This window comes from Oncorhynchus nerka, linkage group LG11 (assembly GCF_034236695.1).
Source record: "Oncorhynchus nerka isolate Pitt River linkage group LG11, Oner_Uvic_2.0, whole genome shotgun sequence".
NCBI lineage: Eukaryota > Metazoa > Chordata > Actinopteri > Salmoniformes > Salmonidae > Oncorhynchus > Oncorhynchus nerka.
In genome coordinates this window covers 69,818,884-69,947,388 of record NC_088406.1, presented here as the reverse complement: position 1 = coordinate 69,947,388, position 128,505 = coordinate 69,818,884, and the positions used below count along the sequence as shown (strand labels likewise).

General features: G+C 44.3%; 2 protein-coding genes across 2 annotated transcripts in view; both read right to left on the bottom strand.

Annotated features, from left to right (window-relative positions):
- LOC115137487 (15-hydroxyprostaglandin dehydrogenase [NAD(+)]) overlaps positions 1–2,172 on the bottom strand; it is a 44,888-nt gene extending 42,716 nt beyond the window's left edge. Inside the window, exons 1-3 of the mRNA XM_029673811.2 lie at positions 1,999–2,172; positions 1,677–1,800; positions 208–314 (exon numbers count right to left, since the gene is read on the bottom strand). Coding sequence (XP_029529671.1) covers positions 208–314; positions 1,677–1,800; positions 1,999–2,091 — 324 coding nt within the window. The 5' untranslated portion in view covers positions 2,092–2,172. The remainder of the gene's footprint in view (positions 1–207; positions 315–1,676; positions 1,801–1,998) is intronic.
- A 5,195-nt stretch (positions 2,173–7,367) lies between these two features.
- Positions 7,368–76,829, bottom strand: glra3 (glycine receptor, alpha 3). The gene is made up of 9 exons (XM_065024107.1): positions 76,663–76,829; positions 70,352–70,482; positions 67,930–67,997; positions 54,942–55,165; positions 51,664–51,746; positions 44,129–44,266; positions 17,863–18,077; positions 12,654–12,845; positions 7,368–8,035 (listed from the first exon to the last, which is right to left on the bottom strand). The coding sequence occupies exons 1-9, from the start codon at positions 76,827–76,829 to the stop codon at positions 7,715–7,717; spliced, it is 1,539 nt and encodes a 512-aa protein (XP_064880179.1). The 3' UTR covers positions 7,368–7,714.
- Positions 76,830–128,505: the final 51,676 nt, after the last annotated feature.

The window sequence follows — 128,505 nt, the reverse complement described above, 5'->3', positions numbered from 1 at the left end:
GCTAAACTACAGCATCATGTAATATAATCTAGGCTAAACTATAGCATAATGCAAGATTGATTTTGCAGTTAGTCAAGTAACAGATTGTTTTGGAAATCTCAATGACAAGACATTCAATGACATTCAATCTAACATTTACTGGTGTTAGTCACACACACACACACACACACACACACACACACACACAGAGACACCCATCCCTCTTACCAGATTTACATCAATGGTCTTCTCCCAGTCCTTCTCATTGTTGATGCCAGCATTGTTGACAACAATGTCCAATCTTCCAAACCGGTCGACTATACTTTGAAAAGCATCTGCAATATGAAAGAAGAGTCCAACACTTAGGTTGATTAACTATAGATGAAGAAGAAGAACACTACCAGTCCATACGAGATGGACATTTGTCAAGAACATTGCATCTTTGTTTATTTACATCTAAACTGTCATTTCGATTCTATATCAAAGAAGAACATCTAGTTCTTAGGTTGATTATACAGGCTATAATTACTACAAGAACACTGCTTCTTTGTCTATCTAAGTAAACAAGTACATTCAAACAATTATCTAAGCCACAAAAACTGCAGTATAACAGGTATTCACCAGCACCTGCCTTCAGCTGAAAACATTCCGCAAGAAAACCTTCAATTAAAACAATTATATTATAATAATAATCACCTTAACCAAGGTAGGAGCAACAAGTCAAGTACGTTGCTTTACTTTAACAACAAATGTCTAACAAATGTCCAGTCTTACAAGACTAAACGGACTGTGTCGACGTTTACGTTTCAGTCGTGCATTGACAGTGTTCAGTGTTGGTTGAATGGACTCTTATATATAAAGCACAGATATTTAGGTAAGGCTACATCCAAGAACGTTCCAATGTCTTTTGCCTCGGGCGTTTTGGAAATCATTTCAAAAGTAACTAATTCATTTCCACACAATGAAAGTCTGTTTCAGGGGTGAATGATGTGTTAAAATAGGTAGGCCTAAGGCCTAAAGGTGATCAAAAATGAGAATATTCAGAATTCTAAACCACCGCGCAGCATGAAATAAAATAGACTATTATGCATTTAGCCAAAAAGCTAAAGTTAGACTAGGCATATAGCTATGCTTTAAAAAAAAAGTAGGTTAGGCTAATAACCTATAATAACCTCTAAACTATACTTTTAAAAAGTAGGTTAGGCTAATAACCTATAACAGTTAATAACCTCTAAAGAAAACATAGCAGTACCATAGTAAAGTTGCAATTACCTTTGCCTAGTCAGACTGTTACCATGGTTACCCCATGGACAGTATATTCTTTACAAGCCAGAATGTTGAATAAAATTATATGTACATTTACTTTACCGGTTGTCCATACTGTTGGTCCTTTTTACCGTAAGGCAGTGGCGATAAAATGTCCATAGAATGTATAATCAAACCAACTTTTCAAACCGCTGGTAGTGGGTTCAGATGTTGATCACCTGAAAGCTGCTCACTCGATGTAAATACATGCAAGCGATGTATGCATACTTTCCGAACTCGTACACGTGTTTATATTGTTTCGTGCATGTGCCAGGTGATAGAAAGCAGTACCAGCGCTTAGAGCTTGTGAGAGGAAATATTCCAAACAAATGAATTGCATTCATCTCAGACTATGAACCAGAAGTATCATATTATTGTCAGGCAACCATTACCTTTAAGTTTCAATCTGTCCGTCACGTCACACTGAATGAAAATGCAGTTCCCATCTCCAAACTCTCCATTTAAAATATTCTTGCATTCCTCTCCGACACTTTGATTCAAGTCAACAAGTGCAACCTGCGGGTATAAAATCAGAACATCTACAAAACTATGTACAAATATTTCAAGCGGGTTCCTGTGCAACACAGTTGGTTTTGGCTCCATACAACCACGATAGATTGGTACAAGCGCCGCGCGTAAAATGCGTAAAGTAACCAAAACCACCGTCCATTTACGGGCGACATTAGGCTAATAACTTTATATATAAACACCAACCTTTGCTTCATTCTTCAGAAGGCTTTCTGCGACGGCTCTACCGATACCTTGCGCACCGCCCGTAACGAGAGCCACTTTACCTCGCAGAGTCATCTTTTACGCTTCATATGGCTGCGACACCGCGCGCTGCTTTATGTAGGCTCCTATATCATCTGGTATATTAGTTGTCAGAAAAGGGGCGTGTGGTGTATGTAGCGCTAAATAAACACACGGCGGATAATTACGCCGTCTCGTCTTTCACCTTTTTCATATTCCAAACCGACCTCCTAATGAGATAGGCCTACAGTAGAAGCTCACTGCTGGCATCATAGAATGACATATGGCCCAATTTAATATCATCTCTGTGACTAGCAACAAACAGCATGAGGGAATATCTGCTGCTATGCTCTTTTTTTAATTTCTTTTTTAAAATTTTTTTTTATTATTATTTTTTTTTATTAACAACAAATCAATACATAAAGCACATGAGGGAACACAAGCATACATAGATTACAAACAATGGACAATCGAGCTAGGGGGTACAATTTCACATTACAATTACACAAGGACCTTAAGGGACATGCATATACTTACAATTCTAACAGCTTTTTTGTTAGTAGAGCATTTAACCGTCTTAAAATACAGTTCAATTTCTTTTTGTAGGATACGAAAATGTGGTTTTCTGTTTGTAAATTTACATTTGTGTATATGAAATTTGGCCAAAAGAATAATGAAATTAATTACATAAAAATGATTCCGCTTATTTCTATTGTATGTAAAGAATCCAAACAGTACATCTCTCCACAATAGTGTAAAATCTTCATAAATGTGTTCAATTATAAACCTACTGATGTCTTGCCACAGTTTTCTTACATGCATACAATGCCAAAAAAGATGCACAACTGTTTCTGGGTGGTCATTACAAAAGGAGCAATTTGAGTTGATGTTTTCCTTAAACTTCTTCATATAGTGGTTGGCAGGATAGTATTTATGAATAATTTTAAAGGAAACTTCCTTAATTTTGTTAACAAGTAGGTATGTTTGTGGCAACATCCAAACTTTTTTCCAACAGATATTATCAATAAATCCATTCCAGTAAGGCATGACATAAGGTATAGATACAACATCCTGCTGAAACAAGGATCGTATCGCTCTGTTGTTGAATGGACCAAAAGAGAAACAAATCTTTCCTACTGATGAGTCAACAGGGTCAATAGAAGGTAGGCATCTGCTGCTATGCTCTTCATATTGGGCAACAATGCAGTGACGTCATAAAGCTCGCTATTGGTAGGCCTACAGTCTGTTTTGAAAGGCAATAGCTTAACGTTAGATTGGGAATGCATTTTATGACGTTGAGATATAGACCTGCAGTATATGATATCCCTTTATGTGACCATTTGCCTCTGCCAAGAGGCCTGAAACTTCAACAAGGACATCAACCACTGGAGTCACTGGCCTGTTCACCACGCAATCATTCAGAAGACTGAAATACAGCTTCTATCTCAATGCCATCAGACTGTTAAATATCCATCACTAGCCAGCTACCACCCGGGTTACTCAACCCTGCACCTTAGAGGCTGCTGCCCTATATACACAGACATGGCATCACTGGCCACTTTAATAATGGAACACTAGTCACTTTAATAATGTTTACACACTGCTTCACTCATTTCATATGTATACAGTATACTGTATTTTGGTCAATATTTTTTTGCTTGTCCTAAGATGCATATATTTATTAATTTAATTATTTTACTTTTTAGATTTGTGTGTATTGTTAGATATTACTGCACTGTTGGAGCTAGGAACACAAGCATTTCGCTACACCCACAATAACATGTGCTAAATAGGTGTGCGTGCCCAATAACATGTGCTAAATAGGTGTGCGTGCCCAATAACATCTGCTAAATAGGTGTGCGTGCCCAATAACATGTGCTAAATAGGTGTGCGTGCCCAATAACATCTGCTAAATAGGTGCGTGCCCAGTGCATCTGCTAAATAGGTGTGCGTGCCCAATAACATCTGCTAAATAGGTGTGCGTGCCCAATAACATCTGCTAAATAGGTGTGCGTGCCCAATAACATCTGCTAAATAGGTGTGCGTGCCCAATAACATCTGCTAAATAGGTGTGCGTGCCCAATAACATCTGCTAAATAGGTGTGCGTGCCCAATAACATCTGCTAAATAGGTGTGCGTGCCCAATAACATCTGCTAAATAGGTGTGCGTGCCCAATAACATGTGATTTGAACAACAGGGCACAGCAGGGTCACAGGTTCTATACCCACTCTGTGTGATTCTCTGAATTGATACAGTAACAAAGACACAAATGACAAAATCTTCATTTAGAAATGTATGTTTTTTTCCCCCTCTATCTTTCCCTCCAAAGGACCTTTATTAGATTTATGAAAAGTATTTACAGATGTACATTATACTGGGGAAAAAAGCACATGTGTTCGTTCTTCTCATCACAGCAGCAACTAAAACACAGGTCAAACACAAGTTCAAAAATAAATCTATTGACATTGAATTCAGTTCATGCATCTAACATTTAATAATACTGTCATTGTTTTGTACAAAATAAAGTATTTAAATACACTTGCAATAGAAATGTACATTAAACGTATATTAATTCATCCTTCACATTGTGTTTAGCTGTGTCAAATACTAATATGTAGAAGTGGTATTAAAATTTGTAGAACTATATGAAAGCTTTGATACTTTATGAAGGAATGTGGGAGTATAGATATGTTTTTACCAAAAGTATATGGCACAGTATCTCTTCCTAGATTTAATCAGTAGTTGTTTTTAAATAGTGTAAAATTCTGGAAATGTCTTACCAAATTTTTTTTTTTTTTTAAATATCTTTCAAAAAACATCACAACTGTCTTGGAGTACAAGAACCCGTCAACCATCTAGAAGAAGGAGAGGAGATTGATATATTGCACGTTTCATAGATGTGTCCATAAATATGTTTATTTGATTGTCTTCTCCATTGTGAGTCATCTTAAAATGAGGTCTTTACACTGCAGTTTCATACTGTCTCTGTGTGTCATCAGGTTTGATCAAACACAAGAATATGATACGACTGAATCATTGCCCATTTGTCCGATATTCCGATCATTTGTCTGTTCATACAGCTCTGTTGTTGATAATCATTTCAGTATATCAACATACCGTACAAAGTAAACAACCCCTCATTTCTATAATTATTTTTTAAATATAGTCAAATAAAATTTGACTTCATCATAACAATTACAATCTATTCTAAATTCTTTCTTCATCTCTATACATCGACTTTGACCCCCCAACTTATGGAGTGTGTGAATTCCTTTAATTTAAAAGTCTTACATCCCATACATGTAACTATTCAAATATAGGTACTCTGGATACTGAACCTAGATCAGTTGTAACTTAATTGTGATGGTGCTCCCCAGGGTTGTGTACTGCTACCAACACAGTTTCTGAGTGATATCCTCAGTGACACCAGAGCAATAGTAATTTGAGAGCATTTGATAGACAAAAATGATAAAATAAAGATTATATTGAAAGGCAAGTTGTAAACTAAGAAGTGAAAGGCCTGATTCAGGCTGTGTATAGTATTATGGCTATATACTGTTAAAGTAACTGCCCAGTGAAAATCTCCCTTTTAAAAGTTCATATTCTGTTAACTCATTTCAAATTAATGTTGCTGACTCGTCCTATACTCGTATTTGTGAACAAAGCATAAATTGGAGAGAAAGAAAAAACACTTTAAAAAACTCCACCTCAAACTTGTATCTCAAACAGACCGTTTAAAAATCCTTGCCATTTCCTCATAGAACATGTCATCTCCCTGAGGAGGATGAGCTGGCCAATCAACGGTTGACTTGAGTTCAAACTTTTATGTACCCATACTATTCTGTTGGTGGGGTACGTCCACACCCTTCAAACACAGAAAACCTGTTCTTTTAACATACTTAATTAAAACATTTAGAAAACGATTTCACTCCTATTGTAAGAAATTATAGGTCATATTTAATTGAAATCTGAAAACACTCGGCAGTTACTTTAATGATATCCTCAGCCTTCCAAATTCACAGTGGGGACTCATGGCGACTACATCGGTATCAAATCTCTCTTTTTATATTCTATTTTCATGTTGTTCATTCAGTTTTTCTCAGTCGGTTACCTCTTTGGTCGATCCTTTGTTTGCTTGTGTTGAGATTCTAGGTAATTTAAGGTTGATGCTTTCACATCTTTGGCCCCCTGTTTGACTTGAGTGGTTCGGCAGTGGTTTGTTTGACAGAGTGAACGGAACAGTGAATAGTGAATCATCATTTTGTGGAAATAAGGAAATGAAGGAATTTAAGGTGAGAAAAAAACATGTTAACACCGTAGTTGAGTTTGTGCTGAGCGTGGACCTGGGGAGTTGAATCACTCAACAAAGTCACAAAGAGGTTCATTACGTTTCTGTACGTGATGAGTAGCACTAGGGACGGCACATTTAACCCACAATAGTGAGTTGGAAATGTGTCAAAGTGGCAGCTTTTTATGTCTGAGAATTATAACAAACATCTGATGGTTATAATAAAGATACACTATAATCTGGTGGAAAATCTACAAAGGACTTGAGTGTACTGGAAGTTTTCACTTGTTTACCAGTGTTGTGTGGAAACTGTACTGTAACAGAACATTGGCAGTAAAGCTGTAAGACACAAGTGTGTGTGTGTGTTCGTGACAGAGGGTTTGCAGAGGTGAATAAAAGCATCGCTCCTGTTTTGACTGCACATTGTGTAAGGTGGTGAAGTGGGACTCGTCCGATACTCCAAACTGGTCTCCCGTTGCATAGTGAGCACGGTGTCTGTCCTCTCGTGTTGTTGGTGGGCGATACGGACATAACTCTGCTCTGTAAACACTCAGTTCATCTCCCGAGTCATCTCCTTAATCCTCTTTTTTAAAACCTTGGCAGGACTTTGTTTTGGAACCCCAGGTAGTTGGTGAACTGCCAAATGTCAAACAGTTCCCACATTGTAAGGATGGACCGGGGTCTTCTTCCCCTTTGTGTCATTGTACTGTACTGTAATGTACTCTACAGTACTGTACTGTAATGTACCCTACAGTACTGTACTGTACCCTACTGTACTGTACCCTACTGTACTGTACTGTACCCTACTGTACTGTAATGTACCCTACTGTACTGTAATGTACCCTACTGTACCGTACTGTACCCTACTGTACTGTACTGTAATGTACCCTACTGTACGGTAATGTACCCTACTGTACTGTACTGTAATGTACCCTACTGTACTGTAATGTACCCTACTGTACTGTACCCTACTGTACTGTACTGTAATGTACCCTACTGTACTGTACTGTAATGTACCCTACTGTACTGTACTGTACCCTACTGTACTGTACTGTAATGTACCCTACTGTACTGTACCCTACTGTACTGTAATGTACCCTACTGTACTGTACTGAACCCTACTGTAATGTACCCTACTGTACTGTAATGTACCCTACTGTACTGTAATGTACCCTACTGTACTGTACTGTACTGAACCCTACTGTACTGTACTGTACTGAACCTTACTGTACTGTACTGTAATGTACCCTACTGTACTGTACTGTACCCTACTGTACTGTACTGTACTGTAATGTACCCTACTGTACTGTAATGTACTGTAATGTAACCTACTGTACTGAACCCTACTGTACTGTACTGTAATGTACCCTACTGTACTGCAGTGTTCTGTACTAGTCCTTGTGCACATCCTCAGCCCGGAGAATCTTGTACAGGACCCAGTAGAAAATGTTAAAAAACAGAAAGGCCAGGGGGAAACCCGCCCGCGATACCGTATCGATCTTCTTGGCGCGGTCGATGAACAGCTTTCTCATCTCTTCGTGGCTCTTGGCGGCCGGGTCCTTCTTGGGGTGCTGGGCGGGCTGTGGCCGCGCGGCGCCCGGGGTGGTGGCGGCGTTGTTGGTGGCCTTGGGGATGGTGCCGTCCTTGACAGCAGTGCCGCCACCGCCGGTCGTGGTGGTGAAGCTGAGGCGGCTCTCCCTCACGTTGTCGTCCTACGAACAGGAAAGGCGGGAGTTAGTTAGATAGGGGTCACAGGTCAAGGATGAATAAACTCCCAGAACGGGAACGGCTCCCCCGATGGACTGCCTTGAGGTGCTCCAGAGAGGGACACTGAAATGTCATCCCTCTCCCTCAATTGATCTTGCTCTCCCTCCTCTCTTAACCATGGGGGAATCGCTTGCCATAGCAACAGCAGCAATATGACAGGCTGACTACCTCGTAGTCTCCCAGCCAAGTACACTTCAGTCTCCCTCCTGCTAACACTCCAAATAAACTTGACTTCAACTAAACTTCAGCCTTTGACTTCATGTTGAGTCGATGCCTATTCTCCCTAACGCAATAAATCTATCAAAGTGCAACATGAACATGGAGTGATGTGCGTCATGAGACCTTGCTTAAAACCTCTAGTCTATTATTGTTTTTTATAACCCATAATGCCTCTGGTGTTATCCTAGGACACATCTTTCAAACCTACTCATTCCTGTACCCTTTAGAGTCGTCACCACTCAAGCAACCCCCTGGCCTTTTCCCTCAAATGTCAAAACTAGGGTCGAAAAAAAAGAGCTCAGAACTGGAAATTCTCTTTAAAAAGCAATTGACATCATATGAATGAAGGGGTATTACCTTTGGCCTATGCACAAACAAAGCCCTGCACGTGATAGTTTTATTTGACATGACCAATATGGAAATGATTTAAATGGAATGAAAACATGATCAAAACGAGTTGAGCAAATCATTTTTCCATGAGCGAATTCACAATGAACAACAAATGATATGTTGACATGAGGGAAGAATAGGAAAGCAGGAAATGTTTGGATATTTTCCTTATTTCCAGGCTGAAATGCATTTGGATAGGGAAATGAAAAGAAACAAACAGCAACACCAACTGAAAGGAACAAGGAACTGGGAGTGAAAACAGGGAGTGTGTGTGTGTGTGACAAGTTGACAACAGGCCATTATGACATTAAACACATGATGAAGAATAGTGGAATGCCATTAGTGTAATGAAGAATGTCACAGAGTCAATGAGTCACTACATCAGCATTGTGAGTCACATTATGCTAAAAGGGATACTTCGGGAAATCGGCAATGAACTCAGTCAGATGAACTGGAGACCATTTTTACACCTCTTCATGCAGTTTGAAGGAAGTTGCTAACTGGCGCTAACACAATGACTAGACTTCTATGGCAACGTTTAGCAAGCTAGCGTTTACCATAGGCGTCCCAGTCAGTAGTTAGCATTGACTCGCAAAACCACCTCCAACTTCCTTCATACTGGATGCAGAGATATACAAATGGGATCCACAAGGTCATCTGATTCCAGGGAAGATTTAATTGCCACACATTTTTACAACACATTCTCTTTGACAAAATACTGTAAAAAAAAAAAGGTCTGTTTCTATGCTGTCTTTGTATAGCTCTCATACTTAGGTGTGAAAATCAATATGAACATGGAGAGAACACCGACAACGACAAACAGCAGAGGAACAGCACACAACTACAAGAAACACAAACACACAAACGTATGACCAGATGGAGTGTGGGGTTCTTATAGCTGGGTCCTAATGTTCTTTACCCTGTCAAGAGGAATTGTAGATGTGGCCCATAGATCCATATATGGGCGTATCGTTGTTTCTCAAACCATTAAAGCGTCTCAATGACTCATCCAGCTCATTGGGATCAATGGAGTGATCCTCATCACCATTCTTTCATCACAGGAGAAGCATGCAAATGGAAAACATAAACAAACAAACAAAGCACTAAAATGGCATTTCAGGCAAAGTACTAAAATGGTGATGAGAATCATGCAATATAGAGGAATTCACTGTGGATATGCCTGAAACCCTGTGGATGTACCTGAAACCCTGTGGATATGCCTGAAACTCTGTGGATATGCCTGAAATGCCGTGGATAGGCCTGAAACCCTGTGGATATACCTGAAACCCTGTGGATATGCCTGAAACCCTGTGGATATGCCTGAAATGCCGTGGATAGGCCTGAAACGCCAAGGATATACCTGACACGCTGTGAATATGCCTGAAACGCCGAAGATATGCCTGAAACGCCAAGGATATACCTGACACGCTGTGAATATGCCTGAAACGCCGAGGGTATGCCTGAAACGCCAAGGATATACCTGACACGCTGTGAATATGCCTGAAACCCTGTAGATATGCCTGAAACCCTGCAGATATGCTTGAAACCCTGTGGATAGGCCTGAAACCCTGTGGATAGGCCTGAAATGCCGTGGATATGCCTGAAACCCTGTAGATATGCTTGAAACCCTGTGGATAGGCCTGAAACCCTGTGGATATGTCTGAAACCCTGTGGATATGTCTGAAACCCTGTGGATATGTCTGAAACCCTGTGGATATGACTGAAACCCTGTGGATATGACTGAAACGCCGTGGATATGCCTGAACACCGTGGATATGTCTGAAACCCTGTGGATATGACTGAAACCCTGTGGATATGCCTGAACACCGTGGATATGCCTGAAACCCTATGGATATGACTGAAACCCTGTGGATATGCCTGAAACCCTGTGAATATGCCTGAAACCCTGTGGATATGACTGAAACCCTGTGGATATGCCTGAAACCCTGTGGATATGCCAGAAACACATGAAAATAGACAAGAACAGCAAACAAGAAGGTGAATCAAAACTAAAGTTGTGCCTTGCTTTAAGAAACTGGGCGAGGTGAAATTGAACATAACATAATTTTTGTGTGTGTGTTGGTATTTGACTTCTAGACAAGTTCGTTACCTCAAGTTAGTTAGAGAAAGGCTGAGCCCTGCATGTTTGAATTGACAATGACCCCTATCCACTTCCTCCTCTTGGTTACCAGCAGTGTTCATTCATCTTTATCTCATCGTGTTCTATCCTGATTTCCCTCCATCTCTTTGATTTGATTGGCCTGAGTATTCCCTTGGTAAAATCCACACAGTATAAAGAAAATGGACTCTTCCCCTGGTACAGAGAGAGGCAGTCTTTTTTGTATGTCTCCATTTGATATTAATGGATGAGGGATAGGAAGAAACACAGACATCAGCCAAATGTTCAGACACTGACCCGTTCTGTCCTTCAGGAAGCTTTGTAGTAAACATGTCGAAGTAAACATTGGAAGTTTTATCCTTGGTGTACCACAGGTTGGTGTAGTAACAGTATATGGCCACAGGGGAGCAGTGTTGACTCAAAGGTGGATGGTAGAACGTTGCACCTGTTAGGGAAGTTGCTTTGCTGTTTGTTGTGCCTCAACTTTTACTTTGTGTCAAACAAGGCCATGTTGTTTTGCCTAGTCCGAATACAAAGATTATGCTAACTTTCTATAGTCTACTTTCATGAGTAAGAATTTGCTCGCAACTGAATTGCCTGGATAAATAGCTTCAATAACCTAAATAAGCAAGCCTTTTGACCATAGAGACATGGTTTATTTGACCCAGGCCCAGAGTCCAGGCTAGGGCCCGATTTAGTGACAGACAAGCGTATAATTGGACTTTTCCGTCTTAATCTTTTAAAATGTCCAAAAGGCCAGAAACCCAATTAACCACAGAGTCAAGGCCACTAAGCCGCCCCGACATCCGTCAAGTCACATTCTTGGCCAACTAATTCCCAGAGCTCCTCTGTCAACCTCATCTTTTGACATTTCTCAACATCCTCAGACAGTCTTCAGACAACATTTCATGTTACACTGCTTGTTTCATTCATTTCATTGACACAACTAGTTGTGGTTTGCTACAGTGCTCCAAGCTCTTCACATTAGCAATCCAATATAATACAATTTATGGTATAAACCCTCAACATATACACTAAGTGGACAGAATATTAAGAATACCTGCTCGTTCCATGATATAGACTGACCAGGTGAATCCAGGTGAAAGCTATGACCCCTTATTGATGTCACTTGTTAAATCCACTTCAATCAGTGTAGATGAAGGGGAGGAGACAGGTTAAAGAAGGATGTTTAAGCCTTGAGACAACTGAGACATGGATTGTATTGTGTATGTGTGCCAAGGCAAAAGATGGGTAATGCAAAATATTTAAGTGACTTTGAACAGGGTATGGTAGTAGGTGCCTGGTGCAATGGTTTGTGTCAAGAAATGCAACCCTACTGGGTTTTTCACACTCGACAGTTTCCCATGCGTATCAAGAATGGTCCACCACCCAAAGGACATCCAGCCAACTTGACACAACTGTGGGAAGCATTGGAGTCAACATGGGCCAGCATCCCTGTGGAACGCTTTTGGCACCTTGTAAAGTCCCGGCGAATTGAGGCTGTTCTGAGGGCAAAAGGGGAAGGTGTCCCTAATGCCTGATATACTCAGTGTACATGTACTGTATGTCTGAGAAGGATATATCTGTGAAGGATAGAATTGCTTGTTTCATTATTTGTTAGGTTTCTAATGTTTGGTTATACTCAGTGCATGTCTGAGAAAGATATATCTGTGACCTATAGAATTGCTTGTTTCATTATTTGTTAGTGGCTAAAGCATTGAGATATGAGTTATTCAATAGTGCTTTGTGACCACTTACTTCAGCCTCAGAGCTCCTTAAGGAACCACACCATAACGGCAATATGCAGTCATTGTTGCACGGAGCTGTTTGTTCACGCTCTGATTCGAAGAACGTGTTCTAGATTGGTCTGTAAATGTTACCTTCTTCTTCGTTCTCCGCGGGCGGAGTCTTAAGAGTTCCTTGTGTTGCCTGGAGACAAAGTTGACGGCGGCGTACTCGAGCAGAGCGGAGAATACGAAGAGCAGACACACCGCCATCCAGATGTCGATGGCCTTCACATAGGACACCTACAACACCAGAGAGACAAAGTCACAGTCACACAGTCAGAGAGCAGAGACAGACCGACAGACGGAGACAAAGTCACAGTTACACAGTCAGAGAGCAGAGACAGACTGACAGACGGAGACAAAGTCACAGTCACACAGTCAGAGAGCAGAGACAGACCGACAGACAGACAGACGGAGACAAAGTCACAGTCACACAGTCAGAGAGCAGAGACAGACTGACAGACAGACAGACAGACGGAGACAAAGTCACAGTTACACAGTCAGAGAGCAGAGATAGGCAGACAGACAGAGACAAAGTCACAGTTACACAGTCAGAGAGCAGAGACAGACTGACAGACGGAGACAAAGTCACAGTCACACAGTCAGAGAGCAGAGACAGACAGACAGACGGAGACAAAGTCACAGTCACACAGTCAGAGAGCAGAGACAGACAGACAGACGGAGACAAAGTCACAGACACACAGTCAGAGAGCAGAGACAGACCGACAGGCGGAGACAAAGTCACAGTCACACAGTCAGAGAGCAGAGACAGACAGACAGACGGAGACAAAGTCACAGTCACACAGTCAGAGAGCAGAGACAGACAGACAGACGGAGACAAAGTCACAGTCAGAGAGCAGAGACAGACAGACAGACAGACAGACAGACAGACAGACAGACAGACAGACAGACAGACAGACAGACAGACAGAGACAAAGTCACAGTCAGAGAGCAGAGACAGACCGAGAGACAGAGACAAAGTCACAGTCACACAGTCAGAGAGCAGAGACAGACAGACCGACAGACAGACGGAGACAAAGTCACAGTTACACAGTCAGAGAGCAGAGACAGACAGACAGACGGAGACAAAGTCACAGTCACACAGTCAGAGAGCAGAGACAGACCGACAGACAGACAGACGGAGACAAAGTCACAGTCACACAGTCAGAGAGCAGAGACAGACTGACAGACAGACAGACAGACGGAGACAAAGTCACAGTTACACAGTCAGAGAGCAGAGACAGGCAGACAGACGGAGACAAAGTCACAGTTACACAGTCAGAGAGCAGAGACAGACTGACAGACGGAGACAAAGTCACAGTCACACAGTCAGAGAGCAGAGACAGACAGACAGACGGAGACAAAGTCACAGACACACAGTCAGAGAGCAGAGACAGACCGACAGGCGGAGACAAAGTCACAGACACACAGTCAGAGAGCAGAGACAGACAGACAGACGGAGACAAAGTCACAGTCACACAGTCAGAGAGCAGAGACAGACAGACAGACGGAGACAAAGTCACAGTCACACAGTCAGAGAGCAGAGACAGACAGACAGACGGAGACAAAGTCACAGACACACAGTCAGAGAGCAGAGACAGACCGACAGGCGGAGACAAAGTCACAGTCACACAGTCAGAGAGCAGAGACAGACAGACAGACGGAGACAAAGTCACAGTCACACAGTCAGAGAGCAGAGACAGACAGACAGACGGAGACAAAGTCACAGTCAGAGAGCAGAGACAGACAGACAGACAGACAGACAGAGAGCAGAGACAGACAGACAGACGGAGACAAAGTCACAGTCACACAGTCAGAGAGCAGAGACAGACAGACAGACAGACAGACGGAGACAAAGTCACAGTCAGAGAGCAGAGACAGACCGAGAGACAGAGACAAAGTCACAGTCACACAGTCAGAGAGCAGAGACAGACAGACAGACGGAGACAAAGTCACAGTCAGAGAGCAGAGACAGACCAAGAGACAGATACAAAGTCACAGTCACACAGTCAGAGAGTAGAGACAGACTGACACACAGACAGACGGAGACAAAGTCACAGTCAGACAGTCAGAGAGCAGAGACAGACCGACAGACAGACGGAGACCACGTCACAGTCACACAGTCAGAGAGCAGAGACAGACAGACAGACGGAGACAAAGTCACAGTCAGACAGTCAGAGAGCAGAGACAGACCGACAGACAGACGGAGACCACGTCATAGTCAGACAGTCAGACAGACAGACAGACAGACGGAGACCATGTCACAGTCACACAGTCAGAGAGCAGAGACAGACAGACAGACAGACAGACAGACCGACAGACAGACGGAGACCACGTCATAGTCAGACAGACAGACAGACAGACAGAGACAGACAGACAGACAGACACACAGACAGACGGAGACAAAGTCACAGTCAGACAGTCAGAGAGCAGAGACAGACCGAGAGAGAGACTGAGACCACGTCATAGTCAGACAGTCAGACAGACAGACAGACGGAGACCATGTCACAGTCACACAGTCAGAGAGCAGAGACAGACAGACAGACAGACCGACAGACAGACGGAGACCACGTCATAGACAGACAGACAGACAGACGGAGACCACGTCATAGACAGACAGACAGACAGACAGACGGAGACCATGTCACAGTCACACAGTCAGAGAGCAGAGACAGACAGACAGACAGACAGACGGAGACCATGTCACAGTCACACAGTCAGAGAGCAGAGACAGACAGAGACAGACAGACAGACAGACAGACAGACAGACAGACAGACAGACAGACAGACAGACAGACAGACGGAGACCATGTCACAGTCACACAGTCAGAGAGCAGAGACAGACAGACAGACAGACAGACAGAGAGCAGAGACAGACAGACAGACGGAGACAAAGTCACAGTCAGAGAGCAGAGACAGACCGAGAGACAGAGACAAAGTCACAGTCACACAGTCAGAGAGCAGAGACAGACAGACAGACAGACAGACAGACGGAGACAAAGTCACAGTCAGAGAGCAGAGACAGACCGAGAGACAGAGACAAAGTCACAGTCACACAGTCAGAGAGCAGAGACAGACTGACACACAGACAGACGGAGACAAAGTCACAGTCAGACAGCAGAGACAGACCGACAGACAGACGGAGACCACGTCACAGTCACACAGTCAGAGAGCAGAGACAGACAGACAGACGGAGACAAAGTCACAGTCAGACAGTCAGAGAGCAGAGACAGACCGACAGACAGACGGAGACCACGTCATAGTCAGACAGTCAGACAGACAGACAGACAGACGGAGACCATGTCACAGTCACACAGTCAGAGAGCAGAGACAGACAGACAGACAGACAGACCGACAGACAGACGGAGACCACGTCATAGTCAGACAGACAGACAGACAGACAGACAGAGACAGACAGACAGACACACAGACAGACGGAGACAAAGTCACAGTCAGACAGTCAGAGAGCAGAGACAGACCGAGAGAGAGACTGAGACCACGTCATAGTCAGACAGTCAGACAGACAGACGGACGGAGACCATGTCACAGTCACACAGTCAGAGAGCAGAGACAGACAGACAGACAGACCGACAGACAGACGGAGACCACGTCATAGTCAGATAGACAGACAGACAGACGGAGACCATGTCACAGTCACACAGTCAGAGAGCAGAGACAGACAGACAGACAGAGAGACAGACAGACGGAGACCACGTCATAGACAGACAGACAGACAGACGGAGACCACGTCATAGACAGACAGACAGACAGACAGGAGACCATGTCACAGTCACACAGTCAGAGAGCAGAGACAGACAGACAGACAGACAGACAGACAGACAGACAGACGGAGACCATGTCACAGTCACACAGTCAGAGAGCAGAGACAGACCGACAGACGGAGACCAAGGAGTTGAGAGAATGAATAGTCTGACATTATCTGGCAGAATTTCATAGAATTTCATAGAATTTCAACTGTCTGGCCAAGTTTGCAGCTTGTTTTATGTTTTCATTTCACAGAGATTGGATTGATGCTGTTACATAATCTGGAGTATGTTAGGAGTGTATGAGAATACATAATACATGTATATATCAAATGTGTCATGGAGTATTTAGATGTTTTTAGCTGGATAGGTTGGAATAATGCTGTGAAATTGTGAAAATGATGATAATGCCCCGTTAGTGTAAGAGCTGTTTGAAAAGACCACCTGGAATTTCAGCCTGTTTTGGTGGGATGGTGTTATAGCATCTCTGGTGACATCACCAGGTGGTAAATGAGTTAATAGACCAATAAGAAAGAGAGTTCAAAGCCTCTCTTCCAATAACAGTTAGTTTTCAGTTTTCCCCCTCCCCACTCAGACCCACTCCCAGACAGTCCTAGCTAAACCCTTGCTTGAGAAATGGACCTTTGCTAAGAGGATATTCTTTTAATTGTTAACCCAGAAGTTTGATATCGGAGGTAACAGATGCATTGAACCTTTAACATTTAGTCTGTCATGATGTTACCGTTTTATCTTTCAAGGAGATCGATATGCAATCACTGATATCACGACGGTGTAAAAACGTCTTCTTGCTGAATGCTCAATTAAGTTACGTGACGGAACATTCCATTCATTACGCTGCATCATTCTTCAACACATACAGAACACTAAATACTACAAGGGTAAAGAGGACAAGTTAGGTCTTTTTATTTTATTTAGATTTATTTGAAATGTTAACCTTGACAGTAGTCTATGGCCCAGGAGAAAATTGTATCCTCGGTTTTACAGTATGTCTAAAAATACTGAACTTGTCATTTAAGTAAGTGCCAGTATTTTGTTCTTCTACATGGGCGAATACCAAACATATATACACAGGCCCTTTGGGAGGAGATGCATTAAACAGTACTGAGATGCTCCATATAGACAGAAAGTCTCTGAACACCAGCAGGGGCATTTAACATATAACTCAGAACATCTCTTATATATAAAATGTCTTCGGTAACTCTTTATACAGTCTATTTGAGATCATTTAGCTGTATAAACGATGCAACACGTTCAATCTCGTATGATCTCTGCAACACTGCGAGGCTCCGTTAAGCAAACAGGAAAAAGTCACCCTGTACCTAGACCATAAATCAACAACGGACAGTCAGTCCTGAAGGAGGGACACCTTTTTGCGCGAGCACCAGAGGTGATGCACACAGCACACTCTCCTGCCAACCCACACACACCCACTCACACTTTCACACACTCTGCCCCCCCCCCTCCCGACCCACCTTAGGTAGAGATGTTCTAGAACCGGAGCTCTGGGTGGTCATGGTGAGCACGGTGGTGATGCCCAGCGCCACCCTGGCGGGCGCGGCGTCCATGTTGATCCAGAAGGAGACCCAGGAGAGGATGACGATGAGGAGGCTGGGGATGTACATCTGGATCAGGTAGTAGCCCATCTGTCTCTCCAGGTGGAATCGCACCTCGATACACGTGAACTTCCCTGTGTGGAGGAGGAGGAGAGAGACAGAGGGGAGGAGAGCGACTGAGACAAGCGCCTATGTTTCCTTTGTTTCGTGTTAAAGTCTGCCTGAATAACATACTTGGAAACGTACCGTGGAAGTGTATAGGCAAGATGAGGCGTACTCCTTCGGAGACGATTAGGTTTCTCTGTCGACCATATCTTACAGACGTCAGCCTTCCCCCTCTCATACACACCGTATACTGCACATGTAAACAAGCCCACACACAAACTGCACACGTGGCTTCTCAGAAAATCTAAATTCTAGCAACTCATATAATATGCAAAAGCCCCGTGCTGTGGAGGAGTTGAAATCCATCTCCATGTAGTCGGTCCATGCAGCTGTGGTTATCTCGATGATCAAAGCTCAGTGCATGGGCCTCAGATGAAAATGTCATGCTCTCTGCCTTTGATGCGTCAACGTTTTGTCAGATCTCCCCACCATCACACACACACACACACACACACACACACACACACACACACACACACACACACACACACACACACCCAACCCTCAGCTCATAGGTTACCAGTGCCACGCTCAATATGGAAGTGGTCTGATGAGGCAGACGTCAGATATGTTCCGGTATCCAATAGCATTGAGGAGATTACCACATCAGTCACGGTTTTAATCAATAAGTGTATAGACGACGTCCCCACAGTTTTATTATTTGTAAAATTTGATTTCACCTTTATTTAATTAACCAGATAGGCCAGTTGAGAACAAGTTCTCATTTACAACTGCAACCTGACCAAGATAAAGCAAAACAGTGTGACACAAACAACAACACAGAGTTACACATGGAATAAACAAACATACAATAACACAATAGAAAAAGTATATATACAGTGTGTGCAAATGAGATAAGATTAGGGAGGTATGGCAATAAATAGGCCATAGTGGCGAAATAATTACAATTTAGCAATTAAACACTGGAGTGATATATGTGCAGAAGATGAATGTGCAAGTAGAGATACTGGGGTGCAAAGGAACAAAAAAATAATAATAATAACAGTATGGGGATGAGGTAGTTGGATGGGCTATTAACAGATGGGCTATGTACATGTGCAGTGATCTGTGAGCTGCTCTGACAGCTGGTGCTTAACGTTAGTGAGGGAGATATGAGTCGCCAGCTTCAGTGATTTTTGCAATTAGTTCCCGTCATTGGCAGCAGAGAACTGGAAGGAAAGGAGGCCAAAGGAGGAATTGGCTTTGAGGGTGACCAGTGAAATATACCTGCTGGAGCGCGTGCTATGGGTGGGTGCTGCTATGGTGACCAGTGACTATAAGAAGGTATCCATACCAAAAGAACATGAATTACAGGCAATATCCACGCTGGGCTAAAGGCTAGAGCTACCGCTTACAAAGAACGGGACACGGAGAAGGCCCAGACTTAGAAAGCCCGCTACCAGCTCTGACGAGACATCAAACATGAAAAAGGACAATATAGGAGGAAGGTGGAATCCTATTACACTGCTAGTGGCATGTGGCAGGGCTTGCAGATCATGACAGATTAGAAAGGGAAACCCAACTATGAGTTGCCCAGTGATGCAGATCTCCCAAACGTGCTAAATCCCTTTTATGCTCGCTTCGAAGATAACAACACTGAGTTTTGAGTGAAAGCCCCTGTTGTTCCGGATGACTGTGTGATCTCGCTCTTGGTGGCCGATGTGAATAAAAGTTTTAAACAGGTAAACACTCGCGAGGCCGCCGGGCCAGATGGAACACCAGGGTGCGCTCTCAAAGCATGCGAAGACCAGCTGGCAAGTGTCTTAATTGACATTCTCAATCTCTCCCTTGTCCCAGTCTGTAATTATGCTTGAAAGGCTGGTCATAACACACATCAACACCATCATCCCAGATACCTTACCCACTCCACTTCCTGACAGTCCGTCCCCAGGTGGTGAGGGTAGGCAACAACACCACTCCACGCTGACCCCGAATACCATTATCAAGTTTGTTGACGACACAACGGTGGTAGGCCTGATCACTGACGGCAATGAGACAGCCTTTAGGGAGGAGGTCAGAGACCTATCTGTGTGGCGCCAGGACAACAACCTCTCCCTCAACATCAGCAAGACCAAGGAGCTAATCGTGGACTACAGGAGAAAGAGGGGAGAGCACGCCCCCCCATCAACATCAACAGGGTTTTTGTGTAGCGGGTCAAGAGCTTCAAGGTCCTTGGCGTCCACTTCGCTTAGGACTTAACATGGTCCACACACACCCGCACACTCGTGAAGAGGGCACGACAGCATCTCTTCCACATCAGTAGGCTATAAGTAATACAGCTGCTCCATCAAGAGCATCTTGACTGGCTGCATCACCGCTCGGTATGGCAATAGCCCCGCCCTCGATCGCATGGCGCTAACGAGGGTGGTGCGGACAGCCCAATACAGCCCAATACATCACTGGGGTCGCGCTCCCTGCCTTCCAAGGCCTTAATATCAGGCGGTGTCAGAGGAAGGACCTTAGAGGAAGGACCGAAATATTGACTGTATCCATCCTGATACCTAGTCACTCATGTACATATCTACCTCTAATACCTTATTATTATTATTATTATTATTATTATCTCTGCTACCTCTGACAAACAATACCGGAGTATCGGCTCTCGGACCAACAGGCTCCGAGACAGCTTCTACCCTCGAGCCAAAAGACTGCTAAATAGCCATAGGAATGCTAAATAGCCATAGGAATGCTAAATAGCCATAGGAATGCTAAATATCTAATTAAATGGTTACCCAGACTATCTTGCACTGACTCTATGCACACTCACAAGACTATACATACACACTACTGTAAATAAACATCCACTCACACACTCACTCACACACACACACGCTGCTGCTTCTCTGTTCTTTCTGTTCTTTTTTTACTCGTATTATCATCTATCCTGATGCCTAGTCACTTTACCCTGCCTCCATGTACATATCTACCTCTAATACCTTATTATTATTATTATTATTATTATTATTATCCATCCTGATGCCTAGTCACTTTACCCTGCCTCCATGTACATATCTACCTCTAATACCTTATTATTATTATTATTATTATGCCTATGTACATATCTACCTCTAATACCTTATTATTATTATTATTATTATCTATCCTGATGCCTAGTCACTTTACCCTGCCTCCATGTACATATCTACCTCTAATACCTTATTATTATCTATCCTGATGCCTAGTCACTTTACCCTGCCTCCATGTACATATCTACCTCTAATACCTTATTATTATCTATCCTGATGCACTATGTCACTTTAATACCCTGCCTCTTTACATGTACATATCTACCTCTAATACCTTATTATTATCTATCCTGATGCCTAGTCACTTTACCCTGCCTCCATGTACATATCTACCTCTAATACTTATTATTATCTATCCTGATGCCTATTATTATGTACTATCTATCTAATACCTTATTATTATCCCTGATGCCTAGTGACTTTACCCTGCCTCCATGTACATATCTACCTCTAATACCTTATTATTACCCTGATATTACTTTACCCTGCCTCCATGTACATATCTACCTCTAATACCTTATTATTATCTATCCTGATACCTAGTCACTTTACCCTGCCTCCATGTACATATCTACCTCTAATACCTTATTATTATTATTATTATCCATCCTGATACCTAGTCACTTTACCCTGCCTCCATGTACATATCTACCTCTAATACCTTATTATTATTATTATTATCCATCCTGATACCTAGTCACTTTACCCTGCCTCCATGTACATATCTACCTCTAATACCTTATTATTATTATTATCTATCCTGATGCCTAGTCACTTTACCCTGCCTCCATGTACATATCTACCTCTAATACCTTATTATTATTATTATTATTCCTGATCCTAGTCCTTTACCCTGCCTCCATGTACATATCTACCTCTAATACCTTATTATTATCCATCCTGTCAGTCACTTTACCCTGCCTCCATGTAAATATCTACCTCTAATACCTTATTATTATTATTATTATTATCCATCCTGATACCTAGTCACTTTACCCTGCCTCCATGTACATATCTACCTCTAATATTATTATTATTATTATCCATTATTAGTTATTATTATTATTATTATTATTATTATTATCCATCCTGATACCTAGTCACTTTACCCTGCCTCCATGTACATATCTACCTCTAATACCTTATTATTATTATTATTATTATTATTATCCATCCTGATACCTAGTCACTTTACCCTGCCTCCATGTACATATCTACCTCTAATACCTTATTATTATTATTATTATTATTATTATCCATCCTGATACCTAGTATCCAATACCTGATACCTACCTCTAATACCTTATTATTATCCATCCTGATGCCTAGTCACTTTACCCTGCCTCCATGTACATATCTACCTCTAATACCTTATTATTATTATTATTATTATCCATCCTGATACCTAGTGACTTTACCCTGCCTCCATGTACATATCTACCTCTAATACCTTATTATTACTATTATCTATCCTGATGCCTAGTCACTTTACCCTGCCTCCATGTACATATCTACCTCTAATACCTTATTATTATTATTATTATTATTATTATTATCCATCCTGATGCCTAGTCACTTTACCCTGCCTCCATGTACATATCTACCTCTAATACCTTATTATTATGTACATATCTACCTTAATACCTTATTATTATTTCTAGTCATTAGCTGATACCTAGTCACTTTACCCTGCCTCCATGTACATATCTACCTCTAATACCTTATTATTACTATTATCTATCCTGATGCCTAGTCACTTTACCCTGCCTCCATGTACATATCTACCTCTAATAACTTATTATTATTATTATTATTATCCATCCTGATACCTAGTCACTTTACCCTGCCTCCATGTACATATCTACCTCTAATACCTTATTATTATTATCCATCCTGATACCTAGTGACTTTACCCTGCCTCCATGTACATATCTACCTCTAATACCTTATTATTATCTATCCTGATGCCCAGTCATTCACCCTGCCTCCAATACCTCGTACCTCTGCAGATTGATCTGGTACTGGTCCTCCCTGTATATAGCTTCATTCTTGTGTATTTGATTCATTTTGCATTGTAATTTATGCATTCGACACATGTGACAAATCATTTGACAGGATACATGGACACCCTTACTGACAGTTGTGGCTGCTTGGCGTGATGAATTGTTGTCTCTGCCCAATAATGTTTGTACCATGTCTTGTGCTGCTACCATGCTGGGCTGCTGTCATGTTGTGTTGCTACCATGTTGTTGTCATGTGTTGTTACCATGTTGTGTTGCTATCATGGTATGTTGTTGTCTTACAGCTCTCTTTATGTAGTGTTGTCTCTCTTGTCGTGATGTGTTTTGTCCTATATTGTATTTCGCATTTTTAATCCCAGCCCCACAGGAGGCCTTTTGGTAGGCCGTCATTGTAAATAAGAATTTGTTCTTATTAACTGACTTGCCTAGTTAAATAAAGGTTCAAAAATAAATACATAAAATAGGAGGTGAGTGGTCACTTTGCCCAAAGCACACCCCTGGCCCTGTACTCCTACATATGTGATCAGCACATGCACCCAATGCACTCTAGTAAACATATATATCCAACACACAAATTCTCTCAATTTACTAAAATGTATGTATATCCAATGGACTCAAATAAACATATGAACCCAATGCACTGAAATGAATGTATAGACTCAATGCACTGAAATGAATGTATAGACTCAATGCACTGAAATGAATGTATAGACTCAATGCACTGGAATGAATGTATAGACTCAATGCACTGGAATGAAGCCATTATTTCCATAAAGTAAACCTCTGACATTTAAGATAATGTATTGCAAAGGATTCCGCCAGCCTCAATGTTTCCCTTGAGAATAAATCCCTCTATAATAGTTGCTTCGAAAGGATGAAGTCAGTGGGGTTAGTGAGCAATACAATGCAACAACACACACAACTTTGAAGAAATGCCTTCCCTACTGTAGTGTTTGTTTACTGTAGCCTAACAGACGGGGGCATCATGCACCCCAAATATCTGAGGGGACACAAAGTACATTGGATGGCTGGTGGATGATCTGGAGGGGGACAAGGCCCCCCAGTCTGGGAGTTGGTGAATTTTGCACAAAAAAAAAACACATCCTGAAGACAGCGTTTTCCTGCAATTTACAGCCGCACTCATTATACTTAAAGGGATACTTTGGGATTTTGGCGATGAGTCGGCTCAAGAGGTATGCTTAGATATCTTTATCTACTTTGTCCGAGATAGATGAACTCATGGATGCCATTTTTATATCTCGGCATCCGGTAGGAAGGAAGTTAGAGGCAGTTTTAAGCGCCAATGCTAACTAGCATTAGTGCAATGACTGGAAGTCTATGGTATCTACTAGCATGCTAGCAGTTACCATAGACTTCGTCATTGCGTTAACGCGGCACTCAAAGACATAAAAACGGTATCCACGAGTTAATCTGACTCTGGAGAAGTAGATCGAGATATCTAAGCATACCTCTTGAGGTGTCTGTATCTAAATATGCTTCTCTACATCTCCGCTAAAATCTGGGTAAAATATTGAAAAGGGTGCGTGCTCAGTTCCCTCCTGTGCTCTCTGTTCACCCATGACTGCGTGGTCATACACGCCTCTAACTCGATCATCAAGTTTGCAGACGACACAACAGTAGTAGGCTTGATCACCAACAATGATGAGACAGCCTACGGTACAGGGAGGAGGTGAGGGCAATCGGAGTGTGGTGTCAGGAAAACAACCTCTCACTCAACATCAACAAAACAAAGGAGATGATTGTGGACTTCAGGAAACAACAGAGGGAGCACCCCCCTATCCACATCGACGGGACAGTAGTGGAGAGGGTAGTAAGTTTTAAGTTCCTCGGCGTACACATCACAGACAAACTGAAATGGTCCACGCACACAGACAGTGTGGTGAAGAAGGCGCAACACCCGATGTCACAGGAAGGCCAAAAAGATCATCAAGGACAACAGCCACCCGAGCCACTGCCTGTTCACAACGCTACCATCCAGAAGGCGAGGTCAGTACAGGTGCATCAAAGCTGGGACCGAGAGACTGAAAAACAGCTTCTATCTCAAGGCCATCAGACTGATAAACAGCCATCACTAACACAGAGAGGCTGCTGCTTGCATACAGACTTGAAATCATTGGCCACTCTAACAAATAAGAATAATTATGTTTACATATCTTGCATTACTCATCCCATATGTATATACTGTTATACCATCTACTGCATCTTGCCTATACCTCTCGGTCATTGCTCATCCATATATTTATATGTACATATTCTTATTCCATCCCTTTACTTAGATTTGTGTGTATTAGGTAGTTGTTGTGGAATTGTTGATATTGCTACACTGTCGGAACTACAAGCACAAGCATTCCGTTACACTCGCAATAACCATGTGTACGTGACCAATACAATTTGATTTGAAATGGGTGATGAACATCCACAAAATAATACATACCATACAAAACATATCATACATATCATACATATCATACATATCATACATATCATACATATCATACAAAACATATCATACATATCATACATATCATACAAAACATACCATACATATCATACAAAACATATCAAACATATCATACATATCATACATATCATACATACCATACATATCATACATACCATACAAAACATATCATACATATCATACATATCATACATATCATACATACCATACATATCATACATATCATACATATCATACATATCATACATATCATACAAAACATATCATACATATCATACATATCATACAAAACATACCATACATATCATACATATCATACATATCATACATACCATACAAAACATATCATACATATCATACATATCATACATATCATACATATCATACATACCATACATATCATACATATCATACATACCATACATATCATACATACCATACATATCATACATATCATACATATCATACATACCATACATATCATACATATCATACATATCATACATATCATACAAAACATATCATACATACCATATCATACATATCATACATATCATACATACCATACATATCATACATATCATACATATCATACATATCATACAAAACATATCATACATATCATACATACCATACATATCATACATATCATACATATCATACATACCATACATATCATACATATCATACATACCATACATATCATACATATCATACATATCATACATATCATACAAAACATATCATACATATCATACATATCATACATATCATACATACCATACAAAACATATCATACATATCATACATATCATACATATCATACAAAACATATCATACATATCATACATATCATACATATCATACATACCATACAAAACATATCATACATATCATACATATCATACATATCATACATATCATACATATCATACATATCATACAAAACATATCATACATATCATACATATCATACATATCATACATATCATACATATCATACTAATTTTAGTGTCTCGGATTTTCTTACAAAATAATACGAAATGCTCTAAGACCAGGTTGGTGTGTGCCGTCTGAGTGTGTATGTCCATCTGTGTGTGTATGTCCATCTGTGTGTGTATGTCCATCTGTGTGTGTATGTCCATCTGTGTGTGTCTGTTCTGGATCTTGACAGCACCTTGCCACTCACAGGGCATTAATTGTGACAAGTTGTCAGTGCAGGCCTTGGGGTGGACAATGGAGGAACAGTTTATTTAAACCAGTTTTGTAAAACAGACTTCATTGTACATGGACCGGATGGACAGAAAGAAAACTCACATTTTTTGTCTCTGGATTTCGGCTCATTTCAGGGATGGTTGACCCTTTGAATCGGAGGAGCGAGAAAATTTCCCATGATTAATTTTATTACATAAAATGTAATTGTCCATTAGCTAGGTTAACTTTGACTGTGTCCCAAATGGCACCCTATCCATTTTATAGTGCACTACTTTTGACCCAAGCTCTGGTCAGAAGATGTGCACCACATAGGGAATAGGTTCTTTTGGGACACGGCCTGCCTCACTGATATCTGTACCGAATAGATACCGTTATTCATTTCTCACACTAGGACTCTGTAGTCTCTTGAGGAATATACTGCAATAATTCTGAATGAATTCCATGGCCAGCTGGGTTTTCAGGGCCAAACGCCACGTGGCCCTTAATGCACTTCTCTAGTCCCACGAGTCACTGCTATAACCTCTACACCACATGACGCCGCCCTACAACAAAACACCCACAAACGGCTCCTTCTGCTCTCACTCACTCTCTGCTGGGTTCTAATCATATCAAATGTCTTCCTTTCCTTTCATCCTCTTCTCTGACTCTTTCTGCTCCACCGTTCCTTCTCTTTCTGGTCTAGGTCTCTGAGGGAGAGGAGGCATGCAGTAGAGATGTGTGTGTGTGCATGTGTGTGTGTGTGTGTGTCAGGCCATGTCTAGGCTTGACAGATCATGCAGCTTTAGTATTCTGATTATGGAATTCCAAACACGCTATATTCAAATGCCAGTATATATTCTACAAATGGTGGAATAGGCTACATATGATAGTAACACAACAACCACACCTGACGGCAGTAGCTAACTACTGTAGCAAACTAGCCAGCTAACCTCTGTGTCTAGCTAGCAAGCAACACTGAAGGGATTGCAAACGGGTTAGCAGAACTCTAGCCAAACCAAACATACTTTTAGCTAGCTGGATAGCTGGATAGCATTTCCTCCAACGTTATAATGAAAAGGTGCCTCTCGGTCCCAAAACACAAGTTTTCTGGAGACTTGTGGAAGGAGTGCTGATGACGTCGCCCACTGTATGCGCTTTCGGTAGCCTGACTGCGTCCAGACTGAGGAGGAATCCACACACAATGCAGCCCTGACCACCTCCTGAAGTAGACAGTCAGATCTGAACACAATCACACCACAAAGCCACTTTTGTGCGTCTAGACCCGTCTATTCAATGTGGTCTTCACATTCTGATAGCAGAAGTCGCATGTAAGTGTCAAGTGTAGACACAACCTCAGTGTACTGATGTGTGGTGTGTGTGTGCGTGCGCATGTACACATCTTACTCTCACTGTGAGTACCAAAAGCACTCTAAAGAATAGTAAACCAACAAAAATTCAGAGAAGTGGGGACATTTTGCCAGTCCTCACTTGTAAAAAAATGCTATTTTAAGGTTAGGTTTAAAATTAGGGTTAGGGGTGAGGTTTAGGGTTAGGCTTGGGAACTAGACGTTTGAATGGGAATCAATTGTAGGTCTCCACTGACTATACCAAACATTAAGAACACCTGCTCTTTCCATGACAGACTGACCAGGTGGACCCAGGTGAAATATATGATCCCTTATTGATGTAACTTGTTAAATTCACTTCAATCAGTGTAGATGAAGGGGAGAGATGGGTTAAAGAAGGATTTTTAAGCCTTGAGACAATTGAGACATGGATTGTGTATGTGTGCCATTCAGAGGGTGAATGGGCAAGACCAAAGATTAAAGTGCCTTTGAACAGAGTATGGTAGTAGGTGCCAGGCGCACCGTGTCAAGAACTGCAACACTGCTGGGTTTTTCACGCTCAACAGTTTCCCGTGTGTATAAAGAATGGTCCACCAACCAAAGGACATCAGGCCAACCTGACACAACATGGGCCAGCATCCCTGTGTATGGTAAGTGTCTGTCTGTATATGTATGTTTGCAATCACAACAAGCCAAGGAGTGCAGCCAGTCAGGCAGCTGGGAGGCTAGCGTGTAAGCCCCATAGAGCAGCGTTTCTTAAAGTATGGGCCGCGACCCAAATAACGTATAAATATTTCATTAATTACTGGATTTGATTTGGCCAAGTGCAACTGCGCTCTCGGCTCAGTGCGCTCTCTCCTTAGCAGCGCTCTCGGCTCAGTGCGCTCTCTCCTTAGCAGCGCTCTCGGCTCAGTGCGCTCTCTCCTTAGCAGCGCTCTCTGCTCAGTGCGCTCTCTCCTTAGCAGCGCTCTCTGCTCAGTGCGCTCTCTCCTTAGCAGCGCTCTCGGCTCAGTGCGCTCTCTCCTTGCAGCGCTCTTGGCTCAGTGGCTCTCTCCTTAGCAGCGCTCTCGGCTCAGTGCGCTCTCTCCTTAGCAGCGCTCTCGGCTCAGTGCGCTCTCTCCTTAGCAGCGCTCTTGGCTCAGTGCACTCTCTCCTTAGCAGCGCTCTCTGCTCAGTTTGGCAGCTGCGCCAGTAGGAGAGGGAGAGGTAGATGCCCTTGTGCTTCGCGGTTCACCGGATCTTTTTTTACAGTTTTCTTGAAGATAATTCCGCACGCTGCAGCGCTGTCGTTCAAGCCACTGACTTGTTATTTCCAGGTCGCCATCACTCACCGCTGTCAAGAAATGGACTCCTGCTAGAACTCACAAGTTTTGACTGAGCTCAATCGTCATGAAACGCAAATAGAAGCACAAGCATTTCGCTACACTCCCATTAACATCTGCTAACCATGTGTATGTGACAAATAAAATTTGATTTGATTTGATACAGTGTTGACTGTGCAGTGCAGAATGTGCTTCGAAAGTGGGAAAGTAAGTCAACTAACAAGACATTGTTGTCATTTTATAACAGGCGATGTTAAGCAGAAATAATGGAGTACTATCTCTCATAGTAGTAGATGTAAGTTTATCTTTCAAACAATCCCCTGGCCTTGTAACGTTACACAGCTAATAGCCAACGTTAGCCAAAGCAAGCTAACTAGCTACTGAGAGTGCAACCCTAAGAAACAGTACAGATGAAGATGAGAAATTCAGGCCTACTGTATATTTTACTGTAGAAATTCTTGTTGAAAACAAGTCTAGGTTGGAACTGTTGCCGTTAAAATACAAGTAATACTTTTTATTTTGAACGGGAATAAACTGATTGAAGCAAGATGCTTTTTGGGGCAAACACTCACAGAGTTATGGGTTGTTCATCTACAGCAGGAAGTGGTCTCCTGCCTGACTGAGAAAGCAGTAGATGTTCTGATCCAGTTTGGCACCACATACCTATGCAAGTCAGGGTTCTCAAGTACAGAAACAGTGTCAATGCTGAGCATGACTTCAGTGTTGTACTGTGAAAAACTGAGCCCAGAATAGACCTGCTGGTTGAAAACTTCAACCAGCCACACACCTCTCATTAGGACTGTGTGTGTGTGTTTTCTGGTCTACATCTGTGTGATGTGATCAATCAGTTTATTCCAGTTCAGAATAAAGAATATGTATTTTAACAGCGACAGTTCCAACCTAGACTTTCTATCAACTATAATTTCTACAGTAAGATGTACAGTAGGCCTGATCATTGTTTTATCTGTACTGTGACTGAGGTTTGCACGATCAAAAAGCCTGTGTGTGTGTGTGTGATGTGATCTGTTTATTCCAGTTCAGAATGAATTGTTGTGTTTAACAGCAACAGTTCTAACCTAGACAGGTATGTAAGAGTGTTGTTAATGGGGAAAAATAAACATGAAAAGATTTATGGGATTTTCATTATTTGTTTTTGCATATTTTTCTAGGCATAATGGCAATGAAATGTATCGATATTTACGTATAGTTGCACATTTTCTTAAGCTTGGGTCCCAGGAAAACACAGAATTTCTCATTTGAGTCCCAGGCTGAAAAAGTTTAAGAACCCATGCCATAGAGGATAACACTCCCATGCTGTACTGTAGTCACCAAGCATAAGTAGCCCCACTGCCTGCTCACACACACATAAACAGGACACACAGGAAGAAACCAAATAATAAACAGGAAGTGCTGCTGATTCTGCATCCTGATTGGCTTGGCTTGGCCGGTTTTGATGCCTACCCTCGAATTGCGTGGGTCAATGCCCCTGTGACACCAGCGTGGAGACCCTGTGGCCAGTCAGTTTGATTGACAAGGCTGACTGGTATGCTATGCTAGCCTATAGAGAGTGTGGTCTATAAGCACGGAGCATTGAACCCATCAGTAGAGTACATTTTCTCCACTCTGTCTCCCTTTTCATAAACACATGTCACACTGGCATTCACCAGAGCCAGACAGAGCACAGCTGTTGCCTCAGTCAGCATCCTTCATGACTGGAAAGAATGGAGGAAGTTGGCCTTGGAGTTTAAATGGAAGCTGTGGGGAAACAACGTCTCTCTGGTTGGCTTGGGAGAGTGGTTCAGGCAAACAAGAAGAGCATTGACGCAGAGGTGTTGAAGAAGAATAGAAAGATGGGCTGTATACTGTACAGCAAGTCTGCATTCTGGTGCTCTGAGAACACATGTTTGCCATAGGTTAACGGAGTGAATTTTTATTTATTTAACCTTTATTTAACTAGGCAAGTCAGTTTAACTAGGCGAGTGAATCTAATATGGAAGTTAACTTCACAGAGAGTAAAATGACCTATAGCCAATGTTATTCATCTCCATCATCTCTCATTAAGGATAATGCATGACTGTGTCTAATCTTTCCATCAATCAGATCCACAGCACTTCAGAAGCTCGTTCAGTTAACTGCAATATTACAGTAAATGAGGCCATGGGCAGACAAGGCCATCACAGATCAATGGGCCAAATCAGTGTGTGTGTGTGCGCTCGAACGCTGCCTGCAGTGCGCTCGACACTATCATGTGCGTATGTGCCTGTGTGAGTGCCTCCGTCCATGCGTGGCTGTGTGTGTGACCCCAGCCATGCCATCTCCTCTGAGCTGATTGACAGAGTGTCCATCTCTCCAGAGTGACCCAGTGAATTATTGATCTCCTGCGGGATAAATTGTACACACCGTCTGGACACAAAGTCGATGCCAATAAAGCAGAAAGAACACGAACACACACACACGAACACACACACACACACACACACACACACACACACACACAGAGAGAGAGAGTATGGATCTCAATCAAGCAGAAACAAAAGCCTGTTTGGAGACACCCTATAGGTGTAATGGACTTTGATAAATGACTTTCATGTCTGTGGATGTAAGTTGAGCACCACGGCTTCAGAAACAGCTGTGGAGTTGAATTATGTACAATAAACTTAAACTGTACATATTCTGTGTAAATAAACAAATACACTGAGTGTATAAAACATTAGGAACACCTTCCTAATATTGAGGTGAGCACCCACCCTGCACTCCCTTTTGCCCTCAGAACAGCCTCAATTCTTCGGGTTATGGACTCTACAAGGTGTTGAAAGCGTTCCACAGATGCTGGCCCATGTTGACTCCAATGCTTCCCACAGTTGTGTCAAGTTGCCTGGATGTCCTTTGGGTGGTGGACCATTCTTGATACACACGGGAAATTGTTGTGTGTGGAAAAACCCAGCAGCGTTGCAGTTCTTGACACCCTCAAACCTGTGCGCCTGGCACCTACTACCATACCGAGTTCAAAGGCACTTAAATCTATTGTCTTGCCCATTCATCCTCTGAATAGCACACATACAAATCTGAAATTCTGATTATTGTGTAACTGCTCTTTCAGATTGTAATGGGAACCTGGCAAAATTCTGGAAAACTGTCAAATCCCTGGAGAGTTCTACCTCCTCTCTGCCACAACAAATTAATTCACTGGCCTCATTATGGGGAAAAAATCCATAATTGATGCATTTAATCACCATTTTATTTAAGTGGGCTATCTCTTTGAAATAACTTCTAAGCCCATTCACTATTATATTGGTCTGGATGCTGAAAAGGGAAACTTGCTGAATAATCAGATAATTTATAGTCAAAGCTTTTCTTTTAGGCCATTTACAGAAAAAGAATACCTGGATATTTTGCTGGCAATAGATAACAAAAATCCACAGGAGCCGACCAATTGGATATTTTTCCCCCCTACAATGTAGAAAATAGTATGAGTAGGTGTGTCTACACTTTTGACTGGTACTGTATATATCTCATACAGGGCACATTTGAAAAAGAGACCTAGGTCTTCCCTGTCCAAATAAAGGTTAAATAAAAAATAAGCATACACAATCCATGTCTCAATTGTCTCAAGGCTTAAAAATCCTTCTTTAACCAGTCTCCTCCCCTTCATCTCCACTGATTGAAGTGGATTTAACAAGTGACATCAAATAAGGGATCATAGTTTTCACCTGGATTCACCTGGTCAGTCTGTGTCATGGAAAGAGCAGGTGTTCCTAATGCTTTGAACATTAACTGTTCACAGCCATTAACTGTTCACAGCCATTAACTGTTCACAGCCATTAACTGTTCACAGCCATTAACTGTTCACAGCCATTAACTGTTCACAGCCATTAACTGTTCACAGCCATTAACTGTTCACAACCATTAACTGTTCACAACCATTAACTGTTCACAGCCATTAACTGTTCACAGCCATTAACTGTTCACAGCCATTAACTGTTCACAGCCATTAACTGTTCACAGCCATTAACTGTTCATTTAACTGTTCACAGCCATTAACTGTTCACAGCCATTAACTGTTCACAGCCATTAACTGTTCACAACCATTAACTGTTCACAGCCATTAACTGTTCACAGCCATCACAGTGTAACCAAACAAACATGGCAGGGCTCCAATGCTTGGCACCAAAACACAACCACCACACACGGCTTCTGCAGCACTACCTCGGCACCCCCTCCTCTCGCTTGGTGAAAGATCTAATGTTTTGTCTCTGCTGACTAGACTGACACGTTTCCACTGCCGATGATCAACCATCTGCAGCAGACGGTGTTCAACCGACAATAGTGAGTTGAGCTCCATAGAAACAGAAGTATCACTCATCACAGAACGTCAACATGAATGGGAATATCAGTTCTAGTAATCATGGATCTAGAATTAAAACCTTGTTAGAACCGTAGGAAATCATCACTGACTGCATACCAGGGCCTCAGCAACGATCTAGGATATCACCCCCACTACCATCCGTTACATCTATTTATTTGCCAGATATCCTTTTAAAAAGATTATGAGACAGAGAGAGGGAGATGATTCTACCCTGGATATAATTGACAACATTAACAGATGCCGGGGGAGGGATGGCAGGGTCCAAGCGCTCCACTCCCATAGCAGCGAAGGGAAAAACAAACAAGCAAAACAAACCTAACATGAATAAATCCGAAACCAAAACAAACGTTGAGGGATTTGTGACATTGGTTGTCATGATTCGTCATCACAGGATGACACACAACCTCCGTTACACCGTTAAAGAGGAGAACATTCCCTTAGATTGAATGACAAGTACGTTTAATCCTTTTTGTACGCTGCGTCTGCAACCATAGAGGAAAATAATGCAAAAACACCCTCATATCTAACCCATACATTTATTCAGATCAGAGCCACTTATAAATCAGTACATTCAACTAGATGAACAACCACAGGCTATCAATCCCTGCAGGCTCTTCAAAAGACCTGCTTTACATCTGTCTCTCCACTTTCTTATTAGCCACTTCAGTGAGCTTTACCCAGGGTTCATAGGGAGCTCAGGGCCCATGCTACTCCAGATACAGATGTTGGATCTTAATTTGACCAGGATTGTGGTCAAGCAATGCAGGTGTAGAAGCCTCTGGAGAATGACGTCTGGGTTGTGTTCACTAGGGCAAGCCAAGGCAAAACCTTTTTCAATGGTTTGCAACGGTAGGTGGTGTATGTTTTTGCCAAGGTCACTACTGTTACTGTACCAGACAGATCTAAGTGCATTTAGTTTGATCTAACACTCAGATAATGGTATTTAACATAGTTCTCCTGAACAACACATTTCCTCCATTCTGAACAACACATTTCCTCCATTCTGAACCCAACCTGAACATCAGTTGTCTGGTATGTGGTATTTTCCTTAAATCAGTTATGCAGGGCTCTGTGCATCGCCATCAACTGGTCCAATCAATAGGTGTTTTTCAAGCCCTGATTCAACTATAGCGAAAAGGGTTGTGGAAGGGCACCAACAGGAATGTGTTTGACAGACGGTTGGTTGCCCCATGGGACCTCAGCATGACCTACCTGGGACCTCCTGTCAATGAAATTCAGTCAATAAGGCTCTCCCTCTTTCTCTCTTAGTAACAACAGGGCATTTGGAAAGTATTCAGACACCTTGAATACGTTACAGCCTTATTCTAAAATTGATTATATAAAACAATTTCTGCAGCAATCTATATACAATACCCCATAATGTCAAAGCAAAAATAGTTTACTTGATTTTTGCCCAAATTTATTACAAAAAAAAACAGAAATACCTTACTTACATAAGTATTCAGACCCTTTGCTATGAGACTTGAAATTGATCTCAGGAGCATCCTGTTTCCATTGATCATCCTTGAGATGCTTCTACAACTTGGAGTCCACCTGTGGTAAATTCAATTGATTGGACATGATTTGGAATGGCACACACCTGTCTATATAAAGGTCCCACAGTTGACAGTACATGTCAGCGCAAAAACCAAGCCAATGAGGTTGAAGGAATTGTCCGTAGAGCTCCAAGACAAGATTGTGTCGAGGCACAGATCTGGGGAAGGGTACCAAAAAATGTCTGCAGCATTGAAGGTCCCCAAGAACAGTGACCTCCATCATTCTTAAATAGAAGAAGTTTGGAACCACCAAGACTCTTCCCCGAGCTGAGCAATCGTGGGAGAAGGGCCTTAGTCAGGGAGGTAACCAAGAACCCGACGGTCACTCTGACAGAGCTCTAGAGTTCCTCTGTGGAGATGGGAGAACCTTCCAGAAGGACAACCATCTCTGCAGCACTCTACCAATCAGGCCTTTATGGTAGAGTAGCCAGACAGAAGCCACTCCTCAGTAAAAGGCACATGACAGCCCATTTGGAGTTTGCCAAAAGGCACCTAAAGACTTTCAGACCATGACAAACAAGATTCTCTGGTTTGATGAAACCTAGATTGAACTCTTTAGCCTGAATGCTAATCTGGAGGAAACCTGGCACAATCCCGAAAGTGAAGCATGAGGGTAGCAGCATCATACTGTGGGGATGTTTTTCAGCAGTAGGGACTGAAAGACTAGTCAGCATTGAGGCAAAAATGAACAGAGCAAAGTACAGAAAGATCCTTGCTGAAAACCTGCTCCAGAGCGCTCAGGACCTCAGACTGGGGCGAAGGTTCAACCTTCCAACAAAACAACAACCCTAAGCACACAGCCAAGACAACGCAGGTGTGGCTTTGGGACAAGTCTCTGAATGTCCTTGAGTGGCCCAGTCAGATGCCGAACTTGAACCCGATCTACCATCGCTGGAGAGACCTGAAAATAGCTTTAGAGGATCTGCAGAGAAGAATGGGAGAAACTCCCCAAATACTGGGTTGCCAAGCTTGTAATGTCATACCCAAGAAGACTCAAATCAAATCAAATGTTATTTGTCACATACACATGGTTAGCAGATGTTAATGTGAGTGTAGCGAAAAGCTTGTGCTTCCAGTTCCGACAGTGTAGTACTGTAATATCAACAAGTAATCTAACAATTACACAACAACTACCTTATACACACACATGCAAAGGGATGGAATGAGAATATGTACATATGAATATATGGGTGAGCGATGGCCGAGCGGCATAGGCAAGATGCAATAGATGGTATAAGATACAGCACATGAGATGAGTGATGTAAGATATGTAAACATTATTAAAGTGGTATTATTTAAAGTGACTAGTGATCCATTTATTAAAGTGGCAAAGGATTTCAAGTCTGTATGCAGGCAGTAGCCTCTCTGTGTTAGTGATGGCTGTTTAACAGTCTGAATGTCTTGAGATAGAAGCTGTTTTTTAGTCTCTCGGTCCCTGCTTTGATGCACCTGTACTGACCTCGCCTTCTGGATGGTAGCGGGTTGAACAGGCAGTGATTCGGGTGGTTGTTGCCCTTGATGATCTTTTTGGTCTTCCTGTGACATCGAGTGGTGTAGGTGTCCTGGTAGTTTGCCCCCGGTGATGTGTTGTGCAGACCGCACCACCCTCTGGAGAGCCCTGCGATTGACGGCGGTGCAGATTCTGTACTAGGTGGTGATGCAGCCTGACAGGATGCTCTCAATTGTGCATCTGTAAAAGTTTGTCAAGGTTTTAGGTGACAAGTCAAATGTCTTGTCACTCCCTGTAGGCTGTCTTGTAGTTGTTGGTAACAAGCCCACTGCTGTTGTGTCGTCTGAAAACTTGATGATTGACTTGGAGGTGTGTATGGCCATGCAGTCATGGGTGAACCGAGAGTACAGGAGTGGTCTGAGCACGCACCCTTGAGGGGCCCCAGTGTTGAGGATCAGCGAAGAGGAGATATTTCCTACCCTCACCACCAGGGGGCGGCCTGTCAGGAAGTCCAGGACCCAATTGCACAGGGCGGGGTTGAGATCCAGGGCCTCAAGCTTAATGATGAGCTTGGAGGTACTATGGTGTTGAATGCTGAGCTGTAGTCAATGAACAGCATTCTTACATAGGTATTCCTCTTGTCCAGATGGGATAGGGCAGTGTGCAGTGTGATGGCGATTGCATCGTCTGTGGACCTGTTGGGGCGTGATATCATCCTTGACTAGTCTCTCAAAGCACTTAATGATGACAGAAGTGAGTGTTACGGGGCAATAGACATTTAGTTCAGTTATCTTTTCCTTCTTTGGTACAGGAACAATGGTGAACAATGGTGAAGCATGTGGGAACAGCAGACTGGGATCGGGAGCGATTGAATATGTCTCTAAATACACCAGCCAGCTGGTCTGCGCATGCTCTGAGGACGTGGCTAGGGAAAGCAGGCAAAGAAGGTGTTTAGTTTGTCTGGAAGCAAGACATCCGTGTCCTTGACGAGGTTGGTTTTCTTTTTGTAGTCCGTAATTGCCTGTAGACCCTGCCACATATGTCCCGTGTCTGAGCCATTGAATTGCAACTCAACTTTGTTCCTATATCGACATTTCGCTTGTTTGATTGCCTTGCAGAGGGATTAACTACACTGTTTATATTCGGCCATATTCCCCAACCTCTTTCCATGGTTGAACGCGGAGGTTCGCACTTTCAGTTCTACCCACGATTTCTGGTTAGGGTAGGTTTTAATAGTCACAGTGGGTGCAACATCTCCAATGCACTTCCTTATAAACTCACTCACCGAGTCAGTGTATAAATGGATGTTATTCTCTGAGGCTTCCCGGAACATTTCCCAGTCCGCGTGATCAAAACAATCTTGAAGCGTGGTCAGACCAGAGTTGAATGGTTCTAGTCATGGGAACATTCTGTTTTAGTTTCTGCCTATAGGACGGTAGGAGCAAGATGGAGTCGTGGTTGGATTTTCCGAAGGAAGGGCGGGGAGGGCCTTGTATGGATTAGAGTAGCAGTGATCAAGTGTATTGCCAGCGCAGGTGCTACAGTCAATGTGTTGGTAGAATTTAGGTAGACTTGTTCACAAATTAGCTTTGTTAAAATCCCCAGCTACAATAAATTCAGCCTCATAAAATATATTTTCCAGTTTACATAGATTCCAGTGAAGTAACTATTTCTCTCTCTCTACGTCTCACTCACTCACTCACTCACTCACTCACTCACTCACTCACTCACTCACTCACTCACTCACTCACTCACTGTGCGCGCCTGGCAAATGAGTGAATGTTGGTGATCCTTGACTTGCCCTCGACCTATACACACAACTCTCCCACTGTTTATTCCTCAAGATCATGTCTTGAAAACAAACACAGAGAAATTCTGGAGTGCTACATGCCTCCCCCTGTCCTCCTACCGTCTCCTCCAGCACAGAGCGCTCTCTTTCTTTCCTGCCTGACCCCCCCCCTCTCCCCCTTCTCCTTATGTGAGACAGGACAGAGAGCTGACAGCTTCTAAAAATAGCAGCCTGGGTAGAGGCATGTTCTGGCCCTCTCCATTCATACACTTTGGCTTTTTTGTGCATATAACAAAACTAAAAGATGAAGCTTTTCTAAGAAGTTAAAACGAGGTCCTGACATTTCTCAGGAGGGCTTTAGTTTAGAGACTGTTTGGTGGTTTACCAGTTCACCAAGGCTGCACATTAAACCATTACCATAGAGTGAATAGCAAGTGGAATAACAATTCCATAGCTACTGTATAACCAAAATGTGTTCATTTATGCTCTTACTCTTTTTATAAGTTGAAATGACTATAATAGCCAAAGAAAAAGCGATACTGGTATTAAAACTGAATCTCTTTTCAAGTAGTCAGCAGCCAAAACACCTCTTATTGATAGGGGACTGTTTCAGCCTCACTCTAAACACTGTTGACGTGACAACCATGGAAGCCTAGACATGCACTAAGGAGCTTGTTATATATAATTAACGTAGCGAAAGGAGGAAAAAACAAGCTTTTTCAATTATCAGATGACATTCCTTCTCCTACATCTGTCCCCCCTCTCTCTCTGTCCCCCCTTCTCTCTGTCCCCCTTCTCTCTCTGTCCCCCTTCTCTCTCTGTCCCCCTCTCTCTCTGTCCCCCTCTCACTCTGTCCCCCTTCTCTCTCTGTCCCCCTCTCTCTCTGTCCCCCTTCTCTCTCTGTACCCCCTCTCTGTACCCCCTCTCTCTCTGTACCCCCTCTCTCTATGTGGACCCCCTTTCTCTCTCTCTGTACCCCCTTCTCTCTGTCCCCCTCCCTCTGTCCACCCCCTCTCTCTGTACCCCCTCTCTCTGTACCCCCTTCTCTCTGTCCCCCCTCTCTCTCCCCCTTCTGTACCTCCCCTTCTCTCTGTACCCCCTTCTCTCTGTCCCCCCCTCTCTCTGTACCCCCTTCTCTCTGTCCCCCCTTCTCTCTGTACTCCTCCTTCTCTCTGTACCCCCCTTCTCTCTGTACCTCCCTTTCTCTCTGTACCCCTTCTCTCTGTCCCCCCTCTCTCTGTACTCTCCCTCTCTGACTCCCCCTCTCTCTGTCCCCCCTCTCTCTCTGTACCCGCCTCTCTCTGTACCCCCTTCTCTCTGTCCCCCTTCTCTCTGTACCCCCTCTCTCTCTGTCCCCGCTCTCTCTATCCCCCTTCTCTCTTTACTCCCCTTCTCTCTTTACCCCCCTTATCTCTGTCCCCCCTTCTCTCTGCCCCCCTCCTCTGTCCACCCCCTCTCTCTGTACCCCCTCTCTCTGTACCCCCTTCTCTCTGTCCCCCTCTCTCTGTCCCCCTCTCTCTCTGTACCCCCTTCTCTCTGTACCTCCCCTTCTCTCTGTACCCCCTTCTCTCTGTCCCCCCTCTCTCTGTACCCCCTTCTCTCTGTCCCCCTTCTCTCTGTACTCCTCCTTCTCTCTGTACCCCCTTCTCTCTGTACCTCCCTTTCTCTCTGTACCCCCTTCTCTCTGTCCCCCTCTCTCTGTACTCTCCCTCTCTGACTCCCCCTCTCTCTCTGTCCCCCCTCTCTCTCTGTACCCGCCTCTCTCTCTGTACCCCCCTTTTCTCTGTCCCCCTTCTCTCTGTACCCCCTCTCTCTCTGTCCCCCGCTCTCTCTATCCCCCTTCTCTCTTTACTCCCCTTCTCTCTTTACCCCCCCTTCTCTCTTCCCCCCCTTCTCTCTGTACTCCCCCTTCTCTCTCTGTACTCCCCCTTCTCTCTCTGTACTCCCCCTTCTCTCTGCACACCCCCTTCTCTCTCAGCACGCCCCCTTCTCTCTGCACTCCCCCTTCTTTCTGTACTCCCCCTTCTCTCTCTCTCTCTGTACTCCCCTTCTCTCTCTGTACTCCCCCTTCTCTGTACTCCCCTTCTCTCTCTGTACTCCCCCTTCTCTCTCTGTACTCCCCTTCTCTCTCTGTACTCCCCCTTCTCTCTGTCCCCCTTCTCTCTGTCCCCCATTCTCTCTGTACTTCCCCCTTCTCTCTGTCCCCCACTTATCTCTGTACTCCCCCTTCTCTCTCTGTACTTCCCCTTCTCTCTCTGTACTCCCCCTTCTCTCTCTGTACTCCCCCTCTCTCTCTGTCCCCCCTTCTCTCTCTGACCCCCCTCTCTCTCTGTACCCCCCTTTTCTCTGTCCCCCTTCTCTCTGTACCCCTCTCTCTCTGTCCCCCGCTCTCTCTATCCCCCTTCTCTCTTTACTCCCCTTCTCTCTTTAACCCCCTTCTCTCTGTCCCCCTTCTCTCTGTACACCCCCTTCTCTCTGTACTCCCCCTCTCTCTGTACCCCCTTCTCTCTGTCCCCCTTCTCTCTGTACTCCTCCTTCTCTCTGTACCCCCTTCTCTCTGTACCTCCCTTTCTCTCTGTACCCCCTCTCTCTGTACTCTCCCTCTCTCTGACTCCCCCTCTCTCTGTCCCCCCTTCTCTCTGTACTCCTCCTTCTCTCTGTACCCCCTTCTCTCTGTACCTCCCTTTCTCTCTGTACCCCCTTCTCTCTGACTCCCCCTCTCTCTCTGTCCCCCTCTCTCTCTGTACCCCCTCTCTCTCTGTACCCCCTTTTCTCTGTACCCCCTTTTCTCTGTACCCCTCTCTCTCTGCCCCCCGCTCTCTCTATCCCCCTTCTCTCTTTACTCCCCCTTCTCTCTTTACTCCCCTTCTCTCTTTACTCCCCCTTCTCTCTGTACTCCCCTTCTCTCTCTGTACTCCCCCTTCTCTCTCTGTACTCCCCTTCTCTCTGCACCCCCTTCTCTCTCTGCACTCCCCCTTCTCTCTGTCCCTCCCTTCTCTTTCTGTACTCCCCCTTCTCTCTCTGTACTCCCCTTCTCTCTCTGTACTCCCCCTTCTCTCTGTCCCCCCTTCTCTCTGTCCCCCATTCTCTCTGTACTCCCCCCTTCTCTCTGTCCCCCACTTATCTCTGTACTCCCCTTCTCTCTCTGTACTTCCCCTTCTCTCTCTGTACTCCCCTTCTCTCTCTGACACCCCCTCTCTCTGTACCCCCCTCTCTCTCTGTACCCCCTTTTCTCTGTCCCCCTTCTCTCTGTACCCCTCTCTCTCTGTCCCCGCTCTCTCTATCCCCCTTCTCTCTGTACTCCCCCTTCTCTCTCTGTACTCCCCCTTCTCTCTGCACCCCCTTCTCTCTCAGCACCCCCCTTCTCTCTGCACTCCCCCTTCTCTCTGTCCCCCCACCTTCTCTTTCTGTACTCCCCCTTCTCTCTCTGTACTCCAACTTCTCTCTCTGTACTCCCCTTCTCTCTCTGTACTCCCCTTCTCTCTGACCCCCTTCTCTCTGTCCCCTATTCTCTCTGTACTCCCCCTTCTCTCTGTCCCCCACTTATTTCTGTACTCCCCCTTCTCTCTCTGTACTTCCCTTCTCTCTCTGTACTCCCCCTTCTCTCTCTGTTCTCCCCCTTCTCTCCGTCCCCCCCTTCTCTCTGTCCCCCCTTCTCTCCGTACTCCCCATTCTCTCCGTCCCCCCTTCTCTCTGTCCCCCACTTCTCTCTCACTCCCCCCTTCTCTCTCTGTACTCCCCCTTCTCTCTGTCCCCCTTCTCTCTGTCCCCCTTCTCTCTGTCCCCCACTTCTCTCTGTCCCCCCTTTCTCTCTGTCCTCCCCTTCTCTCTGTCCCCCTTCTCTCTGTCCCCCACTTCTCTCTGTACTCCCCCTTCTCTCTCCGTACTCCCCATTCTCTCTGTCCCCCCTTCTCTCTGTACCCCCTCTCTCTGTACCCCCTTCTCTCTATCCCCCCTTCTCTCTGTCCCCCTTCTCTCTGTCCTCCCCTTCTCTCTATGACCCCCTTCTCTCTGTCCCCCCTTCTCTCTGTACCCCCTTCTCTCTGTCCCCCACTTCTCTCTGTACTCCCCCTTCTCTCTCCGTACTCCCCATTCTCTCTGTCCACCCCTTCTCTCTGTCCACCCCTTCTCTCTATCCACCCCTTCTCTCTGTCCCCCCTTCTCTCTGTCCCCCACTTCTCTCTCACTCCCACTTCTCTCTCACCCCCACTTCTCTCTCACTCCCACTTCTCTCTCACCCCCACTTCTCTCCCTGCCTCCATCCACCCACCCACCCATCCAAGCCTCTTCCATTCTCTCTGCTGCTCTCAGTCATCTAAAAATACATCTTCGTTTCCTTTTCTCCCTCTCGTTAATTGAAGCACAACATACTCCTGATTAGCCAGGAGTGAGGAAGCGGGCGTGCTAAGGCTGACTTAGCGTTGGCAATAAGGACATGACAGGCCCATGAAAGATGCAGGTAGAAGAAATTACATTATTCAGCCTGCAATGCCTCCTACTTCACTGTGCACTTTACGTCACTGGCTGAATAAGGCCACACTTAGGCTGCATCTGAAATAGGGCTGGTCAAAAGTAGTGCACTATATAGGGAATATGCGCGCCATTTGGGACACACCCTCACTCTAACTAGTGCTGTGGTAGACTGGAGCATCACACTTCACTGGCTGGCTGGCTGGCTGTAAACAAGTCTATAGTTGCGTTAGACAGTATTTTGACCAATCAGATCAGTTCTAAAAAAGAGCTGACGTTATAAAAATTATAATAAGGCCAAACTTATAATATTAGATAGTGGTGCAGTTAGCTGGAGATGTGGAGTTGTTTTTCTGTTTTGTGAAAGAAGACCAAGGTTGAATTCCCGAATTGGAACCGTGTTCTCTGACATTGCTGTTGTAAGAAATGGTAATAGAGCTCTGCTGATGTGGAGAATGTTGTGAGCCATATAGCGTGTTCATATGCAGTCTGTGAATATCGAAACCATCTTGAACGGAGTAAAAAAAAAAAAGTCCGACTGTTTCGGCTCAAAGCCATTTAGAAGAGCACTATGAATGTTCTACTTTTCAAATGTAGATGGAAATGTAAATTCATGAATTGTGATCATTCCTTCAACGTCGTCAAGCTATTATACCACTAAGATGAACAGGTCACCAGCAACCCATTACCTTGTTTGTGCATTCTGTTTCCTTTGAATGAGTCACAGATTTACAAAGCAGAAGCGTGAAGACTCTTGTCCCACCATTATTCTTAGCGTTGGTGTTGATGATGCCATACGAAAACCTAATTAGATTTCACAATTAAGGTCCCATCTTTCAACTCTAACTGTGTGGAACAGCCGGAGGAAGGCTCTGTGCATATTCACTAAACCTCATCACATAAAAAGTAGCCTCATTTGGGATGGAAGATCATCTTTAGTGTTTCTGCACAGTCCGACTGCAATGGACTCGACCTCAAACACTCCCATTGTATCTTACCTGTGTTATAGTGCTTGGTGCAGTATCTCAGATCCGTCTCATCCTTCATTATGAACTGTGGGAGGGTCAACCCATCAGCTACCTGGACTGGTCCATTCTCCTGCCACTCAAAGATCAGGTCGTTCATTGTGTAGCCAACTGGAAAAGAAGAGAGGCGGGACTTGCAATCAGATAATATAGCCTCGGCCCGGGTTACTGTACAGTAAAAGTACTGTGTTTATCAACAGCTGACGTAAAAAAGCTTTTATAAATACATATTCAATTGATGATTTATACATTTCATATCTCCACCTAGACCAGATTTATGGGAAGATCAAAATATCATGGATACCCTTTGTGTTATATGCTGTATCATACAATATCAATAGTATGGATTACACTGCATCAAGGATAAGTTGTTCCTTTCAATAGATCAACCAGGAGTCAATGTTGTTAATGTCGCACTGTCTTTAGTGCTAAAGGAATAAGCACGGGCAGACTTCATGGGCCAACCCACTATTTAGTATACCAATCCACTATTTAGTATACCAATCCACTATTTAGTATACCAACCCACTATTTAGTATACCAATCCACTATTTAGTATACCAACCCACTATTTAGTATACCAATCCACTATTTAGTATACCAATCCACTATTTAGTATACCAATCCACTATTTAGTATACCAATCCACTATTTAGCATACCAATCCACTATTTAGTATACCAATCCACTATTTAGCATACCAATCCACTATTTAGTATACCAATCCACTATTTAGTATACCAATCCACTATTTAGTATACCAATCCACTATTTAGTATACCAATCCACTATTTAGTATGCCAATCCACTCTTTAGTATGCCAATCCACTATTTAGTATACCAATCCACTATTTAGTATACCAATCCATTTGGCCGCCTTTCGTTCCAGTTCTCTGCTGCCTGTGACTGGAACGAATTGCAAAAATCGCTGAAGTTGGAGACTTTTATCTCCCTCACCAACTTCAAACATCTGCTATCTGAGCAGCTAACCGATCGCTGCAGCTGTACATAGTCTATCGGTAAATAGCCCACCCAATTGTACCTACCTCTTCCCCATACTGTTAATATTTATTTACTTTTCTGCTCTTTTGCACACCAATATCTCTACCTGTACATGACCATCTGATCATTTATCACTCCAGTGTTAATCTGCAAAATTGTAATTATTCGCCTACCTCCTCATGCCTTTTGCACACAATGTATATAGACTCTCTTTTTTTTCTACTGTGTTATTGACTTGTTAATTGTTTACTCCATGTGTAACTCTGTGTTGTCTGTTCACACCGCTATGCTTTATCTTGGCCAGGTCGCAGTTGCAAATGAGAACTTGTTCTCAACTAGCCTACCTGGTTAAATAAATGTGAAATAAAAAAAATGTAGTATACCAATCCACTATTTAGTATACCAACCCACTATTTAGTATACCAATCCACTATTTAGTATACCAATCCACTATTTAGTATACCAACCCACTATTTAGTATACCAATCCACTATTTAGTATACCAACCCACTATTTAGTATACCAATCCACTATTTAGTATACCAATCCACTATTTAGCATACCAATCCACTATTTAGTATACCAATCCACTATTTAGTATACCAATCCACTATTTAGTATACCAATCCACTATTTAGTATGCCAATCCACTCTTTAGTATGCCAATCCACTATTTAGTATGCCAATCCACAACAACCTTGGATTATAATGGTTTATCCATTCAAAAATGGGTAATTCAGGCAATGATTTCCCAGGATGGAATGTGTGACTGAGGCCTTACAGATAATGGAGTGACTGACGTGAAAGGAGGAGGGATGGAATGTGTGACTGAGGCCTTACAGATAATGGAGTGACTGACGTGAAAGGATGGGGGATGGAATGTGTGACTGAGGCTTTACAGATAATGGAGTGACTGACGTGAAAGGAGGAGGGATGGAATGTGTGACTGAGGCCTTACAGATAATGGAGTGACTGACGTGAAAGGAGGAGGGATGGAACGTGTGACTGAGGCCTTACAGATAATGGAGTGACTGACGTGAAAGGAGGGGGGATGGAAAGTGCTCTAATGTGATCAGATGAACAAAACAAGTCTGATTCTAAAGCTATGTTGACTCTACGATAATATCTCAGGAACGGCATGTAAAACTGGGACCTTGAAATAGGGAAAAAAAGGAATCCATTAGTTTATTCCTCGGAATAAAGTCCCAGTTAACTGAGTACTAGTCATGCTAATGACCTCTTTCCATTTGAAGCATTAACATCTCCTATGGTGTCCATCAGCTAGCTTGTCACGTTCAGACCTTTATTTCCTTTGTTTTGTCATTATTTAGGATGGTCAGGGCGTGAGTGGGGGTGGGCAGTCTATGTTTGTTTTTCTAGGTTTTGGGTATTTCTATGTTTCGGCCTAGTATGGTTCTCAATCAGAGGCAGGTGTCATTAGTTGTCTCTGATTGAGAATCATACTTAGGTAGCCTGGGTTTCACTGTGTGTTTGTGGGTGATTGTTCCTGTCTCTGTGTTTTGCACCAGATAGGGCTGTTTTAGGTTTTCACACGTTTGTTGTTTTGCTAGTTATTTCATGTCTAGTTCCTTGATTAAAGAACATGAATAACCACCACGCTGCATTTTGGTCCGCTTCTCCTTCACCACAGGAAAACCCTTACAGAATCACCCACCACAACAGGACCAAGCGGCGTGGTAACGGGCAACAGCAACAGCGGCGCAAAGAGGAATGGACATGGGACGATGTATTGGACGGCAAGGGTTGCTACACCTGGGAGGAGATCCTGGCTGGACGGGATCGCCTTCCATGGGAACAGGTGGAGGCAGCTAGGAGAGCAGAGGCAGCCGGAGAGAGGAGCCAGCGATATGAGGGAACACGGCTGGCAAGGAAGCCCGAGAGGCAGCCCCAAAAATGTCTTGGGGGAGGCACACAGGAAGTGTGGCGAAGCCAGGTAGGAGACCTGCGCCAACTTCCTGTGCTTACCGGGGGGCGAGAGAGACCGGGCAGGCACCGTGTTATGCGGTGGAGCGCACGGTGTCCCCAGTGCGGGTGCATAGCCCGGTGCGGTACATTCCAGCTCCGCGTATCGGCCGGGCTAGAGTGGGCATCGAGCCAAGTGCCATGAAGCCGGCTCTATGCATCTGGTCTCCAGTGCGTCTCCTTGGGCCGGCTTACATGGCACCAGCCTTGCGTATGGTGTCCCCGGTTCCACCTCGCCGCACTGGCAGGGCGACTGGGACCATTCAACCAGGTAAGGTTGGGCAGGCTCGGTGCTCCAGAGCTCCAGTGCGCCTGCACGGTCCAGTCTATCCGTCACCACCTCCACGCACCAGCCCCCCGGTGGCAGCCCCCCGCACCAGGCTGTCTCTCCGGCTCATCCTTACAGGGGCTCCCTCCTCTCCAGCGCATCCGGAGTCTCCCGCCTGTTCGGCGCTACCAGAGCTCCCGCCCCTCATTCCAGAGGTGCCAGAGCTACTCAGTCCAGCGCTGCCAGAGCCTTCCTCTCCAGCGTTGACGGAGCTTCCCGTCTGCCCAGCGCCATCTGAGCTACCCGTCTGCCCAGCGCCATCTGAGCTACCCGTCTGCCCAGCGCCATCAGTCACCCATCTGCCCAGCGCCATCTGAGCCACCCGTCTGCCCAGCGCCGCCTGTGCCGCCAGTCTGCAAGGGGCCGCCTGTACCGCCAGTCTGCAAGGGGCCGCCAGTGCCGCCAGTCAGCCAGGGGCCGCCAGTGCCGCCAGTCAGCCAGGGGCCGCCAGTCAGCCAGGTGCCGCCAGTCAGCCCAGAGGCGCCAGAGCCCCTCAGCCCAGAGGCGCCAGAGCCCCTCAGCCCAGAGGCGCCAGAGCCCCTCAGCCCAGAGGCGCCAGAGCCCCTCAGCCCAGAGGCGCCAGAGCCCCTCAGCCCAGAGGCGCCAGAGCAGCTGCCCCTCTGTCCCGAGCAGCTGCCCCTCTGTCCCGAGCAGCTGCCCCTCTGTCCCGAGCAGCTGCACCTCTGTCCCGAGCTGCACCTCTGTCCAGTGGGGTCATTGAGAGGGGTTGCCATGGTTAGAGAGCCACGGAGGCGGACAATGAGGCGGACTAAGACAATGGTGAAGTGGGGTTCGCGTCCCGCGCCAGAGCCGCCACCGCGGACAGACGCCACCGCGGACAGACGCCACCGCGGACAGACGCCCACCCAGACCCTCCCCTATAGGTCAAGGTTTTGCGGCCGGAGTCCGCACCTTTGGGTACTGTCACGTTCTGACCTTTATTTCCTTTGTTTTGTATTTATTTAGTATGGTCAGGGCGTGAGTTGGGGTGGGCAGTCTGTTTGTTTTTCTATGATTTGGGTAGTTCTATGTTTCGGCCTAGTATGGTTCTCAATCAGAGGCAGGTGTCATTAGTTGTCTCTGATTGAGAATCATACTTAGGTAGCCTGGGTTTCACTGTGTGTTTGTGGGTGATTGTTCCTGTCTCTGTGTTTTGCACCAGATAGGGCTGTTTTAGGTTTTCACACGTTTGTTGTTTTGCTAGTTATTTCATGTCTAGTTCCTTGATTAAAGAACATGAATAACCACCACGCTGCATTTTGGTCCGCTTCTCCTTCACCACAGGAAAACCCTTACAGATCGTGACATAGCTGTAGGGAACGGGCATGCTAACAGCTATGCACTATTGTGCAAGATGAAAAAACTATCCAGTCTCCAGTAGGAAAATATATCTTTGAACGTAAGGACACTGAAAGATACCGACAAGAGTTAAATAATCAAGAGAAATGATATGAAATATTTGCAGCTGGATATAGAAGCATCTTGAATATATCTGCACCCCGCATGTAGGCTATTTATCTTTAACCCAACGTATCCCATGATGCAGTTCACCAGCCCAGGGGACTAGGCAGTGCAGACATTTCGGTTAATATTGGGAGATGAAATTAGACAAAGCAGCCTCCGCAGTATGAGTCAATGTACTGTAGTCACAACATGACTCAGAGCTTCCTCTGCTCCTACATTCCTATTGGCTCGCACTAATGGCTGATTTTCGAATGCCAGTTTACGTCTTAGGTGGTGGATGAGGTGCGTTTCCCCCTATGTGAAGCACTTGGAGCATCTGGAAAAGCTCTATACACTGTCCAATAAATGACATTATTAGGCTAAATACTGGCCATGCACTCTAAAGATGCTACAGTATCCCAACAGACCGACCATCATAACCATTCATTATAATTGATAAGATTTCATAAATGACATGAAATAACCCATGCCTATCTATTTCCCTCCATTCCAGACACCGGGCATCGACCCATCAACGTCATTCCCTTTTCACATTTGAGCTCACATTTCAAATGGCTAAAGCCAGCCAGAAGGGCCTCGCCAACTGTGGTACATAAAATAATGAAATAACCCCGGGGCCGTAAAAAACGAAGACAAATGACCTCCCCAAGCATTAAACAGTACAGCGCCATGGTAACTATCCCCTCGGGCCGCAACTGCACTGGAAAGGACAGGGTGTGTAAAAATGTATAACAACAATTAATGATGTAGCTCCATGTAATTATCGCGTCTCTGTGTCCATTTTGTACTTCTTTCCACACGTTAGAGAGGTGTAGAGGGGGGAGGAGACGGGAAAGTTAGAGGAGACCGAGGGAGGGGGGTGGGGGGGTCATTTAGCATGGTCATTACTATTAATATAAATGAATCCACCCTCTGCCACCCCTCTGAACATATTTAATTTGTAGGTAATGAAGGGAGACATAGAGGAGGGTTTCCTACTCGCTACCAGACATTGATTCACTTCCCACTCACTGCAGTGTCTTCCACATCTGACCATGTATGCCAACCTCTGCCTATACCCAAGTCAAATTATACGCTTTTCTCAACACACTACCTTGCTTATTAAAAATAGAGTCACTTCAAGTTCAGGCCAAGTTATAGCACATCATACAGACTGTTAATACATCGTTCATATTATATCATATGTGCTCCCTCTGTATTCCTTCAATATAAGTCATTGAGTCCTGCTGATTGGAGTGTTTCTACATGATCTTCTGTGGGTTAACGTGCTTGGCCTATCTGATCCAAGCCGTTCAGCGGCTGGCTGAGCAGAGCAGGCTTTCGTTTCGTGGGGTACAGTGTGTGTACAATGTGTCCACGCCACTGCTGCTAGCTCTGTGGGAGTAAAGTGTTATCTTGTGACTGGCGTTATCACAGTCATGTTTTGACTAGAGAGAGCGAGAGAGCGAGGGGAGTACTACATAGATGTCCTGGCTAAAAGCCTCTGCAGCTGCGACACAGCAGCAATCGGCATGAATTATTTTGCGACACACTCGGGCCCTTGTGCAAATGTACAGTGGGGCAAAAAAGTATTTAGTCAGACACCAATTGTGCAAGTTCTCCCACTTAAAAAGATGAGAGAGGCCTGTAATTTTCATCATAAGTAAACTTCAACTATGACACAAAATGAGAAAAAAAATTCCAGAAAATCACATTGTAGGATTTTTAATGAATTTATTTGCAAATTATGGTGGGAAATAAGTATTAAGTATTGTAAGTATTTGCCAATTTGCTACGTCTTTTAGTGGACAGCGGACACATCCAGTGCTGTGTCTCCTCAAGTCCACACATCTTTAACAAGGTAACGGAGCACTTCCTTTACTCCATGTGGTAAGTGCTAATAGGGCAGTGTGCTGTAGGGAGATGGGGAACGCATAGCGATTGATGGTCCACAGGGATTGATTTCTGCTGTGTAGGAACCCCACTCACAAACTGAAGCGGCTCGTCTTGATGGATGAAGTGATTGGGTCTTGAAATGCTCCGTATATGCACATATTCAGCCGGCACTTGATATGCTTATACATGTCCTCCCTTATTAGAAGTGCAGACTTTTGCATATCTAAATATATGTTAATAACCCTCCACTAACAGCCTTCATAACCAATTATGACTGGTCTACTGGCCTGAATGAGTCCATTCCACAAGGCCATATAGACAGTCCAGGCAGGAAGAGACCCTAGAGTATTAGGTCAGCGGTGTGTGTGTGTGTGTTTGTTAGAATGTGTGTGTGTGTGTGTGTGTGTAAGCGAGAGCCTACATTCGTGCATCTGTGTAGTCACAAGAGGACATACCACCCACACTGGCATGACAAGGCATTATTATCCTACCCAGGTAAACCCATGCCCACGCTCTCTCAACCACAAATCTTATCATATTATTTTACCAGTGACCTCATTATTTATTGGAACTATAAAAAGCTCCCTACTGCCCGTCAGATGAAAAATTCAATCTGAACATCTTACGTAACAGGCTTTTGTCATTTTATTCCAAATATCCACGATGGATACTGCAGTCACAGGGCTGTAATGGGTAGATAGCATACTAAATACTGCAGTACTACTACAGTAATACTATAGTGCTGTACTCATTTACATTTACATTTAAGTCATTTAGCAGACGCTCTTATCCAGAGCGACTTACAAAAAAATGTTTTATCAGTGCATTCATCTGCTTAATTGTATAGCCTACTCACAGCTCTCTAGCTGCATGATACACGTCTGTACGTCCATGGGGAAGTTCTTCAAGTCCATCGGACAGGAGAGGGTTAATGTCAATCTGGAAAACAGACAATAGAAAATAAAAACATTTGAGTATACATCCCAACTATAAGGCATAGGTATCGTTTGACTTGAAAGGGGCTACACATTAGGCATGCATAACTACTTTGCATATTCATCAGCATTATCACGTGCCTTATGAATGTGTTAAGTATGGGTTCTGAATGTGTTAAGTATGGGTTCTGAATGTGTTAAGTATGGGTTATGCATGTGTTAAGTATGGGTTCTGAATGTGTTAAGTATGGGTTCTGAATGTGTTAAGTATGGGTTCTGAATGTGTTAAGTATGGGTTATGAATGTGTTAAGTATGGGTTCTGAATGTGTTAAGTATGGGTTCTGAATGTGTTAAGTATGGGTTCTGAATGTGTTAAGTATGGGTTATGAATGTGTTAAGTATGGGTTCTGAATGTGTTAAGTATGGGTTCTGAATGTGTTAAGTATGGGTTCTGAATGTGTTTTGAATTCCTTTATGTAGGTACCCATCACATTAGGTAGGAGCAGATTTTCTGCTAAGGCCAGACAAAATTGATTCACTGTTTAACGGATTTTCCCCCCAGAAAAGGGAGGCGAGCGAGCAAAAAAAAGTAAAAATTAATAATCATTCAGGACGATAAGGAATTACAAGACTTTACCACATTGTCCTAGGCTATATGGACATAAACAATACGCAAAATATTCCATTTCAGACTTATCAGATTATCATTATTAATACACAAATTAACATTATTCACATAGGATGTATAATAGAATGCAATATTCTATCATATTCAAATATGATTGAAAAAAATAAAGTTATGAATGTATGAATGTTTTATCAGTGCATTCATCTGCTTAATTGTATAGCCTAACAAATTCAAGAATGATTAACTGTAAATAACTGTAATCAAATTCAAATGTTGATGCACAATAATGAGTTCATTACCTGAATGCATCTCTATAGCCGAGGCGTTGACAAAATAGTCATACACATATGATTAGGCCGCTCATAGAGTAAGGTCTGCCAAATGAATGTAGCAGTGGATAAAATACATCAATCCAGCCATACAGTATAACCTTTCATCATCATTCAAAAAATACATACATGCACAATTAGAAGCGTCAATCTACATAGATCAAACGTGACCAAATGCGAGCCCAGTAACTTCTCACCGCCTCCTCCTTCGACTGTCTCGTCTGGCTGCCACGAATCTCCCCCACCTGCTGATCTGCACGAAGTGTGTGCGTGCCACTGGCGAAGCACTTTGCTCGGCGTGCTAGCTGTTCTTGACCGCGCATCATCACTTCAAACGCATTCCGTCGTGGTGTTATCGGTACTTACATTTTACCGGTACTACCAGTAGTAAGTTATAAATCGCCATTCAGCTGACACACTTTGATTTCATCAATCATTTTGACTTCAATTTGGCTGTCTAAAATACTATCAGCTTGCACTGCGTCTTTGCTGATGAATGCCCTGATCTCCGATGCAATAACCATGAATTTAACCGAATGTTTGTTTATAATGAGGGACGTCCCACGTTTAACCTGGACACATAAATATTAGGAATTTGCGCTGACTTCAGCCTTGAAGGCGTGAGAGAGAAATTAAACATCTGCACGTCGACTTCAGGTGCCAGCGTGTGTGTTTCACTGTCCAATCTGAGGCTCGAACATGATCTGAGCGAGTGATCTGAGTCGGTTTGGTCTCTTGGGAAAGCCTCAAAAAAGAGCGTACAGTGCATTATAAACAGAGCATATATTGGCCAAAAAATAACACATCTGATTATTAGTTGTTGTTTTTTTAATTGGGGTGTTGAGAAAAGTGAGGCGGGGCATCCATTAAACAGTAATTCAACATTGTCCAGCCTAACCTACACTCTTAGGGAAAAAAGGTGATATCTAAAATGGTTCTTCAGCTGTCCACATAGAAGAACCCTTCGAAGAACCCTTTTTGGTTCCAGGTAGAACCATTTTGGTTCCAAGTAGAACCCATTCGGGTTACATGTAGAACCCTTTACACAGAGGGTTCAACATGGAACCCATAATAGTTCTCCTTGGAACCAAAAAGGCTTTCCTATGGGGGCAGCCGAAGAACCGTTTTGGAACCCTTTTTTTCCTAAGTGTACATTCACATGTATCATGTCTGGACAAATCCTGTCAAGTGTCAAGTAAACTTGGCTCAGTGTTGAACCAGTAGTGCTGCAAATCCCTGGTGAGGAGAGAGAGAAAGAGAGAGAGAGAGAGAGAGAAAAAGAAAGAGAGAGAGGAAAAAGAAGAGAGAGGAGAGAAAGAGAGAGGCAGAGAGATGAGAAGGATGGAGAGAGAGGCATCCAGTTGGAGGAGAGGGAATGGAAGAATTAGCAAAAGGATAGAGACAAAACGAAGAAGGCTGACGGTTGCAAATTGGACATTAATTACGTCCTCCACCCCGGAGGCGCCAGGCTGCGGACGGACTCTATGGCCGATGGGATCCCTCCGCTCCGTCGTGTCATATCCTCTCAGCCTTCCATCACAGCTTTTCTACGGCCCGCCACTACACAACTCCATAACTCAACCCGACTGATGCCGTCGACTCAAGGCTTTTAACAATTCACCGCTCCACCTTGAGATTTACACAACATTGTGACACCCCCGTTCTGTCTTTATGTTTACTGACAGAAGATGAGAAGTGTCCCAGCTTAATTGAGGGTGTGGCAAAAAAAAAGGGTTCCAAAAGAGTTCTTCAACTGTCCTCATAGGAGAACCCTTTTTAGTTCCAGGTTCCAGGTAGCACTCTTTTGGGTTCCATGTTCTACATAGAACTCAATAGGGTTCTACATGGAACCAACAGGGTTTTACCTGGAACCCCAACAAATTGTTCAAAGGGTTCTCCTATGGGGAGAGCCGATGAACCCTTTTAGATTCTAGATAGCACCTTTTATTCTGAAGAGTGTCGTGGATTGAATGTTTCGAGTTGGGATAAGACTCGGGCCTATAGTCTGATTATGTGATTGATGTATCATTGTAAGATGGTCATTTGATGATGCTTAGACCCACACCTCTTTAGGGTTTTTCACACTACTGAGCCGAACTGAGCTGAGCCAACCCAAGCTGTACTGAGCTAGCCTGGTAATGAATCCACCATAGTTGATGGAATTATCTGAGCCCAGTTTGGTTAAGTTAGGTATTATAATGTGAAAAGGGTGTTAGTGGGATCCATACTGTACACACTCACCGTATAGAATAGAGGACGTTGCCATTCTTGAATATTCTTAACAGCTTGTTGTCTGTGGTGACTTCGTGGAAATGGGCCCCTTTCTCGTTGGCAAAGAACAAGTCAGGTTTCCAGATAGAGTCCAACATAGAGGGGTCCAGGTCCAGAGAACCGTCAGGGTACTCTGTGTACGCTAACCTGGGGTCGTTCCACTTTTGACGGAGGAAGATGTTCACTCTGTAGTCCTAGTGGATGGAGGGAGGGAGAGGGGAGAGGGAGGGAGGGCGAGGGAGAGGGGAGAGGGAGGAAGGGAGAGGGAGCGAGGGAGAGGGGAGAGGGAGCAAGAGGAGTAGGGAATTAGTGACAGGTTGTGATTTGCAGTTGACTGCAGGGTTTTAACATGGTACACTGAGCTACAGTACTGTGTCCTGCCCCTCTGCATTCGTCACATTCCCCCAGAGGTCTGAGTTTAGGGTCCTCGTGGTCCCAGCTGATTCTCATGGAGCAGGCACCACTGAACCAGGCATAGGGGCACCTACAGGGGCGCGAAGTCCGCATATGGTGGTGACACTTTGGGGACCCAAAGTCAGTACTGTATCCTCCCCTCTAAGGTCCTGGTGGTTCCTGCTGATGTTCAGAGTGCTGACATCAATGAACCAAGGCAGAGAGGACCATGAAGTCCCCATATGGTGGGGACCCGGGGCGCAGATGCGTCGGATGCCTCTGGTGCTTCCGGGATCAACTCCCCTATTCTTTCAGTTCCTTTCCCTGTTCTCTGTGCTGTCGTCACGGTCACTTAGCCACACGCCACCGGGGCTTTCTAATAAAGCTGATGCTTTATAGGGATTTGCTTCTTAAAAATGTCCCTTACATCTCTACGTCCGATTCCCCATAGTCCATGTTGCAGTGTACGGCCCATGCCCTGTCCAGTTGAATTCATGTATAGTACTGCACAGATTTGATGTTCCATAGGGGAAAAAGCCCTGTCAAAATTGACATGCCCTAAAGGCACTTCAGGTTAAACATGTTTTAATGAATGCTCCAACAATAAACATCTGTTTCAGCCTTTGTTTACTTTCAACTAGATGATATATAAAAATTACCAGTGTTGCTGAGCAAATACCAAGCTGTAATTACATATCTTGTCTACCTCAGCCGGGTGAAAACGCAAGACATTTTTTGATTTGCTTTTATTAGATTTTACATGAACATTTAGAGTCGATGTTACATAAAGTGCAGTGGAGAGAAAAGGACTAGCATATCCCATCTGAAGGCATCTGCTGTTCGGAGACAACGTCAGCACAGCAGCTCTCCTGCTATCAAACATATGCTGCACTATTACCATTAGCACTCATCACTTTAACGGGAATGACAATATCTATTCACTTGAGCTCGTTCAGAGCTGAAAAGACAGACAGACCACTGAGAATGACAGCTGGGAAAATTGGGATAGGTTTGATTAGGCATGACGGTGTTTGTTTTCGTTATTCGTTTTCATAATGGTTAACGTTAGGACTCGACTAGGGAGAGCTGATCCCAGTTGCTAACGGTAGTTCCACAATGTGTATTCGTTCAGCAGCTGATCATGAATAATGACACTGAGCCTGCTCTGTCCCGCTTTCTGACACAGACAGACTGAACAGGGTAACACACCTCACATTTGGGAGTTCACTTTTCATTGAACTGACACTGGTGCTTGCGAAAAGCTGTGCGATTTCGTCGCTTATTCAAAACATCCTTTTTTCTCTAATCTGTGATGGCGGACATACTCTTGTCTATATGGGCCCCTTGAGGTCCAATGGTACACATACTCTTGTCTATATGGGCCCATTGAGGTCCTATGGTACACATACTGTAGTCTATACAGGCACCTTGAGGTCCTATGGTACACATACTGTAGTCTATACAGGCAAATTGAGGTCCTATGGTAAACATACTGTAGTCTATACAGGCCCCTTGAGGTCCTATGGTACACATACTGTAGTCTATAGGTCCTATGGTAAACATACTGTAGTCTATACAGGCCCCTTGAGGTCCTATGGTACACATACTGTAGTCTATACAGGCCCCTTGAGGTCCTATGGTAAACATACTGTATTCTATACGAGCCCCTTGAGGTCCTATGGTAAACATACTGTAGTCTATATGGGCCCCTTGAGGTCCTATGGTACACATACTGTAGTCTATACGGGCCCCTTGAGGTCCTATGGTACACATACTGTAGTCTATATGGGCCCCTTGAGGTCCTATGGTACACATACTGTATTCTATAGGGGCCTCTTGAGGTCCAATGGTACACATACTGTATTCTATACGGGCCCCTTGAGGTCCTATGGTAAACATACTGTAGTCTATACGGGTACTCTGAGGCCCTATGGTACACATACTGTATTCTATACGAGTCCCTTGAGGTCCTATGGTACACATACTGTACTCTATATGGGCCCCTTGAGGTCCTATGGTACACATACTGTATTCTATAGGGGCCTCTTGAGGTCCAATGGTACACATACTGTATTCTATACGGGCCCCTTGAGGTCCTATGGTACACATACAGTATTCTATAGGGGCCTCTTGAGGTCCAATGGTACACATACTGTACTCTATATGGGCCCCTTGAGGTCCTATGGTACACATACTGTACTCTATATGGGCCCCTTGAGGTCCTATGGTACACATACTGTATTCTATAGGGGCCTCTTGAGGTCCAATGGTACACATACTGTATTCTATACAGGCCCCTTGAGGTCCTATGGTACACATACTGTATTCTATACAGGCCCCTTGAGGTCCTATGGTAAACATACTGTATTCTATACAGGCCCCTTGAGGTCCTATGGTAAACATACTGTATTCTATAGGGGCCTCTTGAGGTCCAATGGTACACATACTGTATTCTATACGGGCCCCTTGAGGTCCTATGGTAAAAATACTGTAGTCTATACGGGTACTCTGAGGCCCTATGGTACACATACTGTATTCTATACGGGCCCCTTGAGGTCCTATGGTACACATACTGTAGTCTATACAGGCCCCTTGAGATCCTATGGTACACAGACAGTATTCTATACAGGCCCCTTGAGGTCCTATGGTAAACATACTGTAGTCTATATGGGCCCCTTGAGGTCCTATGGTACACATACTGTAGTCTATATGGGCCCCTTGAGGTCCTATGGTACACATACAGTATTCTATACAGGCCCCTTGAGGTCCTATGGTACACATACAGTATTCTATACGGGCCCCTTGAGGTCCAATGGTACACATACTGTAGTCTATATGGGCCCCTTGAGGTCCTATGGTACACATACTGTAGTCTATATGGGCCCCTTGAGGTCCTATGGTACACATACTGTAGTCTATATGGGCCCTTTGAGGTCCTATGTTACACATACTGTAGTCTATACAGGCACCTTGAGGTCCTATGGTACACATACTGTAGTCTATACAGGCAAATTGAGGTCCTATGGTAAACATACTGTAGTCTATACAGGCCCCTTGAGGTCCTATGGTACACATACTGTAGTCTATACAGGCCCCTTGAGGTCCTATGGTAAACATACTGTATTCTATACGAGCCCCTTGAGGTCCTATGGTAAACATACTGTAGTCTATATGGGCCCCTTGAGGTCCTATGGTACACATACTGTAGTCTATACGGGCCCCTTGAGGTCCTATGGTACACATACTGTAGTCTATATGGGCCCCTTGAGGTCCTATGGTACACATACTGTATTCTATAGGGGCCTCTTGAGGTCCAATGGTACACATACTGTATTCTATACGGGCCCCTTGAGGTCCTATGGTAAACATACTGTAGTCTATACGGGTACTCTGAGGCCCTATGGTACACATACTGTATTCTATACGAGTCCCTTGAGGTCCTATGGTACACATACTGTACTCTATATGGGCCCCTTGAGGTCCTATGGTACACATACTGTATTCTATAGGGGCCTCTTGAGGTCCAATGGTACACATACTGTATTCTATACGGGCCCCTTGAGGTCCTATGGTACACATACTGTACTCTATATGGGCCCCTTGAGGTCCTATGGTACACATACTGTATTCTATAGGGGCCTCTTGAGGTCCAATGGTACACATACTGTATTCTATACAGGCCCCTTGAGGTCCTATGGTACACATACTGTATTCTATACAGGCCCCTTGAGGTCCTATGGTAAACATACTGTATTCTATACAGGCCCCTTGAGGTCCTATGGTAAACATACTGTATTCTATAGGGGCCTCTTGAGGTCCAATGGTACACATACTGTATTCTATACGGGCCCCTTGAGGTCCTATGGTAAAAATACTGTAGTCTATACGGGTACTCTGAGGCCCTATGGTACACATACTGTATTCTATACGGGCCCCTTGAGGTCCTATGGTACACATACTGTAGTCTATACAGGCCCCTTGAGATCCTATGGTACACAGACAGTATTCTATACAGGCCCCTTGAGGTCCTATGGTAAACATACTGTAGTCTATATGGGCCCCTTGAGGTCCTATGGTACACATACTGTAGTCTATATGGGCCCCTTGAGGTCCTATGGTACACATACAGTATTCTATACAGGCCCCTTGAGGTCCTATGGTACACATACAGTATTCTATACGGGCCCCTTGAGGTCCAATGGTACACATACTGTAGTCTATATGGGCCCCTTGAGGTCCTATGGTACACATAGTGTAGTCTATATGGGCCCCTTGAGGTCCTATGGTACACATACTGTAGTCTATATGGGCCCTTTGAGGTCCTATGGTACACATACAGTATTCTATACAGGCCCCTTGAGGTCCAATGGTACACATACTGTAGTCTATATGGGCCCCTTGAGGTCCTATGGTACACATACTGTAGTCTATATGGGCCCCTTGAGGTCCTATGGTACACATACTGTAGTCTATATGGGCCCCTTGAGGTCCTATGGTACACATACTGTAGTCTATATGGGCCCCTTGAGGTCCTATGGTACACATACTGTATTCTATACGGGCCCCTTGAGGTCCTATGGTAAACATACTGTATTCTATAGGGGCCTCTTGAGGTCCAATGGTACACATACTGTATTCTATACAGGCCCCTTGAGGTCCTATGGTACACATACTGTATTCTATACAGGCCCCTTGAGGTCCTATGGTACACATACATTATTCTATACAGGCCCCTTGAGGTCCAATGGTACACATACTGTAGTCTATATGGGCCCCTTGAGGTCCTATGGTACACATACAGTATTCTATAGGGGCCTCTTGAGGTCCAATGGTACACATACTGTATTCTATACAGGCCCCTTGAGGTCCTATGGTAAACATACTGTATTCTATACAGGCCCCTTGAGGTCCTATGGTAAACATACTGTAGTCTATACGGGCCTCTTGAGGTCCTATGGTACACATACAGTATTCTATACGGGCCCCTTGAGGTCCTATGGTAAACATACTGTATTCTATACGAGCCCCTTGAGGTCCTATGGTAAACATACTGTAGTCTATACGGGCCTCTTGAGGTCCTATGGTACACATACTGTATTCTATAGGGGCCTCTTGAGGTCCAATGGTACACATACTGTATTCTATAGGGGCCTCTTGAGGTCCAATGGTACACATACAGTATTCTATATGGGCCCCTTGAGGTCCTATGGTAAACATACTGTATTCTATAGGGGCCTCTTGAGGTCCAATGGTACACATACTGTATTCTATATGGGCCCCTTGAGGTCCTATGGTAAACATACTGTAGTCTATACGGGTACTCTGAGGCCCTATGGTACACATACTGTATTCTATACGGGCCCCTTGAGGTCCTATGGTACACATACTGTAGTCTATACAGGCCCCTTGAGATCCTATGGTACACATACAGTATTCTATACAGGCCCCTTGAGGTCCTATGGTACACATACTGTAGTCTATATGGGCCCCTTCAGGTCCTATGGTACACATACAGTATTCTATACAGGCCCCTTGAGGTCCTATGGTACACATACAGTATTCTATACGGGCCCCTTGAGGTCCAATGGTACACATACTGTAGTCTATATGGGCCCCTTGAGGTCCTATGGTACACATACTGTAGTCTATATGGGCCCCTTGAGGTCCTATGGTACACATACTGTAGTCTATATGGGCCCCTTGAGGTCCTATGGTACACATACAGTATTCTATACAGGCCCCTTGAGGTCCAATGGTACACATACTGTAGTCTATATGGGCCCCTTGACTTGAGGTCCTATGGTACACATACTGTATTCTATACAGGCCCCTTGAGGTCTATATGGGCCCCTATGGTACACATACTGTACTCTATATGGGCCCCTTGAGGTCCTATGGTACACATACTGTATTCTATACGGGCCCCTTGAGGTCCTATGGTACACATACTGTATTCTATAGGGGCCTCTTGAGGTCCTATGGTACACATACTGTATTCTATATGGGCCCCTTGAGGTCCTATGGTACACATACTGTAGTCTATATGGGCCCCTTGAGGTCCAATGGTACACATACTGTATTCTATACGGGCCCCTTGAGGTCCTATGGTAAACATACTGTAGTCTATATGGGTACTCTGAGGCCCTATGGTACACATACTGTATTCTATACGAGTCCCTTGAGGTCCTATGGTACACATACTGTACTCTATATGGGCCCCTTGAGGTCCTATGGTACACATACTGTATTCTATAGGGGCCTCTTGAGGTCCAATGGTACACATACTGTATTCTATACGGGCCCCTTGAGGTCCTATGGTACACATACAGTATTCTATAGGGGCCTCTTGAGGTCCAATGGTACACATACTGTATTCTATACAGGCCCCTTGAGGTCCTATGGTACACATACTGTACTCTATATGGGCCCCTTGAGGTCCTATGGTACACATACTGTATTCTATAGGGGCCTCTTGAGGTCCAATGGTACACATACTGTATTCTATACGAGCCCCTTGAGGTCCTATGGTACACATACTGTATTCTATACGGGCCCCTTGAGGTCCTATGGTACACATACTGTAGTCTATATGGGCCCCTTGATGTCCTATGGTAAACATACTGTATTCTATACGAGCCCCTTGAGGTCCTATGGTAAACATACTGTATTCTATACGGGCCCCTTGAGGTCCTATGGTACACATACTGTAGTCTATATGGGCCCCTTGATGTCCTATGGTAAACATACTGTATTCTATACGAGCCCCTTGAGATCCTATGGTAAACATACTGTAGTCTATATGGGCCCCTTGAGGTCCTATGGTACACATACTGCATTCTATACGAGCCCCTTGAGGTCCTATGGTAAACATACTGTATTGTATACAGGCCCCTTGAGGTCCTATGGTAAACATACTGTATTCTATACAGGCCCCTTGAGGTCACTCTAGTCTACCATGTGACCATGTCCCTCTAGTCTACCATGTGACCATGTCCCTCTAGTCTACCATGTGACCCTGTCCCTCTAGTCTACCATGTGACCATGTCCCTCTAGTCTACCATGTGACCATGTCCCTCTAGTCTACCATGTGACCATGTCCCTCTAGTCTACCATGTGACCATGTCCCTCTAGTCTACCATGTGACTATGTCCCTCTAGTCTACCATGTGACCATGTCCCTCTAGTCTACCATGTGACCATGTCCCTCTAGTCTACCATGTGACCATGTCCCTCTAGTCTACCATGTGACCATGTCCCTCTAGTCTACCATGTGACCATGTCCCTCTAGTCTACCATGTGACCATGTCCCTCTAGTCTACCATGTGACCATGTCCCTCTAGTCTACCATGTGACCATGTCCCTCTAGTCTACCATGTGACCATGTCCTCTAGTCTACCATGTGACCATGTCCCTCTAGTCTACCATGTGACCATGTCCCTCTAGTCTACCATGTGACCATGTCCCTCTAGTCTACCATGTGACCATGTCCCTCTAGTCTACCATGTGACCATGTCCCTCTAGTCTACCATGTGACTATGTCCCTCTAGTCTACCATGTGACCATGTCCCTCTAGTCTACCATGTGACCATGTCCCTCTAGTCTACCATGTGACCATGTCCCTCTAGTCTACCATGTGATCATGTCCCTCTAGTCTACCATGTGACCATGTCCCTCTAGTCTACCATGTGACCATGTCCCTCTAGTCTACCATGTGACCATGTCCCTCTAGTCTACCATGTGACCATGTCCCTCTAGTCTACCATGTGACCATGTACCATACCACTCCCGCCGCTTTAATAAACAAGGGCAAAACTAGAAGGAAAAAAACACTCTAGATAATTAGTCATCCTCCTGTCAAGAATGTTGCTTACATAACTCACAGCCCTAAATGTTACTCATAGGTCAGGCGGATCTCAGAGGACACACACACTTAGATCTCAACATGGTACCCAATACCCCCTCAACCACAACTCCCTACATACCTCTGCTATCGTTGTGAGCGCCTTTCCATGTATGTGTCCCAGTGAGGACCACGGCTCATGGCTGTGGGCACAGCAGCACATACTGGTTTAGTGGAGCACGGGTAATCTGTGGAATAAGCAGGAAGAAGCACCGGACACAGTGGAACCACCAGACACAGTGGAACCACCAGACACAGTGGAACCACCAGACACAGTGGAACTCTCTCCTGGGAAGCCTCCTATGTCACTGCATCACTGACCTTGATGACTGACTGGAAGGCACAGCACTCACAGATTGAACTGCTGACCTGAATTAACAACACTTAACTTAAGGAAAGAAGTCAAAGAGCAAATCAATTCTAACTAGGGCCAGGAGTTTTTCCAGGTCAGGTCACACGGTCAGGGAAAACGTGTGCCCTATCATAACAAACAAGACAACCATACTTTCATGGTTGTAAGCTAGGGCACATGTTGCTAGAAGTGGTCGATTCCAGAACTCAACTGATGATGCAAGCCTCGACTTATGTAGCATGACATCATATACACTGAGTGTACAAAACATTAGGAATGGCTTCCTATAATTGAATTTTGCCCTCAGAACAGCCTCAATACGTTGAGGCATTGACTCTACAAGGTGTCAAAAGCGTTCCACAGGGATGCTGGCCCATGTTGACTCCAATGCTTCCCACAGTTGTGTCAAGTTGGCTGGATGTCCTTTGGGTGGTGGACCATTCCTGATACACACAGGAAACTGTTGAGTGTGAAAAAACTCAGCAGCGTTGCAATTCCTGACACACTCAAACCGCTACTGGCACCTACTACCATACCCCGTTCAAAGACATTTCAATATTTTGTCTTGCCCATTCACCCTCTGAATGGCACACATACACAATCCATGTCTCAACTTTTTTTTTAAATCCTTCTTTAACCCGTCTCCTCCCCTTCCTCTATACTGATTGGTGGATTTAACAAGTGACATCAATAAAGGATCAATAGCTTTAATCTGTATTCACCTGGTCAGTCTACTTGATGGAAAGAGTAGGTGTCCTTAATGTTTGTACCCTCAGTGTGTGTTTTGTCCATGTGGTTGCTGCATGGTAAACGCTCCTAATAACCTCTAAAAGTCTAAGCCTTTGGAGGGGGGGGGGGGGGGGTTCTACTATTTCCTTTACTACTATAGCCCACAGAAATACATTGAGTAACACATTCAGAAATGGCAAAACAAAGGGAAAATAAAACATAAGGAATAAGGTTTTGGGGTGACTGTCCTACAGTATATCTAGAAGATAAGACAGCTCAGGAAATATTGATGTTTTTTTAGGACTGTGACAAAGTCTGGGGAGAGGCTCAGTGAGGCAGAGTAAAACTAGGTTTTATTCCATAATTGACCAACAGAAATGCTTACAAATAACAAAGGCAATCTTAAACTGAGCCTTTCAGCCCCAACATGTCTGCTGTCCTCTCCTTGCCCCCTCCTCAAATGGGAGCAACAGCAGCAGCCTAATAAACAGTTGGGGCTGATTGTCCAGCCAATCACACACTTGATTGACTTACTACCCTCAGCTGGGCTCCATTAGCCTTCCAACAGGAAAGGCACCGGAAAGGCGCGGCAAGAGGGCTTGTCTCCTCCAGTGCCACATGGACACAGATGCGGAAGGCCGACATAAGTGGATGCGGAGGATTGAGACGCAGCCCATGCAAAGAAACTGATATCTCTAGCTTGAACTGATGGCTTTTGATGGGTATTTTTTGAATTATGTTACCTAGAATGATGCAGTGGTCCAACATGAACACAGCCACCGTCTTTAATGTGGTCACTATAGCTTGGTACTATAGGATTGACCACTGACCTTTAATCTCAGATCTGATCTGTCAAACCAACCGTCGTTGGTTGAGATGAGAGGGGAGAGGATGGACACACACACCACACACACACACACACACACACACACATGCCATAGTAAATAAGACGTGGCAGTGTGTAGCCTCCCCCTTTGTACTCTATGACACAATGTTTCCATCCATCACTGACAGCAGTTCAATCCCCATGTCAAAGCAGCACTGTGCTATCAGAAGTTATGTCACAGTCAGAAAGGCTTGTCGTCTGGTCTGCTGCTTGCTGCGAAGGAATCAGAGTCAGAGTCCTTTTCAAATCTAATCATATCAGACCCAGAAAGGAATGCATCAAATCTTTGTATGTCTCCCTTGTAAGTCTCTAACAGAATTCTCCAATCCACTCTCTCCCTGTAGCTCAAACAGACTTAACCCACCCACTCTCGGTCTGTCTCTGAATGAAACCTTTTCCCTGTGATGGCCCTGAGCAACGCCTTGCGGGTCAGGCCTTAGTGCTCTTCAGTAAATTCTCCCTCCCTCCCTCCCTCCCTCCCTCCCTCCCTCCCTCCTCCTCCTCCGACCAATGTTACATCATCTCCCTGTGTGTGGAGGAGGACAGATGGTGATGGTGGGAGTAGGGCTGCTGCTGCCCCTGAGCCTCTCTAAACCAGCGGTGACATACGGAGGAGAATGATCCTCCTCTCCTGTCTTTTTCTCTCTCAATTGTTTTCCTTTCTCTCCAGCATGGCCCCTCTGTCCTTCACTGCACATCCCCTTTACCCCCACAGCCACACTGGACTCTGAAGTCCCTCCATTTTCTCACTCTTTCCATCTCTTGCAGTTCCATGCTATCCCTCTTCAAATATATTGGAGACCTCCACATCGTCCTCGTTCACCATCAGCCTTATCACATCACTCCATTAATCCCAAATGATGCCTAATGCTAAGAAATGGAAGGATTTGTGTTCACTTCTGTTTTCTCACCTAGCTTCAGATGACTTCATCATCATTTGGCACCTTTGTACACCCCATGAAGGGGTACTCATACAAACACCACATTATAAAAACTAAATCACTCATATGCATGTCACTTCTCATTATAGACTTGCAAAACAGAGTCAAAGCCAGTGAGACAATTCTATTCCTTTATCGGTCGTAGTAAAAACATTTCCATCTACATCGACTCATAAGAAACGTCCCAGAGCCCAAGAACCACTTCAAGCCAATTTATCTTTCATCTTTACGTCCAGCTTCTTTTAAATCATCTTTACGTCCAGCTTCTTTTAAATCATCTTTACGTCCAGCTTCTTTTAAATCATCTTTACGTCCAGCTTCTTTTAAATCATCTTTACGTCCAGCTTCTTTTAAATCATCTTTACGTCCAGCTTATTTTAAATCATCTTTACGTCCAGCTTCTTTTAAATCATCTTTACGTCCAGCTTCTTTTAAATCATCCTTACGTCCAGCTTCTTTTAAATCATCTTTACGTCCAGCTTCTTTTAAATCATCTTTACGTCCAGCTTCTTTTAAATCATCTTTACGTCCAGCTTCTTTTAAATCATCTTTACGTCCAGCTTCTTTTAAATCATCTTTACGTCCAGCTTCACTGACCACATTCCATTTGGGTGTATTGATTATTTCATCTAGAGGGAAAGATAGAGAGATCTCTACTTCTACAACCACCACTGGGTCTGTGGTTCCTAAGGTAGTTCTGTAATTGCTGAATGATTTGTGAGGTGCCTGCTGTTTGGGTATCTATAAAGCAGGAAGCCTCGCAGTGGTGTGTTCTGCTTGTCTCATCACTGGTAATGACTTGTAAGCCTGTTTGTCAGCTCCCTGAGGCTATGACTTATTCAGATCGGGACGGGGTGGCAGGCGACAGAGCTTTGTGTGTGTGTGTGTGTGTGTGTGTGTGTGTGTGTGTGTGTGTGAGTGAGTGAGTGAGTGAGTGAGTGAGTGAGTGAGTGAGTGAGTGACAAGTGCAAAGTTAACGCTGGCAGACTGACACAGATGTCCCCTCTTCACATCCACTGTGTGTGGTGTGTGTGAGAGAGTGTGTGCATGCGTGTGGTGTGTGTGTGAGAGTGTGTGCATGCGTGCCTATGCCATTGTGTCTGTGCCTTTCAGTAGTCATTCAAAGCCTTGCTCCAGGGGAGCCATCGTCTAGTCCTTTAACTCCATTCCCCATCCAAACCCATCAACTTCATCTCTGATCCACGTCACAGACGCATGTTAAAATAACACCTTCCTCTTTAAGGAACAACCTTTCCATCAGGCACGTTCATGATCTCATTCAAATAGTAAACACCCTCTTATAAAACAATATCTTATTCAGGGGGATGTTTATTGTTTCAGTAAAGTACCCTCAGTAATAGCTTAATGGTGCTTGTTCAATTCATCCATTCAGTGGGAGAGGAAGGGAAGGGAAATGGATTCTTACTTAAGAGATTCTCCCCAGGAGAGAGTGGAGAAGAGGTCTGAGAGATGCTTGGCCCGGGAAACACGCTGCGTTATGATGTTTCCTCGCCCACATTATCAGTGTGTGTGTGTGTGTGTGTTTGTGTGTGAGACAAAGTGAGCTGGTAACACGCTGGCACGCGAAACACACACTACCCCATGTTACACACACACTACCCCCACCCTGTCACGTTGTTTGTCAACGTTTGGCAATGCTACCCTTTGGAATTCATTGGCTTTCAAATATATGTGTTTGACATTGACAGGAATGAAGGCAGTAAATGTATTTATATGAATGCATGAATATATACGTACCATTGTAGTCTCAGCTATGGAGCCAAAGCTGTTGATGAATATGTTGCATGATACGTTCACAGGAGGACCTAGACAGAGGAAAATAGCATTAGGAAATATGATATAGCTTCAAAGTAGTTTAAAACATGTAAGCATAGAAACACATACACAGGGATTATTCAATGTCTTTGAGAAACATGGCTCTTCACTTAAACGCCTCCATGAATATTTAAAACTGTGGTTCCATCAACCCATGCCACGATGGCCTTATACATGATGTAATAGAATAGATCCTTGCACAGCCTTGTAGCCCTGGAGGCATTCATATATCTTAATCTAATTCCCATTCTTGATAAATGATCTGTTTTTCCCCTCAAAACAAAATACATGCTAACCTACAGATGTGGGATCTTAATTTGATCAGCTGTTGCAGGAAAACTTTCCCACAATGCAGGAAATGTAAAACTTGTAGTTCTTCAAATGTGTTTTGTCTAGAAGTTTCCTTTCGTTTGAAAGTTTGTTTCTTAAGTCCTTTGTCGCTGTTGTAATAAAAAAAATTCAGTCATGTTTTTTTCCCATCATATTTTGAATAACTTTCTCCTGTGTCGCTTTACTTGGACTGCGAAAAGTCATCAGTCAAAAGGAGGGTGTCTTGTCCTGCTCCTGCATTTATCCCACTCATCAGCAACAGAGCATTGTGGTAGGCGCATGTCCGACATCAATTTGTACGCAATTACACTGATAATTCAATATTACATTTCAGAAAATGTTCTACAACAAACTATGGTGTAATGGAATGTTTTTGCCTTGTGTTGTAGGTTTTGTGGGTTTTGACACATCATGTAGGTGTCCTAAACAGTCATATAATGCAATACATGTCACAACAGGTCTAAATATACAGTATGTGTCATGACAGTGTTATGACAAGTAATGTCAGCTGTTATGACATATTATCATATGGTTATGACCATGTGACAACATGTTATGACGCTGGGTGTCAAGTGAAGTGTTACCAAAATGTCAGACTACCAAAAATGTCCATGAATTATAAATCCACATAATAATTCACATTTCCTGTTGCTGTAGGATTATTTCCCTGCTGTAGCAAACGGACTCAAATTAAGATCCTACATCTGTATCATTGACATCTGACAACATAATGTGCTTTTACGACATTAGCAGTCATTTTCATTTCACCATTTCACATTTCTCCATTCAAGATGATTGGCATGTCTTAAGGACAAAGTCCTTTCACTGTTGCATGACTGTACGTGACCAGCATAGAAACTGTGGCCATGCTTTCTACACTACAATAGAAACAGCAATACACTTGGAGCAGCATGTACAGTGATGTCAGTAAGTGGTTAGTGCATGTCAAATCATACATGACAGGTATGTTTTTTCCTAGGAGTCTAGTTGTCAAGCAGAGCCGGGCGATCCGTATTCCCGTGGCTTTCTGCGTTCTGTGACTCTGTCATCGACAATGATGACAAAAGGAGAGATAAGGGAGAGTGTGGGTTTTTCACTTTGCTGTGTGTGTGTGTGTGTGTGTGTTTCTCTCTGCCGGTCCAACTGAACACTCCACTGACCACTCCATCCCATTTCCCCCTCCTGCTCAAATGTGTGGATGGATGTGGCCACATGTGGCAACCACAACTGATAGATCACATACCCTGTGGATGGTCCTATTTTTCAGCGGAATCCCAATTTGATTGGCTAACAAACCCTTCTCTAGACCATGGCCTTATCACAAGCATCCTATCATGGACACTTTCTTTACTCATTGTATTGAACATGGCCTACATGATGTCAATCAGGACAGCTCAGAACAGAGTGTGACGGCAAGCTTTCGTGGACGGCCTTCTACTCCTACTTCTTTTTGGGTAGTCACGGCAACTCCAATCTGACTCGTATCTCTGTGTTTGCCAAGCTAAAAAGTGACAAACAGAAACAGAACGTGTCTTTTGCTTCCAGACAGACCATTCTGTCAACTCCCATTCCAATGCCAGGCCTCTGCCATGAGGGACAGGGCCAGGGCTGGAGGCAATCGGTCCCTGGGCCTGGCCAGCAGTATGGTAAACAGTAGAACCGAGGGGACCTCTTGGCTAAACGGGAGAGTAAACACCGTCTGTTCTGACTCCATTTTAGGAGCTGTTCACTGCGGCCTCAGTCAGCAGCTAACGGCCACCTGACGTTGTGATGTTGGATGTTACTTGTAAGACGGTACATAATGAAAGGATTTTGGGGGTGATATGGGAACTTTATTCTGGAAAGTATTATTGTGGATATTCATGTAAATACGTCCCATTAGTCGATGAACCGAGGATGAACCGACTTGCTCATTGGGTAAAGAGGAAAGTTACATTTAATGTTTGGCCTGAATTTAACTTGTAACTGCCAGTTCTACTTTTGGCCAGAAACAAACTGTAGGCCCATACTGTACCTTTAAAGTTGGGTCTAATTCTGGCATCGTAGCCAGAGGTTCTCCCCATGAGTTTGTCCAAGAAGTCGGAGGGTGACGGAGGATGCACTGCTCTCCCCCGAGGACTCTCTGGCTCTTTAGATGCCACCAGACTAAAAGGAGAGAGAGAGAGAGAGAGAGAGAGAGAGAGAGAGAGAGAGAAGGCACACAGAGAAAATACAGACTTTAGTGAAATGTGCAGCAGAGGTAACCCAGGCCATTAATGTACACACTAACACTAATGTCCCCTGACATCATAATGCATATTCAGGACTTCTCTTTTGTGGCCGAAGTAGCGGAGGCTGAAGAAATGTATTTAGATTCACAGAGAGAGAAGGAGAGGGGTAGAGAGAGAGATGGAGAGAAAAAGAGATAGTGAGGGACAGATGGAGAAAGAGAGAGAGAGAAAGACAGAGTGGCTGACCAGACAGATATAGGAACCATCTAATATTGAATGCGTGTGTTAATTATAGAGTTCCTCTCGCAGGACTTTCCCTGTATCAATACAACAAAAGGCGCTATATGTTGCGGTATCATTATAGCAAACCTCAATCTGTTCATTTAGACACAACAGCTGAATATAACAGGGGTCTTTCGTGGCTCCACACTAAATATTTGAACATGGCTGAAATATAAATAGCTGTCGATATGAATTTCCTAAAGGCACAAAACGAAAAGGTTAAAATGACATTTGATACGGCATCCTAGACATCCCATCCACTAAAAGTCCTTATTCATTATCCAGAGAGAAGCTCAGGGGAGGACACGCTTATTTACCATGCATTGGATTGGGACCTGTTGTCTAATGTTGTTCCCTGTATTGCTAGTTTTGGCATGGGGGTTTTGAAAACATACAAAATAAAAAATAAAAAAGACAAGATAGCTTTGTAACGAACAAAAAAAAACTGTTGACAGCGAGAGGACCAAAACATAAACAGTGATTAAACTCCAAGATTCTCTTCCTCCCTAGCCCATCACAATGCCAGCACAACCATCCTCCATCAAGTATTTATTCACAGCTGTCAACCCACGTTGGCAGGGAAAGTACAATCCTGCTAGAGGGAGGGACTGCGAGACTGCGAGTCATTATGGTATAGCCCCGATAGCCCAATGACTAATTAAAACATCAAAGTCTGGGATCTTCTCGCTCTTTCTCTCTTCTAAGGAAAAGTACAGGTAGTAGAAGAATATAAAGTCTTCTCGTAAGTGTGCTGGGCCCGTGTAGGAATGATTCAATAATGTGAGCCACAATACAGACAGTCTCCGTTTCTTATTTCATCCCCTATTTTAACATGTTGGTTCGGTAGCTCCCAGCGGTACCAGTACATGTATCCTGCTGTGACTCCACCCCCTTTCCTTTAAGCAGACACAGCATGTAGTTGCCTCTCGCTCCCCCAGTGGATTACATGTTAGACGGTGCTACCGGTGCTCTCTTTAAAGCCCTTACACCTGGGACAAGGCAAGCAGTTTTGTGGTAAAGTGGTAAAAATCAGATGTGCTTTAAACCTGGTTATTGGAGACCCCCAGGGTGAACAGGTTATGTTACTGCCTTGCACTAAGGCTGCGTCGACACAGGCAACGTGATTCGGATCTTTTTTTTCTCCACTAATTGGTCTTTTGACCAATTAAATCAGCTCTGACAAAGATCTGACGTGATTGATCAAAAGACCAATTAGCGGAAAAAGATCAGAATTGGGCTGCCTGTGTAACCAGACCTTCTCATCGGATACAAATACAGACAGTGAAAGTGGCAATAAAATAGTTTAAAAATATCAAACATTCATTTTCAAATTGCATGACCACATAACATAGCTTCCTTACGACTAAGTAGGGTGTAAGTGGTGTGAAATCTTACACTGTCTGTCTTCACAGAGACATCTAGACTGACTCATTTCAGTGTTAGAAACCAGCGGTGGGCATAATGCCATGCTGTCTGCATGCTGTGGACAAAACAAAAACAAGCTGGTTGAAAATGAAAACAATAATTACCAAAGGGGATTTAGGTCAAGAAGAACAACATTTGCCACCGGCTGAATATACAATATGAAAAGGGGAAACATTTGGAACATTTGGAACAAACAAAACGTTGCCAGCCTTAATGAACTCAAAAGAACCACAGATACGGAACAGTACGGCAACGGAACATGATTGGTCAATTTCACATGGCCTCAATTCTGGAATATAATTTGTACTCAGTTACCAGTTATAGTGTACATGAGCACTTATATGCCATGAAATTAAAAATAGTTTTTTCCTGGTCTGGTCACGGGGTCAGGGAAAAATGAGGGCACAAAGTAGGGATAGACATTTACAGCTCTAATGATAAGCCACAGAAAACATTCCCCAAATGCTATTATTTTCATATTCCACATACTCCAATACTGATATTATTTCAATCAAAGTTGATCAAATCAAACTTTATTTTGTCACCTGCGCCGAATACAACGTGTGTAGACCTTACCGTGAAATGCTTACTTACAAGCCCTTAACCAATAGTGCAGTTCAAGAAAGAGTTAAGAAAATATTTACCAAATAAACTACAATATAAAATAATAAAAAGTAACACAATAAAATAACAATAACAAGGCTATATATAAGGGGTAACGGTACCGAGTCAATGTGCGGGGGGACAGGTTAGTCGAGGTCATTTGTACATGGAGGTAGGGGTGAAGTGACTATGCATAGATAATAAACAGCGAGTAGCAGCAGTGTAAAAACAAATGGGGGGGTCAATGTAAATAATCCGGTGGCTATTTGGTTAATTGTTCAGAAGGTTTTAGAAGCTGTTAAGGAGCCTTTTGGTAGCAGAGAAAACAGTCTATGACTTGGGTGACTGGAGTTGGACAATTTTGGGGGATTTCCTCTGACACCGCCTAGTATATAGGTCCTGGATGTCAGGAAGCTTGGCCCCAGTGATGTCCTGGGCCATACGCACCTACCCTCTGTAGCGCCTTGTTACCATGCCAGGTGGTGATGCAACCGGTCAGGATGCTCTCGATGGTGCAGCTGTATAACTTTTTGAGGATCTGGGGACCCATGCCAAGTCTTTTTAGTCTCCAGAGGGGGAGAAGATGTTGTCGTGCCCTCTTCACGACTGTCTTGGTGTGTTAGGACCATGATAGTTTGTTGGTGATGTGGACACCAAGGAACTTGAAACTCTCAACCTGCTCCACTACAGCCTTTTCCTATAGTTATGTAGTCCACAATCAGCTCCTTTGTCTTGCTCACATTGACGAAGAGGTTGTTGTCCTGGCACCACACTGCCAGGTTTCTGATCTCCTCCCTATAGGCTGTCTCATCGTTGTCGGTGATCGTCAGCAAACTTAATAATGGTGTTGGAGTCGCGTTTGGCCACGCAGTCGTGGATGAACAGGGGGTACAGGGGGGGGGGGGGGGGGGACTAAACACACACCCCTGAGGGGCTCTAGTGTTGAGGATCAGCGGGGCAGATGTGTTGTTGCCTACACTTACCACCTGGGGGCGGACCATCAGGAAGTCCAGGATCCAGTTGCAGAGGGAGGAGTTTCGTCCCAGGGTCATTAGCTTAGTGATGAGCTTTGTGGGCGCTATGGTGTTGAATGTTGAGCTGTAGTCAATGAACAGCATTCTCACATAGGTGTTCCTTTTGTCCAGGTGGGATAGGGCAGTGTGGAGTGTGATTGAGATTGCATCATCTGTGGATCTGTTGGGGCGCTATGCGAATCTCTCGGTAGCCAATATGAGCAAGACCTTTAAACAGGTCAACATTCACAAAGGCGCAGGGACAAACGGATTACAAGGACTTGTAGTCAAAGCAAGCGCAGACCAACTGGCAAGTGTCTTCACTGACGTTTTCAACCTCTCCCTGACCGAGTCTGTTATACCTTTCAAGCAGACCACCATTGTCTCTGTGCTCAAGAAAGTGAAGGTAACATACCTAAATCGTAGCACTCACATCAGTAGCTATGAAGTGCTTTAAAAGGCTGGTCATGGCTCACATCAACAGGATCCTCCCGGATACCCGGGTCCGTATGTCCCGGAGCCTTTGTGAATGTTGACCTGTTTAAAGGTCTTGCTCATATTGGCTACCGAGAGAGTTATCACACAGTAGTCCAGAATAGCTGGTGCTCTCATGCATGCTTCAGTGTTGCTTGCCTCAAATCGAGCATAAAAAGGCATTTATTTAAGGCTGGGTTTCCCTTTGCAATAAAATGGAAATGAATTACTTAAAAATCATACAATGTGATTTTCTGGATTTTTGTTTTAGATTCTGTCTCTCACAGTTGAAGTGTACCTATGATACAAATTACAGACCTCTACATGCTTTGTAAGTAGGAAAACCTGCAAAATCACCAGTGTATCAAATACTTGTTCTCCCCACTGTAGTTCCTATACATAGTGTATACAGTAGCTTATAGTTATAACAAGACTCCCATTGACCAGCTGTGACATCACTCCTCAGCCTCTGCTAACAACCATAGGTCAAAGGTCACTGTAAGCAATTAGGATTAAGCCTAAATTGCGGATTAACCCTGACTTGCCTAGTTAAATAAAGGTTAAATAAACTTACAAATAAAAGAAATGAGAAGAGCCCTGGAGTATGCGTGTGTGGATACCTTCATGTGTCTTTTAGCACATGTGTGTGTGTGAGACCTGGTTGTATGTGTGGGGAGGGGGAGAAACAGAACGAAATGTTCCAGTATTATAGCATTACTCCATTCCGAGTGTCCAGAGCTGTGCCCTAACCGAGGCCCGAGAGCCCCCAACCCACTTACCTCAGCAAGGATCGGCTGAGTGACGTATGGATTTATAGTACCTCGTCCACATTATCTTACTTCACTCTTTCTGTCCGTTCCAGTTGTACTGATTACATATAGCCTGGCTCCTTGTTTCTAATTATCAAGAGAGCAGAAATGCAGACTGGCACCCAGGCTAGATTACATCATGTTTATCAAGGAAACAACCGTTGAATGGATAGTTCAGGCAAAATCGATATTTGGGTGGAATAACCCTTACCTTAAGATGTGTCTACAGCCCTATAATGATAGAATCCACAACAATCCATTGTGAACAACTGCCACAGCCAGGAGCTAGCATAATTAGCATTGTGGACATCTGCCACAGCCAGGAGCTAGCATAATTAGCATTGTGAAAATTAATGAATGTAAACACCGGCACCGATGTTAGCGAAGCGGCATTGCAAGCTGAAACTTCCTAAAAAAAAACCTGTTAAACTAAGTTTGGTAGCAGGTGGAATTTGCAGGGATTTTTATCGTTCAGACTGCTGAAATAATCGCTGGAATTTTGTCACTCGTAACTGGAACGATTTCCTTATGTTGACTCACAGCCGCATCTCTTTCTGTTTGCTGTAACATGGACAATAAAGTTGTATTATACTGTATTGTATTCCACTGGGCACTCAGATGCGGATTGATTACCAGCTGTGAATAAACTCACCCGTGGCTTGATGGAGCATTGGAATATTCTGGAATTCTCGCGGTGAAGAAAACATGAACAGGTCCTTCGCCAGTGGCAGACGGCAACAATGGATTATTGTGGATTCTCTCACTATGGGCCTTCAGACACATCTTAAGGTAAAGGGTAATTGCCCCCAAATATAGATTTCGCCTGAATTATCCCTTTGACCTCCAGCTATGAGATTCCCCTACGTTTGATCCCAATCCAATATCTTTATTCCAGCCCCATCTCAAACCAGCCCCACCACGAGCCATTGTAAGTCCAACTTGTCACAACTTGACTTCGTGCTGGAGTTAGTGTCTGCAGGGGGAAAGCTGAAAGACTTTGAAAGACTCTTGAAGGAGGACAGCGACATGATATCTGCCAGAACCTATCCTTATACACAGAAAGACTTAACAACAGTACACAAGAAAAATTGTCCTGGAGGGTACAGACTAACATCAATTAAATTGAACATATAAACATTGAGGTCACTGCCTACTGTGCAACCCCACTTCAGCACTGAATCTCCTCCTGGTTTGACAGATAACAGATAAGATCTCTGCTCTCTGAATAACCCAGTGATAGGAGTCTGTCTTTACGCTGAATACAGGAGAAATTCCTAAATACTTTCACATTACTCAGCACCAGTGTTACCTATGAGGATATGCAGAATTAGCATATTTATCCCTTGTGGCAGAAGATACTGAGGGAAAATGTATACTGAGTAATGCTGAGAGAGCTACAATATGTCTGGGGTTTGGGCTGGACGCATCTGACGCCCTGATGATGGCGATAGAGAGACTACTGACAAGGCCTCCTGAGGCAGCAAGTAACCTCCTTGACTGGGGTCTCACTCGTGGAGCTCCATGACAGTGACAGACAGGGTCTTTTGAGGAGCTCTGGTGTCAGGGACCCGGGGTCCCTCACTGGGCACCATGACAGGCTCAAGCCTCTCCTCAGGGTCCCATAGTGCCCTCGTCTCACCCAAAGAAAAGCTCTGCTGTGATTCATAATCCTCCATGGAGATCGTTGTCAGGCCAGTGTCCCTCTATCCTTCCACAGTGTAGTCTAGAGCCAATGTTTCAGTCCATCCGCCATCTCCCAAACAAACAAGGAGCACTCTGGGAAAAATAAACTTCCAGCAGCAGGCAGACGAGGCGAGCCATAGAGATAGGAGGGACAGTCGTCATGGCAACCCTGTCCTGGCCGCTGGAGCGTCCAGCTGCAACCGCGGTGGTCGACGGAGCGGAGTGGTAGGTCACCTGTGTCGGGTTATGCTTTTGTGAACCAAACCAGCCGATTGAACAGACCGAGTAAGAGAACTGTTTAAAACACAGCAATCCTCATGGGATTCTTCTCAGTTTGGTAGAGAAAATGTCTCATAATATAGAACAGTCACACAGAATGGATAAAACAGCCCCAGTTTGGTTATTGAACAGTCACAGATTGGATATAGAACAGTAGCAGATTGGATATAGAACAGTAGCAGATTGGATATAGAACAGTAGCAGAATGGATATAGAACAGTAGCAGATTGGATATAGAACAGTAGTAGATTGGATATAGAACAGTAGCAGATTGGATATAGAACAGTAGCAGATTGGATATAGAACAGTAGTAGATTGGATATAGAACAGTAGCAGATTGGATATAGAACAGTAGCAGATTGGATATAGAACAGTAGCAGATTGGATATAGAACAGTAGCAGATTGGATATAGAACAGTAGCAGATTGGATATAGAACAGTAGCAGATTGGATATAGAACAGTAGCAGATTGGATATAGAACAGTAGCAGATTGGATATAGAACAGTAGCAGATTGGATATAGAACAGTAGCAGATTGGATATAGAACAGTAGCAGATTGGATATAGAACAGTAGCAGATTGGATATAGAACAGTAGTAGATTGGATATAGAACAGTAGCAGATTGGATATAGAACAGTAGCAGATTGGATATAGAACAGTAGCAGATTGGATATAGAACAGTAGCAGATTGGATATAGAACAGTAGCAGAATGGACTTAAATGAACCCTTCTGGCTCAAAGGCGCTCCATAATTGGAAATAATATTCAGCTCAAAGTCCTTGTTTGTCTGAAGCTTGCAGTCTACTACACATCAGCGGAAGCATAGTAAACAAGCAAAAAAAATACACAGGCCAATATTCTTATGCACACACATTTTGGTCTCCCCCACCCGCCCCCCGGGGTGTCAAGGTTACATCCAGACGCTATGGCTCCCTAACGGGGATAAAAAAGTGTGTCACACTGACAGAGAGAGGGAGGGAAATAGAGGAGGCACAGGATGAGAGATTGAGAGTGCTTCCCTGCCTTTCCTCCCCTCTTCCCACCTTCTTTCACTTACTTCCTCCCTCCATCTCTCTCTCTTCTCTCTCTCTCTACCTCTCTCCCTCCATCCCAACTTCCACATCCCTCTTTCCTTCACTGCCCCCCTCCCTCCTTCCTCTCTCCCTCTCCTCTTTCTCTCCCTTTTCATCTCTTCGTTCTCCCACCTTCCAGTTCCTCCCTCCATCCCTCTCTCCTCCCCAGCTGCTTGAAGGCGTGGCAGACGAGCTGAAGCGTTCGGGAGTGGGGAGATGGGGGAGGGAGGGGGAGGGACGTGGAGGAACGGTCGAGCGGACAGCTAAGTGAGATTAACCGATAGCAACAGCGTGCAGCCCAGCTATGAGAGAGAGAGGAAGAGGATGGGAGAGGGAAGAGATGGATGAGGGTTTAACTGACAGATAGCTATACACCCTGCATCCCAACAGTGACCAATAGGCCAGACAGAATTGCACTTACAATATTGAATAATGTAGCATCTTGCGCCACAAACTCTTGCACGTACAAACAAACAAAACAAACACACACACACACACACCTTGTAAATCTACAAAATGGCTGATGTCTACAGCTTGAAATACAAATGCCACATGTGAGGTGTAATTGCTGTTCAATGATTCATCATACCTCTCCCCTCCAGCTTTGCCACGTCGTCGGTAAACAAATGACATTGATTGCTGCTGTTGTTCTGAAGGGTGTAAACAGTGATGGAACGTCTGACGAACGTTGTTGATCATTTTGACACAATTCATGTGTGTGTACTGTAAGTGGTTTGTGTGTGTGTGCACGCGGGTGTGTGTGTGTGTGTGTATGTGTGTGTACCGGCGGCGCCTCTTGTTGTTCGAGACATCAAAGCATCCCCTCTAAAACATGAAAACCACAAACCGTTGTATTCATTTCAGTTCTATCTTCCCAGACAATACACCCATTGTCTGTTGTTTCTATCGTTCAAAACGCAAATGCATAGCATAAAATTCTCACAGTTTATGATTACACACGGCTCATGTGTTGCGTCTCGTTCTGCATTCATTTGAGGCCTGTAGAAGATAAGCAGCGCTTCAACTTTATGTGACCCTATGGACAATACTATATTCTAGGAAAACAGAAGCACTTCTCAGCAGGAGGTGCCAGTGTCATACTTGAGAACAATGAACCATCAAACCATGAAAAAAAAGCCTAGAACACTATAGCACTATCTGTTCTGTAACAGTGAAATGTCCCCATAACCCAGTGGCATGACAATAGACTAGAGAGCCGGGAACCCTTCCAGGCCTTAGTCTCATTGTGTTGTCATTGCCAAGGGAAGTAGCCTACGACCACCGACGCCCACAGTCAATCGCTCTGTACAACCTCCTTTCTGTCTCCCCCGTGGAGCGTATTGCTAGCATACCATCCGTGTTTCATTCTCTGTCTTGTTCATTGGGACCTGTATGTGTGAGTACGAGATGGCAATATTGTATAGCCTGTCATAGTATATATACCCTGGTGTGTGCCTCCTTTCACCCTCTCGGACAGCCTCCCCGGGGGACTACAGGGGCACTATAGCTGGATCCACATCACCCATAGGCTGACATGATGTCCTGTTCCATTAAAAGGGGATGAGAACAAGCTATAGCTCACAGGCTGAAAACAGGCTGTAACCATATAATGAATTATATGGGCTGTGCTTTACCATTAGAGACTTTAGGCCTAACATGTCACTGGCATTTATGGAACTACGGCTTCAAAGTTGCTCTATGGTTCCGTTGGGATCTGTGAGAGGGAAACGGGTTTGAAGGTGTAAATGCCGACACAGGGTTGGTAACAGAGTGTGTGGGGGTGTCGTTCAAGCACAGCTGTGATGTATAATTTCCCACCTGTGAGAGGGGGTGTTACAGAGTCACAGCTCTCTCTGACCGAGAGAGAGAGAGAGAAAGAGAACGAACCAGTTTGTTTGTACACCTCCGTGGCGTCTGCACAAACCGATACATATCCGTCCTGTCTGTCTGTGTCGTGACTCGTGAGGCTTCACAAACGCCAGCAGCGTCTTTGCAATCAGTGACAGTTGCTTAGTAACCAAACCCTGTCCCCTTCACCTGTAGAGGGATACCACGGTAACCACCATCCATCCGCTGATGTTTGCCAAGCCTTCTGGATGAAACGTCATCAAATTAAACAACAGCGGAGAAATGACTGGAGGACAGTGGAGACGAGGAAGTGTTTTTAGATCCGGAGCCACCTATGTTTCTTATGTTAGTCTGCAAATGTTCACGATGTGAACAAAGGATTGCTGTAAGACCTACCATATAGAACAACGTACTGTATATCTCCCAATCCAACACATGAAGCATGGAGCATGAAGGAAAAGGACACAGCTAGATGAGAAGCCAAGCTATTGAAAGCGAGGCAGAAAATACATATATTTTTTTAAATAAAGGTAAAATAACTTGTCAAAGCCGTGCTCTGGCTCCCTCCCTCTTCATTTCGACTCATTCTTTTTTGTCTGAGCCCAAAGAGAGAGACGATGCAGCCAGAATGCATGCCACGCAGCATTTCTTTGCCTTTATATTCCTTGCCCATGCTCTCAACTGGACTGGCATTCCCATCCCTTTATATGCGTGGCGAGAATGTCATTCCGTCATCCCCGAAACATGCTGTCAGTGTCAGTGGCGTTATACATACTGTACCCATAACGGTGATGATGATGATGATGGGTTATGTGTTGGGGAAAAAATAACATGAATATTTCACAAGTACATCTTGGCCTATAAGCCATATGTTTCTTTAACGGCATGTCTAAAGTACCATAAAATACATCTGCAATCACGGAACCCTGCACATACTTACCATATACTTTATACAGTATAATCAATCCATCCATATGTGTTTTGCAGTCATTTTATGGAACTGTCATATTGTCTGCTTGACTGAAAAGGTTTCGTCACCACCGGGGTCATTACTCTATACAGTGGGGGAAAAAGGATTTAGTCAGCCACCAATTGTGCAAGTTCTCCCACTTAAAAATATGAGAGAGGCCTGTCATTTTCATAATAGGTACACTTCAACTATGACAGACAAAATGAGAAAAAGAAATCCAGAAAATCACATTGTAGGATTTGTAATGAATTTATTTGCAAATCAAATTATGGTGGAAAATAAGTATTTGGTCACCTACAAACAAGCAAGATTTCTGGCTCTCACAGACCTGTAACTTCTTCTTTAAGAGGCTCCTCTGTCCTCCACTCGTTACCTGTATTAATGGCACCTGTTTGAACTTGTTATCAGTATAAAAGACACTTGTCCACAACCTCAAACAGTCACACTCGAAACTCCACTATGGCCAAGACCAAAGAGCTGTCAAAGGATACCAGAAACAAAATTGTAGACCTGCACCAGGCTGGGAAGACTGAATCTGCAATAGGTAAGCAGCTTGGTTTGAAGAAATCAACTGTGGGAGCAATTATTAGGAAATGGAAGACATACGAGACCACTGATAATCTCCCTCGATCTGGGGCTCCACGCAAGATCTCACCCCGTGGGGTCAAAATGATCACAAGAACGGTGAGCAAAAATCCCAGAACCACACGGGGGGACCTAGTGAATTACCTGCAGAGAGCTGGGACCAAAGTAACAAAGCCTACCATCAGTAACACACTACGCCGCCAGGGACTCAAATCCTGCAGTGCCAGACGTGTCCCCCTGCTTAAGCCAGTACATGTCCAGGCCCGTCTGAAGTTTGCTAGAGAGCATTTGGATGATCCAGAAGAAGATTGTGAGAATGTCATATGGTCAGATGAAACCAAAATATAACTTTTTGGTAAAAACTCAACTCGTCGTATTTTGAGGACAAAGAATGCTGAGTTGTATCCAAAGAACACCATACCTACTGTGAAGCATGGGGGTGGAAACATCATGCTTTGGGGCTGTTTTTCTGCAAAGGGAACAGGACGACTGATCCATGTAAAGGAAAGAATGAATGGGGCCATGTATCGTGAGATTTTGAGTGAAAACCTCCTTCCATCAGTAAGGGCATTGAAGATGAAACGTGGCTGGGTCTTTTAGCATGACAATGATTCCAAACACACCGCCCGGGCAACGAAGGAGTGGCTTCGTAAGAAGCATTTCAAGGTCCTGGAGTGGCCTAGCCAGTCTCCAGATCTCAACCCCATAGAAAATCTTTGGAGGGAGTTGAAAGTCCGTGTTGCCCAGCAACAGCCCCAAAACATCACTGCTCTAGAGGAGATCTGCATGGAGGAATGGGCCAAAATACCAGCAACAGTGTGTGAAAACCTTGTGAAGACTTACAGAAAATGTTTTACCTCTGTCATTGCCAACAAAGGGTATATAATAAAGTATTGAGATAAACTTTTGTTATTGACCAAAAATACTTATTTTCCACCATCATTTGCAAATAAATTCATAAAATGTGATTTTCTGGATTTTTTTCTCTCATTTTGTCTGTCATAGTTGAAGTGTACCTATGATGAAAATTACAGGCCTCTCTCATCTTTTTAAGTGGGAGAACTTGCACAATTGGTGGCTGACTAAATACTTTTTTGCCCCACTGTACATCTATGTGATAGTACTCCTAAGCAGTGTTTAAAACACACACACACACACAGGCGTGCACGCTAGGGCTTGGCGATATATATGATTCATTTGATTAATTCAAAATATGATTTATTTATTTGTTGTTTTCATGAGCGTTTATGTCTGCTTGTTCTCATGCCTTTGGCTCCTTCTGTGCTGTGTGCACCTTCCCATTTACACCAGAGATCTGTATATAATGACGAGATGCTCATGTCTCTGCCCTAACAATGGGAGTTGTTGTCCCAAAGGCGAGAAGGCAAGCGACGAGCTTAGGTCCAAACGAAGCCCATCGAAACGCATTGGGTTTATTTTGGACAGAAGTGGTTTCAACTCATTATTTGCATTTGAGGTTTGGTCCAACAGAATTGATCACATGGACATCAAAACACACTGAGACGTTATTGTACTGTAATAGAGAAGAAGTGAACCTTTCCAACAATACCCTTTTTATGTCTCAACTACTCACATTGATGCTTGAAAATGAATGTTCAGTTTGTCGCATGCATACCGCTAACAGCATTTTAGCCAAAGACTGCTATACTAGCTGTCTAGTCTGTTTTTTATAAATGTGCAATAAGCATAAAACCCTATTCTATAAGGAATTGGCAACTCCTTTTCATTCTGAGTAGTAAGGTAGGCCACTTGATTTGAACATCTGAACGAAGTGGACAGGCTAGCGTGCTGTTCAAACAGTTGGAGACGGACAGAAGGGTGTCTTCATTACAATTCAACTGCTCTGCCTTGTTAGCAAGGTGTAATAGTTGTAGAAGGCTTATATTTAGCCTAGGTATAATTTCACAAGCCATGAATTCATTAGCTTTTTGCGGACTGTTTGAAATGCAATGTATTTGACCTTTCGTTGTGCAACAAAGCTTATTTCGAGAATTACAGTAAACAAACTGAGATATATATATTGTGAATCGTCCACAAGTTTGACCAAATTTAGATATGATTTTTAGGCCATATTGCCCAGCTCTAGCACGAGCACACACACACAGCGTTTCATCTCTCTCCATGGCTCTAGTTGTAAATGTGATCCATGTCAGAAATGCCTTGCAGAGAACTGCTGAAATGTCATTCCATCACCAAGGCACTATAACACCAGAATGTCAGTGGATCGAAAGGAATTGGGGGGAAAACTGAAAGAATAAGGCTTCAGGATGGGGTCTCTCTGTCCCAGCGGGGACGTTTTCCCTTAATGACACCTCTCTGCCGAAATACCATGCAACTGTGTGACCGCCTGGTGACCCATAATGGGAAGCCAGGAGCACTCCACTTTGTCAGTGTCCCAGGCTGGGAACCCAGAACCAAACAGTCACATTCATATCACTGGCTTCACTCCCACACACACAGAGAGAGAGAGAGAGAGAGTGAGAGAGATAGCGAGAGAGAGAGCGAGAGATAGCGAGAGAGAGAGCGAGAGAGAGAACCCTCTCTTTACGTTACAGTTCACTTGGTTGCAGTCAAACACATGTCCAGTCAGTTCTCATTAGCCAAGTCATTAAAAGTGGTCACTGGGCATGCATAGGGGAGAAAGGAGGGATGAAGGGAGGGAGATAAGGAGGGTAGAAAAACAATCCCCTTGAATCAGGAGCAAGGCGTTCACCAGGCAGGTCGGTTAGATAAGACAGGTGCCATATGCAAGTGTACTGTAGGTGGAAGACATAACAATAACAAGCGCTATCATTCTCCAAGCTTCTCTGTGCAGGATGCGACAATGCTGGAAGTAACAGCGGCGACCAGTTTGGATTGAGGGAACAAATCCAGAGCAGTTTATATGACATCAAATTCACATTATGGACAACCTTATTCATATGTATGTTTGTTAAAGCATCAGTTTCAAAGATATGGTTTGGGGAAACTATGCCCAGAGGAAATGTGCTCCATCAATTTCCATCTTACATGCAGATTCTCATACAGTATTACACTGTACACTTGACTGCTAAGCTTAGTAATGAAGATAGAGCTGGAGCAGTAGCAGCAGTATTAACTACATAATATAGATAGACCTGGAGCAGTAGCAGCAATCTTGACTACATAATGCAGATAGACCTGGAGCAGTAGCAGTAGTCTTGACTACATAATGAAGATAGACCTGGAGCAGTAGCAGCAGTATTAACTACATAATGTAGATAGACCTGGAACAGTAGCAGCAATCTTGACTACATAATGAAGATAGACCTGGAGCAGTAGCAGCAATCTTGACTACATAATGCAGATAGACCTGGAGCAGTAGCATCAGTCTTGACTACATAATGTAGATAGACCTGGAGCAGTAGCAGCAGTCTTGACTACATAATGTAGATAGACGTGGAGCAGTAGCATCAGTCTTGAATACATAATGCAGATAGACCTGGAGCAGTAGCAACAGTCTTGACTACATAATTTAGATAGACCTGGTGCAGTAGAATCAGTCTTGACTACATAATGCAGATAGACCTGGAGCAGTAGCAACAGTCTTGACTACATAATGCAGATAGACCTGGAACAGAAGCAGCAGTATTAACTACATAATGTAGATAGACCTGGAGCAGTAGAAGCAGTCTTGACTACTAGTGCAGATAGACCTGGAGCAGTAGCAGCAGTCTTGACTACATAATGCAGATAGACCTGGAGCAGTAGCAGCAGTCTTGACTACATAATGAAGATAGACCTGGAGCAGAAGCAGCAGTCTTGACTAGATAATGCAGCTAGACCTGGAGCAGTAGCAACAGTCTTGACTACAAAATGAAGATGGAGCAGCAGCAGCACAGTAGCCATCTTGACAATATAATGAAGATAGACCTGGAGCAGAAGCAGCAGTCTTGACTAGATAATGCAGATAGACCTGGAGCAGAAGCAGCAGTCTTGACTACATAATGCAGATAGACCTGGAACAGTAGCAGCAGTCTTGACTAGATAATGCAGATAGACCTGGAGCAGTAGCAGCAGTCTTGACTAGATAATGCAGATAGACCTGGAGCAGTAGCAACAGTCTTGACTACATAATTTAGATAGACCTGGAGCAGTAGTAACAGTCTTGACTACATAATGCAGATAGACCTGGAACAGTAGCAGCAGTATTAACTACATAATGCAGATAGACCTGGAACAGTAGCAGCAGTATTAACTACATAATGCAGATACACCTGGAGCAGTAGCAGCAGTCTTGACTACATAATGAAGATAGACCTGGAGCAGTAGCAGCAGTCTTGACTACACAATGAAGATGGAGCAGCAGCACAGTAGCCATCTTGACAATATAATGAAGATAGACCTGGAGCAGAAGCAGCAGTCTTGACTACACAATGAATATGGAGCAGCAGCAGCACAGTAGCCATCTTGACTACATAAGGCAGATAGACATGGAGCAGTAGCATCAGTCTTGACTAGATAATGCAGATAGACCTGGAGCAGATGCATCAGTCCTGACTACATAATGCAGATAGACCTGGAACAGTAGCAGCAGTCTTGACTAGATAATGCAGATAGACCTGGAGCAGTAGCAGCAGTCTTGACTAGATAATGCAGATAGACCTGGAGCAGTAGCAACAGTCTTGACTACATAATTTAGATAGACCTGGAGCAGTAGCAACAGTCTTGACTACATAATGCAGATAGACCTGGAACAGTAGCAGCAGTATTAACTACACAATGAATATGGAGCAGCAGCAGCACAGTAGCCATCTTGACAATATAATGAAGATAGACCAGGAGCAGAAGCAGCAGTCTTGACTACATAATGCAGATATACCTGGAACAGTAGCAGCAATCTTGACTACATAATGAAGATAGACCTGGAGCAGAAGCAGCAGTCTTGACTAGATAATGCAGATAGACCTGGAACAGTAGCAGCAGTATTAACTACATAATGCAGATAGACCTGGAGCAGTAGCAGCAGTCTTGACTACATAATGAAGATAGACCTGGAGCAGAAGCAGCAGTCTTGACTAGATAATGCAGATAGACCTGGAGCAGTAGCAACAGTCTTGACTACACAATGAAGATGGAGCAGCAGCAGCACAGTAACCATCTTGACAATATAATGAAGATAGACCTGGAGCAGAAGCAGCAGTCTTGACTAGATAATGCAGATAGACCTGGAGCAGAAGCAGCAGTCTTGACTACATAATGCAGATAGACCTGGAGCAGTAGCAGCAGTCTTGACTAGATAATGCAGATAGACCTGGAGCAGTAGCAGCAGTCTTGAATAGATAATGCAGATAGACCTGGAGCAGTAGCAACAGTCTTGACTACATAATTTAGATAGACCTGGAGCAGTAGCAACAGTCTTCACTACATAATGCAGATAGACCTGGAGCAGTAGCAACAGTCTTGACTACATAATGCAGATAGACCTGGAACAGTAGCAGCAGTATTAACTAGATAATGTAAATAGACCTGGAGCAGTAGCAGCAGTCTTGACTACATAATGCAGATAGACCGGGAGCAGTAGCAGCAGTCTTGACTACATAATGCAGATAGACCTGGAACAGTAGCAGCAGTATTAACTACATAATGCAGATAGACCTGGAGCAGTAGCAGCAATCTTGACTACATAATGCAGATAGACCTGGAGCAGTAGCAGCAGTCTTGACTACACAATGAAGATGGAGCAGCAGCACAGTAGCCATCTTGACAATATAATGAAGATAGACCTGGAGCAGAAGCAGCAGTCTTGACTAGATAATGCAGATAGACCTGGAGCAGAAGCAGCAGTCTTGACTACATAATGCAGATAGACCTGGAGCAGAAGCAGCAGTCTTGACTAGATAATGCAGATAGACCTGGAGCAGAAGCAGCAGTCTTGACTACATACTGCAGATAGACCTGGAACAGTAGCAGCAGTCTTGACTACACAATGAAGATGGAGCAGCAGCAGCACAGTAGCCATCTTGACAATATAATGAAGATAGACCTGGAGCAGAAGTAGCAGTCTTGACTAGATAATGCATATAGACATGGAGCAGAAGCAGCAGTCTTGACTGGATAATGCAGATAGACCTGGAGCAGTAGCATCAGTCTTGACTACATAATGCAGATAGACCTGGAACAGTAGCAGCAATCTTGACTACATAATGAAGATAGACCTGGAGCAGTAGCAGCAGTCTTGACTACACAATGAAGATGGAGCAGCAGCACAGTAGCCATCTTGACTACATAATGCAGATAGACCTGGAACAGTAGCAGCAATCTTGACTACATAATGAAGATAGACCTGGAGCAGGATCAGCAATCTTGACTACATAATGCAGATAGACCTGGAGCAGTAGCATCTGTCTTAAATACATAATTTAGATAGACCTGGAGCAGTAGCAACAGTCTTGACTACATAATGCAGATAGACCTGGAGCAGTAGCAACAGTCTTGACTACATAATGCAGATAGACCTGGAACAGTAGCAGCAGTATTAACTACATAATGCAGATAGACCTGGAGCAGTAGCAGCAGTCTTTGACTACATAATGCAGATAGAACTGGAGCAGTAGCAGCAGTCTTGACTACATAATGCAGATAGACCTGGAGCAGTAGCAGCAGTCTTGACTACACAATGAAGATGAGCAGCAGACTACACAATGAAGATGGAGCAGCAGCACAGTAGCCATCTTGACAATATAATGAAGATAGACCTGGAGCCAGAAGCAGCAGTCTTGACTAGATAATGCAGATAGACCTGGAGCAGAAGCAGCAGTCTTGACTACATAATGCAGATAGACCTGGAACAGTAGCAGCAGTCTTGACTAGATAATGCAGATAGACCTGGAGCAGAAGCAGCAGTATTGACTAGATAATGCAGATAGACCTGGAGCAGAAGCAGCAGTATTGACTAGATAATGCAGATAGACCTGGAGCAGTAGCAGTAGTCTTGACTAGATAATGCAGATAGACCTGGAGCAGTAGCAGCAGTCTTGACTAGATAATGCAGATAGACCTGGAGCAGTAGCAGCAGTCTTGACTACATCATGCAGATAGACCTGGAGCAGAAGCAGCAGTCTTGACTAGATAATGCAGATAGACCTGGAGCAGTAGCAGTAGTCTTGACTACATAATGAAGATAGACCTGGAGCAGTAGCAGCAGTATTAACAACATAATGTAGATAGACCTGGAACAGTAGCAGCAATCTTGACTACATAATGAAGATAGACCTGGAGCAGTAGCATCAGTCTTGACTACATAATGTAGATAGACCTGGAGCAGTAGCAGCAGTCTTGACTACATAATGTAGATAGACCTGGAGCAGTAGCATCAGTCTTGAATACATAATGCAGATAGACCTGGAGCAGTAGCAACAGTCTTGACTACATAATTTAGATAGACCTGGAGCAGTAGCATCAGTCTTGACTACATAATGCAGATAGACCTGGAGCAGTAGCAACAGTCTTGACTACATAATGCAGATAGACCTGGAGCAGGAGCATCAGTCTTGACTACATAATGTAGATAGACCTGGAGCAGTAGCAGCAGTCTTGACTACATAATGTAGATAGACCTGGAGCAGTAGCATCAGTCTTGAATACATAATGCAGATAGACCTGGAGCAGTAGCAACAGTCTTGACTACATAATTTAGATAGACCTGGAGCAGTAGCATCAGTCTTGACTACATAATGCAGATAGACCTGGAGCAGTAGCAACAGTCTTGACTACATAATGCAGATAGACCTGGAGCAGTAGCATCAGTCTTGACTACATAATGTAGATAGACCTGGAGCAGTAGCAGCAGTCTTGACTACATCATGCAGATAGACCTGGAGCAGTAGCAGCAGTCTTGACTACACAATGAAAATGGAGCAGTAGCAGCAGTATTAACTACATAATGTAGATAGACCTGGAGCAGTAGAAGCAGTCTTGACTACTAGTGCAGATAGACCTGGAGCAGTAGCAGCAGTCTTGACTACATAATGCAGATAGACCTGGAGCAGTAGCAGCAGTCTTGACTACACAATGAAGATGGATCAGCAGCAGCACAGTAGCCATCTTGACAATATAATGAAGATAGACCTGGAGCAGAAGCAGCAGTCTTGACTACATAATGCAGATAGACCTGGAGCAGTAGCAGCAGTCTTGACTACATAATGCAGATAGACCTGGAGCAGTAGCAGCAGTCTTGACTACATAATGAAGATAGACCTGGAGCAGAAGCAGCAGTCTTGACTAGATAATGCAGATAGACCTGGAGCAGTAGCAACAGTCTTGACTACACAATGAAGATGGAGCAGCAGCAGCACAGTAGCCATCTTGACAATATAATGAAGATAGACCTGGAGCAGAAGCAGCAGTCTTGACTAGATAATGTAGATAGACCTGGAGCAGAAGCAGCAGTCTTGACTACATAATGCAGATAGATCTGGAACAGTAGCAGCAGTCTTGACTAGATAATGCAGATAGACCTGGAGCAGTAGCAGCAGTCTTGACTAGATAATGCAGATAGACCTGGAGCAGTAGCAACAGTCTTGACTACATAATTTAGATAGACCTGGAGCAGTAGCAACAGTCTTGACTACATAATGCAGATAGACATGGAGCAGTAGCAACAGTCTTGACTACATAATGCAGATAGACCTGGAAGAGTAGCAGCAGTATTAACTACATAATGTAGATAGACCTGGAGGAGTAGCAGCAGTCTTGACTACATAATGCAGATAGACCTGGAGCAGTAGCAGCAGTCTTGACTACATAATGCAGATAGACCTGGAACAGTAGCAGCAGTATTAATTACATAATGCAGATACACCTGGAGCAGTAGCAGCAGTCTTGACTACATAATGCAGATAGACCTGGAGCAGTAGCAGCAGTCTTGACTACACAATGAATATGGAGCAGCAGCAGCACAGTAGCCATCTTGACAATATAATGAAGATAGACCAGGAGCAGAAGCAGCAGTCTTGACTACATAATGCAGATAGACCTGGAACAGTAGCAGCAATCTTGACTACATAATGAAGATAGACCTGGAGCAGAAGCAGCAGTCTTGACTAGATAATGCAGATAGACCTGGAACAGTAGCAGCAGTATTAACTACATAATGCAGATAGACCTGGAGCAGTAGCAGCAGTCTTGACTACATAATGAAGATAGACCTGGAGCAGAAGCAGCAGTCTTGACTAGATAATGCAGATAGACCTGGAGCAGTAGCAACAGTCTTGACTACACAATGAAGATGGAGCAGCAGCAGCACAGTAGCCATCTTGACAATATAATGCAGATAGACCTGGAGCAGTAGCAGCAGTCTTGAATAGATAATGCAGATAGACCTGGAACAGTAGCAGCAGTATTAACTACATAATGCAGATAGACCTGGAGCAGTAGCAGCAATCTTGAGTACATAATGCAGATATACCTGGAGCAGTAGCAGCAGTCTTGACTACACAATGAAGATGGAGCAGCAGCACAGTAGCCATCTTCACAATATAATGAAGATAGACCTGGAGCAGAAGCAGCAGTCTTGACTAAATAATGCAGATAGACCTGGAGCAGAAGCAGCAGTCTTGACTACATAATGCAGATAGACCTGGAACAGTAGCAGCAGTCTTGACTAGATAATGCAGATAGACCTGGAGCAGAAGCAGCAGTATTGACTAGATAATGCAGATAGACCTGGAGCAGAAGCAGCAGTATTGACTAGATAATGCAGATAGACCTGGAGCAGTAGCAGCAGTCTTGACTAGATAATGCAGATAGACCTGGAGCAGTAGCAACAGTCTTGACTACACAATGAAGATGGAGCAGCAGCAGCACAGTAGCCATCTTGACAATATAATGAAGATAGACCTGGAGCAGAAGCAGCAGTCTTGACTAGATAATGCAGATAGACCTGGAGCAGAAGCAGCAGTCTTGACTACATAATGCAGATAGACCTGGAGCAGTAGCAGCAGTCTTGAATAGATAATGCAGATAGACCTGGAGCAGTAGCAACAGTCTTTACTACATAATTTAGATAGACCTGGAGCAGTAGCAACAGTCTTCACTACATAATGCAGATAGACCTGGAGCAGTAGCAACAGTCTTGACTACATAATGCAGATAGACCTGGAACAGTAGCAGCAGTCTTGACTACATAATGCAGAAAGACCTGGAACAGTAGCAGCAGTATTAACTACATAATGCAGATAGACCTGGAGCAGTAGCAGCAATCTTGACTACATAATGCAGATAGACCTGGAGCAGTAGCAACAGTCTTGACTACACAATGAAGATGGAGCAGCAGCAGCACAGTAGCCATCTTGACAATATAATGAAGATAGACCTGGAGCAGAAGCAGCAGTCTTGACTAGATAATGCAGATAGACCTGGAGCAGAAGCAGCAGTCTTGACTACATAATGCAGATAGACCTGGAGCAGTAGCAGCAGTCTTGAATAGATAATGCAGATAGACCTGGAGCAGTAGCAACAGTCTTTACTACATAATTTAGATAGACCTGGAGCAGTAGCAACAGTCTTCACTACATAATGCAGATAGACCTGGAGCAGTAGCAACAGTCTTGACTACATAATGCAGATAGACCTGGAACAGTAGCAGCAGTATTAACTAGATAATGTAGATAGACCTGGAGCAGTAGCAGCAGTCTTGACTACATAATGCAGATAGACCGGGAGCAGTAGCAGCAGTCTTGACTACATAATGCAGATAGACCTGGAACAGTAGCAGCAGTATTAACTACATAATGCAGATAGACCTGGAGCAGTAGCAGCAATCTTGACTACATAATGCAGATAGACCTGGAGCAGTAGCAGCAGTCTTGACTACACAATGAAGATGGAGCAGCAGCACAGTAGCCATCTTGACAATATAATGAAGATAGACCTGGAGCAGAAGCAGCAGTCTTGACTAGATAATGCAGATAGACCTGGAGCAGAAGCAGCAGTCTTGACTACATAATGCAGATAGACCTGGAACAGTAGTAGCAGTCTTGACTAGATAATGCAGATAGACCTGGAGCAGAAGCAGCAGTATTGACTAGATAATGCAGATAGACGTGGAGCAGAAGCAGCAGTATTGACTAGATAATGCAGATAGACCTGGAGCAGTAGCAGCAGTCTTGACTAGATAATGCAGATAGACCTGGAGCAGTAGCAGCAGTCTTGACTAGATAATGCAGATAGACATGGAGCAGTAGCAGCAGTCTTGACTACATAATGCAGATAGACCTGGAGCAGAAGCAGCAGTCTTGACTAGATAATGCAGATAGACCTGGAGCAGTAGCAGCAGTCTTGACTACATAATGGAGATAAACCTGGAGCAGTAGAAACAGTCTTGACTACACAATGAAGATGCAGCAGCAGCAGCACAGTAGCCATCTTGACAATATAATGAAGATAGACCTGGAGCAGAAGCAGCAGTCTTGACTAGATAATGCAGATAGACCTGGAGCAGAAGCAGCAGTCTTGACTAGATAATGCAGATAGACCTGGAGCAGAAGCAGCAGTCTTGACTACATACTGCAGATAAACCTGGAACAGTAGCAGCAGTCTTGACTACACAATGAAGATGGAGCAGCAGCAGCACAGTAGCCATCTTGACAATATAATGAAGATAGACCTGGAGCAGAAGTAGCAGTCTTGACTAGATAATGCATATAGACATGGAGCAGAAGCAGCAGTCTTGACTGGATAATGCAGATAGACCTGGAGCAGTAGCATCAGTCTTGACTACATAATGCAGATAGACCTGGAACAGTAGCAGCAATCTTGACTACATAATGAAGATAGACCTGGAGCAGTAGCAGCAATCTTGACTAGATAATGCAGATAGACCTGGAGCAGTAGCAGCAATCTTGACTACATAATGCAGATAGACCTGGAGCAGTAGCAGCAATCTTGACTACATAATTTAGATAGACCTGGAGCAGTAGCAACAGTCTTGACTACATAATGCAGATAGACCTGGAGCAGTAGCAACAGTCTTGACTACATAATGCAGATAGACCTGGATCAGTAGCAGCAGTATTAACTACATAATGCAGATAGACCTGGAGCAGTAGCAGCAGTCTTTGACTACATAATGCAGATAGACCTGGAGCAGTAGCAGCAGTCTTGACTACATAATGCAGATAGACCTGGAGCAGTAGCAGCAGTCTTGACTACACAATGAAGATGGAGCAGCAGCACAGTAGCCATCTTGACAATATAATGAAGATAGACCTGGAGCCAGAAGCAGCAGTCTTGACTATATAATGCAGATAGACCTGGAGCAGAAGCAGCAGTCTTGACTACATAATGCAGATAGACCTGGAACAGTAGCAGCAGTCTTGACTAGATAATGCAGATAGACCTGGAGCAGAAGCAGCAGTATTGACTAGATAATGCAGATAGACCTGGAGCAGAAGCAGCAGTATTGACTAGATAATGCAGATAGACCTGGAGCAGTAGCAGCAGTCTTGACTAGATAATGCAGATAGACCTGGAGCAGTAGCAGCAGTCTTGACTAGATAATGCAGATAGACCTGGAGCAGTAGCAGCAGTCTTGACTACATCATGCAGATAGACCTGGAGCAGAAGCAGCAGTCTTGACTAGATAATGCAGGTAGACCTGGAGCAGTAGCAGCAGTCTTGACTACATAATGCAGATAAACCTGGAGCAGTAGCAACAGTCTTGACTACACAATGAAGATGGAGCAGCAGCAGCACAGTAGCCATCTTGACAATATAATGAAGATAGACCTGGAGCAGAAGCAGCCGTCTTGACTAGATAATGCAGATAGACCTGGAGCAGAAGCAGCAGTCTTGACTAGATAATGCAGATAGACCTGGAGCAGAAGCAGCAGTCTTGACTACATACTGCAGATAGACCTGGAACAGTAGCAGCAGTCTTGACTACACAATGAAGATGGAGCAGCAGCAGCACAGTAGCCATCTTGACAATATAATGCAGATAGACCTGGAGCAGAAGCAGCAGTCTTGACTAGATAATGCAGATAGACCTGGAGCAGAAGCAGCAGTCTTGACTGGATAATGCAGATAGACCTGGAGCAGTAGCAGCAGACTTGACTGGATAATGCAGATAGACCTGGAGCAGTAGCATCAGTCTTGACTACATAATGCAGATAGACCTGGAACAGTAGCATCAGTATTAAATACATAATTTAGATAGACCTGGAGCAGTAGCAGCAGTCTTGACTACATAATGCAGATAGACCTGGAGCAGTAGCAGCAGTCTTGACTACATAATGCAGATAGACCTGGAGCAGTAGCAGCAGTCTTGACTACACAATGAAGATGGAGCAGCAGCACAGTAGCCATCTTGACAATATAATGAAGATAGACCTGGAGCAGAAGCAGCAGTCTTGACTAGATAATGCAGATAGAGTGGAGCAGAAGCAGCAGTCTTGACTACATAATGCAGATAGACCTGGAGCAGAAGCAGCAGTATTGACTAGATAATGCAGATAGACCTGGATCAGAAGCAGCAGTATTGACTAGATAATGCAGATAGACCTGGAGCAGTAGCAGCAGTCTTGACTAGATAATGCAGATAGACCTGGAGCAGTAGCAGCAGTCTTGACTACATAATGCAGATAAACCTGGAGCAGTAGCAACAGTCTTGACTACACAATGAAGATGGAGCAGCAGCAGCACAGTAGCCATCTTGGCAATATAATGAAGATAGACCTGGAGCAGAAGCAGCAGTCTTGACTAGATAATGCAGATAGACCTGGAGCAGAAGCAGCAGTCTTGACTAGATAATGCAGATAGACCTGGAGCAGAAGCAGCAGTCTTGACTACATACTGCAGATAGACCTGGAACAGTAGCAGCAGTCTTGACTACACAATGAAGATGGAGCAGCAGCAGCACAGTAGCCATCTTGACAATATAATGAAGACAGACCTGGAGCAGAAGCAGCAGTCTTGACTGGATAATGCAGATAGACCTGGAGCAGTAGCAGCAGTCTTGACTACATTATGCAGATAGACCTGGAGCAGTAGCAGCAATCTTGACTAGATAATGCAGATAGACCTGGAACAGTAGCAGCAGTCTTGACTACACAATGAAGATGGAGCAGCAGCACAGTAGCCATCTTGACAATATAATGAAGATAGACCTGGAGCAGAAGCAGCAGTCTTGACTACATAATGAGCAGAAGCAGCAGTCTTGACTAGATAATGCAGATAGACCTGGAGCAGTAGCAGCAGTCTTGACTAGATAATGCAGATAGACCTGGAGCGGTAGCAACAGTCTTGACTACATAATGCAGATAGACCTGGAGCAGTAGCAGCAGTCTTGACTACATAATGCAGATAGACCTGGAGCAGTAGCAGCAGTCTTGACTACATAATGCAGATAGACCTGGAGCAGGTCTATAGTATAGTAGCAGCAGTCTTGACTACACAATGAAGATGGAGCAGCAGCAGCACAGTAGCCATCTTGACAATATAATGAAGATAGACCTGGAGCAGAAGCAGCAGTCTTGACTACATAATGCAGATAGAACTGGAGCAGAAGCAGCAGTATTGACTAGATAATGCAGATAGACCTGGAGCAGAAGCAGCAGTCTTGACTACATTAATTAGATAGAGCTGGACCAGTAGCAGGATAGCAGCAGTCTTGACTAAATAATGTAGATAGAGCTGGAGCAGTAGCAGTATCAGCAGTCTTGACTACATAAAGTAGATAGAGCTGGAGCAGTATCAGCAGTCTTGACTACATAAAGTAGATAGAGCTGGAGCAGTAGAGGTATCAGCAGTCTTGACTACTAATGCAGATAGACCTGGAACAGTAGCAACAGTCTTGAATACTAATGCAGATAGACATGGAGCAGTAGCAGCAGTCTTGACTACATAATGCAGATAGACCTGGAGCAGTAGCAGCAGTCTTGACTATATAATGTAGATAGAGCTGGAGCAGTAGCAACAGTCTTGACTACTAATGCAGATAGATCTGGAACAGTAGCAGCAGTCTTGACTACATAATGTAGATAGAGCAGTAGCAGTAGCAACAGTCTTGACTACTAGTGCAGATAGACATGGATCAGTAGCAGCAGTCTTGACTACATAATGTAGATAGAGCTGGAGCAGTAGCAACAGTCTTGCCTACTAATGCAGATAGGCCTGGAGCAGTAGCAGCAGTCTTGACAACACAATGAAGAAAGAGCTGGAGCAGCAGCATAGCAGCATTCTTGGCTACAGTATAGTGAACAGATAAATAAAGACAGAGCCAAGCTGGGAGACACAAGGAACACAAGGAATCCGACATCCAGTCATGGGTGTGTGTACAGTGTGTGTACAGTGTGTGCCCTCGGGTCCCTGGAGTAATTAGAGCAGATGCAAAAGTCCAACTGAATATCCAACAGCGCAGCCTGCCTCCTTTGCAATTAACATGAACAATAGCTCCCTTTTGTTGCTATGTTTTCATGGATCTACAGTTCATATTATTGCCCGTAATTTCCTTTCATACAAGGGGGAAGATGTGGGAAAAACAGACGTCGCATCACACACGTGTAACTTGATTTGTTTTCTTTGCTAGCACCGTGGACACCCAGTAAGTAGTATCAGGCAAAACGCACACACACGTAAACACATATACAGTGCATTCGTAAACTATTCAGACCCTTTGACTTTTCCCACATTTTGTTACATTACAGCTTTATTTTTAAATGGAATTAATCGTTTTTTCCCCCTCATCAATCTAAGCACAATACCCCATAATGACAAAGAAAAAACAGGTTTTTATCATTTAGAATTTTACATAAGTTTTAACACCCTTCACTCAGTACTTTGTTGAAGCACCTTAGGCAGCGATTACAGCCTTCGAGTCTTATTGGGTATGACGCTACAAGCTTGGCACACGTGTATTTGGGGAGATTCTCCCATTCTTCTCTGTAGATCCTCTCAAGCTCTGTCAGGTTGGATGGTGAGCGTCGCTGCACAGCTATTTTCAGGTCTCTCCAGAGATGTTAGATCAGGTTCAAGTCCGGGTTCTGGCTGGGCCACTCAAGAACATTCAGAGACTTGTCCCGAAGCCACTCCTGCGTTGTCTTGGCTGTGTGCTTATGGTTGTTGTCCTGTTGGAAGGTGAACCTTCGCCCAGTCTGAGTTCCTGAGTACTCTGGAGCAGGTTTTCATCAAGGATCTCTCTGTACTTTACTCCGTTAATTTTTCCCTCGATCCTGACTAATCTCCCAGTCCCTGTCGCTGAAAAACATCCCCACAGCATGATGCTGCCACCACCATCACCGTAGGGATGGTGCCAGGTTTTCTCCAGACGTGAACCTTGGTATTCAGACCAGAGAATATTCAGACCAGAGAATATTTGCCTTTTGGCAAACTCCAAGCGGGCTGTCATGTGCCTTTTACTGAGGAGTGGCTTCCGTCTGGCCACTCTACCATAAAAGCCTGATTGGTGGAGTGCTGCAGAGATGGTTGACCTTCTGAAAGGTTCTCCCATCTCCACATGCAAAGCTGTCATCAAGGCAAAGGGTGGCTACTTTGAAGATTCTAAAATATAACATATATTTTGATCTGTTTAAAACTTTTTTTGTAACGACAGGATTCCATATGTTTTTCATAGTTTTGATGTCTTCACTATTATTCTGCAATGTAGAAAATAGTAAAAATAAAGAAAAACCCTTGAATGAGTAGGTGTGCCCAAACATTTGACAGGTACTACATATAAACTTGTTATTGTTATTTTATTGTGTTACTTTTTTAAACCTATCTTAATTTAGTAATTTTCTTCTGAACTCTTTTTTTTAACTTAAAACTGCATTATTGGTTAGGGTTTGTAAGTAAGCATTTCACGATAAGGTTGTACCTGTTGTATTCGGAGCATGTGACAAATACAATTTGATTGGATTTGATCACAATGTTCTCTACTCTTCTCTCATATAGTATGCAGTATGATTCCCTATGACACTAGTAAATAGGACAGAGCAGCACAGCTTAGCACTATATGGAACATTGGAAGGCAAAACAATAGAGGACGGACATGAAAAATACATAACAGTGAATAAATCATCACCTCCCATTGGATGAGCTCTGTTTTGGTTGAAAGTAGGACTTCCGAAGCCCATGCTGTGTCGTTGATGTGACCTGTCAAATGAAGCTCAATCCATATCGCTCTCTCTGTTTGAGCACTGCGCAGGGGGTCCGGGTCAGGTTGTCACAGGAGAACGCGTCAAAATCATACATCAGCCAAATGTAGATGCTTGGTGTAGATTTACAGTGCCTTCAGAGAGTATTCACACCCCTTGAGTTAATCCACATTTTGTTATGCTACAGCCGGAGTTCAAAATGAATCAAATTGTTGTTTTTTTCTCTCACCGATCTACACACAATACCCTATAATGACAAAGTGAAAACATGTTTTTAGATATTTTTCATAATTTATTGAAAATGAAATACAAAATGTATTATTTACGTAAGTATTCACAACCCTGAGTCAATACTTTGTAGAAGCACCTTTAGCAGCGATTACATACTTTGTATAAGCACTTTTGGCAGTGATTACAGCTGTCTTTCTGGGTAAGTCTCTAAGAGATTTTCACACCTGGATTGTGCAACACTTGTCCATTATTCTTTAAAAAATTCTTCAAGCTCTCTCAAATTGGTTGTTGAACATTGCTAGACAACCATTTCAGGTCTTGCTGTAGAATTTTGGCCACTCAGGAACATTCACTGTCTTCTTGGTAAGCAACTGAGTGTAGATTTGGCCTTGTGTTTTAGATTATTGTCCTACTGAAAGGTGAATTTATCTCTCAGTGTCTGGTTGAAAGCAGACCAAACCAGGTTTTCCTCTAGGATTTGCCTGTGCTTAGCTCCATTCCATTTATTTTTTATCCTGAACAACTCCCCAGTCCTTAACGTTTACAAGTACCCATAACATGATGCAGCACTATGCTTGAAAATATGGAGAATGATACTCAGTAATGTGTTGTATTTGATTTGCCCTAAACATAACAGTTTGTAGTCAGTACAAGAAGTTAATTGCTTTGCCACATATTTTGCAGTATTACTTTAGTGCCTTGTTGCAAACAAGATGCATGTTTTGGAATATCTTTTCACTCTGTCAATTAGGTTAGTACTGTGGAATAAATACAATGTTGTTGATGCATCTTCAGTTTTCTCCTATCACAACCATTCAACTCTGTCACAACTGGCCTCATGGTGAAATTCCTGAGCGGTTTCCTTCCTCTCCGGCAACTGAGTTAGGAAGGACTGTATCTTTGTAGTGACTGGGTATATTGATACACCATCTGAAAAGTTATTAATAACTTTACCATGTTCAAAGTGATATTGAATGTCTGCTTTTTTTTTTACCCATTTACCAATATGTGCCCTTCTATGAGATGAATTGGAAAACCGGCCTGGTCTTTGTAGTTGAATCTGTGTTTGAAATTCTCTACTCGGCTGAGGGATCTTACAGATGATTGTATGTTTGTACAGAGATGAGGTAGTCAATCAAAAAATGATGTTAAACACTATTATTGCACACAGAGTGAGTCCATGCAACGTATTATGTGATTTGTTAAGCACATTTTTTTTAATCCTGGACTTATTTATGCTTGCCATAACAAAGGGGTTGATTACTTCAGTCTCAAGTACACATACTACAAGAAAAGTACAGGATGCTAGGCTTAGAGGGATTAGGAAACATGGACCTGGGAAAGCATCAACCCTCAGCAACAACCCTCTGTTCTCCCCTCAGCGTCGACTTCGACCACTGACATCACCTCTTCAGTAACAGATCTCAGTTCACCGAGATAACGGAGCAGAATTCACTAAGCTGACAGCTTGCTAATGGGAGACAATAAATTGCTCACAACCACAAAATACATGTAGCAATAGCCTGCTAGGCTAGCTAACTCAAGACCTATTACAATCACCTGTCACTGTTGACGGTAAGTGGGCTGTCAGCGTTAGGTACACGCACGCACGCACACACACACACACACACACACACACACACATACACATACACAGTCAACACCTAATAGAAAAGCCATTCACTACACACAAATAGGTTATAACTGAGGTTGTATAGTGTGCAAACGTAATATGCGATATGGGTTTCAGACAGCAATACATTCTCCCATTTCCTGTTTACTGTCTGGGTCTTTGTCTGTGTCCACCTTCCGGAGACACCTGAAACCCCACCTCTTTAAGGAATACCTAGGATAGGATAAAGTAATCCCTCTCACCCCCCCCCCTTAAAAGATTTAGATGCACTACTGTTCCACTGGATGTCATAAGGTGAATGCACCAATTTGTAAGTCGCTCTGGATAAGAGCGTCTGCTAAATGACTTAAATGTAAATGTAAATGATGGAATGTCAATAGCTATATATTATGTTCACACACTAGAGTAGCACTAACAATGCCCAATATCTTACATCGTCTGGAAGGCACTACTTAAGTTTTACTTATCATACCAAAGGTATATTGGCAAGGGTTAATTGCACAAATTCAAATCTTATTTAATTCCCTTTCCCTGTAAATGACATTTAATTTAATTCATGTTCCAGGTCAGTCATTGAATTCAGATCATTAAATTCCTCTCAATTTCAATGTTAGTTCAGTTTCAAGAATTAAATTCCCAATTTTTTATATTTTCCCCAACAACTTCACAAATTCCAATTCCAATGCATGAATTACATTAACTAGGAAATGTACAAATACTGAATTCCCAATTCAATTAAATTCCGAAGATGTAATGTTTTTTCAATTTCAATTCAAACAGTCCAAACTGTCTAGTTACAATTCATTTCCAATTTCATAACTTAAAGATAGTTGAAATTCAAATTGAATTCAAATAAATTCTCGACTTCACGAGTGAATTCCTTAATTGAATTTAAATGTCCAATTAAATTTGAATTGACCCCAACCCTGCTTTTGGCATTGCCTATAGGGCAAATCCAGATGCATCCCTCTACTCCGCTTAGTTGATTTCTTTTAAACACATGACTGCTCTTGCTTTACAAAATCTCTCAGCTCAACATCTTGAATTTAGCATTGATTCCAAAACAAAAGGTCTATCAGTCACTAAAATTACAGGTTAAATGTAACGATTAAACCCCCCACTATTAGACAATTGCATGTTCTGTCTGCGTGAATTACACACACACACACACACACACACACACACACACACACACACACACACACACACACACACACACACACACACACACACACACACACACACACACACACACACACACACACACACACACACACAGAGAAACACCTCCCTGTGTGTGGCCTCCAGTCTCTTATTCTCTTCCCTTGACTGGCTGTTACAATGACTGCGTGAATCCGCCTGGCCAGATGTTTGATGTATTGCTGTAAAGTTGACATGCATATGGCGATGACTTAATGGACCCAACGAGACCTTTGTATAAACACTTTTTTTGATCCCCTTGAGGCTTGATTACGGCTTACGTTCATTTTGACGCCTAACAGCATTAGCCACTGTGTAACGCTTCTCGTTGGTGGAAGGAGAGGAGGACCAAAATGCAGCGTGGTAAGTGTTCGTCATGTTTTAATTGAACTAACTGAACACTACACAAAATAACAACGAAGAGAAAACTAAACAGTTCTGCCAGGTGAACAGACACTAAACAGAAATTAAACACCCACAACCAAAATGGGGGAAACAGGCTACCTAAGTATGATTCTCAATCAGAGAAAACGAACGACACCTGCCTCTGATTGAGAACCATACTAGGCCAAACACATAGAAATATAACAACATAGAAAAAAGAACATAGACTACCCACCCCAACTCACGCCCTGACCAACCTAACACAAAGACATAAAAAAGGAACTAAGGTCAGAACGTGACACACTGATCAGGTTGCTTAGGGAGTTATTGGATGGTAGTACTGTACATAGGAAGGACAGGGCCAAGCTTAAATTGTTTTCAGGAAATCAATATTTAGCTTTTTTTGAAGGGTCACACACGCATTTACATTACATTTACATTTAAGTCATTTAGCAGACGCTCTTATCCAGAGCGACTTACAAATTGGTGCTTTCACCTTATGACATCCAGTGGAACAGCCACTTTACAATAGTGCATCTAAGTCTTTTAAGGGGGGTGAGAAGGTTTACTTTATCCTATCCTAGGTATTCCTTAAAGAGGTGGGGTTTCAGGTGTCTCCGGAAGGTGGTGATTGACTCCGCTGTCCTGGCGTCGTGGGGGAGTTTGTTCCACCATTGGGGGGCCAGAGCAGCGAACAGTTTTGACTGGGCTGAGCGGGAACTGTACTTCCTCAGTGGTAGGGAGGCGAGCAGGCCAGAGGTGGATGAACGCAGTGCCCTTGTTTGGGTGTAGGGCCTGATCAGAGCCTGGAGGTACTGAGGTGCCGTTCCCCTCACAGCTCCGTAGGCAAGCACCATGGTCTTGTAGCGGATGCGAGCTTCAACTGGAAGCCAGTGGAGAGAGCGGAGGAGCGGGGTGACGTGAGAGAACTTGGGAAGGTTGAACACCAGACGGGCTGCGGCGTTCTGGATGAGTTGTAGGGGTTTAATGGCACAGGCAGGGAGCCCAGCCAACAGCGAGTTGCAGTAATCCAGACGGGAGATGACAAGTGCCTGGATTAGGACCTGCGCCGCTTCCTGTGTGAGGCAGGGTCGTACTCTGCGGATGTTGTAGAGCATGAACCTACAGGAACGGGCCACCGCCTTGATGTTAGTTGAGAACGACAGGGTGTTGTCCAGGATCACGCCAAGGTTCTTAGCGCTCTGGGAGGAGGACACGATGGAGTTGTCAACCGTGATGGCGAGATCATGGAACGGGCAGTCCTTCCCCGGGAGGAAGAGCAGCTCCGTCTTGCCGAGGTTCAGCTTGAGGTGGTGATCCGTCATCCACACTGATATGTCTGCCAGACATGCAGAGATGCGATTCGCCACCTGGTCATCAGAGGGGGAAAGGAGAAGATTAATTGTGTGTCGTCTGCATAGCAATGATAGGAGAGACCATGTGAGGTTATGACAGAGCCAAGTGACTTGGTGTATAGCGAGAATAGGAGAGGGCCTAGAACAGAGCCCTGGGGGACACCAGTGGTGAGAGCGCGTGGTGAGGAGACAGATTCTCGCCACGCCACCTGGTAGGAGCGACCTGTCAGGTAGGACGCAATCCAAGCATGGGCCGCGCCGGAGATGCCCAACTCGGAGAGGGTGGAGAGGAGGATCTGATGGTTCACAGTATCGAAGGCAGCCGATAGGTCTAGAAGGATGAGAGCAGAGGAGAGAGAGTTAGCTTTAGCAGTGCGGAGTGCCTCCGTGATACAGAGAAGAGCAGTCTCAGTTGAATGACTAGTCTTGAAACCTGACTGATTTGGATCAAGAAGGTCATTCTGAGAGAGATAGTGGGAGAGCTGGCCAAGGACGGCACGTTCAAGAGTTTTGGAGAGAAAAGAAAGAAGGGATACTGGTCTGTAGTTGTTGACATCGGAGGGATCGAGTGTAGGTTTTTTCAGAAGGGGTGCAACTCTCGCTCTCTTGAAGACGGGAGGGACGTAGCCAGCGGTCAGGGATGAGTTGATGAGCGAGGTGAGGTAAGGAAGAAGGTCACCGGAAATGGTCTGGAGAAGAGAGGAGGGGATAGGGTCAAGCGGGCAGGTTGTTGGGCGGCCGGCCGTCACAAGACGCGAGATGTCATCTGGAGAGAGAGGGGAGAAAGAGGTCAGAGCACAGGGTAGGGCAGTGTGAGCAGAACCAGCGGTGTCGTTTGACTTAGCAAACGAGGATCGGATGTCGTCGACCTTCTTTTCAAAATGGTTGACGAAGTCATCTGCAGAGAGGGAGGAGGGGGAGGGGGAGGAGGATTCAGGAGGGAGGAGAAGGTGGCAAAGAGCTTCCTAGGGTTAGAGGCAGATGCTTGGAATTTAGAGTGGTAGAAAGTGGCTTTAGCAGCAGAGACAGAGGAGGAAAATGTAGAGAGGAGGGAGTGAAAGGATGCCAGGTCCGCAGGGAGGCGAGTTTTCCTCCATTTCCGCTCGGCTGCCCGGAGCCCTGATCTGTGTGCTCGCAATGAGTCGTCGAGCCACGGAGCAGGAGGGGAGGACCGAGCCGGCCTGGAGGATAGGGGACATAGAGAGTCAAAGGATGCAGAAAGGGAGGAGAGGAGGGTTGAGGAGGCAGAATCAGGAGATAGGTTGGAGAAGGTTTGAGCAGAGGGAAGAGATGATAGGATGGAAGAGGAGAGAGTAGCGGGGGAGAGAGAGCGAAGGTTGGGACGGCGCGATACCATCCGAGTAGGGGCAGTGTGGGAAGTGTTGGATGAGAGCGAGAGGGAAAAGGATACAAGGTAGTGGTCGGAGACTTGGAGGGGAGTTGCAATGAGGTTAGTGGAAGAACAGCATCTAGTAAAGATGAGGTTGAGCGTATTGCCTGCCTTGTGAGTAGGGGGAAGGTGAGAGGGTGAGGTCAAAAGAGGAGAGGAGTGGAAAGAAGGAGGCAGAGAGGAATGAGTCAAAGGTAGACGTGGGGAGGTTAAAGTCGCCCAGAACTGTGAGAGGTGAGCCGTCCTCAGGAAAGGAGCTTATCAAGGCATCAAGCTCATTGATGAACTCTCCGAGGGAACCTGGAGGGCGATAAATGATAAGGATGTTAAGCTTGAAAGGGCTGGTAACTGTGACAGCATGGAATTCAAAGGAGGCGATAGACAGATGGGTAAGGGGAGAAAGAGAGAATGACCACTTGGGAGAGATGAGGATCCCGGTGCCACCACCCCGCTGACCAGAAGCTCTCGGGGTGTGCGAGAACACGTGGGCGGACGAAGAGAGAGCAGTAGGAGTAGCGGTGTTGTCTGTGGTGATCCATGTTTCCGTCAGTGCCAAGAAGTCGAGGGACTGGAGGGAGGCATAGGCTGAGATGAACTCTGCCTTGTTGGCCGCAGATCGGCAGTTCCAGAGGCTACCGGAGACCTGGAACTCCACGTGGGTCGTGCGCGTTGGGACCACCAGATTAGGGTGGCCGCGGCCACGTGGTGTGGAGCGTTTGTATGGTCTGTGCAGAGAGGAGAGAACAGGGATAGACAGACACATAGTTGACAGGCTAGAGAAGAGGCTACGCTAATGCAAAGGAGATTGGAATGACAAGTGGACTACACGTCTCGAATGTTCAGAAAGTTAAGCTTACGTAGCAAGAATCTAATTGACTAAAATTATTAAAATGATACAGTACTGCTGAGGTAGGCTAGCTGGCAGTGGCTGCGTTGTTGACTTTGTAGGCTAGCTGGCAGTGGCTGCGTTGTTGACACTACACTAATCAAGTCGTTCCGTTGAGTGTAAAGTTTCTACAATGCTGCTATTCGGGGGCTAGCTGGCTAGCTAGCAGTGTTGATTACGTTACGTTGCGTTAAAAGAACGACAATAGCTGGCTAGCTAACCTAGAAAATCGCTCTAGACTACACAATTATCTTTGAAACAAAGACGGCTATGTAGCTAGCTATGTAGCTAGCTACGATCAAACAAATCACACCGTTGGGACTGTAATGAAATGAAATGAAAATGTGATACTACCTGTGGAGCGAAGCGGAATGCGACCGGAATGCGAAAGTTCTATTCAGTAGACGTTGGCTAGCTGTTGGCTAGCTAGGAGTGACTCCTACGTTAAGGACGACAAATAGCTGGCTAGCTAACCTCGGTAAATTAAGATAATCGCTCTAAGACTACACACTCTAAACTACACAATTATCTTGGATACGAAGACAGCAAAGACAACTATGTAGCTAGCTAACACTACACTAATCAAGTCGTTCAGTTGAGTGTGATAGTTACTACAGTGCTACGGTAGACGGTGAACGTTTGCTAGCTGGCTAGCTGCTGGGCAGAAAGGAGGACGACGAAATACGATAATTACGCAATTATCTTAGATACAAAGACGGCTATGTAGCTAGCTAAGAAGAAATTGCTAAGATTAGACAAATCAAACCGTTGTACTATAATGAAATGTAATGAAATGTAATGAAAAGTTATACAACCTGCAGACTGAAGCAGACCGAAGCGCGGATGCGACCGCTCGCTCGCTCCAACCCGTAATCCATACACACCCTGAGAGCCTCCAACTCAGCAATACATCTTCAAACCCTGAGAGCCTCCAACTCCGCAAAACATTTTCACACACCCTGAGAACCTCCGACTCTGCAATACATCTTCACACACCTTGTCCAATATATCTTCACATGTGCACATGTAACATAAGGGATTCCTTCAAGTCATGCAGACTTGACTGAGACCTGAAGAGTTGTGTTAGCTTCCCTAATGAATTCCCTGGCTTTAGGTCAACAGGCTCACATAGTGTGGCTCACAGACAACCCGGTTTCAAAACCAGTAGGGCACACACTCAAACATAGCCACGCAAGCAATCCCAACCTATCACAAACACTCACACACACTTCATTTAATCCATTTACTTAATGCTTCCATATCTGTCTGAAATATATCTGTCTGCATAATAGACTGATTGTGTGTGTGTGTGTGTGTGTGTGTGTGTGTGTGTGTGTGTGTGTGTGTGTGTGTGTGTGTGTGTGTGTGTGTGTGTGTGTGTGACTGGGGCTCCACAACATCAATACCAACCTCAGCCAGTCGAGCAATCAATCCACCAGCCAGGACTGATGGGCTCCCTTGGACATCGATATAGAGCACGACTCTGCCATCATATCTCTGACAATTTAATATCCTCTTCTACAGCACGTTAGCCTCACATCAACCATCTGAGGCAGAAAACACAGATCTAATCGTACCAGGGCTGAAGACAAACATAGACTAGAGTCCATTGCCTTGGTACTGTGACAAGTCTTCCGTTGGGCTGTTTGGTGATGAGAGAGCGATAGAGAGGCAGAGAGAAAGAGAGAGAGAGAGAATCTCTTCAGATGTACTGTATCGAGTGAATTCGAGTGAAATGTCCATGATGTCTGATGTCAGAAAGATCTTTCCTAGTGAGAAAGAGAGTGAGCGGGACATATGTTACATGCTGTCTCTCCTGTAGTCCCTCTCTTAGTGGATGGTTTCTCCCTGATCTGTCCTCTTCAGAACACAGCAGGTAATAAAAGGCAATGCATGTCTAACCTCCCACATGAAAAAATACTACAGTTTACTATAGAATACTACAGTACTACTAGTATACTGTAGAATACTATACTGGCACATTGTAGTATCCTTCGATCATGTGTAGTACTTACTGTATCATATTCTAGTGTACTGTAGAATACTACAGTAAATACTACAGTATTATCCACCAAAAAAACACTGCAGTAAAGACCACAGTTATGTCAGCAAAAACATGAATGTTTTTTTAACTATAGTAAATACTACAGTATTTAACTAGCATATACCCTGCCCAACCCCTCCCCCATATCTCAATGTGTGCCACACATGAGTGAGAAACCTACATATATTGTGTTCCCTACAGGTTGTAGAAAAGAGAAGACGCTCTGAACTATCCATTCAGACCAGGCCCCCAGTGTACGGTCTGGAGTGTGAAGTCACGAGCTCTGCTTGTCGGCTACTGTGTAGCAGCCTACCAGGGCCAAAAGTCCGGGTCTGCCCTAGAAAGCATGTGTAAATTTCGATCGCCAGAACGGCCAAACAATATTTTTTAGACAGCCGCTTTGTGCTCTAAAACGTGTTTATTTTGATCAAGTTCGATTATTTCGAAGTTTGATTTATTTTTAAGTTCGCTACAAGTCGAGATATTTAATTAAATAGTGATCCATTCTGACTACTACATTTGTTGTCACACGGGCCCTCATGCACGCTCTTTGCATGTGTATCTCAGGCTGGATGAAAACGACTACATCGACCATGATCCTTTGCTAGTCAACAATATGGCACGCTTCAAATGTAAATACTTAAAGTGCCATCAGGAGTTTTCCATATGAATACATGGATGACGTCAGCGCTATCACTAAATCAAATCAAAGGTTTTTATATGTCTTATGCGCCGAATACAACAGGTGTAAACCTTACAGTGAAATGCTTACTTACAAGCCCTTAACTGACAATGCTTTAAGAAGTAAAAAAATAAAAATAATAATAATTTAACAGCTGCAGTAAAATAACAAGCGAGGCTATATACAAGGGGGTACCGGTACAGAGTCAATGTGGTTAGTTGAGGTAATTTAGGTAATATGTACATGTAGGTAGCTGTTCAGGAGTCTTATGGCGGAGATCTTTGTGGGCTATACTCAGCCTTGTCTCAGGATGGTAAGTTGGTGGTTGAAGATATCCCTCTAGTGGTGTGGGGGCTGTGTTTTGGCAAAGTGGGTAGGGTTATATCCTTCCTGTTTGGCCCTGTCCGGGGGTGTCCTCGGATGGGGCCACAGTGTCTCCTGACCCCTCCTGTCTCAGCCTCCAGTATTTATGCTGCAGTAGTTTATGTGTCGGGGGGCTAGGGTCAGTTTGTTATATCTGGAGTACTTCTCCTGTCCTATTCGGTGTCCTGTGTGAATCTAAGTGTGCGTTCTCTAATTCTCTCCTCTCTTTCTTTCTGTCTCTCGGAGGACCTGAGCCCTAGGACCATGCCCCAGGACTACCTGACATGATGACTCCTTGCTGTCCCCAGTCCACCTGGCAGTGCTGCTGCTCCAGTTTCAACTGTTCTGCCTTATTATTATTCGACCATGCTGGTCATTTATGAACATTTTAACATCTTGGCCATGTTCTGTTATAATCTCCACCCGGCACAGCCAGAAGAGGACTGGCCACCCCACATATGCTCTCTCTAATTCTCTCTTTCTTTCTCTCTCTCAGAGGACCTGAGCCCTAGGACCATGCCCCAGGACTACCTGACATGATGACTCCTTGCTGTCCCCAGTCCACCTGACCGTGCTGCTGCTCCAGTTTCAACTGTTCTACCTTATTATTATACGACCATGCTGGTCATTTATGAACATTTGAACATTTGTTCTGTTATAATCTCTACCCGGCACAGCCAGAAGAGGACTGGCCACCCCACATAGCCTGGTTCCTCTCTAGGTTTCTTCCTAGGTTTTGGCCTTTCTAGAGAGTTTTTCCTAGCCACCGTGCTTCTACACCTGCATTGCTTGCTGTTTGGGGTTTTAGGCTGGGTTTCTGTACAGCACTTTGAGATATCAGCTGATGTACGAAGGGCTATATAAATACATTTGATTTGATTTGATTTATGGCTTGGGGGTAGAAGCTGTTAAGAAGCTTTTAGAACCTCGACTTGGCGCCCCGGTACCGCTTGCCGTGTTGTAGCAGAGAGAACAGTCTATGACTTGGGTGGCTGGAGTCGATTTTTAGGGCCTTCCTCTGACACCGCCTGATATAGAGGTCCTGGATGGCAGGAAGCTCGGCCCCAGTGATGTACTGAGCCGTACGCACTACCCTCTGCAGTGCTTTGCGGTCGGAGGCCGAGCAGTTGCCATACCAGGAAGTGATGCAACCAGTTCTCGTTTGTGCAGCTGTAGAACCTTTTGAGGATCTGAGGACCCATGCCAAATATTTTCAGTCTCCCGAGGTTGGAATAGGTTTTGTTGTGCCCGGTTCACGACTGTCTTAGTGTGTTTGGACCATGATAGTTTGTTGGTGATGTGGACACCAAGGAACTTGAAGCTCTCAACCTGTTCCACTACAGCCCCGTCGATGAGAATGGGGGCGTGCTCAGTCCTCCTTTTCCTGAAGTCCACAATCATCTCCTTTTTCTTGATCACGTTGAGGGAGAGGTTGTTGTCCTGGCACCACATGACTAGGTCTTTGACCTTCTCCCTATAGGCTGGCTCATCGTTGTCGGTGATCAGGCCTACCACTGTTGTGTCATTGGCAAACTTAATGATGGTGTTGGAGTCGTGCCTGGCCATGCAGTCATGAGTGAACAGGGAGTAAAGGAAGCGACTGAGCACGCACCCCTTAGGGGCCCCCATGTTGAGGATCAGCGTGGCGGATGTGTTGTTACCTACCCTTACCACCTGTGGAAGGCCCGTCAGGAAGTCCAGGATCCAGTTGCAGAGGGAGGCGTTTAGTCCCAGGGTCATTAGCTTAGTGATGAGCTTTGAGGGCACTATGGTGTTGAACGCTGCGCTGTAGTCAATAACTAGCATTCTCACATAGGTGTTCCTTTTGCCCAGGTGAGAAAGGGCAGTGTTGAGTGCAATCAACATTGCATCATCTGTGGATCTGTTGGGGCGGTATGCAAATTGGAGTGAGTCTAGGGTTTCTGGGATAATGGTATCGATGTGAACCTTGACCAGCCTTTCAAAGCACTTTATGGCTACAGACTAGAGGTCGACCGATTAATCGGAATGGCCAATTAATTAGGGCCGATTTCAAGTTTTCAAAACAATCGGAAATCTGTATTTTGGGGCGCCGATTTGCTGATTAAAAAATATATATATATATTTTTTTATACCTTTATTTAACTAGGCAAGTCAGTTAAGAACATATTCTTATTTTCAATGACGGCCTAGGAACGGTGGGTTAACTGCCTTGTTCAGGGGCAGAACGACAGATTTTCACCTTGTCAGCTCGGTGGATTCAATCTTGCAGTTAACTAGTCCAACGCAATAACGACCTGCCTCTCTCTCGTTGCACTCCACAAGGAGACTGCCTGTTACGCGAATGCAGTAAGCCAAGGTAAGTTGCTAGCTAGCATTAAACTTATCTTATAAAAAACAATCAATCATAATCACTAGTTAACAACACATGGTTGATGATATTACTAGAAATGATCTAGTGTGTCCTGCGTTGCATATAATCTGACTGGGCATACAAGCATACAAGTATCTAAGTATCTGACTGAGCGGTGGTAGGCACTTTCGTGCGTTTTGCCAGCAGCTCTTCGTTGTGCGTCAAGCATTGCGCTGTTTATGACTTCAAACCTATCAACTCCCGAGATGAGGCTGGTGTAACCGAAGTGAAATGGCTGGCTAGTTAGCGCGCGCTGATAGCGTTTCAAACGTCACTCGCTCTGAGCCTTCTAGTAGTTGTTTCCCTTGCTCTGCATGGGTAACGCTGCTTCGATGGTGGCTGTTGTCGTTGTGTTTCTGGTTCGAGCCCAGGGAGGAGCGAGGAGAGGGACGGAAGCTATACTGTTACACTGGCAATACTAAAATGCCTATAAGAACATCCAATAGTCAAAGGTTAATGAAATACAAATGGTATAGAGGGAAATAGTCCTATAATTCCTATAATAACTACAACCTAAAACTTCTTACCTGGGAAGACTCATGTTAAAAGGAACCACCAGCTTTCGTATGTTCTCATGTTCTGAGCAAGGAACTGAAACGTTGGCTTTCTTAAATAGCACATATTGCACTTTTACTTTCTTCTCCAACACGTTTTTGCATTATTTAAACCAAATTGAACATGTTTCATTATTTACTTGAGGCTGAATTGATTTTATTGATGTATTATATTAAGTTAAAGTAAGTGTTCATTCAGTATTGTTGTAATTGTCATTATTACAAATAAATAAATAAAAATTGGCCGATTAATCGGTATTGACTTTTTTGGTCCTCCAATAATCGGTATCGGTGTTGAAAAATCATAATCGGTCAACCTCTACTACAGACGTGAGTGCTATTGGTCGATAGTCATTTAGGCAGGTTACCTTAGTACTCTTGGGCACAGGGACTATGGTGATCCGCTTGAAACATGTTGGTATTTCAGGGACAGGTTGAAAATGTCAGTGAAGACACTTGCCAGTTGGTCAGTGCATGCTCGGAGTACACGTCCCGGCATCGAAACGAGCATAGAAGTAATTTCGGTCATCTGGTAGGTTTGTGTCACTGGGCAGCTCGTGGCTGTGCTTCCCTTTGTAGTTTGTAATAGTTTGCAAGCCCTGTCACATCCGACGAGCGTCGGAGCCGGTGTAGCATAGCGAGATTTCTTATAGGCTTCCGGGTCAGAGTCCAGCTCCATGAAAGGGGCAGCTCTACCTTTAGCTCAATGTGGATGTTGCCTGTAATCCATGGCTTCTGGTTGGGGTATGTATGTACGGTTACTGTGGGGACGACATCCTCGATTCACTTATTGATGAAGACAGTGACTGATGTGGTGTACTCCTCAATGCCATCAGAAGTTTCTCGGAACATATTCCAGTCTGTGTTAGCAAAACAGTCCTGTAACTTAGCATCTGCTTCATCTGACCACTTTCTTATTGACCGAGTCACTGGTGCTTCCTGCTTTATTTCTTGCTTGTAAGCAGGAATCAGGAGGATAGAATTATGGTCAGATTTGCCGAATGGAGGGAGGGGGAGAGCTTTGTACATGTCTCTGTGTGTGGAGTAAAGGCGATCTAGAGTTTTTTCCCTCTGGTTGCACATTTAACATGATGATAGAAATGAGGTAAAACTGATTTGAGTTTCCCTGCATTAAAGTCCCCGGCCACTAGGAGCTCCGCCTCTGTATGAGTGTTTTCCTGTTTGCTTATGGCCTTATACAGCTCATTGAGTGCGGTCTTAGTGCCAGTATCGGTCTGCGGTGGTATATAGACAGCTACAAAAAATGTAGATGTAAACTCTCTTGGTAAATAGTGTAGTCTACAGCTTATCATGAGATACTCTACCTTAGGCGAGTAAAACCTTGAGACTTTCTTAGATTTTGTGCACCAGCTATTGTTTACAAATATGCATAGGCCGGCTCCCCTTGTCTTACCAGAGGCCGATTGTCACGTCCTGACCTTAGTTCCTTTTTTTATGTCTCTATTTTAGGTTGGTCAGGGCGTGAGTTGGGGTGGGCAATCTATGTTTTGTTCTATGTTTGTATTTCTATGTGTTTGGCCTGGTATGGTTCCCAATCAGAGGCAGCTGTCAATCGTTGTCTCTGATTGAGAACCATACTTAGGCAGCGTGGTTTCGCCCTTGAGTTGTGGGTAGTTGTTTTCTGTTTTGTGTATTCACCTGACAGAACTGTTTTGTTTCTTCCTTTCACTTTGTTGTTTTGTTTTGTGTGTTCAGTCTAATAAATGAACATGGACACTTACGACGCTGCATATTGGTCCGATCCATCCTACTCCTCCTCAGACGACGGAGAGTTTTGTTACACCGCTCTTCTATCCTGCCGAATAAGCTTAAAACCCGGCAGCTGTATGTTAATCATGTCGTCGTTCAGCCACGACTCCGTGAAACACAATATATTACAGTTTTTAATGTCCCATTGGTATGATATACGTGCTTGTAGTTTGTCTATTTTATTATCGATTGATTGTAAGTTGGCTAATTGGACCGATGGTAAAGGTAGATTACCCTCTCGGCGACGGATCCTTACAAGGCACCCGGACCGTCGTCCACGATACCTCCGTCTTTTCCTCCTGCGAATGATGGGGATGTGGGCCTTGTCGGGTGTCTGGAGTAAATCCATCCCATCCGACTTGTTGAAGAAAGATTCCTCCAGTACGGGGTCTTTGTTCACACCCTAGAGGGGGGAATTGACTTCAGCTGTGTGCTTTTGAGGGGATTTGAGCGCATGACAACTAGTGCTAGACTATGATGACTTATAATAGTGTAGTTACAATACATGTACAGTATTAAGGCTAGCATGACTTTTTGTGTAGCTTATACCAAATGATTTGCATGGTGTATTTTCAAGGAATCATTACGAAAATATATCTATCACAAACCAACTAAGTTGCGAAGAAGTTGTTATATTTCATTCCTAGTAGTCTGTAACATTAAGTTCATATTGAAACGTAAAAACCATCCCTGTGTAGCTCGAGGACCCCAAAGAGCAACAACTGCAGCATTTATGTTGACAAAAACTCACAATAATGACTTGAGTAAACTTAATTTGTGCATGGAGAACTCTCTCAGTGAGTTTATTTATTTTCAGTCAACCCACATGATGAGCAGTTTGTCTCAGAAATGACTCACGGCTATTGATGAATTTCTTTAATAAACATAAAGCCCCAAGAATACAAACCACCCCCGAGTCTTATTGCCATAGCGATGCTCTAGTCTCTCTAGTCTAAGTGATACACAGTCAAAAAAATGATTCCTTGTGAAGTCTAATTGTTACCAGGTATATTTAACGCCTCCCTCCAGATCCTTGCTTCCTTCTCATCCGCCTGCATATGAAGCAGGCTCACACTAAACTCATCTTGGGCTTTACCCGCCTTGTTTTCAGTGCCTGTCAAATGCACAGCGTGATTCACCTTTACGATATAACACCAGTTTTGCCTGCCACCTCAACCACCGAAGAAGAAGCCATTCAGATCTGCTCCAGCAGGGTATAATAGATATTATGGTGGGAAAAAGATTTGGGATTATGTGATAATTGTTTCTATATATCTAAGACTTCTTATATGCAGAAAAAAAAGCTTGCTGTTCATATCATTCAGCAAGCCAAAGAGATATCCAGTCTGAGAGACAAATAGTATTTGACGTCGTATTGTGGTCGTAAAATACTGCCTTCTCTTTCCCTTAGCTCCAGCCAGGCCTCTCCCTTGTCTGATTACAATGACTAGTGACAAAACAGCGGGCCTTCGCTGGCATTTCTCATCTTCTGCGACGTGCTCTCCTCTCCGGAGTGTCATTTGTACTCTTGTTCCCACAAGGACATTACAATGAGGGTCATGCCTGTCACACACACACACACACACACACACACACACACACACACACACACACACACACACACACAGTATTTGGAAAAGTATTCAGACCCCTTGACTTTTTTCATATTTTGTTAGGTTTTACAGCCTTATTCTGAAAAATTGAATAATGACAAACCAAAAACAGGTTTTTAGAAACAGAAATATCATATTTACATAAGTATTCAGACCCTTTACTCAGTACTTTGTCGAAGCACCTTTGGCAGTGATTACAGCCTTCTTGGGTATGACGCTACAAGCTTGGCACACCTGTATTTGGGGAGTTTCTCCCATTCTTCTCTGCAGAACACTCAGAGACTTGTCCCGATGCCACTCCTGCATTTTCTTGGCTGTGTGCTTAGGGTCGTTGTCCTGTTGGAAGAACCTTCGCCCCAGTCTGAGGTCCTGAGCACTCTGAAGCAGGTTTTCATCAAGGATCTGTCTGTACTTTGCTTCGTTCATCTTTTCCTCGATCCTAACTAGTCTCCCATTCTCTGCAGTTGAAAAACATACCCACAGCAAGATGCTGCCACCACCATGCTTCACCATAGAGATGGTGCCAGGTTTCTTCCAGATGTGACCCTTCTCCCCTGATTGCTCCGTTTGGCCAGTTGGCCAGCTCTAGGAAGAGTCTTGGTGATTCCAAACTTCTTCCATTTAAGAATGATGGAGGCCACTGTGTTCTTGGGGACCTTCAATGCTGCAGACATATTTTGGTACACTTCCCCAGGTCTGAGTTTCAAAACAATCCTGTCTCGGAGCTCTACGGACAATTATTTTGACCTCATGGCTTGGTTTTTGCTGTGACATGCACTGTCAACTGTGGGACCTTATATAGACAGGTGTGTGCCTTTCCTAATCATGTCCAATCAATTGAATTTACCATAGGTGGTCTCCAATCAAGTCGTAGAAACATCTCAAGGATGATCAATGGAAACAGGATGCACCTGAGCTCAATTTTGAGTCTCATAGAAAAGGGTATGAATAATTACGTAAATAAGGTATTTCTGTTTTTATTCTTGTTTTTTTTATAATCCCAAAACATTTTTTGCTTTGTCATTATGGTGTATTGCGTGTAGATTGATTATTCTCCCCCCCCCCCCCCCCCCATTTTACAATAAGGCTGTAAAGTAACAAAAAGTGGAAAAAGTCAAGGGGTCTGAATACTTTCCGAATGCACTGTGTCATTATATATATATGTGTGTGTGTGTGTGTGTGTGTGTGTGTGTGTGTGTGTGTGTGCGTGCATAGCATTAGCATTAAGCTAGTGCTGCCATACAGTGAAATCAGGCCTGAATGTTTCTGCTCCAGATCCTCCATAGCTCTGAGATAACTTAAATAAACATAGTTTTAAGCAGCTTACTAGGCCAGCTAGCTGCTTCTGCTTTGGCTCTGATTTCCAGAGGCAGCTATGAAGATTTTCACCGAGCAAAAAGACAGAGAAAGGGAGAGACAGAGAAAAAGGGGGGGACAGAGTGCCCATACAGAGAGATGGGGGAAAGAGAGAGAAAATAACTTCAAGAAGAAAAGAGCGTTGGGGCAACGAGTGACGCGTCCAGCAAACGTCATCAATAACTCAACGCTTCCCCTCCTTAATCTATACGTTAAAATGCAAGCCAGTGACACAAGGTCGACAGAGGGGGGAGGAAGGGAGCGGATCGAGTTTAAGACCCCCAGATTCTCCTCTCTCTCTTCGCAGAGAGAGTTATTACCGAGAGTCAGAGAGCCAGCGGCGTCAAGCGTACGGCTACTATGTGCTAATGTAGTCAATGGTAAAACATAATGGATGTGTCCCTAAGCAGGGCAGATCAGACACTGAAAAACATAGAACGAAATTGTCCCAAAGCGCACATTCAAGTAGAGTTAGAATGGCAGAGCCACTGCTGAAGCATAGAAACTATGAGTTAGTGGGGAGACATAAAAATACGTTATAGAATTGTCCCCAAGCACACCTGGAATTATAGCTACAGTATAATGGAGCAGAGGAACTATGGCTGGGCCCTGGTCAAAAGAAGTGTACTATATGGGTAATAGACCAAGAATATAAATGAGCAGTTATCTGTGCCCAGGCGGGTAGGGTAGATGCCCGCCTCATGCCTCATGCCCCTTGCCCTGCACCCGGAACATTCCGCTCCAGCGAGCAGCCAGTGAGTCGCCCTATCTGGAGAGAGAGAGGGCACAGATGTGGTTTCACATCGGCCCTAGCATCATGTAGGGGGGGGTGAGAAGACGTTTATACTGTCGTATCCACTCATACATCAAGTACCATGCAGACGCATAGTTACTTAGCTATCTGTATATCTCGGAGTTAAAGCTGAAGTAGGAAGAGGGAAATGTCCAATTGACTCAGGCTCAAGGTGATGTACAGTAGCTAGCTGGTGTAGATATGCAACAAGGCAAAAATCCATAGTGCCTCTTGTAAACCATCTCATGTTAATAATACAGGCCAAGTCAGTGAAACGAGCCATCAAGCAGACCGTTGCTCTTTTCCCTCTCATATCCAGAACCTTACATCACAGTCACATGTATATCAAAGAAAACCATCCAGCTGCATACTAGTGTTTTAGATTAGAGCGTCCACTGGGACACCAGCCAGACAATGTTAAAAGTGTTGTTAGTTCGATGGCAGCAGGCAGATATCTACCAGAGCTTAGATCATAACCACACCTTCGAACCTCCTTAAAGCTTTATAACAGTGCTTTAGAAGAGCCACTATCAGGCTTTGTGAGTGTTGGTAGTTCTAGCAGGCAGATATCTATCTTCCAGAGCTTATCTCCTGGGACATGGTTGGAAGTTCTAGCAGGCAGATATCCATCTTCCAGAGCGTATCTCCTGGGACATGGTTGGAAGTTCTAGCAGGCAGATATCTATCTTCCAGAGCGTATCTCCTGGGACATGTTTTGTAGTTCTAGCAGGCAGATATCTATCTTCCAGAGCGTATCTCCTGGAACTCCATTTTAGAGCACAGTGACCATGTGAGCTGCTATGACATATTTTAAAACAGGTTGATTGGATCCTGGAAGCCGATTGATTGATAGCAGGGAGTTATAGCACCACAATCCCCAAATTATCCAGGTAATACCTGTTAACAGTTCCATTAGATTGATCAATGCACATCCACTTTCCCTCAGCCGTCAATTTATAAGCTTCATCTCCCGTGGAAAAAAACTGTCTAGACAATATTTCACCATGCTACCAGGCTAGCATTTGGTTCGCAACAGTTGAGATTTGTCTGAACCTTGCTGTCTGCCTGACCTTTTTTGTGATCTCCACTGTGCCATGCATATGAACGTGAGGAGGCTGACAGCTTCTCTGATCCACGCCAATTCATTTGTAAGGATCATTAATGGATATATCCAAAGAATTGGAAGTGCACATAGTTGGCTGTCATTTCAGCTGCTTGCTAGCAAAGGAGAAGTAGCTAGCATGCATAGATAATGTGGTTGCTTAGCAACAAAACCGACACGTAGCGCAACTATGGGGCAAAACAGACGGTTTGCCTTAGATTGTTTTATTACATTTTTGCACTGTCTGCACTGACACTCCAACACACACATACACACACACACACACACACACACACACACACACACACACACATATATATCCTGATGCCTAGTCACCTTACCCCTATTCCTACAGTATCTACCTCTACCACTCTTATATCCCAGCATATTGTAAATGTATATAGCTTCTTACTTTCTCGTGTCCTTATTTTAAATGTAAAAAATTATCTCGTGTGTTTTTGTTCTACCTTGTTATCTTTAGTGCTACATTGATATTGATCACTGCATTGTTGGGTCTGGAGCAATAAAGGCATTTCACTGTACTTGTGCACGTGACATTAAAACTTGAAACATGTAAACTAGATTTTGTCTCCGATGTTTATTGAATACATAAATACATTTGCACAATGAGCACTTGTTGGTTCTCAAATACATCATTACAGTTGTTGGTTAGCTAGCCAGCAGATTTTGGGCATATTAGCATGGACATGACATCTGTCAAAACACTTCAAAAGAAGTCATGGTAACAAAGAAAAATATAAAACTAGCTGAAACGAACCACCTACGACTCCACACATGTCAGCTTCTTGTCATTGTCTCTAGCTATCTGGCCATCCAGAATCACAACAACACACGGCCTTCTGCCCCATTGAAGCACACGCATCAGGGATGTTGTCAGCTAACCCTTCTATAGCTGCATGCTAGTGATTTGTTTAGCATCGCTACACACTGCAAACAGAATGGATAGAATGAACAACCAGCCCATTTGGCGAGCAACTTCACAATCTCAGAACTAACCACTGACTTTTGCATGGCGGAAAGATTAATTTACAAATTTACTCAATATAACAACATTTCTGAAAACATGTTGTTCATCTTTTTTTATATGTGGACAACCATTTTATAAAAGAAATAAGGAACTCCCTCCTAAGAGCTGTAACTCCCATCTAAGGGCTGTAACTCCCATCTAAGGGCTGTAGTAACTCCCATCTAAGGGCTGTAACTCCCATCTAAGGGCTGTAAATCCCATCTAAGGGCTGTAATTCCCTCCTAAGGGCTGTAACTCCCATCTAAGGGCTGTAACTCCCATCAAAGGGCTGTAACTCCCATCTAAGGGCTGTAACTCCCATCTAAGGGCTGTAACTACCATCTAAGGGCTGTAACTCCCATCTAAGGGCTGTAACTCCCATCTAAGGGCTGTAACTCCCATCTAAGGGCTGTAACTACTAAGGTCTGTAACTCCCATCTAAGGGCTGTAACTACCATCTAAGGGCTGTAACTACCATCTAAGGGCTGTAACTCCCATCTAAGGGCTGTAACTCCCATCTAAGGGCTGTAACTACCATCTAAGGGCTGTAACTACCATCTAAGAGCTGTAACTCCCATCTAAGGGCTGTAATTCCCTCCTAAGGGCTGTAACTCCCTCCTAAGGGCTGTAACTACCATCTAAGAGCTGTAACTCCCATCTAAGGGCTGTAATTCCCTCCTAAGGGCTGTAACTCCCTCCTAAGGGCTGTAACTACCATCTAAGGGCTGTAATTCCCTCCTAAGGGCTGTAACTCCCATCTAAGGGCTGTAACTACCATCTAAGGGCTGTAACTACCATCTAAGGGCTGTAACTCCCATCTAAGGGCTGTAACTCCCATCTAAGGGCTGTAACTACCATCTAAGGGCTGTAACTACCATCTAAGAGCTGTAACTCCCATCTAAGGGCTGTAATTCCCTCCTAAGGGCTGTAACTACCATCTAAGGGCTGTAATTCCCTCCTAAGGGCTGTAACTCCCATCTAAGGGCTGTAACTACCATCTAAGGGCTGTAATTCCCTCCTAAGGGCTGTAACTCCCATCTAAGGGCTGTAACTCCCTCCTAAGGGCTGTAACTCCCATCTAAGGGTTGTAACTCCCTCCTATGGGCTCTAACTCCCATCTAAGGGCTGCAACTACCGTCTAAGGGTTGTAACTCCCATCTAAGGGCTGTAACTCCCTCCTAAGGGCTCTAACTCCCATCTAAGGGCTGTAACTCCCTCCTAAGGGCTGTAACTCCCATCTAAGGGCTGTAACTCCCTCCTAAGGGCTGTAACTCCCTCCTAAGGGCTCTAACTACCATCTAAGGGCTGTAATTCCCTCCTAAGGGCTGTAACTCCCATCTAAGGGCTGTAACTCCCTCCTAAGGGCTGTAACTCCCATCTAAGGGTTGTAACTCCCTCCTATGGGCTCTAACTCCCATCTAAGGGCTGCAACTACCGTCTAAGGGCTGTAACTCCCATCTAAGGGCTGTAACTCCCTCCTAAGGGCTCTAACTCCCATCTAAGGGCTGTAACTCCCTCCTAAGGGCTGTAACTCCCATCTAAGGGCTGTAACTCCCTCCTAAGGGCTCTAACTCCCATCTAAGGGCTGCAACTCCCTCCTAAGGGCTGTAACTCCCTCCTAAGGGCTGTAACTCCCTCCTAAGGGCTGTAACTCCCATCTAAGGGCTGTAACTCCCATCTAAGGGCTGTAACTCCCTCATAAGGTCTGTAACTCCCATCTAAGGGCTGTAACTCCCATCTAAGGGCTGTAACTCCCATCTAAGGGCTGTAACTCCCTCATAAGGTCTGTAACTCCCTCATAAGGTCTGTAACTCCCATCTAAGGGCTGTAACTCCCATCTAAGGGCTGTAACTCCCATCTAAGGGCTGTAACTCCCTCTTAAGGGCTGTAACTCCCATCTAAGGGCTGTAACCCCCATCTAAGGGCTGTAACTCCCTCCTAAGGGCTGTAACTCCCATCTAAGAGCTGTAACTCCCTCCTAAGGGCTGTAACTCCCATCTGAGGGCTGTAACTCCCATCTAAGGGCTGTAACTCCCATCTAAGGGCTGTAACTCCCATCTAAGAGCTGTATCTCCCTCCTAAGGGCTGTAACTCCCATCTGAGGGCTGTAACTCCCATCTAAGGGCTGTAACTCCCTCTTAAGGGCTGAAACTCCCATCTAAGGGCTGTAACTCCCTCTTAAGGGCTGAAACTCCCATCTAAGGGCTGTAACCCCCATCTAAGGGCTGTAACTCCCATCTAAGAGGTGTAACTCCCTCCTAAGTGCTGTAACTCCCATCTAAGGGTTGTAACTCCCTCCTAAGGGCTCTAACTCCCATCTAAGGGCTGCAACTCCCTCCTAAGGGCTGTAACTCCCATTTAAGGGCTGTAACTCCCATCTAAGGGCTTCGCGTCGGGAGTTATCACATGATCATCCCCAGGTTCTCATGCCTTATTGCTTACTGAAGACCCTGTCAGGCCTGTCCAGCACCTCGTCACAGGCCACTCACTCAATCGCCCTGATACAGAGGGTTCAGTCACTCTGTGTGTGAGTGTGTGTATGTGTTTGTGTGTGTAAGACACAACCAGGGTTATATGAGTCAGCAAGCCAGTGTGGCCACATTCATGACAACAAATAAAGTGCAGGGGCCAGAGAGACCGCAAGCTCTGGAAGACATGACCAAGTCAGACACACACGAGCGCACACCATTCAAAACCAATTTCAATCCTTAGGCAATCTATGTTTTGGGGAAAAGTGGTGAGCACTATCACAACATCCAGCTTTATTGTCACATCTTGTATTCTTCCACATTGGATTGATACGCGCCTGTAAATACACTAGAGGAAAAAGTCTACGTCCCAAATGACACCCTATTCGTTCTTATAGTGAACTACTTTTGACATAAGGCTCTGATCAAAAGTATAGTGAAAAGGTTGTCATTTGGGATGGAGGCTAATAAACTAAGGCTGTTTTTACAGAGACAGCCCAATTCTGATTTTTTTTTCCACTTAATGGTCTTTTGACCAATCACTTCAGATCTTCCCACATCAGAACCTGATCGGATTGGTCAAAAAGACCAAATTAAATCAAGTCACATTTTGTTCCATCTCACATAGGTTAATAGACTAACAGTGAAATGCTTACTTACAGGCCCGTCCTAACAACGCAGCGAGAAAGATTTCAAACATAATAGAACAAATAATAACACGAGGGATAAATCCACAATGAGTAACGATAACTTGGCTATATACACGGGATACCAGTACCAAGTTGATGTGTAGGGGTACGAGGTAATTGAGATAGATGTACATATAGGTAGGGGTAAAGTGACGAGGCAACAGGATAGATAATAAGCAGTAGCAGCAGTGTATGTGATGAGTCAAAAAAGTTAGTCCAGGTAGCTATTTGGTTAACTATTAAACTATTTAGCAGTCTTATGGCTTGGGGGTAGAAGCTGTTCAGGGTTCTGTTGGTTCCAGACTTGGTGCATCAGTACCACTTGCAGTGTGGTTGCAGAGAGAACAGTCTATGACTTGGGTGGCTGGAGTCTTCAACCATTTTTAGGGCCTCCTTCTGACACCGCCTGGTATAGAGGTGATGGACGGCAGGGAGCTCGGCGGGCCCCCGTGTTGAGGGTCAGCGTGGGGGAGGTGTTTGCCTACTCTCAGCACCTGGGGGGGCCTGTCAGGAAGGCCAGGATCCAGTTGCAGGGGGAGGTGTTCGGTCCCAGGGTCCTTAGCTTAGTGATTGAACGGTGAGCTGTAGTCAATGAACAGTCTTCTCACATAGGTTCATTTGGTCAAGGTGGGAAAGGGCAGTGTGGAGTGCAATAGAGATTGCGTCATCTGTAGATCTGTTGGGGCGGTGTGCAAATTGGAGTGGGTCCAGGGTATCTGGGACGATGGCGTTAATGTGAGCCATGACCAGCCGTTTAAAGCATTTCATGGCTACAGATGTGAGTGCTACGGGGCGATAGTCATTTAGACAGGTTACCTTGGCGTTCTCGGGCACAGGGTCTATGGTGGTCTGCTTGAAACATGCAGGTATCACAGACTGGGTCAGGGAGAGGTTGAAAGTATCAGTGAAGACACTTGCTAGCTGGTCAGCGATAGTGAAGAAAAGGCCAGAATTGTGCTGCCTGTGTAAACGTAGCCAAAGAGATTCCAGATAATTGACACCAATTCCAGAGTCCCCCAGGGTTGCTCTGACATTTACACTTAGAATTTTACACCAAATAGGAGTCAAATGGTTAAAGGTATCTTCCAGCCAACAACACATTACTGTACAGTATTACCATTGGTCAAAGCTCTGTGACAGAGAGAGAGAGAGACAGAGAGAGAGAGTTCCGCACTACAGAAACCTGACCTCTCAAAACACCCCCACCACTAACAGCAGCACATCTCCCTCTCGACACAGGACCTTAACTGTCTGTGCTGAATAGTAAAAGGAGAGAGATGAAGTTGAGTGACAGCAGTCAAGAAGGTGCTTCTTAGTGACCTCAGTGTGTTTGGCTGAGCATGGTGTTTGTTTGCAATACCATAGCTGGGATTTGGTTTGATTTCCTGCATGGGACACTAAACATAATTACATGTTCAACTGTTAATCACTTTTGTGTAAAAAATCGTCTGCTAAACGACCATATTATATGATATTATCAGATTACAGATTGAACAGGCTCCCTCCAGTGTGCTCTCCCTCCAGTGTGCTCTCCCTCCAGTGTGCTCTCGCTACGATGTCTGATTCCTGCATTGGACACATGTATAAATATGACTAGGTGTTGAACTGTAAATCGTTTAGGATGAATGAGCATATCATCATTACTATTTATGACAGTTGAAATAGGTTTCCTCCAATGTGCTCGCTCTCTCTGCGTGGTGTAGACCGCCTGCGTGTGTCGCCCACTGGTTGGCACGGTAATGCCCGGTGGGGCGTGGGAACACTCGCTGTTTACCTCAAAGATCATTTAGTAATCCCCACAGAGCAGGGGCTGTACAGAACAGCAGTGCACGTACAGAACAGCAGTGCACGTACAGAACAGCAGTGCACGTACAGAACAGCAGTGCACGTAAAATAGAGCATGTTAAACTAAACCCAGGGGGATGGAGTGGAGGGTACAAACAAGCGAATGTGTGTGTCCCAGTGAGGGCGGATGGACACACAGTAGATGCACACACCACATGGGTTCTGGTGACAATCATGTCAGATTGTCCGACAGAGGATTTGGAGATTAAGACTCTTTGTTCTAAGTTAATGACTCACGAGGCTGGGCTGAAGAAGTCTAGCTGTTTGCGTTTATCAGTGATTTAGACTCTTTGTCCTAAGTTAATGACTCACGAGGCTGGGCTGAAGAAGTCTAGCTGTTTGCGTTTATCAGTGATTTAGACTCTTTGTCCTAAGTTAATGACTCACGAGGCTGGGCTGAAGAAGTCTAGCTGTTTGCGTTTATCAGTGATTTAGACTCTTTGTCCTAAGTTAATGACTCACGAGGCTGGGCTGAAGAAGTCTAGCTGTTTGCGTTTATCAGTGATTTAGACTCTTTGTTCTAAGTTAATGACTCACGAGGCTGGGCTGAAGAAGTCTAGCTGTTTGCGTTTATCAGTGATTTAGACTCTTTGTCCTAAGTTAATGACTCACGAGGCTGGGCTGAAGAAGTCTAGCTGTTTGCGTTTATCAGTGATTTAGACTCTTTGTTCTAAGTTAATGACTCACGAGGCTGGGCTGAAGAAGTCTAGCTGTTTGCGTTTATCAGTGATTTAGACTCTTTGTCCTAAGTTAATGACTCACGAGGCTGGGCTGAAGAAGCCTATCAGTTAGTGTTTATCAGTGTTCCCCAAACCTCTCTTCGGGAACACACAGCCATGTAGCTATACTTATTTGATGTGCTTCAGCACTGGTAGCCCTTGATTAGTTGAATCAGGTTCCAGTTGTGGAATAAATGAAATAAGTGGAACGGGCTGGGAGTCGGCTGACTCCAGGAGAGGTTAGGGAAACCCTGGTGTACATGAGTTACTCCCCAAAATATAGTGACTGCCTGCCTAAACGTCCGCAGTGGGACACGAATGAGTCCAAGCGTGAAATCTACAGTGAAATATTAAAAGCTCTGCTTTCCAAAAATCCCCCTCCCAAAACTCCAGTCTGTCTGCAACATCCTCTCCCTCAGACTGCCATTTTGTAAGCAGTCCAGCAATGACATGGATTCAAAAAACAGATCCTATAAGAGCCCAAATGGAGGTCATTCAACTTTGAGAAGCAGGAAAAACATCCCTTTCTTGTAAGTAAGCATTTCACAGTAAGGTTCACACCTATTGTATTCGGCGCATGTGACAAATACAACTTTATTTTATTTTATTTGAGTGCTAAAAATGGAATCCAGTACTTGTCCTGGCAGTGCTGCCCGCCAGGTCACCTCTCTCTCCTCTCCCAGCCCTGGTAAGACAGACAGCTTTATAGTGGAACACCACCTCTAAAATGGTGCCTACCAGGGCTTACCCCTACCCTCTTCACCATACCCCTTGCCACCAACTCTACAACCCTGTCTGATGCCGCTTCAATGGTTTCTGACCGTTTACTCATGTTGCTCCACACTGCCATAGTACAGGACAAGGGTCTGCTCTAGAGGGAAGCTAGCACCCCTCGCGGACCACAATGCACAGCACAGTGCAAGCTATGCAAACAGTGGGCTAGGTACCCAAGTGAAATGTCTCCCTTGATGAAGATCTATCTGGCCAGCAAAACATAGACAGACTTTCCCATAAATGTTTCATTTGCAAGTACTCAGCTTCCCCTACACAGTGTGCAAAGAGTCCCTTTCGCCATTCAAGTGAAGTGACAAACCTCAAACATGGACTGGCTGCCATGCACGGCCAGAGTATTGAAGATGAGGGAGAACAGTGTGTAAAGCCTAGACCCCTCAACCAAGAATAAGCATCTGACCTGTATATCCTCGGAATTCTAATTACACACATAATCTGAGTCCCAAATGGCACTCTATTCCCTGCATAGTGCACTATTTTTGACCAGGGTCCAAACGTAGTGCACAATGTAGTAGAATAGGGTGCTATCTGGGATCCAGCCCATAGATAAACCCTATAGAAAACTCTCCAGTCTCCTTGGACTCTGAGCTGACACTAAACCAATACACATTGCAGTGTGTGCCAGTCAGGGACATGGCAACAGGCATGGCCTGCATCCCAAATGGTACCCGATAGCCTAAATAGTGTCCCACTTTTGACCGCTTACGGTGCCTTTCGGGACACAGCCACGATATCAATAATTCAATACAGGGGGATGCCAGCGGAGGACCATTACTATCACAGACACATCACACGAGAATAATGCGTTGCGTCGTTAAATAATGGAGGATGATCGACGGTTCATGTACGGGGCCTTTGAATGAGAAGACTTGTGTTGGTGGTTGGTGATGCACGGCTTGAGTGGGATTAGACTTTGCAGCAATTGCATTACCTCTGTGGAGTTGTACTGTGCTTAGTTGAGAAGGACTCAGGGAAGGAATGAGAGCCGGAGAGAGTATTGAAGAGAGAAGAGAGTATTGAAGTGGGAGGGCTATAGATATCCTTAGAGAGAGAGAGAGTATTGAAGTGGGAGGGCTAGAGATATCCTTAGAGGGAGAGAGAGTATTGAAGTGGGAGGGCTAGAGATATCCTTAGAGAGAGAGAGAGTATTGAAGAGGGAAGAGAGTATTGAAGGGTGAGGGCTAGAGATATCCTTAGAGAGAGAGAGAGTATTGAAGTGGGAGGGCTAGAGATATTGAAGTGGGAGGGCTAGAGATATCCTTAGAGAGAGAGAGTCTTGAAGTGGGAAGTATTGAAGTGGGAGGGCTAGAGATATCCTTAGAGAGAGAGAGTATTGAAGTGGGAAGAGAGTATTGAAGTGGGAGGGCTAGAGATATCCTTAGAGAGAGAGAGAGTATTGAAGTGGGAGGGCTAGAGATATCCTTAGAGAGAGAGAGAGTATTGAAGTGGGAAGAGAGTATTGAAGTGGGAGGGCTAGAGATATCCTTAGAGAGAGAGAGAGAGTATTGAAGTGGGAAGAGAGTATTGAAGTGGGAGGGCTAGAGATATCCTTAGAGAGAGAGAGAGTATTGAAGAGGGAAGAGAGTATTGAAGTGGGAGGGCTAGAGATATCCTTAGAGAGAGAGAGAGTATATTGAAGTGGGCGGGCTAGAGATATCCTTAGAGAGAGAGAGAGAGTATTGAAGTGGGCGGGCTAGAGATATCCTTAGAGAGAGAGAGAGTATTGAAGTGGGCGGGCTAGAGATATCCTTAGAGAGAGAGAGAGTATTGAAGTGGGAGGGCTAGAGATATCCTTAGAGAGAGAGAGAGTATTGAAGTGGGAAGAGAGTATTGAAGTGGGCAGGCTAGAGATATCCTTAGAGAGAGAGAGAGTAGCTATTGAAAGGGGAGTCCAGCCCGCTTACGACAAATAAGATATTGCAACATGCCGTGTGTTTTGTAAAGATGGGTGGGCCCAACCGTTTGCTCTGTAGCATAGCTGTTTGTCAAGCCTGACATAATGTCAATTAACAAGGCCCTATGACCCAATTAAAAAGACAAATGACAAATGACAAATATGAGGTGGGTAGACTGTCAAACTTGTTACACAAGAACCAAACTGACATCTGAACACTGCACTTGGCTTGAGCAAACATATGTGGATCAGACATGTGTAGGTGATCATGTGTAACCTGCTCTCTAGATGGTAAGTAGATTTGGGTATGTGCTTGAGTTGTATCAACATGAACAAAGGCTTTTGTTATATCTATCAATGTTTCATATCACGTTTCTTGGACATATGTGCTTATGTGTGAGTGAGTGAGTGAGTGAGTGAGTGAGTGAGTGAGAGAGAGAGAGCATTACTATTAAAACCTTCATATTTGACCAAATCCAACACACCAGCCTCTCCAGCATGTTCTATTCCATAACAAATGACAGTGGCTGGCTGGGACCATAATTGCACTATAAAGATTGCTTCTATGTGAGAAAGCTTATGTTATAACTTGATCT

What these genes read in the sequence shown, in the direction of transcription:
- glra3 (XM_065024107.1), bottom strand. Translation starts at nt 76,829, where the DNA reads ATGGAGGATTATGAATCACAGCAGAGCTTTTCTTTGGGTGAGACGAGG. An exon ending in AACGTCCTCTATTCTATACG is followed by an intron (nt 51,747 to 54,941) that starts GTGAGTGTGTAC and finishes TCTGTTTTCCAG; the next exon opens with ATTGACATTAACCCTCTCCT. An exon ending in CTAGAACATCTCTACCTAAG is followed by an intron (nt 12,846 to 17,862) that starts GTGGGTCGGGAG and finishes CTGGTGTTGTAG; the next exon opens with GTGTCCTATGTGAAGGCCAT.